The sequence below is a fragment of the Antennarius striatus genome, chromosome 24, assembly GCF_040054535.1.
Source record: "Antennarius striatus isolate MH-2024 chromosome 24, ASM4005453v1, whole genome shotgun sequence".
NCBI classification, from domain to species: domain Eukaryota; kingdom Metazoa; phylum Chordata; class Actinopteri; order Lophiiformes; family Antennariidae; genus Antennarius; species Antennarius striatus.
Window position 1 is genome coordinate 9620873 of NC_090799.1, and position 112723 is coordinate 9733595.

Here is a 112723-nt window from a genome sequence, read left to right on the forward strand (position 1 = left end):
ACCTCCTGACCACCCAGAGCCTGTCTTAACTCCTTCCTAAAAGTCATGCAACACTCTTCCTTTTTCAGCTTGCACCATTTCGTCTTCTGCTCTGTCTTTGTCCTCTTCATCTTCCTCACCACCAGAGTCATCCTACACACCACCATCCTATGCTGTTTGGCTACACTCTCACCTACCACTACTTTGCAGTCACTGATCTCCTTCAGGTTACATCGTCTACACAAGATGTAGTCGGGGATGTAGTTGGGGCGGCAGTGGCTCAGTGGTAAAGCGGGCGGTAGAGCAGGTCGTCCTATGATTTGAGATCGGCGGTTCGATTCCCGCTCCCGCCCCCCCAAAAATACCCGGAGGTGAGCTAACAGTGGGAGGTGTCAGCTCATCTCCGGAGCACTGCCGAGGCACCCCTGAGCAAGGTGCCGTCCCCTTTACAAATTGCTCATTTTGAGGCGCACCAAGAAGGAGCTGCCTGCCACTCTACCTCCCCTGCATGCCTACAGGCCCCCTTGTGTGTGTGTGATACAGGGGCCTGTACTCACATATATGTATGCATGCGTTTGTAATCAGTAGCTAGAGTGTGCTCTCTTAATTTCCCTTCGGGGATCAAACCAGTATATAAAATTTAAAAAAAAAATTAAAAATTAGTCTACCTGTGTGCTCCTACCTCCACTCTTATAGGTCACCCTATGTTCCTGCCTCTTCTGGAAGAAAGTATTCACTACAGCCATTTCCATCCTTTTTGCAAAGTCAACTACCATCTGTCCTTCTGCGTTCCTCTCCTGGGTTCCAAACCTGCCCATCACCTCCTCATCACCTCTGTTACCTGCACCAACATGTCCATTGAAGTCTGCACCAATGACAACTCTCTCACGTCACACCTTCTATTTCTAGCTTCAGACTCATCACTCTATCCGACACTCTTTTTACCTCCAGGACATTCCTAACAAACTCCTCCTTCAAGATAACTCCTCCTCCATTTCTCTTCCTATCTACACCATGATAGAACAACTTGAACCCTGCTCCTAAACTTCTAGCCTTGCTACCTTTCCACCTGGTCTCCTGGACACACAGTATGTCTACCTTCCTCCTCTGCATCATGTCAACCAACTCTCTACCTTTTCCTGTCATAGTTCCAACATTCAGCGCCCCTACTCTCAATCCTATACTCTTGGTGTTCCTTTTCTCTCTTCTAGTTTAGTATATAAAATTAAAATACAAACAGTATTAAATTAAATCTGTTCAACCCCGTGCTGACCTCCCCACCTCCCCCCCACTCCTCCTGAGAGAGTCATTGTACCCCCTGATGGCACGGGGCACGAAGGAGGACCTCAGCCTCTCTGTGGAGGTGCTGTGTGACAGCAGTCTGTCGCTGAAGGTGCTTCTCTGCTGGGAGAAGGTGGTGTGTGTGTGTGTGGGGGGGGGGGGGGGGGGGGGGCTGGTGTTGTTCATGATAGCCTTAACTTTAGACATGGTCCTGCTCTCCAGAAGCGTATCCACAGAGTCCAGGCTCAGCCCAACCACTGAGCCCGCTCTGCGGATGAGTCTGTTCAGACGGTCCATATCTCTTTTCCTGGCCCCCCCACCCCAACACACAATGGCGTATGACAGCACACTGGAGACTACGGACTGATATTACATGAGAACGAGCTTAGGACAGATGTTGAAGGAGGCCAGCCTCCTCAGGAAGTACATCCTGCGCTGCCCCTTCTTGTACACACAGTCCGAGTTGAGTGACCAGTCCAGTCTGCTGTCTAGCAGTCCCAGGTACTTATAGTTTTCTACCACCTCCACCTCAATGCCCTCCAAGATCACTGGCTGTGGAGAGGGAGGTGCCCGCCAGAAATCCAGCACCATCTCCTTGGTCTTGGAGACATTGAGCTGGAGCTGGTTCTGCTGGCACCACTCCAAGAAGTCAGCCACCAGTGCCCTGTACCCCCCCTCATCACCCTCCCGGATTAATACCACAATCGCAGTGTCATCGGAGTACCTCTGTATGTGGCATGTATCCAAATACTTCTGTATGTGGCATGTATCCGAGTTGTGCTTGAAGTCCGATGTGTAGAGGGTGAAGAGAATGGGGGAGAGAATGGTCCCCTGTGGCGCCCCCGTGCTGCTGGTCACCATAGAAGACAAACAGTCCCCCACACGGACATACTGGGGTTTGTCCGTTAGGTAGTCCGTGATCCAGCTCATGTGGAGGGGTCCACAGCCATGGAGGTCAGTTTATCCTGCAGGAGCCAGGGCTGGATGGTGTTGAAGGCGCTCGAAAAGTCAAACAAGAGCACCCTGACGTCACAGCCCCTGGCGTCCAGGTAGCAGAGTATGCGGTGGAGGAGGTACAAGACAGCATCGTCAACCCAACCTTGGCCTGATAGGCAAACTGGAGAGGGTCCATTGCACCCTGCACCTGTGGACGCATGAGCTCCAGGACCAGTCGCTCTAGGGTCTTCATTACGTGGGAGGTAAGAGCGACCGGTCGGTGGTCGTTGAGCTCAGTAGGGCGTCCTTTCTTGGGTACAGGGATGATGCAGGAGGTCTTCCACAGTGACGGGACCCTCCCCAGCCGCAGACTGAGGTTGAACAATCGCTGCAGGGGGTCCCCCAGTTCCGAAGCACAGGCTCTAAGGAGTCTTGGAGATCTTATCCGGTCCAGCCACTTTATAGGGACGGAGCATTGTCCTCAGCATTATCATCACCAGGTCTGCAGTGATGATGGTCTCGGTCGTGGTGGGAGCAGGAGGTCGTAGCGAAGTTGGAAGTCCAGTGGTTGATGTGGGACCGTTGAGCTTCGCAGTTCTTGGAGTGGGTTCGGAAGAAGTGGCAGGGGTGGAAGGAGAGGAAGCACAGCAGGAGGGAGCATCAGTGGAGCGGTTTGCAGGACCAAGAGAGGCCTGGGACGTGGAGCCGGGAGTGGTGGGGGAGCTGAACCGATTGAAAAAGCTGTTTAGTTCATTCGCTAGTTCACTGTTCCCCTCCACAGTGCTGCGCCCTTTCCCGTGTCCGGTGATGGTTCTGATCCCATTCCAGACCTCCTGCACCTGGTTGCGCCCCAGCTGCTTCTCCAGCTTCCTCCTGTACGCCTCCTTGGCTTCCCTCAGGCAGAGTCTCACTTCCTGCTGGGCCTTCCTCATCTCCCCCTCGTTTTTGCCTCTGAACGCCCGCTTCTTCCTGTTCAGGACAGCCTTGACTTCCTTGGTTACCCATGGTTTGTTGTTGGGGTAACACCTGACTGACCACGGTGTCCACACAGAAGTTCATGTAGTCTGTAAAACACTGAGCTGCACCCTCAATGTCCTTCCCATGTGAGCCCACGATGACATCCCAGTCGGTGGTCTGGAAGCAGTCCCTCAGCATCTCCTCTGTTTCCGGGGACCACCTCCTGACCTGTCGTGTTGTTGCTGGCAGCCGTTTCACCAGCGGGAGGAAGGTGGGCTGTACGTGCACTAGGTTATTATCTGATTTACCTAGTGGAGGGAGGGGGGTGGCGGTGTATGCCTCCTTAGCATTAGTGTAGAACAGATCGATGGTTCTGTTCTTCCGTGTGGGACAGTCTACACACTGGACCATTGTGGGGAGAGATGAGTCCAAGGTGACGTGGTTAAAGTCACCGGTGATGATGACGAGCGCCTCCGGGTGCCGGATCCGAAGAGCAGAGGTGGTCCCACAGATGGTCTCTCGTGCAGTCTCAGGGTCCGCCTGTGGAGGGATGTAGACGGTGAGGACAATAACGTGTGAGAATTCACGCGCCAGGTAGTAGGGTCTGATGCTAACAGCTGTTAGCTCCAGATCGTGGTTACACAGTGTTGATTTCACCGTCACATGTCCCGGATGGCACCATCTATCGTTGGTATAGATGATTAATCCACCTCCTTTCTTCTTACCGGCGGTGTTCGTGTCCCGGTCCGCTTGTACAGAGGAGAAGCCGGTTAGTCCGACGTTAGCATCTGGCACGTCGCCAGTTAGCCACGTCTCTGAGAACACCAACGAGCTGGTCTCCCGGTAGCGCTGTTCAGTCCTGCACAGCGCCGTCAGTTCGTCCAACTTGTTCGGTAGCGAGTTCATGTTCCCCATGATGACGGAGTGGACAGAGGGCTTGACTCTCCTCCGGTTAGCGGCTCTAGCCGTTGGTCTAGTCCTTTCAATGCGACCCGCTCGGCACCCGCGATATCTCTGTCGGAGCTCGACGGGGATGAGATCACGTGTTGCTGGGTCTCCTCTGACCCTCATGGACATCAACTCCTCCCTGGAGTACACTAGCATATTACTATACATTATCTAAATTTATGTTAGAATAATATTCACAGAAACATAGAAAAAAAACGCAAAATTAAGCACAACAAACTCGCTCAGAGCAGAGGAAACTGCAGGCTACTCGCGCATGCGCAGTGAGAGATTAGCTGCCTCTAGTTCCACTATCTTCACTACTATTGCTGCTAGCCCCCAATTTCTACTGCTTTTGACTAACAAAAATAAATGTGATGGTCTTGATTGAGTTCCCCAGACTCGTCATTGTTCTGTGTGGTAAAAGAGTGCTAATTGTTAGCAAAGTTCCAACATTCTAGCTGAAAGTCAGCTTGAAAGTGACTCCAGACGAGCTTTGCTCCATCGTTCTCAGCGAGGACGAGCGGGAGACGGCATCAGTCGGCGGCTGAGCCGTGGGCTCGTGTCTCTGGAGGAACAGCCGGCGTTAATCCAACCCAACAACGGTTCAGCAGGCTGCAGTGGGAACCAGTGGAGGAGGGAAGGAGCGTGAAATCCCCGACACCTGGTGGCTCTTTCTGCACAACAGTCTGCAGCTGGTGTGGAGGGCCCACAGCCACCCCGCCAGCTGTACCCCCAACGGCTCCACTGAGTCACAGCAAGGTCACACCGACCAATCCTGATCTGCTGGAGGAGTTCAAACAGTCCCCTAGAGTCCGGTCACTGATCTACCTCCTATGTAAGGGATACAATGCTTTCTGTTTAGTTGCATATTACAAAAGTAATCTTAAATTACTCTGACAAACAGTCCACAGCTCTTAACAGATTATTACTGTAATGTGGAATAGCTGCTTGGATTAGTTACCAGTGTTCATATTTACCTTTTTAGTTCTGTGAATTAACTGCTCTAGGAAAAATTACCCCAATAAGCTTGAATAAGAATTGACCAAACATATTGTTTATCTATCCACTATTTATTAATTGATTATTACTCATTTTTTTGGGATCATTTAAATATTTTAAGAATGAACAGTAATAGACTTCAAAATCTACACCACCCCCATTTCTTTTCAGTCCACATCACATGGATAAACCAAACACACGTGTCTGGAAATGTGTAAATGTTTTAGATTCTGAATCAATTACATGCCTCAGTTTTGACACGTATGACACGAGTTCCTCTTATGTGACTCTAGAAATTCAATATCAATATTAATCGACTTTATTACGACAAAATAATCCTGATGCAGAAGCCTGGAGCTACAAACCAACATTGTTCTCACGATGTTTGTCAGAAAAGTGTCAAATGGGTTTCTTTTTGAAAGTCAAAGCAGGAAGTGGCGGATACGCCATCCAATCCAGGGTGATGGAGCGAGGTCGGTGTGCAATGACACAATTATTTACTGAGCGTGAATTCAGCCGCCACCGCCTTACGTAATCACGTTTACGCTTCCACTAGTCCTGGGATGGTGCTTGAAGCTCAGGGATGCATTCTGTGGAACGTTTGTGCCTCGTGATCACAATGTTTTAAGTGGTTTAAAGGTTGACTTTCAGATAAAATACTACAGCTTGAACTTGGAAAGGTTTAAAGATTGTTGGTTACCAAACAGATGCTGCAGTTTTAAACTTGTGTATTTTCACAGCAAATGAAGCTTTTTTACTATTTAAAATAAAATAAATCATATGTTTCAGATAGAAGTGGTGTCTGATGTTTCTCGTGTTCCTCTCAACAGAGTTGGTGTTAAGTTTCTTTTAATGAAATTATTAAAAGCTTGACTGTAAAGTGATTAAAAGGCGCAGCAGAGCTGCTGTAACCCCCCCCCCCCGTTTATTTATTTTAGGAGATGTGGTTTTCTGACTCGTTTCATCTTCAGCTGTGTGTGTCTGTGTGTGTGTGTGTGTGTGTGTGTGTGTGTGTGTGTGTGTGTGTGTGTGTGTGTGTGTGTGTGTGTGTGTGTGTGTGTGTGTGTTCAGTGGTGTGTAAAGTGCTGCCGCTGCAAGTATTAGCCTGTTTATCAGAGTGTGTGTCATCACGCTGCAGCACAGAGGCCGGGGATCACAGGTGTGTGTGTGTGTGTGTGTGTGTGTGTGTGTGTGTGTGTGTGTGTGTGTGTGTGTGTGTGTGTGTGTGAGCTCCAGAGGTCCTACCCCCCCCCCCCCCCCGTAACCCCAATGTCCCCACCCTGAGCACCCTGGGTAATATCAGCCATCAGAGCACCTGCGTCTCTTTGCCCCCTCCCAACACACACCTCTAAAGGGCACGTGTGTGTGTGTGTGTGTGTGTGTGTGTGTGTGTGTGTGTGTGTGTGTGTGTGTGTGTGTGTGTGTGTGTGTGCAGCACACGGCTCTAATAGCCAGCTGTGTGAGCGGAGATCCGCTGGACCGTAGCATCACTTGGGGGGTTGGGGGGGGGCAGTCAGAGGACGAGATGTGGAGTCAGGGAGGTAAAAGGACCAGGATGAGGACGGCTCCTGCCCCACACTGAGTGGACTCGTTTTATTTCAGGTGTGTTTGAGTCGTTCTTTCCTAAAGGCGCTAAAGGAACATCTCTCCTCCAGCCTGTTCTCTAACGAAGGGTTTAGAACCTCCATCGGCGAGCAGATCCGTCACCAGCGTCACCCTGATGGCTCAGAGCGCTTTAAACCGTGTGTGTGTGTGTGTGTGTGTGTGTGATCCTGGATGGACGGCCCATAGTGTTGTGTGGTTACTGGCCCAGACGAGGGTGGGAACTGGTTTTATAGACTTACGGTCTACCAAAGTATTTCACAGGTCCCACCACCAGCACCCCCCCCCCCTAAAAAAAAAAGTGCTGAAGCAGATGCAGGAACTCGGCTTGAGAACCCAGAACTTCACCAGCAGCAGCGACACGACCACGTTTTTGGTCTTTAACAGGCAGTAAAGAAACATATGCAAGGGTTTTTGTAAAAATGATTTTACAACCTCATTTATTTTGTAAAATTAGTTTAAACACGTTTGGATTACAAAGCCTAACGCGGGCCGCCGTTGGTTGGAACCCCCCCCCCCCATGAATCCAGGGTCCAGCTGCTCTGAACATGAGTCAAACTCCACACACAGAATGGATTGGAAGTATTTTATCAGGCGTTCTTGTCCTGGTCACAACAGAATTGTAGAATAATGATGGAACATGTCTGAACCAATCATAGATACGTCACCCTGGACAGAGATGATTGTCGAATTATTAAATAGATTGTAAATGCACAAACACTGGGTCCATCCTCTTCCAGTCTGATTTAGAAACAGCCCATAAAGAAGCCGGTCTGTCAAACATTAAACCATCTACTGAGTTCAGACGTCTTCAGGCTGGCTCATCTCAGTCACATTTTCAAATACTTGTTCTAACAAAAAAATAACAGAAACAAAAAAATCGAACAATAATACTCAGATTTCAGTAAGTGTAAAGTTGGTAATAAATATGACCGTGTGATCAGTCGATGCAGGGATCTCCTCCGACATATTTACATGGTACCAAAATAAAACGGCTATCTTAATACCGTTCAACGCATCCAACTACAACCTGCTTCTAGGAGATGTCTTCGAATTCCTTTGTTTCTGTTTTCTGAGGCGTATACTGAAAAGTTTAAGTGGAGTGAAAGAAAGTCCATCTGAAATAGTGAGGGAGGGGGCTGGGGGGCACTGATGCCAGAGGCTGACCTGCACATCTGTGAAGACTCTCTTAATGCAAAAGGGTACAAACAGGTCTGAGGACCTTCTGACCCAGAAGGTGTGGATCGTTACTGAAAATACTTGATTCGATTGTTAGTTTTTGTCTTTAAATGAATGGAATTTAATCCAAATATTGTTGAATGCTTTTGATAAAGTTTAGTGTGCCCACTGCTCTGGATTGAGGTTTGTACGTTTAGACTTCCAGTGACTCCTCCAGTGAAGCCGACCTCGTCCTGACTCAACACGTCACCTGTAAACATAATCAACTAAACTGTACTTAAATAAACAGAAACGCTATTTTTATGTCGCAGACAGTTTAGCCCACCTCCCCTGTCCATGCATATAAGTCATATGTATTTGTTTAAATAGGTGTTCTACATTATTCTGGTGACTGAAGATGTCCGTTCAGACGTGACAAACGTTAATCAGCTGAGCTGCGGGAGAAGAAACGATAAAGATGAAGATGTTTTTGGCGCAGTGTTGCCGTCCCAGTTTGTTTGATATGAAAGTCCTCCAACAGAAGCCACCGCCGTCTCTGATGGTGGACACCAGGCGTCCCTTTCCGGTCTAACTCGTGTCCTTCCGACGTGAACACGCCGTGGCCGTCGCCCTGGTAACGGTGACCTTGGCTTCGCAGGCCGATGGAGGCCTCATCTTCCATCTGCCGTTCTCCTCGGTTGTCTCTGACTGGTTTCTGGGCGTCATCTTTGCTGCTCTGCAGAGCGGGGGCTGTCCAGGCTGCTGTAGGGGGACAGGGAGGACGTCGCCACTCCTGACGCTTTCCCATCATCCCCCTCTTTGTCTGTCTCCATTTCCACATCTCTTTGTTCGCCGTGTCTCATCTCTGTACTCAACACCTCCTCGCTGGACTCCTCGGAAACGGAGAAGCCCTCCTCGCCTCGCCGTTCCCCCAGGTCTGCCTCGCTGGGGCTGGAGCTGTCCCTGTCCTCTTCCCCGGGGAGGGGCTCCCTGGATTGGCTGTGGTGCTTGACGTTGTATCGCTGGTTCTGGAAGAACTTGATGATGGTGTGCTTGGGCAGGTCCAGCTGGGCGGACAGGGTGTGGATGGCCTCCTGGTCGGGGTAGAGCCCCACGTCGCCGATGAAGCTCTGCAGGATCCCCAGAGCCTCCAGGGAGATCCGCGTCCGCGAGCGGGCCTTCTTTGGTCCGACCCCTACGAGCCCAGGGCTCCCCCCACGCTGGATCCGGTCCTCGGAGCTGTGCAATGGGATTGGCTGAGGGGTTTCGTGGAGTGGAGATGGGGCGGTCAGAGGTGGGAGAGACTGTCTGTGCACTGGCTGATGGGAAACACAGAGAAGAGTAAAAGTTCAAACATTTTAAACATCATCAGGAGCAGCTGATCCTCAGAAATAACAATGAAATACTGTATTTACCATGTCTGCTGTACTTAAATCTGAGGTGTTCAAACGGTAATTCATGACAACTAAATCCTGAAGGACATTTGTCAAAGAAAATTTAGCTCCAATGTGAAAAGTTGGGGTTTTTTTCTACATCATTTACCCCAAATTACTTGAGAAAGCATCTTTATTCACTTATATATGGGTTTAACTCTGAGAATAACGAGCTAATTGAATTTTACAACAAAATAGTTGATAAATGGAACAAAATCTCTCGTTTTGGAGCAGGTCTTTTATCGCTGTACTTTCACCAAATGGGAAATGTCAGTGAAGGAACATTTGAAGACTTCTGGTGTGTGTGGTCATCAGATCTGATTCGCTTTAGGGAGAGATGGGTGTGTGTGTGTGTGTGTGTGTGTGTGTGTGTGTGTGTGTGTGTGTGTGTGTGTGTGTGTGTGTGTGTGTGTGTGTGTGAGATGTGTGACCGACCGGCTTCCAACATTAAGCCTAAAGAGCTTCATCACACAAACAACCACGACGCTCGAGCTGATTCACAGGGTGGGGTGACCAGCACACCCAAACACAGGAACAACACTATAAATCTGTGGCCCATCAAAATTAAAGGACCCGAATCAGGAGGACGGCAATTCCTTTTTCTCTGCTTGAATAATGACAGGGTACCCTGTGAATAATATTGAGGTTGGGGCCAGACGGGGAGCGTTTTGGTTTGAGGAGAGGGTGGGATGGAGGAGCGTTTGGAGGGAAATGTGTGGGCTGGGCATGCACCGCTTCTGTTTGCAATGGCTTATGGGACGGGAGCATGATAAGGGGGTTTTCACATGTAGAATGTTGGACAGAAGTCTTCTGGGTGTCTTCATCAAACCTGCTGGTCTGGGACGTGCAGGACGGAGTGCAGACGCTCGCTGTGCTGCTGCCTGGACTCCTCCTCGTACACCTGGTCCCTGTCGGCCTGCGGTAGCCCCAGGAACCTCCTGATGGTGCACAGGTTCTCCCACAGGGTCCGGTTCTCCGGGCTCGGGCTTTCTTTCCACCTGAGCAGCTCACACAGCCAACCCTGGAAGAGACGTGGAGGAGAAGACGGTCAGGCCTCGTCTGAGAGGCAGAGGGTCGGCCCAAGGAAGACCGGACTATCTCTGCTAAGCATCTTTTTAGCAGACATCCTGCTGAGGGATCCTGAAGCATTCCCCAGCTGAGGTCGAGGTGAATTATTGGATGTACTGATGTGTTTGTTGGGATCGATGCTGCGCTACTCAGGAACCCAACGGACGCCATCATGATGGCTTCTTCTACTCCACCTGTTCAAGGCGGAGCTTCACTGTTGGAGCAGAAGACGTCGTCTGAGGGGAGCAGCGAGTGTCTGAGTGTGTGATTGGATTATCTGTGCTCGGCTGACCCAGGATCTGCCACCAGCTGGTGTTTATGTGGAGCCGTCAGCCTGGAAGTGATCGGTAACAATGTGGTGATCTTCATCACCGTTTGTCTCCGTCTTTCTTTCTTCTTCTTGGATGCATCTCCTCTCTATTTAAATCCCATTCATCAAGTTACATTCTGGTCGATGACATCACTTCCTGTAGCTGTAGGGTTGTATTACTGTGGTGGGATCACGTTTAGACCCACCTGACTCTTGTTGGCTGCCACCTTGGCGAACAGAGCCTGGGACACCTTGGCCCTCTTCATCTCCTGCTGGATGTCCTCATAGATGCCTGCGGTGATGTTCACCAGTGAGTCCAGCCTCAGCGGCAGCTCCGGACCGGTTACCACACATTTAGTCTGGGAGCAGAGGTTTAAACATTAAAGTCAGTGTGAAGGTGTGTGTGTGTGTGTGTGTGTGTGTGTGTGTGTGTGTGTGTGTGTGTGTGTGTGTGTGTGTGTGTGTGTGTGTGTGTGTGTGTGTGTGTGTGTGTCAATGACAATGCCTTTATTTCCCACATGAGACCCCGATAGAGGTACAAGAACTTACAAAGTGTTTGGGATGTTTGTTACAAAAGCATAAGTGTTTATGGCACACGTGTGACCCCTATGGCACAATGAGAAGATAAAAAGTTTAGACATAAATTACTATTAAAGAATAGAATACGAATACAGGGAAAGAGTTACTTCCTAAAAATATACATAATTTCTTAAATTGAACAAGGCTTGATTGATAAACTCTTTGTTGGAGGATGAGAATAACTGCATGAATTTTAGGCAATTAGGGCTTTTCCAAAACGATCTTTTCAATTTAATTTTTAATTCAATTAAAATGACACTTTTGGAAAAGCCCTAATTGCACTTCTGGTTAAATGCCAAACTGCATTTCGTTACATTGTACTTGTACATGTGTAATGACAATAAAGTTGAATCTAATCTAATCTAATCTAATCTAATATGTACGGTTAAAAAAGTAATGAGTATGGTTATAAGTGGTTTAAACTAAACTAATAAATACGGTGATGAATTTCATTATCTGCTTTTGATTAAACCATAACTGTGAAGACAGAGGACAGAATGAATCAATGTAGTCACTATTTAAGTACCATTGATTAGCGATAGGGAGTAAATGATTACCACAACAGGATGTAACCTGAATACTTTGTTCGACAGGTATCTTAAAGTATGGTTCAATACATAAATCACTTTTAAAAATTCCATAATTAAGTGTATCATACCTGTGTGTGTCTGTGTGTGTTGGGGGCCATGTTGCCGGGGTGGTTGTGGTTGCTGGTGGTGCTCCGTTCTCTCTCCTCCTGGTAGATGCGGTCTCGCTCCCCCTCTGGCAGGTTCAAGAAGCTCTGCATGGCCTTCAGGTTGACCAGCAGCGACTGCGAGGCGGCGCGGGGGTCCTCCTCCTTACGGAGGATCTCCGACAGCAGCCCCTACGGCCAAACACACGGTGAATCCGGGGGGCTGGGGGTCATTCCGTCTCTTAGACGAGGACGTCTTGGCGTGTCGGGTTACCTGTGTGCGGTTGAAGGCCACGCGGGCGAACACGGCCTGGGACACGCTGGCCCTCTTCAGCTCGTTCCTGACCTGCTGGTAGATGTCAAACGACACTTCGGCCCCCAAGCAGCTGAGGCTGACCTCCGTCGCGGCGCCGGAGCCCTTGCAGATTCGTAAGACCGGCGGGTGGTTGAGGAACTGCTGGTTGACTCCCTGCGGGTGCTGGTGGGTGAGCAGGCGGCTAACGGCTAGCTGCTGGTTGATGAGGTGAGCCATGGCGAGCTGCTGTCGCACAATCTGAGGGGACAGTATCGCGCTGCGACCCGCCAGAGATGGAGCCGGGGAGCGGAGTGGGGGGCTGGGGTGGCGCTGGGCGGTGGGGTGGGGCATGCAGAGACTCTGGGTGGAGGTGTGAGAGGCACTCTTCAGGGACAGAGATCCAGGACTGCCCAGGGGGGGTAAGAGAGACAGAGGACGCTGGCTAAGGATGCTAAAGTCCAACTCCCTCTCCACTGTTACAACACACACACACACACACACACACACACACACACACACACACACACACACACACACACACACACACACACACACACACACACACACACACACAAGTGAGAACAGTTCAAATGAAGATATATTTGTTTAGCCTAATCCAATCCAGTCCAATCCAATATAGTTTAATCTGATCTAATGTCTCTTGGAGTTCAAGCCAATAACTCTTTAATCCCAGTGTTTCTACCAATCAAATCTCTTCCATTTGTTTATCCAACCTATCAAACATGGCTTCCCCAACCCGTTGGTCAATGAGACTGTCCTACCTTTGACGTCTGACTGGTCCAGTGTCCACATCTTCTCCATGTGTTCACCTGAAGGACAAATCCATTTCAGAATGTTCTGTTTACATCAGTGAAGTAGATACAAGTTTGGGTTTTTCCTGGATTTTTCAGGCCCTGCTCGCCTCCACAGAAATCTGCTTCTCATTACCCTCCTGCTGGCTTTAGTGGAGACGTTAAAGACTATTACGAAAATGAAAGTCGAAGTGAGGTTGGGGAGGCCTTCAGTTTGTGCGATAAGTACAGAGAGTGCTTCCTTTGGGGCTAGCGCTGGTTTCCATTAGAGGTCACCAACATTTAGCTTTGTCACAAGAATTAACCGTGACATTAATGCAAAGCAGGTCCACCATGAGCTGATGGACGGTCTGTACACACTGGATCGTTTTCAAAGCAACCTGGTCACAGGTGAGTCATGTTTAGATGGCCTGTCAGGGTAGGTACATGAAGCCAAGCTAAACAGCTGAGCACAAACTTTAAAGAGGGGGGAATTTAATAAGCCATCGAATTTAATCAGCGGTGTCCCCCCCACCCCCCACCCCCGCCCCAAATGGAACCACATTACTATTAAGCTTCTATTTATATGCACCACAATAGTTTGACTCTGGAAATACATATCAGGTTGTAATGCCTTGCCCAAGAGCAATTGAACTGTTGGACGTCATTCCGAGGGAAAAGCGTTTGAGTCACCTTTAATGCATTTGTATCTCTTGTACCAGCGTCCAAACTCCTGGCACTTTGAGGTGGAAATGCTGGCGTAATAGGAGCTGCTCAGGATGGCTGACATCATGCTCTGACGGGAGGAGAGACGGGTGAGAAAAGAGGAATGAAGGTGGACGCCATCAAGCCGTTGTCCCAATCTCTTACTCTCACAACCCAATACTGTCACGTTTGCCCCATTTTGTCCAAAAAGTCACTGGATGAATTTCCCCTCTGCCCCCCTGGTGGACGTTACCTGAGAGAGGGGACACTCCTTGGCCAGTGTGTTCTGGTTGGTTTCTCGTAGCAGCTCCCTGAGGGCCTTCCTGACGGTGGAGTAGCTCCATTTCTCCGACGGCAGCTCCTCCAGTCTCACGAAGCTGCTCACACACACAAAGCTGGTCGTTATAAACGTAAAGTAACGCGAAGGCGCCGCCACAGCGGTGAAACCAGCTCCAAAGAGGTAAATACTGCATGTTTGTCCAAAGCATTCACTGCTGGTGACACGGCGCTCGTGTTTCACCTGCATCTGGTTTAGGTTGAGGTTGTCATCAACTGAGTGTTTCAAAGGTAAATTATTTTCCTTCTCCCTTCCCATTGTGTCAGCCAGTAACAGGAAATACAATCATCATGACACAGACTAAACTTTATAAGTATCATTTACCACAGCTGGATTAATCTACTTTCCATCCCCTGGAGTCTGACTCCTTCAGTCCACCCCCAACTGTCTGCACGATCAGTGGACCACACAAAAATCAGCCTCAACAGTGTGTACACTCAATAATAATCTAGAGGTTACATACACAATCCCATTTGAAAGCAGTAAATGCTAAACAAACCAGCACATGGAAACACACAAACACACACTGCTGACCTGTGCAGACGGATCCACAGAGTCACCATGTGGTAAACGTCCAGGAGCATGTCGGCCACCGTGGCCTCAGGAGCGTCCGTCAGGTAGTGGATGGGCATCGGCTTCCAGCGGCCCACTTTAATGATGCCTGGACGAAGAACGACAAAGCAGCACGGAAGCATGATGACAGGAACGTGAAAGAAACATGACAAGAACATGGTAGAAACACAACAGGAACACAGAAGAAACAAGATGACAAGAATGTGGTAGAACAACTTGTTCTGGACCTTTTAAATTGTTCTAATTTTAGCAATGTTCTAGTCGGACTGGGTTGATTCTCATCTCTCACACATGTCAGTCTTTATTATATATACCAGTATCTTTATCAATGGTATATAAACAATGCACATGAGCCAATCACAACGGTACAATGACACGTCCACTGTCTCTGCACCTGTAGTCTCAGCAGAGTCATCAGCCACCACCACCACCACAGTTGGGACTCCATGGGGTTATTTGTGTTGGTGCTGCTCAGGTCAGACGGATCATCATCCTCCTGAAGGATCTTTGGACAGACTATCGATCACAGATCATCTGAAATAAACTTTTACTTCCTTTAGTCTCTCTTGATGATCGTTGCTGCTATGATATGTCAACTGATGGGAATTTACAGACTAAATTGTTTGTTTTTGTGGCCTGGAAGTTCAAGAAATGGTATTTGTCAACGCAAAGCTCTCCAAAAACACGGCATTATTAAAGTTAGCTTCATTTCCTCAGAAATTCCCTTAAACCTCCAGAGCAGTAAAGACTCCACGACGCAGCTTCTGAATCGTGGGCCGTTATGTAGTTCATTAAGGACAAACCCTGCTCCCATTAAGAGTTTAAAAATACCAGAGCAGCCACAGTTGTGCTAAGTGCAATGCTATGGCAGAAGAAAATAGAAGAGTTTCTGTATAATTTTGGTCTTGACCACACTGGAGGAAAAATGCATGACTCCAGCCAGAAATTATTTATTTGAAATGAAAAGGCCTGTGTCTCGAACAAAAACCGAACCCAACGGGCGAGGCGAGGGGGGGTCGCAGGGCGTGAGCCTCTCGGTTACAGCACCCTGTGTTTACGGGACACACCAGGAATGTCAAACCACTGGTGTGTGTGTGTGTGTGTGTGTGTGTGTGTGTGTGTGTGTGTGAGAGAGAGAGAGAGAGAAGACTCTTGTTTCATGGGTGACTAGATGTCGTCTGCATTCTTGTTTTGATCTCCAAACGATGTGGTGTCAGTCTGAAACCTACCGATACAGACCGAGTGTTAAGTCCAACCATCATGCTGGTGGTGGGGGGTGTCAGTGTGGGGGGGCGGGGGGGGCTGGATCACATCAAGAGATATAATGATGGAGAAGGCAGAATCCAAATATTTTTGCTTCCTTTTAATCTACTCTTTGTACCCGTGTGTCCTCTGAAAGCAGCCATACTTTATTCTCCTCCAGCTGGAAATAATTAATTACTCATCAACCAAACAAAATGGCGACAGACTCAAACATTCCCCGTTAGTGTGTCACAAAGGGAAAGGATGGACTTAAACAAGATGGTAATTCCTACCGATCCTCAAGGTTTGAGATATTGTTGACTGAGTGATAAAAATCTGCGCCTGCAGGCCTCCTACCAGCAGAGGGCGCCAGGCTCTTGTTGAGGTAAGCTCTTTTTCCAGATTTGTTTGGACCACAAAGGTGTGCCACAGGGAGAATTAAATGCCCTCCCCAGGAGGAGGTTTGATCTGTTTAATTTTGATGAAAATTGTTCAAATGTTGAGATTTTAGAGTTTGAAACTTCAGTCTGGGAGAAAGTTTGCCTGATATTTGTTTTCTTAGGGTGTTTCTTGAATGCAGACTGAAATTACAGATCTGTCAGTGCTAGACTGTCGTTGTAATGTATATATAACACGAGGTTGTCATGCCGATAGTCTGTACTTAAACCTCTGGAATCAGAGGAAGGGACCTCTCGGAGGAAACAACGAGGGGTGACTCCGATGCAGTGTGTAGAAGGGTGTGGTAATCAGATTACACCCATTCATTTAATGAGACTGGAGTTAAACTGGTCTTAAACACACATTCAGACTCTACTTACCACTTGCCTGTGCAGCTGAGCTATGGGAGTATCCCAGCGCCACCAGTGCCGTCTCCACCAGCCGGGTGAAGAGGACGTCTTTGCGAACGAGGACAAACTCGGCGTGGCGGTCGCCGTGGCCGTCAAAGTCGCCGGCCACTCCCATCTCCTCGTGTTCCACCACACAGTAGACGGGGATCATCAGACCTGGTGGATGGACAGACGGTCACAGGAGGAGATAGTGGGTGTCTGACTGGGACCACCAGTTTTAGGAGGGTCTACCACTCTCTTTTTCTGCATCTCCTGTTTGTTCTGACATGTTCTGTGTTTCTTCCATGTTGTTTGCAGCTGCTGCCAGCTCGGTGGTCTGCGGCTGAACACCAGCTGCTGGAGCAGGAATGTGAGTCGGTGTCCGACTGTACATCTGCCGGTGTTCACAACTCATCTAAAACCACAAAGATAAGGCTTTCCACAACTGTTAACATGACATCACTTAGTGATGCCCAACCTCCACCTGGGCGAGAACCAAACGCCCGCCCAGGACACTGGTGGTCCCACAGGAACTGCTGATTAATCAGCTGATGAGGCAGCAGCAAATCAGCAAGAGCCAACCCACAGCAGCATCAGGCACGCTATTGGCCAATAAGCCACCGCACTGTGTGTGTGTGTGTGTGTGTGTGTGTGTGTGTGTGTGTGTGTGTGTGTGTGTGTGTGTGTGTGTGTGTACTGTTACAACACTACTGTGATGTTTGCATGAGAGAATAATGGGCATCTGTGCTGGAGTGTTTCTGCTTTAGAGAACAAATGCTGCTCCACCGTTCAATGGGGGAGGGGGTACACCATAAACACAAACATCATCTGCGTATACTTGATAAGCTAGCTAAAAACGCCAACGTTTTAGCTTGAATTGCTGCACACACATCGGCACAGTGGAGCGTATGGCATCATCCAGAACACGGACACAGGGCAGCCTACAAGGACAAACACGTGTCCCGTGACTTTTGGCGGCGTCTCTACGGTAACGCTTCCAGGATGTTTTTTTGGCACCGAGTTCAACCGTCTTCAGGACGTAAAGCTAACATCTGCTGCAGGATGGTCATGTGACACTTCATTGGGTCTTAACGCGGTTTAACGCTGGCTCCTCCTGATGTGGAGGAGCAGAAGCTCCGCCCCCCCCCCCCAGCCCCGCCTTATCCAGCAGACCTGCAGACGAAGCCCAGTTTGGTCCCTGTCTGTGTGATCACGTTCATCAGAATAGTACGCCATTAATATCACAGCAGCTACTACTTTTACGCTCATAGTAGAGAAGGAAGCTCCCTCTGCTGTTGTGGAGGGTGAAGTGCAGGTGTCAGACTCCACCTTCAGGTTGTCCCAGTGAGGTGGCGTTCTGTCTGCTTTGCGGTGCCGGGCTGCCGTTAACCTCCACACGGGCTGACGTGCAGGGCGGCGGGCCACCGGGGGTGGGGCTGTCCTCTCTCTCCTCTGGGCTGACGCTGTCCCTCAGGGCGGGGCTCTCGGACCCCCCACCGGCACCTCTGTACTGCTCCATATCCTCAAACCCTGCAGCAGGAGCAGCGAACGGAGCTGAAAACAAGAAGACAAGGCTTTTAGAAATAGCGGGAACAGGTTCTAGAGAGCAAAGCATGATGGGTAAGCGACTCCCACAGAGAATACCATCCGCTGGGGTCCCCTTAATTGAAGCCTTATCCAAAATCAAAGTCGGAACCCTGTGACCCTGTGGTTCCTGGGTCTGGAACCAAATCTGGCAGATCCAATTTATTATTTGGATCTTTGAGTCGTCCCGCTGACACACACACACACACACACACACACACACACACACGTTTCGTGCTAAAGCAGCGCTGACAGCGGGGAGCCGTGATGGTCGCCCCGTCCTGTCGCTGCAGAGGTGCAGACGACCACATCAGATGAGTCGGACGCATCTGGGACCCATCGGGGCCCATCAAGTGGGGCTCCGACTGTCCACAGGCACGTGGAGCATCCTGTTTAGAGACGAGCCTACGACAGCAACATGTCTGGAATGCTGCGACACTGCTGTCTGCACATGTGTCACACACACACACACACACACACACACACACACACACACACACACACACACAGAATGTCACTGAAGTCTGAGTGTGTTTGCCGTGTCAATAACAGGACGCACATGACATCGTGACAGGAAGTGTACACCCTGACCCCATAAATGGAACTCAGCCGTTCTGTCTTTAACGGAGGTGAATGGTCTGCAAACACATGTCAAACATGACTCTACAAAACGCATCATCACTATGACATCATAGCATCTGTACCGTGATGAGAGCTTATACACTATGTAACCCTCATCACAGTGTCACATGACCAAACGGCTGCAGCTGGTCTGATTAAACCGCTGGATGGGACGTTCAGATTGTGATGGATAGCAGGTGTGTGTGTGTGTGTGTGTGTGTGTGTGTGTGTGTGTGTGTGTGTGTGTGTGTGTGTGTGTGTGTGTGTGTGTGTGTGTGTGTGTGTGTGTGTGTGTTCCTGTTCCTGGGCCCTAAGGACCCTGTTTAGAGCCCATGGACTCACAATCATCACACTATTACCTCACTATTACCTCACTATTCTCTCTGATGTCACCTGACCCTGAGCCACCTGAGCCGTGTGGGCGTGTCCTATTGGCTCTGACAGGTAGCTGCATTTTAACATTTAAATATTGTTTCATGTAAACTCTAACTCATAAAACAAAAAAATTAGAAGTCATGAAAGAAACATAAATGTTGATAAAGGTTAGCATTACCTTTAACTCAGGTGATTCATCAACATTAATGTGGTTTTATTTTATACGTCTGAACACACTTTCTATGGATTGTAAATGACTAGAAATGACTAAACATGATGATCTGCAACTATGTATGACCATATATAATCATATAAGATACAGAGATGTATGATTACATATGATCATACATGTCCCTGCGATGCGCTGGGTTTGCCGGGGGGGGGGGGGTAGGCAGATCCACGGCCCACAGGGCGGGGCAGCAGCTGAAGACGAGACAATTATGGTCGTGTCGTCTACAAGAAGATGGATGGATGATCACATATGATTTAATATCACTAAATGTGATTATAAATTACTATACGATTATACACAACTATATTTAATTATATATGATTATACATAATTATATACAATCATACAGCTATAAATATCTTTACATTATTAAGATACAATAATTTATGGCACTTTAAGACTATATGATGAAATAGTACACCACAGAAATATATTATACATAATTATATACAACTGTATATGATACTATATGACTACGTATGATATGATATAACATGCAAGTAGTATAATTTAGAATCTTATATTCTTATAATTACTATCAGACTAAATAGGTTTACCAATGATTATGTATAAGATATGACCATATAAGACTAAATATGTCTACTTTTTGAATATGTACGATTAAATATGAAGATATAGTCTTAAATGTTTACTTATGATTTAGATATGACGTTACAGGACTAAACATGTCTACTCGTGATCACGTATGATTGTAAACGGCTCCATCACGCCGTCTCCTGCTCCTGGTGCCATCTGGGTTGTAACATGAACAGATGAAGTGTCGGTGAAAACGAGCCGCTCGACTCAAGGACTCTGAAATAATTGGCAATTATTTCGTTATGATTTATGATAATGGGTCAGTGAACAATAAGTAATTATTATGTTATTTTCAAGAAGGAATTATTTGTGGCTTCAGAGAACCAAACTTTTGAACGAACGACCACAGAAGATTATTTACTTCAAGTTCTTTGTTCCAACCTCACGCGAGGACCTGATGGTAGGGGCTGTGGTCAAAGTCAAAGGAACATAAAACTCTGATTTTATTGTCTTTACAAAAGGTTGCCATATTTCACAGACATAAAAACTTTTGGAAGCGATAAGTGACGTTTTCTTTTATAGTGTTTAATTTTCCTCTAAGTCTCCGTGTGTTTTTATATCTGTCATACCTTTAAAATAGTTTAGTCATAAAGCTAAACACCAAAATGAAGAGACATTAACACTGATGAATAAATAATTAATAATTATGATAATCAGTTCCCTGTAGGTCTACTTTACACCAGCTCTTTTTTATGTTTATTTATTTTATAGCTTACATCCAAGATGCTTCACTTCCTCGTGAATATGAAAATTAATTATATTTAATATTTTCAGTTTCTACTTGAACATTGCAGACAATAACTTTTCAAACGTCGTGTTGGATTGAGTGAAAAGAAAGGAGGCGTCGGATTTCAGATTAAACTGAGTAGATTATTGTCACGTTTGGTAGTGAAGCTTATTTGTAGAAACTTTTAAAGTGAGCTTTTTGTTCCAAATCAAAAAAAGCTCAATTATAATGTGAGTGAAGAGAAGAGGGTGTCACTTTATAAAAATTTAAATTGTCGTAATAAATAAGTAAGTAAATACCAAATGAAAAATATTCTGGTAAAGACAAAATAAACAATTAAATTGCGTAAAATCCCAGTAGCTTGATTCTGTAAACTTCTTTTGTAAAACATTTTTTGTCTTTTAAATTAAAAATGCTTCTGTCAAAACATGAAAAGTGATGCTCATTTGTACATTTTGACTGAGTTCTAGTAATAAAACCTTGCGATCAACAGTTGTTAAAGCTGACATGTACACGTAACGAGTTTTTTTTTAATACATTTTTAGATTATTTAATCCTAACTTTAACTGAAGCTCACTCACCCTTTAAGACGTCTCTGTGTCTGTCGGGTGATAAACTCCATCCATCGCTGAAGAGGAGAGAATCCAGCCTGAGAGGAGAGGAGGAGGACGGCAGGGAGAGATGAAGGCTGACTGCTGCTGCCTGAGGAGAAGGGAGCAGAAAAATGACACATGGGGAGGGAAGAGGGAGGAGAGGGAGAAGGCTTGGGGGTGGGGGGTGGGGGGGTGGCTGGAGTCAGATGCTGTAAACAGTGAAACCCTAATTACTAGATTGTTCTCCACAAGTTAAAGGGGGAGAACAATCAGTGGTTCATCTCATTCTAAATCAACGCATTGAATTCTTTATTCTAATCATTCATCGGGATGATTCATTTCCTGTCCTTCAGGGTGGAATCGGATCACGTGACACAGAAGTGTATTCTGGAACTTTTTTTTTGCTTAAATCATCAGTTCCGCCCCTTTAAAATTTGTTTTGTTTGGGGGTTTTTTCTTTTAATAGCTGAACTTTCATCAGTTGTTTGACGTCACAAGCAGCGCTGGAAAACCGGAGGCGGCGCGTCTGATGGCTTTACTTAGGAAATGCTGCCACCGTGTGGTCACCGGAAGAATTACATGTTCATAATGGTATGTCTGAAAGCACTCATTCTTTTCTAAATTAATAATTAAAGGATTGTTAAACACACAGACTGACACTTGCTGTGTGCTTTGGATTAGGTGGTCTTGATAGCAGCCTCTAAATTGCACTGATATAAACTGGAGGCTGGAGTGACTAAGATGTATTTTATTTAGTTATTTAGTTAGTTAATTAGTTCTATACAGGTTGGCAAGACAGAGAGATAGAGATGGGAAGGACGTGCAGATAGAGTGATGAGTCTGAAGCTAGAAATAGAAGGTGTGATGTTCAATGTTGTTAGTGGGTATGCTCCACAGGTAGGATGTGAGCTGGAGGAGAAGGAGAAATTCTGGTCGGACTTTGATGAAGTGATGCAGAGCATGCCTAGAAGTGAGAGAGTTGTCATTGGTTCAGACTTCAATGGACATGTTGGTGCAGGAAACAGAGGTGATGAGGAGGTGATGGGCAGGTTTGGTATCCAGGAGAGGAACGCAGAAGGACAGATGGTAGTTGACTTTGCAAAAAGGATGGAAATGGCTGTAGTGAATACTTTCTTCCAGAAGAGGCAGGAACATAGGGTGACCTATAAGAGTGGAGGTAGGAGCACACAGGTAGACTACATCTTGTGTAGACGGTGTAACCTGAAAGAGATCAGTGACTGTAAAGTAGTGGTAGGTGAGAGTGTAGCCAAACAGCATAGGATGGTGGTGTGTAGGATGACTCTGGTGGTGAGGAAGATGAAGAGGACAAAGGCAGAGCAGAAGACGGAATGGTGGAAGCTGAAAAAGGAAGAGTGTTGCATGACTTTTAGGAAGGAGTTAAGAAAGGCTCTGGGTGGTCAGGAGGTGCTTCCAGATGACTGGACAACTACAGCTAATGTGATCAGGGAGACAGGTAGGAGAGTACTTGGTGTGTCATCTGGAAGGAAAGTAGATCAGGAGACTTGGTGGTGGAATGAGGAGGTACAGGAGTGTATACAGAGAAAGAGGTTAGCTAAGAAGAAGTGGGACACTGAGAGGACTGAGGAGAGTAGACAGGAGTACAGGGAGATGCAGCGTAAGGTGAAGGTAGAGGTAGCAAAGGCCAAACAAGAAGCTTATGATGACTTGTATGCTAGGTTGGACAGTAAGGAGGGAGAGACTGATCTATACCGGTTGGCAAGACAGAGAGACAGAGATGGGAAGGACGTGCAGCAGGTTAGGGTGATTAAGGATAGGGATGGAAGTCTATTGACAGGTGCCAGTAGTGTGATGGGAAGATGGAAAGACTACTTTGAAGAGTTGATGAATGTGGAAAATGAGAGAGAAGAAAGACTAGAAGAGGTGACTGTTGTGGACCAGGAAGTAGCAAAGATTAGTCAGGATGAAGTGAGGAGGGCACTGAAGAGGATGAAGAGTGGAAAGGCAGTCGGTCCTGATGATATACCTGTAGAGGTATGGAAGTGTCTAGGAGAGGTGGCGGTAGAGTTTCTGACTGGGTTGTTCAACAGGATCTTAGATAGTGAGAAGATGCCTGAGGAATGGAGGAGAAGTGTGCTGGTGCCCATTTTTAAGAACAAGGGAGATGTGCAGAGTTGTGGCAACTACAGAGGAATAAAGCTGATGAGCCATACAATGAAGTTATGGGAGAGAGTAGTGGAAGCTAGACTAAGGGCAGAAGTGAACATTTTGAGCAGCAGTATGGTTTCATGCCAAAAAAGAGTACTACAGATGCAGTATTTGCTCTGAGGATGTTGATAGTGAAGTACAGAGAAGGCCAGAGGGAGCTGCATTGTATTTTTGTAGATCTGGAGAAAGCTGATGACAGGGTCCCCAGAGAGGAACTGTGGTATTGTATGAGGAAGTCTGGAGTGGCAGAGAAGTATGTTAGAGCGGTGCAGGACATGTATGAGGACTGTAAGACAGTGGTGAGGTGTGTGTAGGTGTGACAGAGGAGTTCAAGGTGGAGGTGGGACTGCATTAGGGATCAGCTCTGAGCCCCTTCTTGTTGCTATGGTGATGGACAGGCTGACAGACGAGGTTAGACAGGAATCTCCATGGACTATGATGTTTGCAGATGACATTGTGATCTGCAGTGAGAGCAGGGAAGAGGTGGAGGAGAAGCTAGAGAGGTGGAGGTTTGTCCTGGAAAGGAGAGGAATGAAGGTTAGCCGCAGTAAGACAGAGTACATGTGTGTGAATGAGAGGGACCCAAGTGGAAGAGTGAGGTTACAGGGAGAAGAGATCAAGAAGGTGGAGGATTTTAAGTACTCAGGGTCAACAGTCCAGAGCAATGGAGAGTGTGGAAAAGAGGTGAAGAAGCGTGTACAGGCAGGATGGAACGGGTGGAGGAAAGTGTCAGGTGTGATGTGTGATAGAAGAGTTTCAGCTAAAATGAAAGGAAAGGTGTACAAAACTGTGGTGAGACCAGCGATGTTGTTTGGTCTAGAGACAGTGTCACTGAGGAAAAGACAGGAGACAGAGCTGGAGGTAGCAGAGATGAAGATGCTGAGGTTCTCTCTGGGAGTGACCAGGAAGGATAGGATCAGGAATGAGTACATCAGAGGGACAGCACATGTTAGAGGTTTTGGAGATAAAGTCAGAGAGGCCAGACTGAGATGGTTTTGACATGTCCAGAGGAGAGATAGTGAATATATTGGTAGAAGGATGCTGAGTTTTGAACTGTCAGGCAGGAGGCCTAGAGCAGGGGTCTGCAACCTGCGGCTCTGGAGCCGCATGCGGCTCTTTGGTGCCTCCCTTGCGGCTCCCTGGATATTTATCACAAAATAAAAAAATAATACTTAACAGAAAAAAATAGATATTCTACTTATAGCTAAAAATCTTTAAAAAAATAAAACTTATTGTTGTAAATTTCCTACGCTTTATTACATTATCATAGTTATCGTGTTGTTTAAAAATTTAGTCAGGCTCCTTTTAGTACAGCTCAGATACACTGTGTGGTCCTAGGCAGTTGTTGCCCTGGCTTTAGAAAGCAGTGGTGATTGGTTGGCAGCACAGTGGGCGGGTGGTGAGTGATGTGACATGAATCCTGACCAATCGGGTGAGACTCCCGGTATCTCTGGCCACCTGAGGGCAGGTCTACCCGGGTCTACTCCTTGCCCTCAGCTCTACCACTCTGTCCTGGAGGGCTGCCAGACCGCGTCAGGTTGAGAGAGAGTTGCGAGGATTCCACATTCTATTTAATAAAGGAAGCAGCGCTGCGGCCATTCAGCATATACAGTAATACCTCTGTACTCGACCGCCTCTATACTCGACCAAATCGGTGCTCGACCAAAAAATAGAAGAAAATAGTAGAATAGTAGAATAGTAGAAAATGCATTGGACCCCGAACAAATTTTCGGTACTCAACTAGCCGAGTCGACCCGAACGCGCTCCTCGGCCGCGCTCCTCGACCAGCGGGTAAGCGTCAGTTCGACTCAGACCGCCAGCGGAGTAAGACGTACGCAAATTACCTACACAAAGACGTACGGAACCTACAGCAAAATATGAAAGTGGTGTACGAGTGTCCGACCTCGCTTCGCAGTACGAAATGGCAAAGTCAACGATTTCCACTATCTTGAAGCAGAAGCAACTGACAATGGACAGGTTCCTTCTTAAAGAATAGAGGAAGGCTACTGCCCAGCCAGATTCACCTCCACGGAAGAGAGAGAGAAGGGAGAAAACCCCTGGAGGCGCGTTACCTAGCGTCATCATGGAAGGGGATTCCCCTTCCATGATGACGCTAGTGCCATCAACCGCTCTCTAAAACGTAAAGTAAATTATACAAAATGGTTTATAATGCTTTATCTTTATCATGTACTCCTTGTGCACATTTACGTATTCATTGTTGTTTAGATACACGTTCTTATAATATTTTAGGTATTTTTCTTAATGGTAAGAACGGATTAAAATACTTTCCATTATTTCTTATGGGAAAATTGGTTTTGGTGTTCGAACAAATCGGTGCTCGACCACCACCTCAGAACGGATTATGGTCGAGTACCGAGGTACGTCTGTATATGAGTTCACACAGATTAGACGGGAATTGAAAGTCGCGCTAATCGTGTTAGCCGTCCTAATTGCGCTAGCCACGCTAATCGTGCTAGCTGTGCTAGTGAGGCTGGTCGTGTTAGCCACGCTAAGCGTGCTAGCTGTGCTAGTGAGGCTGGTCTGGTCTGGTCACGTGAATGGCTCCAGCCATGCCGGCTGCTAATTGACTGTTAATAATAGCGATGTTAATACTGTAGTTATTATCATTAATCCAGAAAAGTGTGTTCCTGTTTGGGTTTGTTCAGCCTTATTATGTGTAATATTATGTATGTATGGCCTGTCTGCGGGGCAGGTTTTTCTGGTAGGGGGTGAAATCGGGACCAGAGAAGCGCCGGTGAACTACAAAACAGAGTTGTTCATGAAATTATGGTCTGTCATGCTGCAAGTTACTAATTAAATGCCAGAAATCAGCTGTTCCCTGTGTGGTGCCTGCTCTCTGACCGGAGTTACCGCTGAGGATAAGGTGGTTCCAACACACACAGTCCCCCCGATTATACCTCTAATAGATGGTGATTACACGGAGGACTCATTAAAATAATGAAAACAAAACAATACAGAAAGTTAGACCTGCTTCTCTCTGCAAAGACAGTGAAGGAAAGAAGACGCAACTCCTGCATTATCAATTAAACGTGAGGAGTCATGTGATGTGATCGCTAGTGAACAGACAGGCTGTTGTGCAGGTATGTAAACATGGAAAATAATGCATGCATGGAAAATAATGAATCTCATCATGCATTAACTATGACTAGTTAATCAATTTGATAGTAGGCTAATGTAGCTAATATAGACACTTAGAGCTTGTGTTGCCTTCGTATAAAGCGTATAATTTTTTGCGGCTCCCGACAGGTTTGATTTTAGTTTTTTTGGTTCAATTTGGCTCTTTGAACCTTTAAGGTTGCCGACCCCTGGCCTAGAGGAAGACCAAAGAGGAGGTTTATGGATGTAGTGAAAGAGGACATGAAGGTAGTTGGTGTGAGAGAAGAGGATGCAGAAGACAGGTTTAGATGGAGGACACTGATTGGCTGTGGAGACCCCTGAAGGGAAAAGCTGAAAGGAGGAGAAGAAGGGGGTAGGGGGTAGGGGTAGTGACCACGTCTGAAGAGACCTCTTGATGCCAGCATGAGGTTGAGTGTTCTAGGTCACGTGATTCTGGTCCAACTCCTCACAATCTTTGGTTCATTCCAGGAGGAGACTCACAGGTTTTGTACAAAATAAATCCTAAATACTGTAGATTGATTATAAAGTGTTTATTTTATTTTTATTTATCTTATTTGTTCAGTTGTCAGACATATCTCCAACAGACTTCACCTCGTTTTAAATCATTCTGCCCCTCCTGGTTCCAGAGGAACGTTCTCCCAGTTCCTCCTGCTTCTCTCCCTCTTCTGCTGGAATCCGTCCTGCATCTCCTCCCCTTTCCTCCATCCCCTCCTCTCTGCTCGCTCCTCGACTTTCTTTGTTGTCACACAGCAGAATGGAGGAGAGGAGCGAGGAGTCTCCGGTGTTCCCCGTCAGGGTCTTCAGGCTGCAGGAGGAGGAGAACGTGGAGACGCGTGAGGAGGTAACGATGGAGGTTCTCCTTCGTGATATTCTGGACCAGACATTTAGAGATCAGCAATCTAACTTACTGCTTGATGTGTATACTAAAGTAATCAGATTACTTCCTGCTTTAGCTGAACCACAGGTTTATTTGACCTTGTCTGGAACATCGTGGAGAACATCTAACATCTAACCCCCCTTGTCTCCTACAGGAGGTCAGAGTCTGCAGACAGGCAGCAGATCAGGAGCTCAGTCTGCTGCTCAGAACAGAACGGGGGGAGCAGCAGCTGGTGGTGTGCAATGGTGAGCACACACACACACACACACACACACACACACACACACACACACACACACACACACACACACACACACACACACACACACACACACACACACACACTCCTGTCCTGATGACACTAGAACCCGTCGATCTGCTTCCAGCCCACAGAGCATCAGTCTTCCAGTTCACCGTTTCCAAGGAGATGGACTTTTGCCAGGTTGGAGGACAGTCCTTCCTGGTCGCCGTGGGCAACACAAGTCTTCTGTTGCAGTTCAGAACCCCAGCTGGTTGGTAGACGTTCACGGGGGTCGTCATCAGGAGTCAGAGGTCAGCTGGAAACATCTCCTCATCTTCTGCTCTCCAGACATGAGGAGGTTCCAGCAGCGTCTGAGGAGAAGGGATGAGGACACGGATGCTGAGAGGGACCCAACGTCGTCATGGCAACGTCCAGGATGTGAGGTGAGCTGTCTGTCCCAGCAGCAGACCTTGCTCCAGGACATCCTGAGGATCACCACCTACCAGAGGGCCTTCTTAGCCAATGAGGTGGACTTCAGAGACAAGGTGAGAGCCCAGGTGGGCGTCAGCTGCCAAATAGTGAGCCAAAGCTACACGATATCCCACAATTCATTACACTGATGGCTTCTTTTTTTGGATGAAGTCACATGACCCCATGTATCTGGCGTCCTCCTCACTGTGTGGAGCCTCTAATATGAGCGTCTGTGTTCTCCTTGTCTCCCCGTCTCTGGAGGTGGTTCTGGATGTCTGTTGTGGTTCTGGGATTCTGTCTTTCTTTGCCGTCCAGGCGGGGGCCAGACGGGTTTACGCTGTGGAGTCCAGCCCCATGTCCCGGTACACACAGGTACCCCCCCACCCCCACCCCCATATTTACATCCACACGTCTAAAAACTGATAAAAACTGTTGTTTGAACGTGTAGCCGTGTGCAAAGTAACGTCATGCGTGTTGGCTTTGGGAGGGAGAGACGAGAAACCACAGCACACACACACACACACACACACACACACAGTGTGTGTGCATACATCACATGCAGAGCGTGGCATTCTGGGGAGTTAATGGGTTGCAGCAGCATCTGGCCCAGAGTTCAGCAGGATGGGGGCTGCTGGGAGATGCTGGACGGGCCTCAGCTGCAGATCCTCGTTTCTGTGACGTTGAGTAAAATAATCGATTTAAATCGAGCGATGTTTTATTCAACCAATGGATTTGAGATGGATTTCAATCAATGTTTCATGAAAATGAATGATAAATGATTGAAGAATGAACCTAAAGTCAACACATTGGATTGATGCACGCTGGAAAGAGTCGTCCTGGATTATTCTGTAAGAAACAACCTGAGAGGTGCTAATAGTGAGCACATCAGGGAACACCTGATTTTTACTAGATCATCTGGTTCCTGTCTAGATCCTGGTCCAGAGTAACAACCTGTCGGAGCAGATCCGGGTCCTGGAGGGGGAGGTGGAGGAGGTCAGCTGTCCAGACCTGGTGGACGTCATCGTCTCTGAGCCAATGGGATACCTGCTGCTCAATGATAGGCTCATGGGGAGCTTCTTACACGCCCGAAAATGGCTCAAACCAAACGGTGGGTGGGGAAGGTTTGCAGAGACGCAAGTGGGTGTTTCCTGGAGGAAGGGATACGTGCATATCTATAAAGTTAATATTAATATAATACTAACAAAATCCAAACAATACTTTAGACGAGAGAGTTCACTAATTCTAGATTTAATAGCCTCACACACATTTCTGGCTGAGGCCAAATGAGAGAAGAAGATGAACCAAGCTGGAAGACTGTTTCACCACCATGATTTCACTGTGTGGACCTGGACTGAAGGGCCTGGTCCTTCTTCCTGGTTATTTCCGTGTGACTGAACATCTTGGGGGGGGTTCTGTCCTGCAGGTCACATGTTCCCGTCCCGTGGTGATATCCATCTGGCGCCCTTCAGCGACGAGCAGCTCTACTTCGAACACTACGCCCGAGCTAGTTTCTGGTCTCACACACTCACACACACACACACACACCGCCATGCATGAGGACTCAAACACACTGCCTCCCTTTCTTTCCTCCGCCTGTTACACACACACACACACACACACACACACGCACACACACACTGGCTCTCAGTCAGCCATGACTCCGACTGGGTGTAAAGCCCCCGGTTCGGTCCGGTCCTGAATCCCGTCTCTGACTGATGGGATGTTCTGATGATCCTCCTACGGCTCAGTGTTTTACAGATTTCCTGTCAGGAAATTTATTGTTTTCACAGAATTGAGGCCTAAAAAAAGAAAAGAGTTCCATCCAAAGCTGGTGGAAAGTTTGGGGGAACTTTTTAATCTGCAAACATGAGAGAGCTTCAACAGAGAACAAAAAGACAGCATTAAACCACTGAAGATGGGTTTAAACTAGTTTACACTGACCGGTTATGTCCTCGCGGGCCCCATTTGGCCCCCGGGGGCCTTGAGTTTGACCTGTTTGTCCTCGGAGATCTCAAGATGTTCCAAAGTGGACGAATGTGTGCGAACACGCTTGTGTACCGGATACCTGCATGAATGTGCGTGTTGCTATGGTCTGTGGCCTTCGCTGCTCCATCGCCGTGTGGGGGTCAGGCTCAGTCGCCCCTGAGGAATGAAGGTAAACCATAAACAGGTGGTGTTCACCAACAAACCCGTGGGAAAGAACCCACGACCTGACTTATTAGCGCCAACGCTATCGCCCTGCAGCGGATGTGATGGAGTAAAGCACAAGAAGAAGAATCAGTCTGTCTTCTTGACCTTCACAGGTCAGCCTCTCCTGATTGGTTGGGTTGCTTCGGGTCAGGTGATTTGTGTTTGTTTCCTGCAGGCAGCAGAGGAGCTTCTACGGTGTTAACCTGAGCTCCCTTCACAGCCCTGCGGTGGACGAGTTCTACAAGCAGCCAATCGTGGTAGGAGTCAGTGTGTGTGGCCAGACAGGAGGTGTGTGTCGGCTGTGTGTGGTTTAACAGGGCTTACGTTGGCCTTCTTCATTTGACCTTTGAGGTGCATACCAGTGATCAGCTGTAAAAACCCTGCTGCCTGACAGACATGACTCAGGAATTAAAAAAAACCCTCCACTGTAAAATCCCAGTTATAACATGAAGGTTTGGTTTAGATGCTGTTATTCTGCTGCTATAAAGGTGTAAAATGACTTTTGTCTTTTTTTAGGACACATTCGATGTGCAGATCCTGATGGCCAGGTCTGTCAAACACTGCATCGACTTCATGGAGGCCACAGAAGCAGATCTACTCAGGTTAGACACTAGTAACGATGGATTTATGATGATCCAGAACCTGTGAGACAAATCGATGGGAATAGACTTTAGAGTGACCACAAATGAAACATGTCTTGTAGGATGGAGATCCCTTTTGTGTTCACTCTGCTGCAGTCGGGCCTGATCCACGGACTCGCCTTCTGGTTCGACGTGGCCTACTCAGGCTCCAAGTAAGGGGCTCACCTTTGACCTCTAGTCTGAGATGATTCCAGGAATCTGTACCTGAGATCGGCATGAGACTGATGTCTTATATCCGACCCTGCTGTGTCTGCAGGTCGACAGTGTGGCTCTCCACGGCCCCCACTGAGCCCCTGACCCGCTGGTACCAGGTCAGATGTTTGCTTCAGACGCCACTCTTTGCCAAACTGGGACAGACTCTCTCTGGGACGGTCCTGCTGGTGGCGAACAACAGGTGAATTCTTCTAAAGGCGTCCTCTGAAGTCTGAGCGGGAGGAGAACACGATCAAAATGCAGCCTCTCATTTCTCATTCCAGGAAAAGCTACGACATCCACATCACAGCCACCGTCGACCAATCAGGGTTCAGATCTGGAAACGTCCTGGACCTCAAGAACCCTTTCTTTAGGTTAAATTTTATTCCTCTGTGATACAAGCCTTGAATTGAATGTGAATTAATGTGAACTGTAATGATAACAGTAACTATTACTTCAAACTAATATGTATTGAAAATAACTGTCCTAATAATGCTTGGCAAAGTCCAAAAATGTCAAGCTCTTTACTGTTGAATGTGACATTTGAATACAAGAAGAAGAAAAAAGACTTCTATATTTGTAAAGACTTAAATTTTATTTTAAAGGACTTGTATTTTATTTTAAAGAATCAACAGTCTGTATAAATACAAAAGGCTCTTGGTAATGGATGACTGAACTCCCATGGCAGTTCCACTTTGTACTTGTATTAGTATTACGCTTCTGTAAAAAAAAACGTTGAATAAAAATGACATACTGTACATTTGTTTGATGGTTATTTTTATTATTATTGGAGACTTGTTACTATAAGAGTGAAATGATCCAGATTAGTTATAAATAATATATTATTACAATTATATATACTGTATATATATTATGTAGTTATATATATGTAATATTATATAATATATATATTATATAATAATAAAATGCTTTGTGTTTTTAAATTTTAGTCAGGTTAAAAATCACAAAACTCAAGTGTACCAGCTCTGGAAAATGAAGTTGTTCCTTTGCTCGCTCTTTTAACTTGAAAATAATAACCCGGAAGTTTTTGTTCTAGTTATTGATAGACCGGAAGTGACGCAAATGCTGCTAAAATGTCATGAAAGGTAATACAGCCCTGATAGTATCTGTGTTTTACAGAATAACACAGCTTTAAACACATGAGTTTTAATAATTAGGCCTTAATTAAGATTAAGAGGTGGGATGTTGACGACGGGAGCGGTGAGTAAATTTATTTAATTTAATTAAAACTAGCTAATAAAAACTAGCCGGTGTGAGCTAGCCTGTCAGTGTTAGCTCGGCTAAATGAAAACACGCTAGCTTTAGATTGTGCGCGTCCTGCTGGTCACATGACTGAGTTAAACTACAAAGTCACTATCGAAATGATTTTATCTCTCATGGTGAGTTTACGTCTTTTTAATCTTTATAGTCGATATTTTAAAAAAATATATATACGCAAATTGAAGGTTTTGTCAACCCGGAGCGTCTCACCTGTCCGCACCTGCGGCTGCTTTTCGCGCCATATATCAGTTTACTAGCATGCTTCAGCACCATCGAACCTGAACAGAGTCTTTTTTAGTCTATTTTTTTACTTATTTTCATGCAAACTGCAACAATTGCCGGAATAATGCGGAATAATGTGTTCCAGAGAGAGCAGGCGGCGCAGGTCCTCCACGCCCAGGCGGTGACCACAGCTATGGCCCAGGTGGACCGGGAGAAGATCTACCAGTGGATCAACGAGCTGTCCAGCCCGGAGACCAGGGAGAACGCCCTGCTGGAGCTCAGCAAGAAGAGGGAGTCGGTCCCTGACCTGGCCCCCATGCTGTGGCACTCCTGTGGCACCATCGCGGCTCTGCTGCAGGTCCGGCTCCACGCTCCTCACACCGTTTTCTCCCCAAACAATTCAACTTATCTGGACATTCATGATTGTCTCTACTAGGAAATCGTCAACATCTATCCATCGATCAACCCCCCCACCCTGACAGCGCACCAGTCCAACAGAGTGTGTAACGCCCTGGCGCTCCTCCAGTGTGTAGCCTCACATTCAGAGACGAGGTAATGTTTGAAAGCGTTCACAAACCTCTACTGCGCTGAAGTCAGATGTTCATCCACCGCGACTAAAAGCTTCTGTCCACCACAGGTCGGCCTTCCTGGCTGCACACATCCCACTGTTCCTCTACCCGTTCCTCCACACAGTCAGCAAAACACGGCCGTTTGAGTACCTCCGCCTCACCAGCTTAGGAGTCATAGGTCAGACGTGGACTCGATGTGAGCAGCCAGACACATGTTGAGGAATTCATTCAAGATCTCACTGGTCTCTTGGTCCCTCCCCAGGTGCGCTGGTGAAAACCGACGAGCAGGAAGTGATCAACTTCCTGTTGACGACGGAGATAATTCCCTTATGCCTTCGGATCATGGAATCTGGCAGCGAGCTGTCTAAAACGGTGCTGTTACCTGATGTAAAAATGAGTCATGGAATCCCTTGAATGAATCAAAGCCCCAGTTTGGACTGAATGTAGCCTCACTTCTTTTTTTTTTAGGTTGCAACTTTCATACTCCAAAAGATTCTCCTGGACGACACGGGGTTGGCGTACATCTGTCAGACCTATGAGCGCTTCTCCCACGTCGCTATGATCCTTGTGAGTCTCTGGTGTGGTAACGAAACGGAGTTCATCGTGAATGTTTGGCGTCTGATCAGCGTCTTTGTTCTCCAGGGTAAGATGGTGCTTCAGCTGTCCAAAGAGCCGTCGGCCCGGCTGCTGAAGCACGTGGTGCGCTGCTACCTACGGCTGTCCGACAACTCCAGGTACGTTTAAAACGAGGAAAAGTGGCTCCACGACCTCCATCGCTGACGTGTTTGTGTTTCCCGCGCAGAGCCAGAGAAGCTCTGCGCCAGTGCCTCCCCGACCAGCTCAAAGACACGACCTTCGCACAGGTGCTGAAGGACGACGCCACCACCAAGCGCTGGCTGGCCCAGCTGGTGAAGAACCTGCAGGAGGGGCAGGTCACCGATCCACGGGGGATCCCTCTGCCGCCGCAGTGACTCCGCCCACTCTTGGTCAACCCTGAGGAACACCAGCAAAGAACTGCCCAACATTCGAGCCCTCGCTCGTGGACACAGCTTCTGTGAAGACGTTCAGGCAGACGAGCCTCTTTGGATCAAATAGACTTTCACATCCACTGCCTCACCTGCTGATTGTCAGAACTACAATAAACTGTTGCACAACCACAAACGGCTTCAGCCCCTTCGTTCACACACGTTCACGAGGTCTGTCTGGTTGTCTTTCAACAAACCGCATCAGAAACAAGGCCGACATGTCACACTGCAGATTTTACTCCCTTTTATGGGTCAAGCTAGAGACTACATTTCCCAGAGTTCTTACTGATGGCATGTAAATTCTTAATGCATTGTAAAACAGACAGTATAGAGTGTCTTTAAAATATTTCCCCCACCCTGGGACAACTGATGATGTCACAGGGTTTTATTGGAGATCAGATGAAGCCGAATCAGATCAGACGTTACTGATTCGGTTCAATCAATGTGTTAAAAATATCACCGTTCGTGTCATCGCTCCGAAACCAAAGCGTTCATCGTGTTCCCGCACTAATTTATTCATGTTTTTCCTTCACTTTGCGTCGCCCCAGTCCATCAACTATTCAGCAGCGTTGTCTGGTGTGAATGGCCTCAGCTGGTGTATTGTGGAGGGAGCTGTTGGGTATTGTAGTTTTCTTCTTTGCGTGGCACGGGTTCATTGTGAGGGAGCCCCCGTGCCTCGGCGTTGGCTCAGCCTGTGAAACTGGAGATGGAAGCTGAGCTGAAGCTGTGGATTATTGATGCCTCTGAACCTGAGCGCCAACGCCGATCAAACCACCCAGAATGTTCATTATCAGACATCCAGACGGACTTGTGAGAGCTCTGATGATGATGTCACTGATGAGATCAGCAGGGAGCTGATTGCTGCTTTGAGGGGGAGTTGGCCCCGGGGGGCCGTCCTCTGGTCCCTCTGCTCTGGACTGGTCTGATTAACCATTGATGAGGGACTTAGTAACTAGATGAGACAGAGGTCTGTGCTGGTCCACCCAGCAGGATGAGGTAGAGATGGTCCGGCGCCACTGGTAGTCCTAGTGAGTGTAGGGCGCCAGCGGATCGATGATGTCATCATCGTTCTGATAGTTTTTAATCTCATGAATTACTGAAAGAAAATGACTTTTATAGAAACAAATGAAACAAAACCAAAAGAAAAAAGAGCTTTTTAAACAAATTACATGAAATCAAGTTACCTGAATGTCGTGTTGGTGTGTCCTGTAGCTGCCACAGATCAGTCACATGGGTCATGTGATGAGGTGGTGTGTGTGTGTGTGTGTGTGTGTGTGTGTGTGTGTGTGTGTGTGTGTGTGTGTGTGTGTGTGTGTGTGTGTGTGTGTGTGTGTGTGTGTGTGTGTGTGTGTGTGTGGTGGGTGTGAACACCCCAGTGAGGCGGCTGCAGCTTCAGTCTTCAGCCCTCATTGCTGCAGACGGGCAGCAGGAACGGAACTCTGGGATGATTCTGCAACAGGTCAGACTTTAAATCCTTTAAATCCTCATTGTGTCGCCATTAATATTATTATTATTATTATTATTATTATTATTATTATTATTATTATTAATAATAATAATAATAATACATTTTATTTAAATCCGTCTTTCTTGACACTCAAGCACAGAATTATACAAAGTCTATTTAAGAATCAACAATTAAAAATAGATAAAATCAGTAAAAAGAGCAACAGGTTTCAGCTGGAATAAGCAGTCTTAGACTGATGTGTTTGATCAGATGTGTTTGTAACGATCAGTTGGATCCTCTGGTGAATTATTTAATGTGTTATTTTATAAGGAATGAACGGTGGCACACAGATCAGTTTAAACCTGTGAATAGTTTGATGTTTCCTCCTGTGATGGTTAAATGTGTTCCAATAGAAAGCTTTAGAAAGACTTTCTCTAAAAGAAATGAAGCAGAGTTTAGAGCATCGGTGTGTGACTCAGTCGGTGTCATGAGTGGAATGAATAAAAGGCTTTGGGCGGATTAGTCGACTCAATGAGCTCCGTGTAGACGCGGAACAAAAGTGCATCTCAGTGCAGAATCAAACAATGAGGCAGCATCACATCAGCACAGCGAGGACCAGTCTGAGGCTTAGTCTCAGGATTAGTCCAAGGCCAAGGCTTAGTCCTGAGTCCTGAGGGAGAGGAAATCAGTCTACCAGTAGAGTCAGTTAGAGATAACGCACAGCTAACGGACTGGAGGGGAAAATGATTGTTTATCTGCAAATGAAATGTTCTCAAGTTGGCAAAAAATGTAAAGTGAAGTATAAAAATAATCTTTCATTTTTCTGCACACTCATATATAGTGTTATTTTATTTAGATGGCTAAACTGTGAGAAAACCAGGAATGGCTTCCACCGGAAGCGGCCTCCGTAAGTCTGTCAGGCATTCATCACCTTTGTTTGTTTGTTTGTTTGTTTGTTTGTTTGTTTGTTTGTGGATAGATGAAAAAGTGATTGATGGAAATTGATGAATGAAAAAAATTTATGACGTTTTTTCGTTAGTTTTTTTCTAAAAATTAAACATACATAATTAGACATATGTATTGACATGTGTCAATATATAAAAATTAATTATTGTCAGTAAATGAAAGCAGAATGTTAACGAGTTTGAAATGTCTGTAATGTAAAATGTATGAATGATCTGTCAAAGGTTGTACTTTTATATAGTTGAATATGAGTAAATAACTATTACTATTACTGCTGAACATTTATTAAGAGTTATATTTTGGCTGTTTCCTGATTGGTTTCCTGATTGAGACAAGACCAACCACCAATAGAACTGAAGAAGCCTCTTGAATGAGAGGTGAAACGTCTTCAAGAAACGTTCTTAAAGCCCAGTGGATTGATTTAAACAGCTTTGGAGAACCGTGACCTGGATAAGCGACGACCTTCACAGACATGTTGTGCAACATGTTGAGTTGGAAATGTCCTCCCTGCTCATGAGCCGCTGTCTTCTACTGCAGTTACCCGTGGAGACGACAACCTCCAGTCCATGCTGGTGGGGACGGTGATGAGGAAGGTCAAATCTCGTACCTGGAAGAAACAGCGTTACTTCAAACTGCAGGACGACTGCATGACCATCTGGTACAAGTCCAAGAAGGCTGGAAACACGCACTCCACATGTAAGAGCGCCTCCGATCCGTGGTTGAACCCTGAGCCCAACCAGACCACTTAAACTAGCGTCCTAATTTACCTCTGATCACTACTTGTGGGTGGATCTCTTCACAGTTTCGGTGGGTGATGTGGAGGCCATTCGAGAGGGCCACCAGTCCGAGGTGCTCCTCAGCATTGCCGATGAGTTCCCAGCCGACCGATGCTTCACTCTGGTCTTCCGTGGCCGCAGGAGCAACCTGGACCTGGTGGCCGAGTCGGCAGAGGAGGCGCAGTCGTGGATCCGAGGCACCAGGAAGCTGATCGAGAACCTAGAGAACATGGGGGAGCGAGAGAAACTCGACCAGTACCTTTTACTCGGTGTTCTCAGTCATGTGACTACTCTGCATAGCTGACAACCCCAGAGCCATAAACCACCTACTATCACCCCCAGGGTAGCAACAAGCTGTCCCCCACACAATGACCAGTGCATGTCCTTATTGAGACTAGGAGTTGACTGATCCTGGATCTTGACTAAACTGTCCAGGACAAAGTTTTCATTGTATGAGAATCAGAATGTTAACATCAAATTACGGCTGGATTATGGATGAATGCCAATCCATTGTGAGTAATTCACAGCCTGTAAAACATGGCTACAGCTTCTTCCTTGCATTAGCCAGAGTAGATTCTACAGTGGACTGTTGCTGTCCTCTACTGGTTGCTATTGATGATCCTTCTTACAGTTCTGTTTTTATTTCGTCCGTTGATGACATGAGGTTAAGAGTTCAGAGTAAAAGCTTTCTTCATCTAATCCCTGATCTGTCAACTCATTTTCCTCTGCTGCATATTTGATGACTTATCGGCAGAAGCGAAATAGTACTCTTGTTTCTCCAGTAAGTAAAGTACCAAACACATACTATTGTGTTCCAGTGCCAAGGTCCGGATGCAGGACTGGGATTCAAGGTGAACAGCCCCCAATCCAGTTCCTCTCCTAGGGCTTTTAGAGACACAGATGTGTTTTCCCTACACTGTGAATGTGACTCTTTCCTTGAGTCTTCTACCCAGATGGATCAGCGACTGGTTCAAGAAGGCCGACAAGAACAAAGACGGCAGAATGAACTTCAAGGAAATCCAAGATTTACTCAAGATGATGAATGTGGCCATGAACGAGCACCACGCTTACTGCCTCTTCACAGTAGGACTAAACACAGGAAGTCACTGACGTGACTTTAAGACCTCCTCGGGTCTGATGGAGGTCTGTTCTCCTATCCTCTTTCAGAAGGCTGATAAGTCCCAGTCGGGTACGCTGGAGGATGATGAGTTTGTGCTCTTCTACAAGATGTTAACCCAGCGGGATGACGTACTGAAAGTTTTCCAGGAGTACTCACTGGATGGACAGAAGTTATCCCAAAGCGACTTGGAGGACTTTCTGAGAGAGGAGCAGCTGGAAGGAGGCGACATCCAGCAACACGCCAAGACTCTCATCGAGCGCTACGAACCTTCTGAAACAGGTACCGAGGCACCAAAGACAAGCAGATTCTCTGAAACCACAGGAATACCTTTACACAGCTGAAACACCTGCTCTGCTGTATTTCCAGCCAAGCTGCTGAATGCCATGACATTCGATGGCTTCTTGATGTACCTCGGCTCAGCTGAGGGATCCGTCTTCAACCCACAGCAGCGGGGCATCTTCCAGGACATGAGCCAGCCTCTGTGCCATTACTTCATCTCCTCCTCCCACAACACGTATCTAATGGGGGACCAGCTCAGAGGACACAGCAGTGTGGAGGGGTACATCAGGTAATCCTGTTGGGTGACCCTTCAAAGACTCGTCTTTAAGTACTCAACTCTGAAACTTGTCTGAAAGCTAAATGCAACCAAGTAATGATGGATGTTGGATGGATGGATGGATGGATGGATGGATGGACCAGTCACTGAGTAACATTACTTAGCTCTGTTTGCTAGCATCTCACCCACGAGTGTCTGCACAGGAAGAGTTGGTGGATATGCACAGAGGAAAATATGATTCCTTTAAGCACCACGATGAGTTGGCGTCCTATCCAGGGTGTACCCCACCTCTGGAATAGTTGCAGCTGGAATAGATTCCAGCAGACTCGTGACTCGCAAGGCGGATAAGCGGTTGTACGATTGCAATTTTCGTCATCCACAAGATGGATGGATGGACGATAACCTTTAGTAATCAGATTTCTGGAGAACTTGCTATATGTTTATGTTCATGATTTGACTCATGATGTTATTGATAATGTCTTCTTCTGATATTTTTCTGAGATGTTTCCACATCACTGCTTAAGACAAATCAATGTAGATGATTGCATTGCAAAAAATATGTATATTTGATTTGGGGATGAACCAAACTAAATCCACTCCCAAACCATTTGATAGCTTTAAACATTTCCTTCCGAGGAAATCCCTTCCCTAATGTGGCCGTTTCTCTGCTGAGCCTGAAGGGAGTAATGAATGGAGGACATTTCCTCCACTAATCCTCCACCACTCATCAGTTCATTCATTAATAAAATGAGGAGAGATTCCTTTTAACTAATTGAACTGATGGACTGTTCATATCTGTCCTCCTGTGACCCTGACGTGAATATCTCCTGCTCAGGGCTCTGAGTCGTGGCTGTCGCTGCGTGGAGGTGGACTGCTGGGATGGCGCCAATGGGGAGCCCATCGTCTACCACGGTCACACGTTCACCTCCAAGATACTCTTCAAAGATGTGGTCAGCGCCGTGAGCCACTACGCCTTCAAGGTAGCGTCGCCGATTTGGTTGTTTCACCTTTATACCAAAAAATAAGTGAGTCAGAGTTTTTATATTTGAACCAGAGCTGTCAGACAAGACATCAAACCAAACACGAGGTAAGACGGAGAAATAAAAGTAGCCTGACAAGACTTTCATTCAAAGTTCCTACCAGGAGGATGAGACTTCAAATCCAAGTCCAACCATACCACAGGTGTATGGCAGCAAGTGTATTAGCTTTCACCACTGAGAACCCTCCTGGGGTTGAATTACAAACTCATTCAGGCCCTCCTTCCCCCCGCCTGCCTCCCCCTCTACCCCAACCAGGTATCGCAGTATCCAGTCATCCTGTCCATTGAGAACCATTGCAGTGTGGAGCAGCAGAGAGTCATGGCCCAACACCTCGACCACATCCTCGGCGACAAGCTGCTGAAAAACACGCTGGATGGGAAAGCCCCCATCAGGCTGCCATCTCCTGAGGTGAGCAGCTCGGTGTTCCCCCCCAACCCTAACCCTAACTCTAACCCTAACCCCAACCCCACCTCCATCGTAGCAACACAGCTCCATAACTGATGCTCTTTGAATTTGCATGACCGAGACAATGACCATGACTCGCTGTGTCACACAACCCCCCATTGAAGATCCTCTAACGGTAGACGATGAACCTGAGGTTTCTCTTCTCAGGATCTGAAGGGGAGGATTCTGTTGAAGGCAAAGAAGATCGGTGGTCTGGAGGAGAGTTTCAACGGGATCGTGGAAGACTCCCAGTCTGGAGATGTCAGCGATGAAGACGAGGTGGCCGAAATCGAAGAAGATAATGTCCACCGGGAGAGTGTCCGTCGCAGGATTAAAGTAGGACAGGTACACTTTATGCTAATGATTAATAATGACTTATTATATGTGGAGCACTTTGGATAGCCAGTTCTGGAAAAGAGTCTGAGCCACCGATCCGGCCTCATGATGCCACACCCCATCAGGAAGTGGACCCCGGGGTTTGAAGGAGATTAAACCGAAAAGTCCAAAAATAACGACACTCCTTTTGATTAAATGTAGGCTTTTAATCACAGTTGAGTCTTGATTTGTGCTGCAGTCTAGGGTATTTAATATTTATTCATCAGATCTCCTAGAGCTGTGTAATGGACTGGAAGGTTTGGTGGTTTGAATCCCGTTTGTGGACTTAGAATCTTCACCTTGCTTTTTGAGAGCGACCAACAGGTTCTAACTGTTCCTTTTACACAAATAAAGATTCATCTGGCGGGTTATTTCGTGCAGCTTCAGGCCGGTACGTTTCTCAGAAGGTGTGTGTTTGCTGTCTGTCCAGCGGATAAAGGATTGCATAAACGTCTGTCATCCCTCATAAAAAATACAGAGGACTAGAGGGCATGGAGCAGACGCTGGCTGTTAGATAAGGTGATCCGTTTACAGCGTGAAACAATGAGACTGGAGGGACCACGTCTAAACACACCTCATTCAGTTCATTTAACACAATATTTAGAGGGTGACACTTGATTCTTGGAGATATTTCAACTCATGAAATTAAAGGAAATGGACCGCTTTGTCCAGAGAACCAAATATAAAGAGTCTGTCCTGACTCCTCGTTGTCCTCCAGGAAATTGGTCTGGTAGTTTTGTCTCTTTGGGTTTGGACACCTGGAGTCACATGTTCTGGTCAGGACAGCGATCTAGCGTGAACTTTGACTTCATGTGCTCTCAGATGATATATATTCTGCCATGGGTCTGTATGGATTCGTATTGACGCTGCAGCCTTTAGAGGATGGGTTTCCATCTGGATGTGCATCCATCACCTGTGCAGCAAACTGTGTAAGGGAGCCACTGGACACTTTGACTCATGTTTATTGATAAGTATTCAAGAAGCATGAAACGCCACACCGGGACTCCTGTAGACACGGTCATCAGAGGTGAGGCAAGCGTCAAGCTTGGCAGTGATGTGAGGTTGGTGGCGTCTCTGATGGTGTGGGTGTCTGGAGGGACGGCTGCCATGCTGTCTGGTGGACGGGGAAAGGCCTGGTGCTCGGGTGGACCGGCTGGATCAGCTTTCAGGTTCAGGCAAGCTGGTGTGTGTGCTGGTGTGTGTGTGCTGGTCATGGATGCTGCCCTGGCAGCGCACCTGTTCTGTCTTGGCTTTATCATTCACACCATCGTCCAGTGTTTCCACTTATGACAGGATTCCTTTGTGAGTTTACGCTATCATATGATAGCATCCGTTCATTTAGGCTTTTTATAGGTCTTAATGGTCATTAAAATACTTCACTGATGTAGCTGTATGCTTCAGGAGGTGGGAGATCTTCTGCTTTCTGGTTCAATCCCCTACATGTTCATTCAACCCCTTGTTACCCCAGTTGCCCCACAGCTGATGTACCACTTTGGCTACTCGGGTCAGCTACCACACAATGATATTTTGCCTTCGTTATTTTACGTTTTCTTTTCTTGTCTTCCCATTTCCATAGAGGTCCAAACAGCGTCTGTCCAAGGAGTTGTCAGACTGTGTGGTTTACTGTAAAAGCGTCCACTTCACTAACTTCAAACACTCACGCATTCACTCCAAGTTCTACGAGGTGGCATCTTTCACAGAGTCCAAAGCCCGGAAGCACCTGAGGGAGGCTGGTGAGTCGTCTGCAATGCAGGGTTTACATAGCTCATGTAAATACAGTGGTACCTCTACTTACGAACGTCTCTACAGACCAAATTTTCTACTTACAAAATGCCTCAACAGCGAAATATTGCCTCTCGTTACGAAAGAAATTTCAAGTTACGAAAGGTAAAAATACTGTATAGTATGGGCTGATACTTGAAGCTCCCACAGGTTCCTGAACGCAACATTCTTATAGCTGCTCTGCCATTGGCTATTACCTAGCATCCTGGCATCCCATTGGCTAAGAGGGACCTCTGTGGAGCTAGATAGGTGTCTATGCAGCGTCCTCGTCATTCAGCCCTCGACCCATGAGGTGTTCTGATAGTTTTACGTAAATATATTAACTTTTAGAGTATTCACTATGGACCCCAAGAAAGTGACGGAGAAAAGAGGAAAAGAAAAGACGAAGAAAAGAGTTTTTTTGTCGGTACAAACAAAGCCAGAGATGATAGAAAAGCATGAAAAAGGGATGCGTTTGGTTGATCTCTCCAAAGAATATGGCCGTAATGCATCTACAATCACCACGTTATTAAAACAAAAGGAAGTTTAAGGAGTTTAAGGCATCGCGTGGGTGGTTGGAGAAGTTCAGAAGGAGGACTGGAATTCACTCTGTTGTTCATGGTGGGGCAAGAGGGCATGAACCAAAGAGGGCAAAAAACAATGAGGACAGCAGTTTTAAAAGGTTAATGACCGTCATTATTATTCTTTACTCTATTCTTTGTTTTTTACGTTATGCACAGCTCTCATTTATTGTGTAATAATCTAATCGTAACATGTATTTGTTACATGTTTTGATGCATTTTTATGCTTTATAAAACATTTATGTCTGAATTTGGGGGGTCTTGAAACGGATTAGGGCATTTACATGGAAAACGCGTCTCTACTTACGAAATGTTCGACTTAGGAAATTTCTTCCAGAACCAATTAATTTCATAAGCAGAGGTACCGCTGTACTCAGGTTCCCCCATTACCTCGACTATGTGAATGATATTTTCTCCCCTTCAGGGGCTGAATTTGTTCACCACAACTCACGGCAGCTGACCAGGGTTTATCCCAGTGGCTTCCGAACAGACTCCTCAAACTTCAATCCTCAGGAGATGTGGAACGCTGGCTGTCAAATCGGTAACTGCAACCAGAAAGAACAAGCAGACCTTTAGATTTCTTGTTCTACTGTCAATCCTGCACTGGGATGCAGCATTAATGTCGGAGCTTATTTGGTTTCCCTCCAAGTCAGTGCAAATTCATTATATAGCACCAAATCACACCAGAACTCACACTCAGACAGAAACCCAACATTCCCCCTGGAGCGTCGTGCTGTGATTTTAACTCTTTTCTTTCTCTTTTCGTTTAGTTGCATTGAACTTTCAGACTGCTGGGGAGGGAATGGACCTGAATGACGGCTTGTTTCGACAGAATGGCAGCTGTGGCTATGTGCTAAAGCCCAGCTTCATGAGACAGGCGGAGAAGAGGTTTGACCCCGAGACGCCGCACAAACGGGACGGCTACCAACCTGTGGTCCTTTCTATTCAGGTTCATATGAAGGTGTTTGGCTCTCATTGCTTTTACATATTTCCTGTAGGTTTCTAGGTTATTGCATCTGTTGATCCCACTGTCTTGATGTGTTTAAGGTGATCAGTGGTCAGCAGCTGCCCAAAGTCAACATTAAAGAGGACTCCATTGTGGATCCTCTGGTCAGAGTGGAGATCCATGGGGTTCCTCTGGACCAGGACAAGCAGGAGACCAGATACATCGATAACAACGGTACAGAAGATGCTGTGGCTGGATAATAGAAATAACTTACAAAAGGAATGAATTAACTTTTTAATATGGAAGGTTTAGCTTCGGCATTAAACGTTCTATTTTCTGCAGGCTTCAACCCGGTGTGGTACGACACCCTGCGCTTCCCGATCCGCTGTCCAGAACTGGCCATGGTCCGCTTCGTGGTGGAAGACTATGACAAGACGTCCAAAAATGACTTTGTGGGGCAGTACATCCTGCCTCTCAGCTGCATGCAGCAAGGTAGGACTGAAGTACCAAAATGAGAACTCTATCCTGTCATCATACTGGTGAAGTCACGGTGTGTCTCATTTGTTCCTGCTATTATTGGGTTTTCTCAGGCTATCGTCACATTCACTTACTGTCTAAAGACGGAACCAGCATTCCTCCAGCCTCCCTATTTGTCCACATCAGGATCACAGACCAGGAATAATCCATCTTCACCTCCATGTGTCTCCCCAGGCAGAGTAACCTAGTATTCAAGGATGAGAATAGATTCCTTCCTTCCTTCTAATCCCTAAAATACCTAAATATCATTCTTATTTGATGTGAAAACATACTACGCCAAATGCTTTGTGGTTCTCAGCAGTGATTGTATGTATATTGTTCAGTATAGTGTGTGCAACTTGTTCCTGTGATGGACTTGAACTTTGCTGCTAATGCTTGTTGTTGTGTCTGCAGCACAAAGACCTGGAGAACACTGTGCCACCATGTGTTTAGATCAACATTTATATTTTGTCAGTATTTTCCTTCAGCAAAGAGCACTTCATGGTCACTGTCACTTTTACTTTGGTTTGTGTACAAAGCTTTAGATGCAGTTCAGTTCTAGCTACACAACTAGATTGGCTACTTATGGGCGTGGATGGTTGGACGAGCAGGTATTTAAGTGTTTAATTTGAGAATGATAATCAAATTAAATTAATGATCATGTCATTTGTGGTGAAAAGCAAATCAAAGATAGTTTTGCAAATTAAAGTTCCGCATGTAGCAAATAGGCATTCGACCAATTCCATCGTTTTTAAACGCTTATATATTCCTAAATTCTGAAATTGTGAATCCCAGTTTGACCCACCATCATGTAGTAGTCTTGTGTCATCTCTTGTGGTATGTAGATATTACTCATTTATATAAATGTGTTTTGATATGTTTATTTTTGTATCCACACAGACATTCATATGTACTGTATAATAAGACACACTGCTTGTTTTTTTATTGTACAAAATGTCATATTTATTTGTTGTATCTCCCTGCAAATAAAATGATTTTCATGTAACGGTGCAGCTGCATTACATGGTTCCTACATCATTAGTCTCCTACACTGGGACAAGCAGACAACATAAAACTAACTCTTAATAAAATAAAATACAGCTACATTTCAGTTCTCAATTATGCATTACTTTAAAAAAATACACAGAAAAGTAATTAAATTTACCGCACAAAAATTAGACTGTCAAAATCACTAGGAAATATTAGACAGATATAATATCATGTTATTGTAAAATAAGTAAGAATAAAACATGCATTAATCTTAAAATACGTACGTATGAAATTCTGGAAAAATTGAGGTGTTCTATAACTTTAGACTGGTAGTGTATATAAGTCTACATTCATTCATTCATTTTCCAAACCGCTTAATCCGCTAACGCAGGTCGCGGGGTAGCCAGTGCCTATCCTGGCAGTCTCAGGGCGTGAGGCGGGGGACATTCCGGGCACGACGCCAGTGTACCGCGGAGCCACATAGAAACAAACAACCACTCACACACACACACTCACTCCTATGGTCAATTTGGGACCGGCCAATCAACCTGAAGCGCATGCTTTTGGAGGTGGGAGGAAGCCGGAGAACCCGGAGAGAACCCACGCAGACACGGGGAGAGCATGGGAACTCCGTACAGAGTGGGACTCGAACCCGGGTCTGCCGTGTTAAGAGGCAGCAGCGCTAACCACTGCGCCACCGTGCCACCCTAAGTCTACATTATTATTATTATTATTATTATTATTATTATTATTATTATTATTATTATTATTATTATTATTATTATTATTATTATTATTATTATTATTATTATTATTATTATTATTATTATCTACAAGAGGACACAAGCCAGTGTCTTATTGTGCCGGTCCCAAACCCGGATAAATACAGAGGGTTGCGTCAGGAAGGGTATCCGGCATAAAACTTTTGCCAAATCAAAGATGTGAATCAAACCTATGACTTCCATACCGGATCGGTCGAGGCCCGGGTTAACAACGACCGCCATCGGCGCTGTTGACCTACAGGGCGCCGGTGAAAATTAGATCACTGTTGGTCGAAGAAGAGGAGGAGGAAAGTGTGTTCGCTCGAAGAAAAAGAAGAGGAACACCAAGAGTATAGGACTGAGAGTAGGGACGTTGAATGTTGGAACTATGACAGGAAAAGGTAGAGAGTTGGTTGACATGATGCAGAGGAGGAAGGTAGACATACTGTGTGTCCAGGAGACCAGGTGGAAAGGTAGCAAGGCTAGAAGTTTAGGAGCAGGGTTCAAGTTGTTCTATCATGGTGTAGATGGGAAGAGAAATGGAGTAGGAGTTATCTTGAAGGAGGAGTTTGTTAGGAATGTCCTGGAGGTAAAAAGAGTGTCGGACAGAGTGATGAGTCTGAAGCTAGAAATAGAAGGTGTGATGTTCAGTGTTGTTAGTGGGTATGCTCCACAGGTAGGATGTGAGCTGGAGGAGAAGGAGAAATTCTGGTCGGACTTTGATGAAGTGATGCAGAGCATGCCTAGAAGAGAGAGAGTTGTCATTGGAGCAGACTTCAATGGACATGTTGGTGCAGGAAACAGAGGTGATGAGGAGGTGATGGGCAGGTTTGGTATCCAGGAGAGGAAAACAGAAGGACAGATGGTAGTTGACTTTGCAAAAAGGATGGAAATGGCTGTAGTGAATACTTTCTTCCAGAAGAGGCAGGAACATAGGGTGACCTATAAGAGTGGCGGTAGGAGCACACAGGTAGACTACATCTTGTGTAGACGGTGTAATCTGAAGGAGATCAGTGACTGCAAAGTAGTGGTAGGTGAGAGTGTAGCCAAACAGCATAGGATGGTGGTGTGTAGGATGAGTCTGGTGGTGAGGAAGATGAAGAGGACAAAGGCAGACCAGAAGACGAAATGGTGGAAGCTGAAAAAGGAAGAGTGTTGCATGACTTTTAGGAAGGAGTTAAGACAGGCTCTGGGTGGTCAGGAGGTGCTTCCAGATGACTGGACAACTACAGCTAATGTGATCAGGGAGACAGGTAGGAGAGTACTTGGTGTGTCATCTGGAAGGAAAGTAGATAAGGAGACTTGGTGGTGGAATGAGGAGGTACAGGAGTGTATACAGAGAAAGAGGTTAGCTAAAAAGAAGTGGGACACTGAGAGGACTGAGGAGAGTAGACAGGAGTAAAGGGAGATGCAACGTAAGGTGAAGGTAGAGGTAGCAAAGGCCAAACAAGAAGCTTATGATGACTTGTATGCTAGGTTGGACAGTAAGGAGGGAGAGACTGATCTATACCGGTTGGCAAGACAGAGAGATAGAGATGGGAAGGACGTGCAGCAGGTTAGGGTGATTAAGGATAGGGATGGAAGTCTATTGACAGGTGCCAGTAGTGTGATGGGACTGCATCAGGGATCGGCTCTGAGCCCCTTCTTGTTGCTATGGTGATGGACAGGCTGACAGACGAGGTCAGTAAGTAAGTAAGAGTTTCAGCTAAAATGAAAGGAAAGGTGTACAAAACTGTGGTGAGACCAGCGATGTTGTTTGGTCTAGAGACAGTGTCACTGAGGAAAAGACAGGAGACAGAGCTGGAGGTAGCAGAGATGAAGATGCTGAGGTTCTCTCTGGGAGTGACCAGGAAGGATAGGATCAGGAATGAGTACATCAGAGGGACAGCACATGTTAGAGGTTCTGGAGATAAAGTCAGAGAGGCCAGACTGAGATGGTTTGGACATGTCCAGAGGAGAGATAGTGAATATATTGGTAGAAGGATGCTGAGTTTTGAACTGCCAGGCAGGAACTCTTATTCCGTACCGTTTCTTACCGAGCCTGACACAGAACACAGTCAGCACTTCCTGTCAGTGGGTGTCACGTTACCGGATGTAGGAACTTACATTTCTGGGATTGCTTTCATGCTAAAACTTCTTAAAAGTTCAAACGGTCCACGACTGTGTGAAGAGGTAAACATTTAAAAAGCAAACATAGTTTTCGATTAAATATGTATTTATTTACTATATTAATGACATTGTGCAGCGCCAAGAGGTGATTTGTTGTCCGAAAATACTTTAAACCCCAACGATAGTAATAACATCAAAGAAACAACTCTTATTTTGAAGGCCTAGAAAACTCACTTCCTTTTAGAAACGCGGGAACTTGACGAACATCGTGTAAACACCGACAACATGGCTCCCCGTGTGTGACCACCGGTGTCTGCATCGCTTCAAAGTTTAATTAAGAGCTTCTATCCGACATTAACATGGTTGGAAAGATAAAACACGTCCGTCAGAAGGTCCACCAGGAGGCGGTGAAGCTGAGGCCGAGCAGCCTGACGGCCCCCCCGGACACGGCGCTGGATTCAGGGAAGACCTCCACGAGAAGCCCCGTGGAGGATGAGGGGGGTGACGCCTCGAAGCACGTGGGAAAGGTGCGTTTAGACACCTGTGTGAATACATTAACGCACAGTCACGCCATAGTAACGATAGGTGAGACATAAATACAGCTAATTCATTTTAATGAACCATTTTTAGCCTTATTTGTAAAGACTTGACGTAGAAGTAATGAATTAATGAAACTAAAACTGAGACTGAAATACACACATTCAGGAGTTGAAGCATCAATTTGATGGATAATATCTGTGATAATGTTTGATAATGTAACCCCCCCCCCCCCCATCGCCGCCACAGGCTCTGGCACAGACCTCCTTCCCCACTGGGATCTTTGTGGGGACTAGAATAACCCCTGAGGCTCTGGTTCAGACGCTGAAGATTGAGGAGCCCCCAGATGTACCCCCACCTGCTCAGAAAGGTGAGACCTGTTTAGTTGCCTCATGGTAGAGGATGAACCTACTTTTCCAGTTGTGACTGTTGGATAGAGTCCAAAGATTACCAGCCAATGAGATTATAATAATAATTATATAAGTTAAATTATATAAGAAATTCAAAAACCGAAACCTACAATGTCAAAAAGAATAGTTACCTGGAAATGTATCACATGTCATCCAAGAGGCTTCTTCTGTTCTAGTTCTGAGGGCCAACACATCATCAGGCTCAGACACCTCACCCCCATCACTGAGGGTTCACAGTTGGGGGTGACTCTTTCAACTCCTGACTCAGTTTGAATTTTAGACAGATAAGGACTGAACTCTAAAAACAATTTCTACTCTGAATAAAACCACCAAAACACAAGTGGTCTTTCTGTCTTTTCCCATTCTTTGAGGGAAAATTACATCCACTGCTTAAATATGAGGTGGTTGGAGCTAAGAAAACATCAGCTAAAAGAATGTTCAACAAAACACACCAAATGGAAGCATCTTTCAATTTATTGTTAACAGCAGCATTACAAGACAAACTGTAGAACATGAGCACCAGATCATCTGTTGAGCGTAAAGCAAGTCTATTAAATACACAACTAGTGTTTAGGTTGTGATGAAGGACAGCATTGAAAGGAGATCGTGATTAAGAACATTATTATCACCAGTAGAATCAGAGCTCTAGTTAATCACAGCAGCATCATGTAGTTCACTAGAATCATCCTGACACCCCAAAAGGAAAACCAAGACTGGTTTCTGGATGCTTTAAACTCAGTATTCTTCGCCCTCTTCCTCTCCTTCCTCTCCGATGCTGTCGGTTCCCACCTCTTCATAATCCTTCTCCAGGGCAGCCATGTCTTCTCTGGCCTCTGAGAACTCCCCCTCCTCCATGCCCTCCCCCACGTACCAGTGGACGAAGGCCCTCTTGGCGTACATCAAGTCGAACTTGTGGTCGAGTCGAGCCCAGGCCTCAGCGATGGCGGTGGTGTTGCTGAGCATGCACACAGCTCTCTGCACCTTGGCGAGGTCTCCCCCAGGAACCACGGTGGGCGGCTGGTAGTTGATGCCAACCTTGAAGCCGGTGGGGCACCAGTCCACAAACTGGATGGTGCGTTTGGTTTTGATGGTGGCGATGGCGGAGTTGACGTCTTTGGGCACCACATCGCCACGGAACAGCAGGCAGCAGGCCATGTACTTCCCGTGACGGGGGTCACACTTCACCATCTGATTGGCTGGCTCGAAGCAAGCATTAGTGATCTCTGCCACTGATAGCTGCTCATGGTAGGCCTTCTCCGCTGAGATTACCGGGGCGTAGGTGGCCAGGGGAAAGTGGATGCGAGGGTAGGGCACCAGGTTGGTCTGGAACTCCGTCAGGTCCACGTTCAGGGCGCCGTCAAATCGCAGCGAGGCGGTGATGGAGGAGACGATCTGTCCAATCAGACGATTGAGGTTGGTGTAGGTTGGACGCTCGATGTCCAGGTTTCTCCGGCAGATGTCGTAGATGGCCTCGTTGTCCACCATGAAGGCACAGTCAGAGTGCTCCAGGGTGGTGTGGGTGGTCAGGATGGAGTTGTAGGGCTCCACCACCGCGGTGGACACCTGGGGGGCGGGATAGATGGCAAACTCCAGCTTGGACTTCTTCCCATAGTCTACAGAAAGACGTTCCATCAGTAGGGATGTGAAACCAGAGCCGGTTCCACCTCCAAAGGAGTGGAAGATGAGGAACCCTTGGAGGCCAGTGCACTGGTCAGCCTGCAGAGAGAAGTCTCTTAAATTTGTGACTAAACTGGACTTTCAAAAAATTCCCAGAACACTGACCAGTTTGCGAATCCTGTCCAGAACGAGGTCGATGATCTCCTTCCCGATGGTGTAGTGGCCGCGGGCGTAGTTGTTGGCGGCATCTTCCTTCCCAGTGATGAGCTGTTCAGGATGGAAGAGCTGGCGGTAGGTTCCGGTCCGGACCTCATCTGGAACGAACAAGAGAATCCCATTGGTAGAGAACGGACTTCCTGTCTCTGGAGAAGCTGTTCAGGATCTTACCAATGACGGTCGGCTCCAAATCAACAAACACCGCCCTGGGAACGTGTTTGCCCGCGCCAGTCTCACTGAAGAAGGTGTTGAAGGAGTCGTCCCCCCCTCCGATAGTCTTGTCACTGGGCATTTGACCATCCGGCTGGATGCCGTGCTCCAGGCAGTACAACTCCCAGCATGCATTGCCTATCTGGGCACCGGCTTGACCGACGTGGACAGAGATACATTCACGCTGCAAGAAGGAGTTGTTCAAACTTCAGAAATACCTTGAACACCGTCGGTAAATAAAAGTCTATCATATAAAAAACATTTTAAGAGACTTGGGTGTTTGTTCCTCGGCTGTTTAGCTCTCTGCCTCAGTTTAACGTAGACTGAACCTGGTGCTCACCGATCAGAGTGACCCCTTCAGTCACCATACAGTAAAATGGTTAAACACCTTAAAAATACTGTCACACCAAAGCTAAACAGAAAGCGTTCGCTGAGATCTAGCAATGGAATCACTCTACGATGGTATTTTCTTTGAGTCACAGAAACCTCTTCAGTCATGATGCCAAGACAAGAGTATTGAGTAGCAGACACTATATAACATACACATTTAATATATATACTATAGTGTTTTGCATTAGTCCAGATCCTCACCATGTTTCCGGTGCTTCAGTCCCTGGTTCACCTGCGACGAGTGTCTGGGGATGTTTCACTGTGTGTGTTTGAAGCTGTGCAGCTTTATAGAGCAGCAGCACTAGGCAACAGTTTCGTGTGTTGTGGTAACTGGAGGAGCCGGAGAAGCAAACGGCATCCACCCTCCACCCCCACCCCCCAATCCAGGAACAATGTCAGTAAACCAGTTACCACCAGTAATCCCCCAAGCAGCAGTGAAATACGACCTGGAACTGTTTGGAACCGTTTCTTCTCTCCAGTTACACATGTTTAGACTTCAGATACGTTCATAGTTTAGATGAAACTACAACAGGCTGCTGTTTGACTTTAAATGCTGAAACTGGGTATCTTTCAGGTACTAAGTATACTAAAATATTTTTGTACGTATGAAAACCAGACTCTGCACGAGCTGCCCTGTTAACCTGAAACTCTCTCTCCATGGATGACCTCCATAGGGTTTTGTTACAGGTAACTGTGTCATTGCTATCCTTTAGCTGATTGCTAATGGATAGCATTAGAGGCAGCTGACAGTTACACACCAATCATTGATGCACAGAAGGAGGAAAGTAGCCTGGTGGTCATTGGAGTTATATTGATTAGCTAGAATGACCCAGTGGGCAAACCTTCACCATGAACCGCCCTTCATCTCTTTCTCTAAAGATATAGGAGCCCCCCCCCCCCACCTTCAGCCCAGCTGGTAGTCGTGTTTGTCCCCAACTTGTTCTCTATTGTTTGACTTCGGTTGGCTGCTTTATGTTGCACCTGTGCGTCTCAAGGTTACCTTGGCGATGTAATGACAGACTGCCTTCGAGTCCCTGGTTACTCTTTTGTCGGCCTTAGTTACGCTCAGGTGTCACCCGATGAGGCAGTTGGTGTGTGCACACCAAAAGGCAAAGATGATTGGATGGCTCAGAGCTGGGGTTAGAGATAGATATAGCATACAATGAAGAGCTGTTGGTTTCTACTGGAAACACAAACACGTCCTTCTGTAGAGTCTTCCAGCTCTTTTCTATAATATACAGGTGGAATGTTTGTCCGGTCTGGGTAGTTCCAAACTTACTTTGTATGAATAAAGATTTGACCTTGTTCAACAGTCGACGTAAGCTGGTATTATCATGTGTCCTTCCCTGAATTGACCACTAGAGGGCAGCTCTAGTAAAGTAAAACTCACTGTTTCACCTGATCTCACCATTTATACCGAAACACAGAAACATTCAGTAATATTTGCCTCGTATTAATTCGTTTTTTAGTATTTAATTCTTCTTTTATAGTCCGCAAATTTTATATTTTTCCTATCTCCAACCAAAAGTCCATGCATCAACATTTTTGGAATAAATCCATACAAATGTAGAACTGTGGAAGACCTTCTGGACCATTTTTCTCTATAAGAATGTGTCTGTTTCCTCTATAAAAGTTGCGTTACTCAGAAAATGATGCATTTTGTTGTAAATGTGCAGGAATGTGGTGTTGAGTTTTAACGTAGTTTTTCGTAGCGTAGCGTCCTCCAGCCACTAGAGGGAGCAGGAGACTTGGGTTCCTTTCATGCTGCAGCAGCAGACTTCTAGAAAGGGGTTTTTAATAAACTTAGTTGGCCTGACTGGTGTTTTCCTGTCCTGTCAGAGGGATGCAGGATCCCAATCTGTTCCTCCTCATTCTGAGGTCACCCCCCCTCTTCATCCTCGACCCTTCACATCTCCCTCTTTTCCCTTCACCAGCCCCTTTCCCTCCTGCTGCGTGTTGAACTACATCACACGACCCGGCCTCTTCACACCCCCGTGTTTCCAAGCGCGTCTCTGGAGTTTGTATCTGCCGAGGCTGATGGGGCGTTTTGCTGCAGAGCTGTCATGTTCGCTTTCATCAGCGGAACGCGGCTGCGTGCGTCAGAGCAGCAGAGCCTTCAGAGGAAGGAACGCTGATGTGTGTGTGTGAAGCTCAGTGATGGATTGTGGGTAAGAACCCAGACATTCAGGAGCTCCAGATGCGTCAGAATCAAACAACCAACCCGGAGTTGTTGAAGCGTTTTTATTGTTGGGTTGGCCGCATTTTGGTGTTTTTATCTTTTTAATTTGCCAAATTTAAGAATAACACCAGCGTAATAATATCAGTGTGACTGAACTCATTTTATCAGCGTCCAGCGACACATTAGTTCGATCAATGCGAGCTCTAAAGGCTCTGAAGGCCCCCCAGGCTGTCACATGATGCACTCAGGCACATTGGATTTTATTCTGTTTTGTGGTCATGTGACCACGGGAACACACAATGAAGGGTCGTCAGCATATTTAAATATGTCATCAATATATTTTTAATTTAATTTATTTTTAATAAAAAAAAATTTTTTTAATGCAATATTTAAATATTTTAATATTTATTAAAAATATTTAAATAATCCTGTTGGTTTAAATGAGACAAGAGGAATTCTGGGAGGAGGAGAGTTTATGTCCATCATCACCCCCACCCAACCCACCTAAATAAGCAAATAACATTCAATGGAGCCCCCACCAACATGAATCTGCTTGATGCTCCTCACTCGTCTCAGAACATCACGTCTCCTCCATCAATCCAGCCCTGGGGGGGTTGGGGTGAGGGGGGTAAACGCAGTTATCCGTTTCCCCTACCAGCAGGAAGACGATGCCCCCGGTGGGATCAGGGTGGTGGTAAACCACCCCTCCCAACCCCCATCTCTCTAATGAGAGATTAGGTTTCTCACCTCCACACACCCCCCCCCCCCCACTCCACACCCCCCCCCCCGTCGGTCCTATCGCTCCATCTACACCCTGTTCCTCCTGTTGTTTCACGCTGTGGTGGCAGATAAAGGATCCATGTGGAATGTGTGGGGGATCGGGGGCCTGTCTGAACAGCAGCACACACACACACACACACACACACACACACACACACACACACACACACACAGGTGATGCTGCAGCTGCTTCTAGATATCATCACAGTATATTTAAGGAACGTCCAGGTGGCTTTTCTGATAACGCCTTCCTGCCTGGGGGGGAGTGGGGGGGGGCTGGATCATGTGATCGTCCAGACGAGTTCGGTCACATGACTGTTTGTGTTTCCACAGGAAGAGACGAGCAGAAAGTGAAGTCAAAGAAGGAGAAGATGAAGGAGAGGAGGGAGCGATGGCTGAACAGTGAGTCCCCCCCCCCCCCCCCACCCCCCCCTGCTGAACCAATCAATTCGTGGGTAACACAAAACATTTCCCATCAGGCGTATAATTAGGCGACTAATGGGCGACTGGGTCCTGATGAAACCCAAGAGCGTCTCCACGTCCGGCGGCTTTCAGGGAGAACAGGAAATGTGATCTGAGTGTGAACGCTAACGCTAACGCTAGCTCGGGGGGGGTAGCGCTGGGGGTTTAGAGCAGGTAGACCAGGATACAGGAGGCCTCTGTTCCCATGGCAACAGAAACGCTGGTCTCTAACAGATCCTTCTTGCTGTCGTTTGTAACCTTTTATTGTGTCTGGAAACCACTTCCTGTGGTTTTAACTCCGCCCCTCACCCCCCTCAGAGATCAGCTCCATCAAACGGGCCAAGGAGCAGCAGGCGGCCGAGGCCCGGAGGCAGGCCACGCCCGTGGTGGGGGACATGAGGCCGCTGGCCGACGCCCTGCCGGAGCTCTCCCAGCTCATCGCCCCCGCCGCCGCCGCCACCGCCGCCCCCCCCACGGCTCGCCGGAAAAGCAGGAAGAACAAAGCGTAAGTGTGGAGGTGTGATCGGGCGCCGTCGTCATCTCCTCACCAGACGGGCCTCCAGCTGGGGGGGGGTGGGGGGGCGGGGTCTGCTGGCGTCACGCCGTGAGTCGTTTCCTCACGTCGGTCGTCTGGGAGCCGTGACTCACCGCCGATCCGTCACACGAACGCGTGTTCAGGGTTATTTCTGCAGCGTGTTGAGACACAAATATAAATCCTGGAATAAACTCCATGTCCCAGCATTCCCTGGGGCGGGACTGAAACAGGACCGTATCCATCATGGAGCGCCTGAATCCTTACAACACTTAAAACCTGATGGAGGGATTCATGAGCGCATGATGGATGATGGATGGATGATGTATTGATGGATGATGTATTGATGGATGATGTATTGATGGATGATGTATTGATGGATGGGGGGGGCTCATTGGTTTGCCCGTTTGTCTCCCTTCAGGCCGGTGAGGAGACCCGAACCCACGGACTTCAGTCAGATGAAACAGTCGCAGAAACGCAAACTCCTGTAAGAACCTTCCTCCTCCTCCTCCTCCCTGCAGCCGTATCCGTGGAAACGCACCTTTAAAAACCTCAACTGTCGTGTTTCTATTTTGTTTTGTTTCTTTTGTCCGCAGGGAAACGGAGACCCTCCGCTTCAGCGACGCCGTCAAGACCCTCTCGGCCAAAATGAACCCTCTGGCCGACGTCGGCGAGCAGCTGAGGAAGAGGATGAGGCAGGAGGAAGAGCAGGGCCCCGGCTAGCATTAGCCGCTAACGCCGTGAGACTTGACTCCTGCTGTTGTTGTCAGCGAAACCATGACGACGGAGGAACCCCCCCGACACCCCGATTGGTTAAACGTAAACGGACAAACGTTACATTAAACCTGCGTTGCATCCACCCGTCAGCCGGCGTGTGCCCCCCCCCCCACCCAGAACACTATCGGTTCCGTACAAACAGGTCAGCCGTGTCCCTCACAGCCCCCCCATCCCCCCCCCCTGTCGCGCGTTCTATTTCCAGGATGTTCATTCAGAGTAAGATCCGCTCCCAGCGCCTTGACTCATCAGCGGTAACCATGGCAACGCCGCTGATCCATGTAAATGAACATCTTGTCAGCCGTGAACCGCCTAAAAATACTGTCAACACACGGGATGTTAAAAACCACCGCGGAGGGGGGGGGGGCCTCCACAGGTGGGCGGGGCTTGATTTATGGCCTTTTCAGCCCGACGCCTCACAGTTTGTGAACTTCCTGTTTTTGTTTTACGTTTTTGTAATTATTCGAACGTGGGCGAAGAAGAGATTCCTGTGGGGCAGTTAAGTTAATGTCTGTTCTGGTGTTGCCCCCGCTGCGACGGAGCACTAATGACTTTTTTCCAGGAGACGTTAAATCTCTTCTGTTTCTGCTCCACGTTCACATCTCAAACCTCCTCTTTGTGATCAAGATAGTAGAATTTAAATAGAACCTAATTAAAATTTTAACCCACCGGGTTCTTAAAGCTGGAATCCTCCTGGAATGTTTTTTATTTTTATCTTGGGGGGGGGGTTTTGGGTGGATGATGTTGATGGAGGTGTGATGTTCTGACGTCCTTGCGACATGTTTTCCTGCTCCAGCCGATCTTCATCGCCTCACGTCTGTAAGGAGACGCCACAAGAAGGGAGTCAAGAGGCTCCGCCCTGCAGCTATGATTAGATTAGAGGTAAGAAAAACCCAATCAATACGCGGGTCAATGTGGCCGCGAGCCATTAGTGTTCATTAATAATGGAACAGCGTGGTGTCAAATTAAAAGTCATCAGAGCTGCTTGTTAGCAGCTTTCATGCTGAATGTCGGGGCGGATGTTTGGTTCCTCTGGATCAGAGGCAGGTAGACGGACTCCCCACAGGTGAGTCTGCTCTGACAGGATGTGAATGGTCAGGTGTTCGTTCGGCGTCGCTCTGTGGCGTCAGCAGCCGATCCTCATGCAAACACAGGATACAGTGGAGAAGAACTCCACAGGAGGCGCAGCATTCGCCTGGCAGTCCAAACTCAGGGGCTTTCACCGAGAACCTGGAAACGCGTTGGAATGACGTGGAGCTGGAAACACGGTTGATAACGCCAGCGGTGAGGTGTGGAGGCGTGCCACCGGGGTGACATCACCACACTGGATCAGACCTTGAACCTCTACATGTGTGTGGAGCGATCAATAACACAAACGCATAAATCATGATGTTGATTCACAATAAAAACGTTTGAACGCAGAGAAAACAAACATCTCTTCTCACGTCTCATGAATATTTGTTCCAACAGCCCCCGTCAGTGGAAACCTGTCGTTATCTGCTTGTTATTCTCTCCTGGCTTCATGTAGTTTTATATTTCATCCATTAATGAATCCTGTGTGCGTTAGAACCCCCCCCCATACAGCCCCCCCCCCCCCCCCCCACCAGCTCCCCACCTCTCATCATGGGGGGGCCACAGTCATCACACGTGTTCCTCTCCACACCTGACAGATGTCACCTGTGGAAACAGTCGATAAATGGTTAGAACGCAGTCACAGTGTTGACGTCGCCGTGGCAACGACTGCACCTGATAGAGGACCGTCATTGGGTTGAAGGTGAGGACGTCTCTGTTTGCAGCAGATAAATAAAAACAAGTTTTTATTGAAGCTGGGGGGGGATTCTTGTTCCCAGGTGTTTTGTTTTCATTACATTTCTGAATTAATGAGTTTCTTTATTGCAGAAGAAGATGATCAAATGGAGCTCAGAGCAGCTGGGTGGGCACAGTACTGATGTATTGATCATGTGACTGACCTCTGCTTCCTCTGCCCTGGTTGACCTTTGACCTTTGGGTCACTGTGTTGGAGCGCTGAATTCATGTTGTGGATGAGAGCAGATCGTCTGGTGTTCAGGGTCAGAGAGACACCAGGAAGTTCTAGAAGAACGTTCACTCAAGATTCAAGTTCAACAAAAGTGTTCTTGAGGCATCAATGCTGGCAGAATGAAAGCACTGCAAACAGTCATTATTATTACTATTATTATTACTATTATTATTGCTATTATCATATTACTATTGTTGTTACTTCTAACATTATTATTACTATTATTATTGCTATTATCATATTACTATTATCGTTATTACTAACATTATTACTATTATTTTTGTTGCTATTTTATTATTATTACTATTATTACTGCTATTATATTACTATTATCGTTATTACTAACATTATTATTACTATTATTTTTGTTGTTATTTTATTATTCTTACTATTATTATTACTACTATTATATTAATATTATTGTTGCCTTTATTATAACTATTATTGCTATTATTATTATTATTATTACTATTGCTATAATTATTACTAACATTATTATTATTACTATTATTTTTGTTGCTATTTTATTATTATATTACTATTATTATTACTAATATTAATATTATTGTTGCCATTATTACTATTATTGCTATTATTATTATTATTACTATTATATTACTAGAATTATTACTAACATTATTATTACTATTATTTTTGTTGCTATTTTATTGTATTACTATTATTATTACTACTACTATTATATTACTATTATTTTTATTACATTTTATAATTATAGTTTTATTAGTAATAATAGTAGCTGTAGTAGTTATTGTATTTTACCATCATCATTTTATTCTATTATCATTTTACCATTATTTTAGTAGTAGCAGTATTTTAATTCCTTTATTATTAACTTATTGTTTTATTGATTAATTTCTAATAATCTTATAAAACGTATTTAATTTATTCACATCTTGTGATAGAAAATCATGAAGCTTCATGTAAAACACAATGTGTGGATTACATTATGGTGTAAATGTGTGTGTGTGTGTGTGTGTGTGTGTGTGTGTGTGTGTGTGTGTGTGTGTGTGTGTGTGTGTGTTACTGTTGGTTAGAGTTCATAAATGTTTACGAGGCGGTAAAACTGCTTTCACGTGTTCAGGTTCTTCTGGCTGAAAGTCAAACCGGAGGTCTGGAGGTCAGAGGTCGCGATGATGATGACGATGATCATGCATGTTCTGCTTTGTGTGTAACACACCCACGGCGTTCCTTCACGACGGTGTGTGTAACATCTGAACGATTAGCTGTAATGAGTCCAGGTCTGTGGTTCCAGAACGGGAGGAATGTGGACGCGTTCTAGTGGATCCAGATGTGGGTCCGCTCCAGCCCCAGACTCAACCACCATAATCACAGCTAATAATTACAGCCTGACTGCATGTTTGGTTTTAATTCAAGACGCAATCTCAGTAAATTCTCTTGTTCTGCTGCGTTCAGGGGCGTCAGAGCACGCAGGACAGTTCAGCTTCACACATCCAGGAGTTAAATGAGACAGAAACTGGGCCTGAAACTGAGCCCACATGGAAAACGGCGCTCAGCTGATCAGCTGTTGTTGTTGTTGTTGTTGTTGTTTGTACATTATTACTTCCTGGTTTATTTCATGTCTTGTTTCTTGTGGCTCTTTTCTGTCGTGTGTTTGTTTATTGCGTTTATTACATGTGATTGTTTATGTGTTTATTTGTTTGTTGTTGTTTATTGTTTTTGGGTTGGTTTTTGACTGTTTCTCAACCCGCCTCTCCTCAGCTTGTGTTTTGATTGTGTGTTGTGGGTTTGATTCCCTTCTGTGTGGACTTCGTGTTTCTTCTTCTTTATTCCATTATCGTCCCTAATTTTCCACAGACGTGAACGGTTGTTTGTCTCTGTGGCGCTGCCGTGCGCTGGCGAAGCGTTCAGGGTGTACCCCACCTCTCGCCCACGGCCTGCTGGGATAGGCTGACCAGAAAAATAGAAAAAAAGAAATGAGCTGATTGGCTGATCAGAAATAAAAGTCCTGCTGTCAGGTTTTCATTGACAGTAAATGTGTGTGTGTGTGTGTGTGTGTGTGTGTGTGTGTGTGTGTGTGTGTGTGTGTGTGTGTGTGTGTGTGTGTGTGTGTGTGTGTGTGTGTGTGTGTGTGTGTACAACTTACTCTCCGTGTATTCTCACATGAGCTCACGCCGGACCACCGGGGGCTCTCCGGTAAACACCCGCCGCAGACTCTCCGTCCAATCAGCGGCTCTGCCGGGGTGTAATGCGCAAACGTGGCCTCGTTTTCCCGCCCCCACCTCTCCCCTCCCGTCCAATCAGACGAGGCCGCCTCTCCGTGGAGCAGCCAGGAAAGAGCTCTCCTGGAGATCCTGTGGTTCTGGATCCGACTCCCGGAGACCCGCAGAGCCGCTCCATCACCTCCAGGTCCGGCGGCGCGCCGCGGAGTCCGGGGCGCAGCGGCATCACCGGCACCGGGGCAACACCGTGAGTCACACCCGCTTCTTTTCTGGTTCTTCTGCTGGTTGGATGTCAGGTCTGTCCGGGCTGGAGGCGTTCCGTCGCCTCGGAGCAGATTTTACCTCAAATTTAATCCGATTGAGATTAAAACGCAGTGGAGAGGCTGAAACTGACCGGAGATCAACAAGCGCAGCTTCAGCAGCTGAAACTGGACCCGAACCGAGTCAGACAGATCAGACCCGCCTGAAGTTGATCCACAACCATCAAGTTGGGTCATGATCAGGTGTCACGTGACTGATGGTCCATCATTTAGCATCAGGTTTAGAAACATTTTAATCCAAATCCTAATTCCTGTTCTGTATTTGTTTCCTTCTGAAATTAAAAATGATAATAATAATAATAGTAATAATAATAATGATAATAATAATAATAATAATAAGGATAATAATAATGATAATAATAATAGTAATAATAATAATGATATTAATAATAATAATGGTAATAATAACAATTATAATAATAATAATGATGATAATAATAATAATAATGATAATGATAATGATAATGTTAATAATAATAATAATAATAATAATAATTTCAAGCAAACAAAATTTTTCCTGACTGAACTTCCACATAAAACCATTTAAATATCTGATCGGACCGGATCCCAGCCGGATCAATATGTGGGCATTAAACTGTTGTGGTTTGTTTAAAGTCAAATGTTGGACTTCAGTGGGACGCAGCCGGTCAATACTGGACCACGTGACCCGGTTTAATGGGTCCAGCATAGAAGCTGCTGGTTCTGTGGATTAGAACCATCTCTGATGAAACATTAGTCCAGGGATTAAAACACATGTTTCAATCTGGATGGAATATTTCACCTCCATGTGTTCAGTGTGTGTGTGTGTGTGTGTGTGTGTGTTTGTGTGTGTGTGTGTGTGTGTGTGTGTGTGTGTGTGTGTCCTGTGCTGAATGGAAACTGAAAGCTCGATCAATATGATGCCACCAGGCCTAATCAGGATTGGCTGTGATCAAATCCTGACTTTCTGAATCTAAACTGGGTTTATTTCCTGGTTTAAATCCGTTTAACCCTTTCTCGTCTGTCTGTTTATGTTTCGCTCTTACAGAACATATAATTTAATCTTAAAAACTGTTGAAATGTTCTGGTATTGTCAGGAAGACGGTTGTGAAGGGCGTCGGTCTGTAAGGGTCGCCCCGTGTGACCCCGTCTTCATCTGATTGGTTGAGCTGCTGACACGTTTCAGCCTCAGGCTTCATCCGCTCGTCTTCACTTAGCCTACATGCACCGAAATAGAAGCAAAAAAAAAAAGAAAACCAGTCGGATGTCAGGAAGCCTCTTCACTCCGTGGGCGGCTGTGAGTCAACCAGTGGGCATCTTCATCCAACCGGACCCGTCTAAATTCTGAGATGAGTTAAAAATAAACCGGGTTTACCAAACATCCTCAGATCAGGAGGATTCGGTTGCCGGAGTAACGCCTGTCGCCGGGGGCAGCGGCTCCATCCTCTGTGTCCCACCGGGTTCATTTAGAATCTCCTCTGGTTTCCAGCTGGATTTTTTTATTATGAAGAAGACTGGGTTTAAGGGTCACACACACACACACACACACACACACACACACACACACACACACACACACACACACACACACACACACACACACACACACACACATAAACGGCAGTACACAGTTCATGTTGGATGTGTTGATGATCTCATTAGCTCGGAGCTCCTCCCCTGACTCCGCCCCATCAGCACCGCCTCCAGCTGCTCGGAGCTCCTCCCCCTGACTCCGCCCCTCCAGCTGCTGCTAATGAATCACCGCTAGAGTAAACATCTAACGGCTAACAGCTAACAGCTATCTGCTGACGAATGGGCTACCAGGACCAGTCAGTCTGGAAGGAGGTGATGGGGGGCCGGGGGGGGGGGGGGGGTCAGCGCTCAGACCTCCATAGAAGGAAGTCCCCTTTAAGAAGGTGGTCATGTGACCCCCACCCGGTTCCCTTTGTCTCCTGGGGCCTGGAGACTTATTTTCAGGGAGGACGGCGTGTGAAGGACGGCGTGTGCAGTTCTGTGTCAGTGCGTCAGGGCGGGGCTGCAGGGGGCGGGGCCAGACCGCCGGGAGCTGCAGGGTGGGAAGGTGACTTTGTGTTTTTACTGTCCCAGCGGGACGAGGAGGATGTGACCGGGTCCGGAACCATCATGAGTCAGCGCTCCTGTCACACCTAAACAGATGCTATTAATAAATGCTAACGTTAGCATCCGCTCACATCTCCGGTGTGTGTGTGTGTGTGTGTGTGTGTGTGTGTGTGTGTGTGTGTGTGTGTGTGTCGCGGCCGAAGCCTCATGATGTTAAAAAAGACAAGAATTAGAAGTTTTCTCTTCTGATCGAACCAAACGACAGAAATCAATCAAAAGACGTGGGACGTTTGTGACGGTAGGAATTCACAGCGCTCAGTCCGAAGATGACCAAAGTCGATAGTTTAGCACTTCATTAATCATCACTTTAGCTTCAAATATCATTAATGTTCATGTAAGCTTCCATCCTAACAAATAAAATTAAAGTAGTGGTATTAATGTTTATAATAAAGGTTTAAATGCTTTCCTTTTTCTCTATCATTTCAGAATCTGTAACGTTTCCTTCTGACTCACTTTGCTTCCTACCTTTTTAACTTCATTGACGTCAATCAGAACTCAGCATTTCTATGGGGTGTGCATTGTCATGACAACCAATAGAAATGATATGATAAGGAGGAAGCACTCAGAACCAATAAAAGTGGATCAATGGGGAATCAGATTCCAGAGCGGGCCTCAAACGCCTCATCAGAGACGTCTCCATGTTAAACATTCATTCATCAAATCCACCTGTTTACAGGTAAACAAGTGTCCAAACATTTAGATTTAATGTTGTTTAACAAAAACAAAAGAAATAATAGCAATAAATAATAAAGAATTGTAATAAAGAATTGAACAGGAATAAAGTTAAAGATAAACCTGCAACTAACCGATATTTATTAAATCTAAATGGAATGCGGCACACGGTTATCACGCTATGATCACGCCTCGGGCCGCAGGAACACGGACATCCTGATAACAGATTGAATTAAAGGAGAAAAGTGTGTGCGACCTGTGTGTGTGTGTGTGTGTGTGTGTGTGTTGTAGTGATGAAGGTCGTGACCCCTGTCCTCCAGCACGGCCCCTTCACGCCCCCCATAACTCAACCTGATTGTCAATAAGGCGTGTGTGTGTGTGTGTGTGTGTGTGTGTGTGTGTGTGTGTGTGTGTGTGTGTGCGTGTGTGTGTCGGGTCTCGTCAGCAAACTGTCCCCACGGCCCGGCTGTTTCCATCAAGACAGACGTTTTCCAGTCGGGTCAGAGACAGCCAATCGAACGCCGGTGTAATCCAACAGCCCCCCCGGGGGCTCGTTCAGCGCCGCCGCAGCACAGGAAGAAGATGATTGGACCTTTCTAGTGAAGGACTGCCCTCTTTATGGAGGAAATAAGCGTTTTATTCCAGCCACTGATGACCTGTGACCAGAACCTCCTGGTTCTTTTATTTTATTTTATTTTATTTTATTGTATTTTATTTTATTTTATTTTATTTTATTTTATTTTATTTTATTTTATTTTATTTTATTTTAGTTTAATTTAGTTTAAGTTAGTTTACTTTAGTTTACTTTAGTTTATTATTTATTTGTTTCTTTTTTTATTTATTTAATTTAATTTTAGTTTAGTTTATTATTTATTTGGGGGTTTTTTTTAAATTTTTTTAATCTATTTTATTTATTTTTCTTATTCGGCCCCTGATTGAGGCCGAATAAAAAGATATGTATCTATAAAGGAAAGTATTTTGATTAAATTATCCTCCTTATCCATTAGCTGCGGCTCAGATTTACTCACTAACATTTTTTTATCCAGCTGTTTGAGCTACTTTTGAACTTTAACCCCCAGATCTACATTTAAAAAGCAAAATAATAATAAACGTGAATAAAAACGGCCGAATGTGAACATCGGCGCTGGAACGAGAACAAACGAGCTGCTTCTCCAAAAATAGCTGCTTTGTCTCAGACGAGCGTTCGGAGCTAAATGGGGACAGAGGAAAGGGGCGGGGCCAAGGTGAGGAAAGGGGCGGGGCTTATGATCCTGCTTTTCCTCTTGGTTTTGTAAATAACGTTATGTAGACGCGGCTTTGTTTTTACCGTCGGGTCGGGGGGGAGTGGTGAGGTGATGCTAACGTGGAGCTAACATGCTAGCCAGCCAGCTAACTCTGCGTTAAGTGTGTAAATGAACGGACGGATTCAGGGGTCAGAGGTCACGCAGCCTCGCCGGCCGCTTCTGTAGACGACAGCTCAAGAACCACAGCCCCCATCATGCTTTACAGCGTTCACTCAGTTGCAGTGAAGGTCATCGGTGTGTGTGTGTGTGTGTGTGTGTGTGTGTGTGTGTGTGTGTGTGTGTGTGTGTGTGTGTGTGTGTGTGTGTGTGTGTGTTTCCTGTCCCACAATATTTATCCACAAGTGAAAAAAATAATGAAGCTCAAAAAATGATCTTGAGGGGTTAAAAGTGTGTTTCCAGCCAACGTCTCGTCCTTGTGAGGCCCCTGTGCCCCCCCCCCCACCTCCTGTACCAGCCCCCCTTCTCCCATCAGCCCCCCCTGCCTGTTCCCCTCTGAAATATATGTAAATGTATGAAAGTAGGGCTGCTCACGTCCTTCTGGGAACCTCCATCCTGCTTCTCCTGCTCTTCTGCTCCCATCGGAATCACATCCAGACATCTGATTGGCTGACAGATCCAGACATCTGATTGGCTGACAGAGATCTTCTTGTTTTCTGGTTTTTGTCTTTACACATAAATTCCAAATGTAATTAATTTATTGCTCGTCAATACTCTCTGTTGGCCGTACAGAAATCAGGAACAACCCGACTGACTTTTGTTCAGTTTAAACATTTATTTTATAAACATCTCAAAACGTGGAGGAGCGGCTCCACCTACAGGCCTGGAGGTGTAACTGCTGCTCCCCCCTCATTTCTGTCTCTTCTTCTTCTTTTCTTCTTCTTCCAATCTGAAAAATAAGCCAAATGTTTCCTGTTCTGAAGGTCACCACACCGGTGAAGCTCCACCCCCTGAAGGAGAAGGTCACGGCGACAGTGAAGCTCCACCCCCCCTGACGGCGACAGACCAGGTTGGTCCTCGGATGTACGATAGAATGTCATGTGATGGATAATAACTCGCCCTGATTGGACGCAGAGTGTTTCCTGTCTGGGACACATTCATGTTGTGTATTTAATATCGTGGAACACAAAACCAGGACATCACAGCGTCCTTCGTTTCTTTTGTCCTGCGACTTTAATTCAGATAAACATATTCAAGCATTAAACCTTGTAATGTTTGGATGAAAGTTAAGGATTTATTTTATTATTTTTTTAGGAATTTTGTGTTTTCAATTTCCTTTTATTTTTTAAGAAAAGTGTCTCCGCTGACACTTTTATTTCATTTTGTTCGACGTGTCGCAGTGGGACGTAAATGAAGACCACCACTGGTACTTTTTGTTGGGTATATTATTCTGTTACTATTTTAAACGATGGTGTTCTAGGGTTAAGTTGAGTTTTCTCTAATTCTCATGGTTATCATTATCATTATTCTAAATGATGATGATCTCAAGGGTTTGAAAATATGGTGATGATGTAATGTGGCCGCAGCCCGCCAGGGGGCAGTGTTGTCCTTCAAACCCGCCACACATGGACTCGGTTCTGTTCAAGCGACTCGTCCTGCGTTATAGACCTGGTGATAACATAAATAACACTATAAAACAAGAGAATCCAGATTGATGTTGCAGCTGTAACCATGGGAACGACCCAGAATCGGTTTCATCAGCTCGTTTCATTCACTTTATAAAGTAACATGAACCAAAGTGTTGAACGGAGGAGCAGTAGAAACAGTTTTTAATGCCCCCCCCCACCTCTGGCTCTTGATTAATTTTTAATTGGGGTAGGATCCAGCAACCCCCGTGACCCACGAAAGCAGAGGAAGCAGAATAGAAAATGAATGAATGAATGAATGAATGAATGAATGAATGAATGAATGAATGAATGAATGAATGAAAAAACAGAATGTTAAAAACAGTTTTTTAAATAATATATTTCTATCCTGTGATGTCAGCTGGAAAGTTTAAGTTTGTGGGGTTTTTGGGGTGGGGGGGGGTGGGGAGCAGTGTCATGTGACTTTCCCCAGTGTGGGGGGCTGAGGGGGTGCATGAGGAGACGGAGGGGGCGGGGCCCATTTATCTGACAGCCGTTTACAGCGGCGTGTCAGCAGCTCTCTGACTGCTTCATGCTAGACTGGCCGTCCCTCCCCCTGCCCCCCCACCACCACCCCGCCTCCCCCCCAGCCTCCCCTCCTCTACCCAAACTTGCCCAGGCTCAGTGTGTCTCTCCTCAGCACTGAGAGCACATCAGAGCCGGGGGGGTAGCCTTGAACATGGCTCTGCTGCTGGACGCCCCCCCCTACCACTGCCTGATCCGCCGCCGGTTCAAGAGGAGGAGGAAGAAACGCGCCGAGAGGAAAGGTACCCGTCCATCCGACCCCCCCGGGACCGGCTGACGCTGCTCCGGGAGGGGGGGGGTCTGTCAGGCGACAGGGATGCAGGATAGGGTGATAGATTTTATTCTCACGGGGGGGGAGACTTGTTGATGATGAAGATGTTACCACTCATCACCATCATCATCATCATCATCATCATCACCATCATCACCATCATCATCACCATCATCATCATCATCATCACCATCATCATCATCATCATCACCATCATCACCATCATCATCACCATCATCATCATCAAGTGTTCAGATTGATGTAAACGTGTTGATCTGTTGTTAAAATCTGTCTGATTCTTTCATTTGTAATAAATTCCATTGATTGAAGGATTAGAGATTAGAACAGAAAACTCTGGATTATCTGTGGTTTCTTTAAACTCAGACGTCCAGATTTAGACCTGATAATCTGAAGGATAATCTGAACTCGGCTGACGTAATTTTATTCTTTTAAAGCAGTGAAATAAGAAGGAAGTGAAACGTGATAAAAAGAGTAAAAATTAGACGTGCGACTTGATAAAGTCGGGCTTTTTTTAGCTAATCTCAGGTCAGATTGGATTTAATCTGAGTTTAAATATGGATCCTGAACTTCAGGGTCAATATTGATAAATTTGGTATTTGTTGTTGATGTTTAGACGCGTCAGGAACGGCCCTGGTCGTGACGCTGAAGAGCAGCTTCTTGGTTTCCTTTTTAACGTGTTGCTTCCTGTCTGTGATTGGACGAAACGTTTCTACTTCCTGTTTTGAGACGCGGCTCCTGAACGATGAAGCAGTAAAAACCGTCGATGCCGACTTCAGACGGGACTCCTCAGGTGGAGTCTGGACCGTGGGAACGTCGGTCGGATGCTGCCGTCGGCATGGAAACAAGCAGCAGGAAGTGCTTCCTCCCGTGCCGTCGGGACTTCCTGTTTGTCACGTTTCTCACCAGTAATGAAACACTTTGATGCTGATGAACGGCGTTAACGTGGGGGCGGGGCCTTTGTGCACACTTTGCATGCGGGGCGAGTCGGCCCCCCCGTCGGCGCTGCTAAGCGGGGGTGTTGAGATGAACTCAGGTGTGAGTTTAATCTACTGGGAGTGAATCCAGGCGTGAGCCGATGTGCTCCATGAGGCATCACTCCGCCGCCGCAGCTCGGGGGGGGGGGGTGTCAGCCACAGATCTGTGCTCTGTGATCCCCCCCATCACCCCCCCCCCCCTCTGCTTTGCTGATAAGCCCGACTGTCCATCAAAGATTCCCAATCAGCTCCTCTAATATTGACTTTTAATTTATGCCAGATTAAAGAGATTATGTTTAAAGTCCACCCCACCCCCCCTGACAGGAGATCATCCAGGGAAGAGGGGGCGTGTTTGCTCCCGTTAAATCCTGCTGTCAGCGGCGTCAACAGGAAGTCAGCTGGGGGGCCCCAGAGATGGGGTGGGGGGGTGGGGTTCTTCGCGTTTCTACCCCGCCTGTCCATCAACCACCCCAATCCCGGGGCTGTGGGGTGTGAAATCAACATCAGCCCTCAGCTTCCTGCCCCCCCCCCACCTCCACCTCCACCTCCACCTCCACTTCCACCCCCCCACCTCACCTCACTAGAGCAGATAGTGGACCCGCTCCGGCCTTGACCGGGGCGAGGCGATGGCGATAGCCATCTGTTTTGCGCGGCGGGGGCAGTGATGCAGGGAGAATGGGGTGGGGGGGGTCAGTGAATATACAGGTGTGGGGGGGGGGTGACCTTCTGTGACCTCCAGGATAAAACAACCTGGAAACAACCAACTGTCAGTGACTCCTGCCGGGGGGGGGGGGAGATAATCCATTTAATTTCTTTACCTGCCCCCCCACCTCCCAGCACCTTGAGTGGGGGGGGGGGGGGCACATGTCATAAAGATTTCACAGAGTGGAAATGTTGGACGTCCTTGAGAGACAGAGATGTATTTATTTAGACCCCCCCATCTGAGCCGGTGCTTTTCCAGACACGTCAGAACCCGACTAGAACATTTTATCTGTTTTTTTATTATTCTAATTTAATTTATTTTAATTTAATCAGGTGTCATTTTCTATTTATCCTGCGACATAAATCAATAAATACGATTGACTCAGAGACACAGGCGCGCGTCATCTCCGAGTGACGCGCCGTTGCGTCCGACAGAAGAACCCTTGTAGAACGTTTAGCGCCGAGATGTTTTCACGCTGTTTTTCACGCAGCGACGAACAAACCGCGTTTCAGACGGCGGCGCCGTTCCAGCAGACGAGTAGAGTCGACCTCCTGATCGTGTTTCTGACGCCGCACCAGGTGCAGGGGGTGGCTCCAGGTCTGCGCCTGTGTCTCCTTCAGCTTCAGTTCCATTGGTGAGGCGAGCAGACCGTAAAGTATTAAAACTCCTTTTCCACATTGTTAACAAGACTAAAGTTGATTTTTTTTTTCCACCTCTACTTCCCCCGTGAGGCTGAGATCGATCCCGAGCGTCAAGCGTCTTCGTCGCCTCGCTAATTTATTCCCCGTACGCGTCTGACAGTGACGGCTTGGCGGTCGCGTTAGACTGATTCTGTTATGATTTCTCTTTTTAATCTGCAGCAAAATGTCACATTTCCATGCAGCTCCAGAAGACTGTGAAAAGTTAAAGTGAATTTAAAAACAGAAACTTCCAGCGAGGTGGGGGTTAATAATCTGCTTTCTGTTTGTACCTTCCAGCCTGAAAAGGTCAAGCAATTAGTAGATGAGTTTAGTAAAAGTTTACTGAAATGTCACCATTTTAGTTAGATTAAATTAAATTACATTTACATGCTGGCACAATAAAGAAATGCAGCTCCTATTGTTTGCGTTAAAGCGGTGAAATCATGGAGCGTTAATTAGCTTCAGGCTAACGCTAATCTTCCCTCCTAATTTGGAGGGAAAGCTAGAAAGCTCCTTTCTCCTGTGGATATGTCACGCCCCCACCCGTCAGGCTCCAATCTGTTCGTCCCAGAATGTCATTTCATGGCCAGAAAATGGAAGTTTGTTTTGAGGGGAACGTCCCGGCGCCGCCGGCCGATGTTTTTTATTTGGCGGGGGCTTCCTGTCTGCGCCTCCTCGGGGTCGATCCGTCTTGCGTTACGCCTCCGAAACGGTTCTCCGACAGCTGTTTGCAGTTGTTCTCCCTCCCCAGCAACGATGGCAACTCCAGAAAGAGCCTCCAGAATCCATCCATCACTGTCAGCTCAGCCGCTAGTTAGCGCTAACGCTAAAGTGGGCGCCGTCCATGAGGTTTCCTGGGAGTCGACCCGACCGCCGGAGCAGCAACTAAATCCCATCTTGTCAAACTTCTCATCAGTTTGAGTTGAGTTCTTCCAAACATCCATTATTTTCTATTAACGGTGAAAACCCGCTAACGGAGAGCTAACTGAATATTTATTACCACTCAGGCGTCGGCGCTGAAACACGTCGGACTTGTTTTCACCGATGATTCTGACCCTAAATCCATGTTTTGTACCTAACGTAGCAGTAAATGCTAATGCTCCTGGTCGGTTCTGCCTCAGAGGAGATGTTCTCCTAACCCCTCCTCAGATGGATCGTCTCCTCTCGGGGGGGCGTCGAGCCGTGGCGGCTGTGGCTGTGAGGCGGGAGGCGGCGTAAATAGGATTTTATTTACTCGGTGCTGCTTGTCTGATCAGCGTTTCCTCCACGCGACACGGATGGGGGGACACGGATCCCTTTAACGTACGAGACGTTTCCCCGACGCCGCCGGCTGTTCATCCTCCAGCAGCTGAAACCAGCTGCTGGAGGACCATCATGGGGTCTAATGGGGGTCCTCACACGTGTAGCTCAGCAGAGCAAAACATTTATAAACCAACAAGGTCTAAAAATGGAGACCAAGGAAAGCCAGCGGCTGAGAACTGGGTAGAAATACAGGGAACCCTCATTTATCAGGGGGGTGTTCCAAGAAGTACCCGTGATAGGCAAAATCCGTGAAGTGGTCCGCTTTGTTTTTTAGTTATTGTACAATACTGAACTAAATATACAATGAAATCAAAGATCAAAACCTGTTTTCAGGCCCAAGCATTTAAAAAAAAATAAAACCAAAAAAACGTTTTGAACAAATAACCATAATAGTTCTTAGAAATACTGTAAAATAAAATTTGTAATCATCAGTAGGAGGTTGTGACTCGCGCGTGTTTCCCCGTCCTGCGTGATAAAGGTGCGACATTCTCTTCTAAAACAAACCTGCGTCGTCCATCTTCAACACGTGTTCAGGCTTCAGTCCCCCTCCCTCGGTGATCTCTGATTGTTTTGTTCACGTGTGCCTCTGCTCCGGCGGTGTTCGCAGAGAACATTTTTAAGTCTGAAATTTCTGAAACCAGCCCATGCTTGTTACTGCGTGATCAGCACTCATCAATGGCCGGAAATCCTCTTCTTCTCCTTCGCTGTCATGAACGTCATCGCTGTTAGCAAAGGTTTCATAAAGTTTTTTAGTTTTTTGTGCTGATAACGTTGGTTTCTGGGGGAATTTGGCAAGCTGTACAGAGACTGTTCACGTTGGTCAGTCCCTTCATTTTAATATAGTTTTTTTTTTTTTATTTTATATACTGATATGATCCCCGAAGGGAAATTAAGATTGCACACTCTAGTTAGTGGTTCAAACACTTGGCCAATCAGGATGCAGAACACAACGCACTTTTTTAAAAAAGCATTAAAAAAACTACACTAAAAAAATCAGTGGAACTGCGAAAGGTGAACTGTGTTATAGTGTTATATAACTGTGTTGTAGCGTTATATAACTGTGTTATAGCGAGGGTTCACTGAATTATAGTATTTTCCGCACTATAAGGCGCACTGGATTATAAGGTGCACCTTCAATGAATGGTGTATTTTTAAAAAAAAAATTATACGGAAGGCGCACTGGTTTATAAAACGCATCTGAGAAGTCATCTTTAATGAATGGTCTATTTTAACACTTTTTTTTCGTATATAAGGCACATCGGATTATAAGAAATTGAGACAATTAAAGGCTTTTAGGTGTAATGTAATGTTCTTTTGGTTTGTTTAACCAGCTGAGGATCTTTAAAGAAGCCCAACTAGTTCAGTCCAATCTACACAAACCCATCCTACCACTTCAAAAGTCATTTATTTAGAGGTTTTTATTTTTGATGATATTTTTATGTGGCTTCATCATTTATTAAACCTGTTTTCACGTCATAAGTGGATGATCCCGTGGGATAACATCTCTTTGAAGAGTCGTTGACGCCAGTCGGAGTCTCTTCTGTTGGGTCAGAACCGTGAAGCTGAGCCTGACACCCACCCGAGGTGGAAAAGATGATGTTGTCCAGCAGTTGAACCCCCCCCCCCCCCACGATCGAACAACACCCCCCCAGCCTCCATCTCTGGAGTCATGTGTAATTATCCAGTGATTTGTGTCGTCCCGGTTTGTTTATTTGCGTACTGAGTGACACCCTCCTGATTGGACCGGAGGGAATGATGGCGACTCTTATCAGCCTCTGGAACGATGACCCCCCCATCTGACGAGGGTACCTCAGGGCAATTGGGGGGGTGAGACGGCTGATGAGTGGTTACATTTGAGCAAATGAGGTGTTGTACCCAGAAGGAAGCATCTAAAGAGTGAACATTCAAAGGTCCTGAAGGGTTCAGAGGTCACTGGTAGAGGCGGCCGTTCTTTGGGTTGCAGTGTTGACGCAGCGTTCCCGTGACGACCCGGTTCTGGTTCCTTTGGACCGTTTGCTCAGCAGCTTTATGTCGTTCCTGCAGGTCGGGTCGGAGCTCGGCTCCTTCGGAACCACCAGAGGCTCCTGGAGGCCGACGGGGGACCAGTGGAAAGCATGAGTGAGTCACCATCAGGACGTTAACGTGTGTGTGTGTGTGTGTGTGTGTGTGTGTGTGTGTGTGTGTGTGTGTGTGTGTGTGTGTGTGTGTGTGTGTGATGCATGTACGTTAGCATGTTCCGGATCCTCAGCTTTGGTTCTGCTTTTTGTTCTCCTCTCTGCTGCCCTTGAACAAACACTCCAACTCTTTTCCAGCAGCTCAGACAGAAGGGTCTGGTCTAATCCCTGGGTCAGGGTGTATCTACTGGGAGATTTCACTCCTTTTTGATTGTTCCCAACAAAACAATATCCCATAAGAACCTTTAGAGCCAGGAGGGTTTGGAGCAGAGGTCCTGAAACCGTCTGCCCCTCGATAAGCCTGAATAGATTTAAGGAAAAGGTGTGACTGAAAGGAGCCGACGTGCTTTCAGACTCAAACCAGATAGTGAATGCTGGATTGTGATTGGCCGCCTGATGCTCGGCCCCGGCGCTAACTGATGCAGCCGCTTTAGCGCCCTAGCTATTGGTGTCCAGACGTTAATCCGGCGTCAGGAGGACGTGTGATTATGTGATGACGGAAGCGTTCGAGGCTCCTCAAGGGCTTTTTGATGACATGACAAACTGTAGTTTGCGGACCAGTTTGCGGGGCGATGCGTTCACTGCCCACCTGAAACCGACGGTTTCGCCCGCCAGACGCTTGACCTTGCAGCTTGATGTGTTTCAAATGAACGCTTCTGCTTGCTGAGCCGCAGCAACAATAACACGATGTTCTCTCCTCCCCAGCAGACCTATAATCACTGTCCCCGACTAGTTGCTGAGGGGATTGTCGGCTGCTGTGTTTTCCATGTTTTTCATTTCCATCCCCCCACTTCTGCCTGCTTGTTAGTGCGTTTGTCCACAGTCGACATCACGGCCGTGAAGGAGCGCCGGACTCTGTCCAGGCACTGAAGCATCAGCACAAGTTTCCCTGTTGACATGTTGACATATATGAAGTGGAATGTGAGACATGAAGAAGGATTTTTAGACCACTTCAGTTTGCAAACACCTGTAAGATGTATCATTTGACAGTTATTGGCTGAATCAGTGCCTGAACAGGAGTTCAACGCCAGGTAAACATGAGCTCCTGTTGGTGTTCACACCCATGTTTGTTGGAATCTTGAGTTTTCTTTAAATCATCCAAATGTTCAAATTGAATATAATTTCTCTGGTGTTTTCCTCCAGGATGGGAAAAAGCTGAAACCTTTGTTTGCCCCCCCCCCCCCTCCCATTCTTCTTTAAACCTGCACTTTATAGGATTGATTTCTGTCCTGAGCACCGAAAGGAGTAACCTATCGAGCTTTTGCTGGAGGATGTTATAAATGGAAATTTACATTAAGTTCCGTCGGCTTTGTGAACAGAACCTGGTGATACGTGTTCCCCAAAAAAAAACGAAAGAGGAGAACCAGTTCTATCTGTTATCTTCTACTACAAATAGCTTAAACCTTTCGTTAGAAGATGGTGAGATCTCTAAAACATCTCTAAAACACGTTGGTTCAGATTGTCTAGTTGTCTAAACTAAACTTTTCCAGCCATATCCATCCAGTTCTAACTCCCTTCAGGAACACTCATCACTGGTTCAGTTGCAAACAGAGATAAAGGAATCTCTAAATTTTACATTTACAAGATCCTGCAACGAAGGCGTTGTAAGTTACTCTTTCTGGGCACCGCAGGTTCATGCAGCACAGATGTTAAGGAAAATCGCAACTCGGACAACCTCTACTCCAAACAGGGGGTGGCAGCCGAGGCTGCTCAACTCCCCAATGGGAGCGCTGGGGGTGGGAGGAAGCGCCCCTTAGAGGAGGGCAATAATGGGCATTCGCATTCCAAGTACAGGCCCAAGAAGCGTAAGAAAGTCCCGGGGCCCATTCTGCCCAAGAATGCCCTGATGCAGCTGAATGAGATCAAACCCGGGCTGCAGTACCGGCTGCAGTCTCAGACCGGGCCGGTCCACGCCCCGGTCTTCGTCATGACTGTGGAGGTCAATGGGCAGCTCTTTGAGGGGTCGGGTCCGACCAAGAAGAAGGCCAAACTGAACGCGGCAGAGAAGGCCTTGCGCTCCTTTGTCCAGTTTCCCAACGCGTCTGAAGCCCACATGGCGATGGGCCGGACTCTGTCGGTGCACACGGACTTCACCTCGGACCAGGCCGACTTTCCCGACATGCTCTTTAACGCTTTTGAGACATCTGCACCGGTAGACGACCCGTTTTACCTCGCATCCAACAGTAACGGCTCATTCAGCTCCCTGGGGATAGAGTACCCTCTCCTACCCTCCCCCATCCCCAACCTGGTCCAAGCCCCCTCACCTGCAGCCCCCTCCACCTTCGTCTCCCCAACAAGTGGCAAGAATCCTGTTATGATACTCAATGAGTTGCGGCCGGGCCTGAAGTACGACTTTGTGTCCGAGAGCGGGGAAAGCCACGCCAAGAGCTTCGTGATGTCGGTAGTGGTAGACGCTCAGAACTTCCAGGGTTCTGGGAGGAACAAGAAGCTGGCCAAGGCCCGGGCCGCCCAGGCTGCTCTGTCCGCCCTGTTTAACATGCAGCTGGATCAGGCGCCATCAAGACAGCCGATACCCCGCGAAGGACTGCAGCTACACCTGCCTCAGGTAAGCATGGGGAAAGATACCCAAGAAAAGAATCTTTTACCTTACTGATTCCTTGTCTTTGCCTGGTCTGGTGAGGAGTAGGGTTATTTTGAATGACATTCTGCTTAGCTTTAGCCAAGTCCCACTCCTGCACAGCTTTAAGATCCTTTACAGAGAAAATGTCTTCATGAGAAACTGAAATCCATCCAAAAACCAAAGCAACCAGCAAAAAAACAAGGCGGAACAACCCAGACTGTTGAACTGTTTGTTGTTTTTGCCTTGTCTGGTCAGGATTAGGGTAATCAATTACTTATTAATTAATATTAATCACATCATCAGAATTTTAAATCGCTTTAACCCAGCAGAACCCTCCAGAGAAAGCATAAGAGGCAATGTCGGGAAAAACTCCCTCACTGAGGAAGAAACTCTGGGCAGGACCCAGACTCTGGAGGGCAGTCATCTGCCTTGACCGGTTGGGTGGGAAAGGAAATATGTAAAAGGTTATCTAGAATCTAGAAGTCCCACTCCTATGCAACTTTACATTCCTTTACATTGTTGAGAAAATGAGAGAAAACTTAAATCAATCCAACAACCAAAGCGAAAAACCAAGGCAGAACAATCCCAGACTGTTTGTCATGTCTGACCCAGCCTGTTTGTAACGGGCGGTGTTGCTTCCTGCCACTTCTTTAACAAAGTTTAATGCAGTCGTTCTTCATTCATCCTCATGGAAAGTTTCATGAAGAGAAAACGAGGATGTTGTGTTGTAAAAACATCACAGGAGACCTACCTAGGAACTTATCTTACACCGTAGCATACTGCTAACTCTGCTAAGTTGGTCTTTACTGGAGACCTAGTATATCTGGTGAATGACATCACCATTTCTCTGTTAAGGGGAGGGGCTGGTCGTGGGTACGCCCAATGACAAGACTCACTTCTGTGACATCAGCGCTGAAACCTCTGGTAGTCAGCCCTCTTATAACATTATAGATCACAGATTTTCACATGCATGCAGAGTGTTTACTCCCTCGTCGTCCAATGAAAGACCATCCTGAGCCAATCTGATCAGAGATGGAGGCGGCTGCAGGAGGAACAAGTTCAATATACTGGGAACCTATTTACACATAAACTAATCCCTGCCTGTAATCCGTGCACACGGATAACAGAGCTGCTATCTTAATTAGCATCACTCTCTGAGTGCTATTCATTAGCGCTGCGGCGGCTCTCCTTACTGCCAGAGGATTGGACGGTTAAGCTGCTGGGATCTCTGCCTGTCATTCACACCAGTGCAGCATTCCTAATTGAAACATCCAATAATAGTTGGAGTTCAGATAAGAGCTTTTCGTGGCAGCCTGTCAGCGCTGTCCTGTTTGATGATTGGCTTCAGCAGCAGGTGATTCATTCGTATTCAGAGGGAATCATGTCGGTTATTGTCATTACGCTCCTTCCAGTCAATCTGGTTTCTGTTGCTTTGGTCTTTGTGCTTCATCAGCGTTCATCCTCCTCTTCCTCTCGTGTGTTTCTGTCGCCTCCTCAGGTCCTGGCGGACGCCGTCTCTCGTCTGGTCGTTGACAAGTTCAGCGAGCTGACGGACAACTTCACGTCTCCGCACGCTCGGCGGAAAGTTCTGGCAGGTGTCGTCATGACAACAGGTGATTTGTTGTTGTTTTTTAAAGTCAGAACCTTCATACTAGAAGCTTTTATAAGGGCGCGGTCTGAGGCTGCGACGTGATTGGACAGCAGGACGCTGGAGTCAGGTGATCTCATCCTGGACTCATTTGTGTCCGGATGTGGTTGGTGAGAGGTCGCTATGACGACACCAGATGATCACATGATCTCTGTTCTCCGGGATGCAGGTGCTGATGTGAAGGAGGCGGAGGTCATCTGCGTTTCCACGGGGACGAAGTGCATCAACGGTGAATACATGAGCGACCGCGGTCTGGCCCTCAACGACTGCCACGCCGAGATCGTGGCGCGCCGCTGCCTCATCAGGTACCTGTACTCCCAGCTGGAGCACTTCCTCAGGTGAGCCCCGCCCCGTCGCGTCAGGTTACACATCCTGAAACAGGATGGACGCCTCTGACCCCCTCCCCCCCCCGAATATCTGCAGTAATCAGGAAGAGGAGCACCAGAAGTCCATCTTCTCCAGGTGTGACGGGCAGGGCTTCAGGCTGAAGCAGGACGTCCAGTTTCATCTCTACATCAGCACCTCGCCCTGCGGCGACGCCCGCATCTTCTCCCCCCACGAGGCCGGAGTGGAGGGTGAGAGGGCGGAGCCATTGTGGGTCTGGTGGGGGTTTACCCTGATGTGGCCTGGGGGCCAAATATGGCCCTCCACATCATTTTATGTGGCCGGCAAGAGCATAAAAGGTCAAAAGTGGGCTTTGACCAAAACTACATTTCCCACAATGCAGTAATTCAGCCCATTTTAACTCGTTTCTTTTGATATTTTCTTTATTGATTGATAGTTTGATCCTTGATTGATGGAGTTCTGTGGGTTTAATAACCTGACAAATTCAAAGGATTTATGTTAGAACAGAGAAACAAACATGTTTTTCAACTTACAAACTAATGTTTGTAAGTTGAATAGGTAATACATTCAGTTATGTAACATTAAGGAGTAGTTACATTTAGTTACATTACATTGAGTTACATTTAGTTACATTTATTAGTTACATCTGGCCTTTTGAGTTTGACCCCCCCTGATCTTATCTGCCCTCAGATCAGGGCGACCGACACCCCAACAGGAAGGCCCGGGGGCAGCTCCGCACCAAGATCGAATCCGGCGAAGGAACCATCCCAGTCCGGTCCAGTAACACCATCCAGACGTGGGACGGCGTCCTGCAGGGGGAGCGGCTGCTCACCATGTCCTGCAGCGACAAGATCGCCAGGTTAGCACGAGCCCACGCCAGCTAGCACGTTAGCCGCTAACAGCTACCACCTGGTGTGTGTTCCACTTCCTGTTTGGGTGTAACACATCTCACTGAGCCGTCTGAATAAATCCATCAGCGTTGGCCCCCCCAGAGCCTCTCGAGGCGCTGAAGGGCGCGTCGGAGCCGAGCGGCGGGGATCCTGGTGATTATTTGCGCGTCTAAAGAGGGTGAATTATCTCCGTGTCGCTCCGCAATCACTCCATCTCAGCCGCCCGGCGGCGGCGGCGGCGCTCAGGTGTCATCAGGCCTCTGATGAGGCTCCTCCACAGACCTCCAGGAGGCCACTCAGCCCGCCCCCCCCGGAGCCTCGAACGCATTTGTATTCTCAGGGGTTTAGCTCCGAGCACTCGGCTGATTTCCCCTGGTCTCCGTGCCCCCCCAGGTGGAACGTGGTGGGCTTCCAGGGCTCCCTGATGAGCTACTTCAGCGCGCCGCTCTACTTCTCCAGCATCATCCTGGGCAGCCTGTACCACGCCGACCACCTGTCCAGAGCCACGTACCAGCGCATCGCCGACATCCACCCGCTGGCCCCGCCCTTCAGCCTCAACCGCCCGCTGCTCAGCGGTGAGAGGACGGACGAGCCCACCTCCACCCCCGCGTCCACTCTGAACTAACCCCCTCCCTGCCCCTTCCAGGAATCAGCAACACGGAGGCTCGTCAGCCGGGGAAAGCGCCCAACTTCAGCGTGAACTGGACGGTGGGCGACCAGAGCCTGGAGGTGGTGAACGCCACCACCGGGAAGGACGACCTGGGACGACCCTCCAGGCTCTGCAAACACGCCCTCTACAGCCGCTGGCTCCGCCTCCACTGCAAGGTAACGGGTGGGGGAGGGGGGGGGGCGTCAAAAATAAAGGATCATCATGATGTCGTTTAAAGTTTAAGCGCATAACCTGTTTATGCATTTTTGTTCTTTCAAAATAAAAGACCTGATGCTTTTAGTTTGGTCACACACATGCAAACCTCATGATCCGACCAATCACTGCCTTCAAATACTAAAATAAAAATCAACTCAAATCAGCTTCATCAGAGAGAACAACTGTTCACACAGGTGTGTGGAACAGGTGTCCCCTCATGAATCTGCATTTTGCACGCAAAAAAAAAATTCCTGCATTAGCAATTATACTAATTAAAGGTCTTAAATAAAAATTGATATAAAAAAGATTTTTTTGACAATTTTTTTTTTTTCCAAAAATTAGATTTTTCTGACAACTTTTTAATTGTTCAGGGTTTAAAGGGTTAAAGATGTGAAAATACATTAAACCTGGAATGAAGCCCTAAAATTATTAAAAGTTTATTCTCATCAAACTAAAATGAAGCTTTTCAGCTCAGACCTGTGTCATATTCCCCCCCCCCACCCCCCGTAGCTCTCCCCCACCCTGCGCATCAGGACGCGGCGGCCCAGCAGCTACCACGAGGCCAAGCAGGCGGCGGTGGAGTACCACGGCTCCAAGCAGACGCTGTTCAGGGCCTTCCAGGGGGCCGGGCTGGGGGCCTGGGTGAAGAAGCCCATCGAGCAGGACCAGTTCACCCTGACCAGCTGAGTCAGCGCCGAGTCGCCGCGGTGACGTCAGCGTGACCCCGTCACCACTGGACTGTTACTGGGGAGGGACTGATGGACTCCTGGTAACCTCGGATGGAAGATCATTAACCCCTTAGTTATGCAACGTTACGCGAAGGACTGATGTACAGGCTGGTTTCGGAGTGATGTCATCGTTCTGCATGTGGTCAGACCTTCCCTGGGGGGTCTGCAGTGACGGTGGGTTCGTGTTCCGTGTCGTGTCCCGTGTCGTGACCTCTCCTCTCTGCTCTGCGGCGCGCCTCCTTCTGGTCATACAGGATATTTAAGACGCTGGGTTGTCCTCCTCACCCCTCCACCAAAGACCGTGTCCCGTCCGTCAAACCTCTAAAAAGTCTTGTTTTCTGTTGTTTTATCTCGTTTTACCGCTAAAACCTCGTTCAGAGGACGTTTCCTTTAGAGCAAATGTAGAAGTAAACTCCAAAAGGGTTTGGATGGTTTTCTAACATCTTTACTTCCTCCAGGTTTAACTCTCTCGGTGTTAAGACGCGTTTATTTTTACCCTTTTTGCTGGTTTTTACACGTTTGAACTCCGCCCACCTTCACACCTGGCTCCAGGCTCCCCCCCCCCCCCCACATTTGGAGAAATGACTTTGAGGTACAACTGAATGTAGGACTGGGATCCATGTGATGACGGCGGTGACTTGTGACTGGTTCATCTGCAGCATCATTGATTTAATGCATTAAATATGGGAAGCCTGGGGGGGTAGGTGGGGGGGGGGGTCTAATGCATGAGCTCTACCTGTAAAGCATGGAAATAGAATAAAGTTGCGTCACAGGTTGAATAAAATGCTGTTAAAGTTTTATTATTGTCTCTATTCTTTGTTGCTTGTTGTTAAAGAGTTAATCCCGGTCCGACAGGAGGGATTACCGATCGGATCCATCGCCAGCGGTGAAGATGTGATGTCATCCGATGTGAACCAATCACGTGTGTTTTTTGTTGTTGCTGTTTATCTGCTGCGATCTAAAGCCGTCCTATCAGCCGCCGGCACCTGTGCCACATGTGAGGCAGATAATCTCCCTGTGGATTACCTGTCCGGAGACAGACCCCCCCCCATCCCCCCATCCTGCCTCACAACCATGAACCCCAGTGGAGTTAAGAAGTTGATTTCTGGGCTGTGGGATTGAGAAGATAGAGTCCAAAAAAAAAAAGCCAGACGGCTTCAAGGTGAAGTGGGATTAGAGAGAACTCTTCACAGTCCTCCACATCCCCCAATTTATCTACAAATGATGTCCCCTCACTTCTGAGAGAGGGGCCATGTAGGGACCCTGTCCACCACCCCCCCCCCAGACGCCAGGAGGAGATGATAAAACGACACCAGCCAGTGGGAAAAGAGGAAGAACAGTCATTTAAGAATTTAAATGTAAAGCCCTTAACAGATTTATTCATTAATTATTTTATTTATCATTATTTATTTACTTATTGATTATATTATTTATTATTGTATTCAATATTATTAATATTATATATTATTTATCTATGTATTATTTATTTATTTATTATTATTATTATTATTATATGTATTATATGTATTTGTGGATGTATTTTTTTTATTATTATTGTTATTATATATTATTTATTTATTATTCATTATTATTACAATCCCCTGGTGTCAGTCTAATCTATAGTTTTATTATAATTCATGAACTGACTGATTTTAAATCACTGATCTTTCTCCTCAGACCATCATCATCCACCACTCTTGTCATGTTCTCCCCCATCAGACTCTTTCTCAGTGTAAACAGGACATTAAATCTGAAGAGGCAGATCTGGAGCCGAGTCTGAGTGCCCCCCCCACACCCTTACCACCGATACCCCCCCCACCCCACCCCTCCACCATCAGACTGAAGACGTCCTTCCATTAGGACATCTCTTGATTTGTCATAGCTGGTTTCCCCAGCAATCAGAGCCCATTAGCCACTTAATGGGCCCCCGCATGACCTTAATGCAGGAGCAGCAGCGCCGCATCAGGCGGTCAGAGACACCCCCCCTCACCCCCAGAATGATGTATGTGTATGTAATGAAGCGCTGACAGCAGCAGTATGTCACCGACTGGTAAATTCACCTCCATGGATTCCAAACGGTTCATTAAAGTCCTTTTTTAGGGGGTGGGGGGGCAGTATTTATATTTTATATTTATTTTATTTATAAAATAGATATAAATACATATTTATATTTAATATAAATAGATATAAATATTTATACTTTATATTTATAAATATTTTCAAAATGGTTTATTGAAGTCCTTTTTTAGGGGGTGGGGGGGCAGTATTTATATTTTATATTTATTTTATTTATAAAATAAATATTAAATAGATATAAATACATATTTATACATATAACTTTTTATACTTTATATTTATAAATATTTTCAAAATGGTTTATTGAAGTCCTTTTTTTTTTTTTAGGAAAATATTTATATTTTCTTTCCAGACCTGCAGCAACTGAACACTTCATTCCAGACCATAATTTATAGATTTACAGCTAAACAAAAAAGTCCTGGTTTGTTGGTTGCATCTTTGCCATCTGGAGCAGAGCGCTGACTTTTTGTTTAGCTCGTTTAACAGTAATTAAAATATTCTGACACATCCGATCCCTGATGTGTTTACTTCATTTCCTCATTGGGATTATAATCCTTGGAATCCTACCAGACTCCAACACCAAACTTGACTTTTAGAGTCCTGATTGTGACTAATAATCAATCCGCTGAGCATCAGGGTGATTTTCTAAACTGGAAAAAGAATGGCTCTAAGTTGCAGCAGTGAATGAGCTCAGTGGTCCGAGCGCCATTAAGAGTGATATAATCGCCTATAAATCATACAGCTCCGGTCGATGGGACCCTCGACTGCCTTCAAGGCCCGCATTTCCATTTTAATTTTCTGCTCAGTGGAGCTGATGTAGCAGCGAGACAGCGAGCACCCGGGATGGTTAATGCAGGACGACCTTTCCTTTCCTTCCTGGATCCATGAAGATGGTTGGACCAGACGTCTTCATTCCAGGCAGGAGAAACGTCAGACGTTCTAGATGTTTCCAGTCTAGATGTTTCCAGTGGGTCAGGTCGTCTTCATTACTTGATGTTAACCCCTGCTAAACAAAAAGTATGCAGAGCGTTGGTTCAGGTTTTAATGGAACAGGATTTCTATACAATAAAGTCTTTTTTTTACCTGCGTTTATTTTATTGTGTCAAAATGAAACATTGATGGTTGGTATAAAATACTTGTGGTGTACGGAGGTGTTGCAGGTGGGCCGATTACCAGGACTTCTACCAACACTTTGGTAGGGATCTGCTGCATGGCAAATGGAAAAGGACCAACACCTGGTCTCTGTCCAATTTATCAATTATCCTTCCTCAAACTCCTCCCACTTCCTGATCGTCCCATCAGCTCCTCCCCCAAGCCTGCTCTTCACAACAGCAGCCCATCAAATAATAATCTCATATTTGACTCCTGTGAGGAGCATCAGGGAGAGATTGTAGGGTCAGTGTCTGGGGTGGCCTGTAAGGCAATCAATTTACACACCAGACGTTTGTAGATCTGCCCTTTAATGTTGACCTCTGCTACGCGAACCTTCCATCAGGACTGGGTAGGAGACGTTGGATCCGTCTATTGGGCCAATGGGCACGTGGCAACTGAGGGTCAACTACCATGACGATACTGGATGATGCAAGGTCTGGTGTGTCCGTGAACCACTTCTGCCTTTGCTGAAGAGTAGGGAGGTAGAATTTAATAAACTGAGTCCAAAAATGAGTCCGAAAGTCTACATCTCTGAATATGGCTTGTGGAAGTGATGAATCCAGCCGCCCCATGAGAAGAAGACTGGGGGTCACTGGACCAGGATCTGAGACAGGCTGGGGTGCAGGCCCAGAGACAAGGGCAGACTGAGGTGCCCAGCCTGCAGCGGAGGATCTGAACAGGGTAAGTCTGCTCAGCTAAGCCAAGATCAACTGAGGTAAAGGTTTCCTTGATTAAGAATTTCTTAACGGGTTTGGAAACAGAGGAGATGATGAATGTCACTTTTTTGCCCCCAAGCATTTCAGTGCCTTGACAAACAGTTCTTAGAGCGAGGGATTCTGCCGCCCCATCTAGCTCAAGGTAAGAAGCAGCAGTGGGCAGTAGCATTGTCCCTTTGGAACCGTCATTAAGGATGGCGTAGGTTTCGAGCTCTACCTCTGTAACTTAAGAGCTCTTCCACAACCTTCAGGAGGACTTTGGAACTACAGCTGGAGCAGATCAGGTAAGATACTTCAGTGGGGGCCTTTCCCCTATTAGCTTCATGCAGGATGCCAAGTGCTTTACATTTTGGGCATGACTTCTTGAGGTCACAGTCCAGTGCTCTATGCTCACGTGCACATCACCAGCAGCGGTTATTGGTGAGAATCCAGTTCCATCTATTCCTGAGATGGCAGAATTCAGGGCATACACTTATAGGTGATGGTCTTTGGCGCCACAATATGGACATGTTGGTTTTGGTTTGCTGCCTGTTGACTGACAGGTGGTAGGTCTGAAGGTCTGTGGAGCCGGAGGTGGCCGTGCACTGCTTGTGCCATGTAGTATTGTGGTAATGCGATAATTGGCTTGGATTGGTCGTTTCCTCTCCTTCCCATACTGGTTAGTTTGCATCCGATGGTTGTAACTGACCTGTGATGTTAACAAATGGCACTCTGCCTCAGTTTCCAGCCAGGTAGCAAAGTCGACGAGGTTGTATGAGGTTCCTGGATGGGTGGTACGGACACAACGAGCATTGGTAACCAACTCTGGAGGCAACTTAGCCAGAAGGTTCTGCACATGTGAAGCACCAGCTAACTCTGCTTGTCCTTCAACACTACCAAGAGACTGTAGCACACCGACAAGTGCTCCAACTCTGCTGGCAAAATCACTGAAGCCTCTTGAGTGTCCAGTTCAAAGGGAGGGGAGAGCTTGAATTGCACTTATTTCACTAAGTACCAGCTGATGGGGCTGGCCATAACGTTGTTGCAGGGCAGCTAGTGCACAAGTGTAAGGATATGGGCTGTTGGCATAGGAAAGTGCAGGGCGGCGAGCAGAATCCAGCTTTAGATGATCAAGTAGTATATGATATTTAAACTGTTCAGGTTCCTCTGGGGATAGAAGGTTATGGAGGGCCATCTTGAGCATAGAGAATTCCTGTGGGTCATCATGAACAAAATGAGGGAATGAAGGGCCTTCATGGCGGGACCGGTAAGCAGTAGTCTGGTAAGCTGGCCATGTGACCACTGACCCTTCAGGTTGTTGTACTATATCAGGATGGAGGGGAGCAGCTGTCTGTGGGCGTGGGGGCTGTAGAAGGGCACCAACTACTGCTGGTAGGCGGTTACTTGAAGGAACAGCACTATAATTACAGTGGCTCCTCTACTTACGAATGTCTCTACATACAAAATTTTCTACTTACGAAACGCCTCAACAGCAAAATATTGCCTCTATTTACGAAAGAAATTTCGAGTTACGAAAGGTAAAAATACAGTATGGGCTGATACTCACAGCTCCCACAGGTTCCTGAACGCAACATTCTCATAGCTGCTCTGCCATTGGCTATTACCTAGCATCCTGGCATCCCATTGGCTAAGAGGGACCTCTGTGTGGAGCTAGACAGGTGTCTATGCAGCATCCTCGTCATTCAGCCCTCGACCCGTGAGGTGTTCTGATAGTTTTACGTAAATATATTAACTTTTAGAGTATTCACTATGGACCCCAAGAAAGTGACGGAGAAAAGAGGAAAAGAAAAGACGAAGAAAAGAGTTTTTTTGTTCGTACAAACAAAGCAAGAGATGATAGAAAAGCCTGAAAAAGGGATGCGTTTGGTTGATCTCACCAAAGAATATGGCCGTAATGCATCTACAATCACCACGTTATTAAAACAAAAGGAAGTTTAAGGAGTTTAAGGCATCGCGTGGGTGGTTGGAGAAGTTCAGAAGGAGGACTGGAATTCACTCTGTTGTTCATGGTGGGGCAAGAGGGCATGAACCAAAGAGGGCAAAAAACAATGAGGACAGCAGTTAAAAGGTAAATGACCGACATTGTTATTCTTTACTCTATTCTTTTTTTTTAACGTTATACACAACTCTCATTTATTGTGTGATAATCTAATCGTAACATGTATTTGTTACATGTTTTGATGCATTTTTATGCTTTATAAAACATTTATGTCTGAATTTGGGGGGGCTTGGAACGGATTAGGGCATTTGCATGGAAAAAGCGTCTCTACTTACGAAACGTTCGACTTAGGAAATTTCTTCCAGAACCAATTAATTTGGTAAGTAGAGGTACCACTGTACATATCAAACTCCTCCCACTTACTGATCCTCCCATCAGCTCCTCCTCCAAGCCTGCTCTTCACAACAGTTTGTATTTTTTGGAAACTATGAATGAGTAGCTGCTACAGGCTGCTGGAGAAACATGGTGCCCATTGGGGAATGAAGTCACAACCCAGAGTAGTGTTGTAGGACACCTTATCTACTGTTAGTGGGACAAAATCTGTCTGTGGATGCGTTCCCGCGAAATAATCACGTTTCATCAGTGAGTTAATAAGCATACAATAAACATCTCATGTTCTATAAATGTACACAATGTAAGAGATGACTTAGAGCAGCGGTTCCCAGACTTTTCAGTCCGCGCACCCACTTCTACCTCCCGACTTAGCTGACGCACCCCAATGCCCAAAACATGAAAAAAAAAGAAAATGCGTAGTCTTTATAGCCATATAGGTATCAAGTTTAATAATATAGGCTCCTGTTAACACAGAATAGATTGTGTAATAATGGGCCTAATGATCTCTGACTTTAGAAACGGTGGGGAGAATAATAGTAACAATATAAAAATGACAATAATACTATTTTAAGTCAAAATGGTCGCCCAGCGAGCCGACTACAGATGAGTGATGAACAGCAGTTATTACTATGCAGGGCTCGAAATTAACTTTTTTTTCTTGGTAGCACTGGTGCTCCCAAATATAGAAGTTAGTAGCACCAGCAAAGACTTCAGGAGCACCCCCCCAAAAGCAAGGCAGTGACGGAGCGATAGAGACGCTCCGTCCATCTCCGTTCCTCCTCTCTCCCTCCCCCAGGGAGAGCAGCTGCAGCTGCGCTCTCATTGTTTCCTGGCAGGAACGCAGGAGCGTGGTCTCACAAAAAAAGGCGCACCAGATTTTTTCCCCTAGTCGCACCGGTGCTCCCAAATATATTTAATAGTCACAATAATAAAAATTTGGGCGCATATGCGACCAAAATGGGCGCAATTTCGAGCCCTGCTATATAACAAATAGGCCTATTTAACAACCTAACATTTATTAAATGGTAACAAATATGCTACTCCGCCACAAACAATCAAAATAACATAGGCCCAAGTTCAACATCATGTTTTCTCTTTCGAGTACGAGTCTCATTGTGTTCTTTACCCCCTTCTCCCGATGAAGTTTCCCCTGTCTCGTCATCATCACTCTTTTTCCTGCTGGATTTCTTCAGCCTGGTAGACTGCACGGCTCTCAGTTGGGCCAAAGTATCCTGTCCTCTTTCATTCCTCCCAGATTTAATCCCGGACAGACTGCCCGTTTTCAACCAGTTATGCATTTCGGCATATTTTTGTTGTTGCTATCACAACAAGCTAGCACGTAGCTAGGAGAAAGCCAAGTGGATTTTGGGTTTGATTTTTTTCATTTCAAATTTTCCCAAAACGTTTTTTAATTGAAAATTACAAATGATTTCCGTGAATGAATTTAAATATTTAAACTGTTAATCCTCCATTAAAAAGTGTTTAAATTATTTATTTAATTATTTATGTATTTCAAGGTGCTCAGCTGCCATTACACTCGCGCACCCCCTAGCGGCAGCTCGCGCACCACGTGGGTGCGCGCACCACACTTTGGGAATCCTTAGAGTGACGTGTCTGCCATCTGGTGGTTGTTAGCTGTACTACAGAGATTCATTCTTATTGTTGATGACGCTTTATTTTAGTTACTCTGCCACGAAAGGTGACACAGTTTGTTCAGAGAGTGAAATACATGTCAATACTAACCTCTCATCTCTATATTACTATTATTACACGAAAGAAAAATGTTAGTTTGCCGGTTGAACCTGACTCTAGATCTTAAAGGTCTTTTATTTTGTAGGAGGTCAAACAGGAAGTGTCCTAAACACATTTAAAAAAAATTTCATGCTTCGCATTAAACCTAAAAATGATTTAAAAAAAAGATTTTATTGCTGTAAACTGGAGATATATGGCGAATAATAAAGAAACAGCACAAATATAGCCTCATCCCATTGGTCCAACGCCATGACGTCACGACGAACTGTTTGAATGCGGAAGTGACGTTTTGGTGCGGGAAATGTAAATAAAGTCTGCGGCGGCAACGCTTCCGTTTGTCCGGGATTTATTTCTCGTTGAGCCGATAAAAAAACCCCGGAAAAACAGAAATCAGAAAGTTTAAAAACCGGAAACTGAACTTTAATAAAACAACGAGTTTAAGTTTTAAAGTTCGCTGACAGGAAGTAATGAGGTTACGGCGGAGCTAACAGCGTTAGCCTGAGATGCTAACTGTCTGACAGGAGTTGTTTCATTTGCTGTGACGTCACAATGGAAACAGTAAGTAGATATTAACACATGTGAGTGTGTGTGTGTGAGACACACACACACACACACACACACACACACACACAGGTGTGTGTCGGATCACCTTTCATTAGCAGTAACCCTACCACCGGTGGGTTTAACAGCCGGCATCATTCGGGACAGCCCTGCTGGGGGAGAGGTGTTCACCTGGAGCCCCCACCTGTCCTGAGGGGCCCCTCCGCTATGGACAGCCGGGCGGCGGAGCCCCAACCGGGACAGAATCGAACCTTTATTTATCTGTGGACCACCGGCCAGTTCCAGGTGGATTGTGGGATGTGCCCCCCCCTTGACCTCTGACCCCCCCCCCCCCCCCCCCAGCCCAGTCCGTGGGTTCACGTCTGTTTGTGTTCCAGCAGGAGCAGCTGGAGTGGGACGAGGTGAACAAACTGCTGCAGCATCACGGCTTCAAACCGGTCCGCTTCTCCGACCCGGTGGAGAACCGGAACCTGTCAGGTACGGGGGGGGGGGGGGGTTAATGTGCAACTAAAATAAATTAATTTAGTATCACTTTGTGTGGAATTTAAGTTTTCAGAACTGTTTCCCATGGGTTAGAGTTACTGAAGGTTTTCTCCGTTTCCTGTCCTCAGATCTGGTTCTGCTGGACAGGAGGTCCGCTGCTGACATGAGGACGACTTTGAAGATGATGCTCACCGACTCGGAGAGGAGACAGGTCCTCATCCAGGAGCTCATCAGGTCCAACAACCAGCTCAAGTCAGTGGTTTGTCGGAGTCAATCGGGGTGTTTATTGCTTTAAAAAAAAAAAAAAAGTTATCTTCATGCAGGATCTGAGAGTTTTTCCTCCTTTAAACTACAGTTAGCTGGTTAGCCACGCAGAAACACGCTGTGTGTGTGTGTGTGTGTGTGTGTGTGTGTTTAATCATGTATGACCAGGTGTATCGACCACCTGTCCACCTGCAATCTAATCTCATCATCACCCTGCTATCGACCTTCCCTCCCCAGGGAGGACGCTCAGGATCACATGACTCGAGCGGCCCATCACTCCCAGCGCGTCACGGAGGTGGAGGGGCTTCTGGACGCGGTGAAGACCCGGGTCCAGGACCTGGAGGACCGCTGCCTCGGCGAGGCGGTCCAGAAGCACAGCCTCACCCGACAGCTGCAGCAGGAGAAGCTGGAGGCCCAGGTGGGTCTGCAGACCTCCGGGACGCGCTGAGGCGGTCATTATGTGCTTATGGATTACATGGCTTCATCATCAACGCTTTATTTTGAAGGAACTGTGCAAGACTCTGGAGCTGAAGCTGGTGAAGCAGAAGGAGGAAGCTGCAGAGCTTCAGAAGAAACTTTACTTCACCGTCAAAGAAGAAGAGCGACGGCTGGCTCGACAGAACGAGACGTTCCAGAACATCTGCAACAGAGTCGTCCAGCACCCCTCCCCCACTGACCAGCAGTGAGCCTCCTGTGATCAGGGTGGGGTGGGGGGTGGGGGGGAGAACATTTTACATCGACTTCCTGTTGTCGTCTCCTCAGGGTGCTGGATGTGATCGACTTCTACGAGACCAAAATGACCCAGGTGCAGGATGAGCTCAGGTAACGGCCTTCCTGTGTTACTGCGGTGCGTTCAAGTGCTGTGGGATTATTCAGAGACGTGAGCAGGAAGAGTCTGGGATGTGTCATTGGCTCTCAGCTCTTCTTCTTCTCTCCAGATCCATCAAAGGAGAACCAAAACCATCTCCGTCCAGACTGAAGAAGCCGTCCAGCAGCGTGACTCCGCCCTTCAGAACCGTCGTCAGGGTAACCAGCAGACGTTTCTTCCTCCTCTGATCCGTCTGTCCGTCACGCCGCAGCTGGGCGCTCCTGTTCCGTGTCTCCTCAGGCGTGCCAGGAGGACCAGAACCGGGTGGAGGCGCTGACGGCGGAGGTGGGGCGCCTGAGGAGAGAGCTGGAGACGAGGTGTGTGACACAAACACACCCGCCGTCGCGTCGGGGGGGGGGCGTGTGTGTTTGATGGATTCTCCTCCACAGGCCGACGGTCAAAGACATGAAGTTCTACAAGCACAAAGTCCGACTCCTGGAGAGGTCCAGCAAACACAGCACCAGGTAGGACCTCGGGTGGGGGGGGGTGCGTGTGGGATGCAGGTGGTGCATTCAGGTGTCGTTGTATTTATGAAGACTGGAAAATTATGAAACGTTTTTTAAGGAAACATCTGAGAAGGCTGCAGCTTCCAACAAGCTAGCCTTTAGCATGACGGCAAATACTAGCAGGGAATATTTTAGCATTAGCAAGCTAATCGTGCCGGTGCTTCTTTCTTATTGGCTCTCATGTTTTTGATCTGTTAAACTGCATCACGTCTGGAATCAGCAGACCTGAGGGCAGCAAGACGCCCGACGAGCCAATCAGGGACTCCGACGTGTGTGTCCAGTACCAGCAGGTGAGAACACGACGTCCGGTCCGGTCTGAACAGCTCCACCAATCACATCTGACTGGATCTGACTCCTCCCCCAGCTGCTGAGTGACATCAGCAGCGTGCTGTCCAATCCCAAAGCTCCGTTCCAGCTGCACAGACAGAAACTGTCGTCCGGTTTGGAGTTTCAGACCCTCCTCCCGACGCTGGAGGTGTGGGCCCAGCAGCTCCACCTGCTCCAGGTAAACCCCCCCCCCACCTGCTGATGACCTCAGCGTTCATGTCTGACCTCTGGTGTGTTTGCATCGCAGCACCTGCAGAGGGCGCTACACAAGCTGGGCGCCCGCCTGATGCCCTGGCAGCCGCCCGATGGAGGGGGCGGGGCCGAGGCGGGGAGGGTGGAGGACATGATGCTGCTGGTGGACACCATGCTGGAGAACACCTCCAGCGAGGACGAGCAGGTCGGATGTGGATGCAGTCGTCCTTATGACCAGCAGGGGGCGACACAACCAGCTTCTGAATTTGTTTGTTACTAATTTTAATTTAATTTAAATAAATTAATTATTATAAATTATTAAATATAATTTATTATTTTTAATTTTAATTTTATTTTAATTTCATCAGAGAAAATGTTTTATTTTCTAATTTTAATGTAATATTTAATGTAATTTTTATTTATAATAAATTATATATTATTAAATTACATGTTATTCTTTATAATAAATTAATCTAATTTTTAATTTAGTATCTCTGTCATCAGAGAATGTTTTCATTTCTGTGTGAATCGTGTCTTATTTTGCTTTCTAATCGTGTTCAGATTACATTTTAGAAAAACATCCACCTGACGTTCACCCATCTGTGTCCTGTGGCGCCCCAGGTGCTCCGGAGCCCCACCCGTTACACTCTGGGCTCCATGGTGTCCCACTTCCAGAAGCTGTTCGACGTCGGCGCCCTCAGCGGAGTGTACCCCCGTATGAACGAGGTCTACACCAGACTGGGCGAGATGACCAACGCCATGAGGAACCTCCGAGACCTTCTGGAACTAGGTAACCTCCGGCTCCAGGTGTCCACCCCCCCCACACACACACACGGCGTCTGATTGGTTGAACACGCTCCTGTCCCGTCCCAGACAGCAGGGCTCCTCCCACTCAGGTGGTCAACCAGGTGGCCAGACTGGTTTCCTGCTCGCAACTCAACGCCGGGTTCCAGGACCTGCTGAGAGACGCTGACATTGACAGGTTCACACACACACACACACACACACACACACACACACACACACCAGACGGTTCCTTCATGTTTATCTTCTCTCTGCAGCATCATCGTCAAGGTGAAGCAGCACGACGACTTCTTCCCCCCCTTCCACGCCCTCATGCTGGACATCTTACAGACTCTGGGTACCCACAATCCCCCCTGAGTGTGTCTCATTACCATTTGAATGTCTATCAGACGTTGTGTGTGTGTGTTTTCAGGAGTGACTCACCTGGACGACGTCCTGCCGGCGCTGAGGTGTCTGAAGCGAACTGACTGACGGCGTGTGGACGCTTTGGTTCGGCCTCAGGATCGTAGAGGGACGTTTTCGTTTTAAATTAAAGCTGAACATTAAATCAGTTTAATTGTGGGAATAAAAACAGAGACTGGAGTGCGATTGAGAATCAGTTTGTGATTATGATGGGATGATCTGGTAACGGCTGGGTGACTGTTAGTGAAGGTTCCTGTTGTGTGGGTGGCGTGTTTGTTTACCGCTAACCAGTCCAACCTGCTAACCTTGTTAGCATCCTGTTTGGAAGCTGTTCTGTAGAGCCTCGTGTGACACACTAACCCCAACAACATTGTTCTGTGAGCTTTACAGGGTTAAATATTTTCCTACTTCTCTAGTATTTCCTGTCCACACACACACATTTGTGCCGTCCAGTTGTGTAACAGTAGAACTGGGGGGTCCGGGGTCACCAGACCCAGGACTGCATGAGTTTGTTCTGCAGGTAGAACATTAACCCACCGCTGCAGGATCCTGATCCTGACTCACCTGCTGAGCCCTGCAACCAGTTCATGGTCTCCAACAGCAGACTGGACACACACACACACACACACACACACACACACACACACACTAGTAACCCATAACAAACACACACACGGGGTTTAAGATTTGTAAAAAAAAAAAAAAACACTTTAAAAGTGTGAATTAAATGTTTCTGCTCTATTCAGCTCATTTTGGACTGGTACTATGGCGAAGGCGTGACCCCGCCCCCGCAGCTTCTGATTGGCTAGTCTCCAGACATTTATCAATGGATCCACCTTCTGGACTGACGGTTGGCTGTAGTAAAGTAATCCAAGCCAATCAGCGCCGGCTAGGGCGGGGCTAGGCGTCGCCATAGTAGGACGTGTACTTGCGGCTCCGCGTTGCTAGGAGACGGGCACGCTAGAACCAGACCCGGGATAAGAGCTGTGTCACGTGACGCGGGCCGTTCATCCCGGTCCGGTGACCGTCACCGGAGGTGTTCCCCTGCTCTGACGTCATCCCGGTGCTAATGCTAATGATTAGCTGCTAATCATTAACAATGGCTGCTTCCTGCTCCCAGGAGGCCGTGCTGGACTTCCTGCGGGAGAACGGGGGCGGAGTGAAGACCACGGACCTGCCGGATCGGTTCCAGCCCCTGTTCCCGGAGGAACCGGAGGGGAGGGCCGCCGTTCGGTCCCGGTTTAAGGACTCCGTGGACAACGTGGCCCCCGTCAGAGCGGAAGGAGGACTCAAGTTTGTCTGCCTGAAGAAAAAGTTTCGCGCCTCGATGAGAGACCCGAGTGTCAGCGGGGGGGTCCCCGGGGCAGAAGCGTTACCAGCCCGGGGTTTAACCGAGGAGGGGCTCCGTTATCCGGACCCACCGGACCGCATTCCGGCGGAGGCCGCGCCCGCCGCGCGCCCCGCTGCGCGCGCCGGGGCGCGGCGCGCACCTGGCTCAGGTACCGGAAGTGACAGCCAGGTGAGCGCCGCGCGGGTTCTCTCCGAACCAGACGCCGCCGGTGTGTGTGATGAGTGTGTGGGGGCCCCCGGGGACTCCGGCCTGATGGGGAACCGAGGGAGTCTGAAACGGGACCGGCCCGACCCCACCCGGGGGCGGGTGAGGAAGACTCCGGACATTCCTCAGATCACCGTGATCGCTGCCTCGCCTCTCCCCGCGGAGGCGTCTGTCTTCACCCTGCCCGGGCCTGTTGAGGCTCAGCCAGACGGAGCGGGGCCCCCTCCCTCGGTGGAGGCCCAGCTGCTCTCCGTGGAAGCGGAGAAGACTCCTGAGACCAGGAAGGGTCCAGAGGAAGATGTGGGTGAAGATGAGGGGGACGCTAACAGTCTGTCCGGCAGCGACGGCAGCGCCTCCCCCAGCAGGAGACACTTCATCGAGGTGATGATGAGCAGCTCCCCCCAGCTGAGGCGCAACCTGGCGTTACGCCACTCCTCCAGGAGCGACAGCGACTCCGTCTCCTTGGCGTCCTCCATCATGGTGGACGAGGACCGGGTGGCTCTGGACCCCCTGGAGCACGAGTGGATGATGTGCGCGTCGGATGGGGAGTGGCCCAGCCTGAACCGCCTCCTGGGGGCGGAGCCTGGCCTCCTGCTGAGGAAGGACTTCGTCACCGGGTTCACCTGCCTCCACTGGGCCGCCAAGCTGGGCAAACCCGAGCTGCTGGCGCTGATCGTCAACTTCGCCAAACAGAACGACGTCCCCATCGACGTGGACGTCCGATCCAACACTGGCTACACCCCGCTGCACGTCGCCGCCATGCACAACCACATGGAGGTGGTGAAGCTCCTGGTGGGGGCCTACAATGCAGACGTGGACGCCCGGGACTACAGCGGGAGGAAGGCCTGCCAGTACCTGACGGACGACGTGGGAGTGGACCTGAGGGACATCATCGGCGCCTACGAGCACTCCGAGTCGGACGACAAGAACCCCAGGGTCAACGGGAGGTGGAGGTTCCCCAAGGTTCTCCAGCCCAACCTGAGACCGCCCAGGCTTCTCCACCCCAAAGACAGCGACTGTGTGGAGAGGGAGGTTCGGATGAGAGAGAAACCCACCAGGAGGAAGACCTCCTTCAGCAGGATGAAGCCCAGACTGGACCGGTTCCGCATCCGGACCTCACAGATCATCCACAGCGCCTCCTTCTGGGACACGGAGCAGCAGGAGCAGACGGCCAGGGACTCCTTCAGGTCCAGACCCAAGACTCACTTCTTAGGCTGAGCTCAAGTCTTCCATCGTCACCCTTTACTGTCCCTTAGCGACCAATCAGAGGCCTGTTTACCAGGTAGCTCCCAGGACTGGACACTATCCTGTCTTATGTTGTCCCGAAATGTTTAAGATAATCAATACTGAAAACATCGTAATTTCACAAATCAAGTCTCTCTGGTCTGGATGCTCATAGATGTGAGTTTAATGTAGTTTACATAAGAGTGGGCAAACCTTTGGACTGGGGGGGGCCGATGGAGGTAAAAATCATTATATAAAAAGGTTTTGGCCTTTAACGGGCAGCAGAGCATACATACACAAGGCTCATTATAAAAAGTATGTTATAATCGCATTTAATTGATAAAATTGATTGCACAGTTTAAACTAGATTGATGGGCCGTACATGGCCCAGGGGCCACAGCTGGCGCTCTGCTGGCAGTAATACGGGATCATGGGTATATGTCCTCGTATGAAACGATAAAAGTGTAAACCTTAACTCATTTTACCACCGTTTTAGTTCCCCGGGGGTCATGGAGGTCATTGTAACAATTTCTGTACAATGAATAAACACAACTGTGTGTCTGATAGAGAACTGAAGTGTCTGCTGTGATTTTTAAGGAGCTGTAAATGTCATGAATTTGGGATTTTTATTTGCCTAAAATCAAAGAAAACTCAGGTGAGAAGAACCTGGACGGGTTCTCTCAGGCATGTAAAGAATGCGGTTTGGAAAAGTTTCCCCGGTGACGACTCTGAAGTGTTTGGACGACGTGATAAAACATCACAAGGACCTTTTTGATGACATTTAGTGGAATTGGACCTAAGGCTGATTTTCAAGGTGAATCAGGAAATTCCAGGTCTCATGATCAAAAAGAGGACAGTTTGGAAACCCCATGTTATATTTTCAACTATTTATACGAAATGCTAAATTTTTGTTAGTGATAATATTTGAAAGTCAGGAGGGAAAATTCTGTTTTATACGCCGAGAACATTTATGAAGGAAGCCTGTTGTGAGTCAATCACAATGTCCTCTGTGTTTTGCTGTGGTTTTAATTGGACCGAAGCCTTCCCTACAAAGCTTACAGTCTACAGCATCATCCAGTGTTGCCATGGTGATTATCCAGGTTTCGCCGTGAAACAGACAGAATAACAACACCGTTCAATCGGATCACTACTGGGGGAATTCCCCACGTAAACTTTGCAGCTGTCATGTTTTAGTAGATGTAAGGTTTTATTCTTGATCAGGGAGATTCCTGCGGATTAAATAACCTCCAGTTAAAACTGTAATCAGGAGATTAGTTCACAGTCACTGGGGCATACCTACACCCTAAAGGTCTAGAGCACTGAACACTAACTGTTTGTTGTTTGTCCTGTCACATGACTTTAACACAAGATCATGTGACTTAGAGGCGGGGTCAAAAGAAGAGGTGGATGGAGACTGGATACAGTTACTTCTGCTGTGACATCATGATCAAACTCAATTCAAACTAAGTGTTTAAATGAGACAAAAATACCGATACCTACCTTTTAAAGAAATATGACTTACTTTGTGACTGATGGGTGAAGATCAGACAGTCATATTAAAAGATTTACTTTACTATATTTGATGCCACAGCAGTGAGTATTTTAAACCCCAAACTGTATGATATTGGGTTATTGGGTGAGTGCAGTTGTGAATGTGATTGTGAATCTAATATAAAGTCTTGTGACCCCTTATTCTCCACACGCAAGAATGAACTTCGTTGTAGATTTTTTCAACCTTTAGAAGAAGGACGGTGCTCTGCATTACACATTAGTATTTCAATTATTAAAGATAATACGGATGGATATTTTAATAAATGTGCTTAAATAGTAGTAATTTTAATGGAAAGTGTTGTGTTTTTTGTGTTTTGGACCTGAGGGCGCTTCCCTCCCTCGGATTTAACTCTCGAGTTTCCAGGAAACGCTTTTTTTTTTTTTTAAACGGTGCAGTTCAAAATGAAGTGGAATAACAATATTAAAGTATGATTCCGATGTTTACACGTTAATAATTAATTTCCCGGTTCCGGTGACGCGCTGGTAAACGTAGGCGGAACCAAAGACGCTACTAATAGCGCCGTCTTGGCCGAGCCGGAATGTTTTGGGCGACGCACACGGACTCGGAAGCAGCGATGTGGCTCCAGGAGGTTCTGGTTCCGCTCGTCAGGCTCTACCTGTGCGGGATTAAAGTTCTGCTCTATCAGATGTTCCACAGATCCTTCGAGCTGCCAGGTTCGGTTAATTATTCATTAATTACTCCCTCCGTTCTTTAAATCTAATATTTGTGTTTCTAAATGTCTTGTTTGAATGACGAAAATAATTATAAATCATAATATTTAGCGATCTTTAAGTAAGTAGAGTATTAGCACACATCTAATGTCACTAAAACAGTCATGTGATCACTGAGATTAGTTTTTCTAGTTGATTTTAATCAATTAAATTACATTTCTGATTGTGTGAATGGATGTGTCACCGTCACCCACTGGGAACCCTTGTCGTTTTTAAAACCCAAACGTTATCTTTGTGTTTTAATGACACCGAACCTCTTTACAAACGTGTTGAGACGATGTCAATCCAATAATGATCATTTCTAAAAAAAGACAAAGCTAACACACATTAGTTTATGCTCCGTTAATGTTAGCACGTGTTTGTCCCTCAGAAGCCACTTTTACGGCGTTAATCTAAAAAACTCTTGAGCATTATAAGACGATTGTGATGCGGTGATACCGCTGCCACGGATGGTTCCACCTCATCCATCCCACCAGCCCTGAATGAAGAAACACTTAACCAGTGGATTCCTTGACTTTCCTGACTTGCCAGCGCAGTGACACAATCAGTGACTTAAACTCGGCATAAGCCAAAAGAAAATATTAGTTCAAACCTGTCTATTATTCTAACTGAAGTGTCAATATTCTAATTTCTCACTTCCGTTTGTTTCTCTGAAGTTTTAGAGGGGAATAAATCAAAGCCTACCCTGAATAGAATTGGGTTTGGATCATGAAAGAATCCATAAGACTTGTGTGAACAACTCAACTCAAACATGTCTAACAATGGTCAACTTTGTTTTAGGAATTTTAAGCCAGAAATGTTACGCTTTATCTTCAAGATATGTGACGACAGAGGGAGAAATCTGTAAAGCAACAGGCAAAAGACAAAGTGGAGATTGTGTCACCAAAGGATTATAGTGGAGTAATCTCAGTAAGAATGCAGAACACAACACTTTGCTTCATAGACCGTGAAAAAAAATGAATGTTTGAGTTTTGTTTTTACTAGTTACTCGGGGCATTTACAGAATGAAGGAGTTTAATCCAAGTATTAAACCTACAAATCCTTCATGTTTTATAAAGACCAGACCTGGATCTGCAGAAAAAAATCAGAAAATTAATGACACTCATCTGAATATATTGCAATAACTCGTAAACACATTCTAGTTATCTTGATTTTCACCTCATTTACCTGCTGACAGATGATAGATGAGACGTGTTTGCATCAGCAGCATTAGTCACACTCACATCTCGGTTTAGCATCACTAGCTCGCTAAAATGTTTTAAACAGCATCCTCAAATGTGTATTTCACTATTCCTGTTAGGTCGTCAATAAGTGAACGTATCCAAGAGGATTGCTTTCTGAAGGACCCGATGGAAGGTAAAAGTTCAGGACCGTCGTGCTCTGGACTCAATCTGGTTGCACACCCACGTGCAAAAAGCAAAGTGTGGAAATACTTTGGCTTTGACACGGATGCAGACGGCTGCATCCTGCACTGGAAACGAATATACTGCCGTGTTTGCATGAGTCAGATCGCTTACTCTGGAAACACCTCCAACCTGTCTTACCACCTAGAAAAGAACCACCCCTTAGAGTTCAGCGAGTTTGTGAAGAGCAACACGGATCAGATGCGCGAGGCTTTCGCCACGGCTTACTCCAGGATCAAGACTGAAACCTCCGGGCAGCACTTTCAGCAACAATCACAAGACTCAACTTTTCGTCAGAGCTTAGACTACGGAAACCGACGATACAACGATCTCACTGCGGCTATAATAAACTTTGTCTGTGAGGGCTTGTATCCTCTATCTGTCGTCGAGGAGCCCAGTTTCAAAACCCTAATGAGCACTGTCGATCCCGGGTACGCCCCACCAAGTAAAAGTGACCTGGCAGTCAAAATGCTTCCTCAGATGTATTGCCGTACCCGGGACATCGTGGTCAGTGAGCTTTCTGGGGTTGTTAATTGTGGCGTTAGTACAGACCTTTGGCAAAGCCAAACGCATAATAGAACCTATATTTCACTCTATATTCATTCGGTTAATTACAGCAATACAACTGGCTTCTCAGTGACCAACAAGTGCCTTAAAACGTTTGAAGTACAAGAGGACAACACGGCAGAGAACATTACCAGGGCGATGTATGAAGCCTTTGTAGAATGGGGGATAACTCACAAGGTCAGCGGCGCCACCACAAACGGTTCAGTTGATATCGTCAAAGCGTGCTCGCTCCTCGAGCTGTCCGTAGAAATGCCTTGCCTGGGACACACCATCAATCGCGCGATCGACGAAGCCCTCCAGACGCCCAAAGTCGACGTCTTTTTGGGAAGCTGCCGAAAACTGGTTGATAATTTCCGAGAACCTGCGATGTATCTGCTGAGGGAAAAGCAGAAGCAACACGGCCTCGCTCAGAGTGCGCTGGTCACCGACAGGGGCAGGTCCTGGTCGGTAACGCTGGCAATGTTACAAAAACTGAAAGAGCAACAGGTTGCAGTGACTGCGACGCTTGGAGAGAGTTCCAGCAGCCATCATGTCAGCTTTGATGGCCCAGACTGGGTCTTGATGGAAGGCTTGATCGAAGTCCTTCAGCCTTTTAAAGTTGTAGCAAACATGATTACTGCCTGTAAGTACCCGACCATTAGCATGGTCCGGCCTGTGCTCCACATGGTGCTGAACACCACCCTCAAGATCAAGGAAGGGGACCGTAAAGAGATCAGCATGACCAAGGAGGTCATCTCCAAGGTCCTGTCCAACACATATTCCCAGAATTCAGATCTCTCACAAGACATTTCTACCTTCTTAAACGTTGCAACGTTTTTGGATCCACGGTACAAGAAGTTGCCATTCCTGTCGACGCAAGAGCGATCCAAAGTTGAAAACATTGTCATTGAGGAGGCGAAAGCAATACTCGAGAAACAGAACGCAGATCGACCTTCCCTAGAAGATTTTACCTTGGTATCGGATGAACCGCCTGCTAAGAAACAGACAACTCAAAGAGAGCCATCAGCCGGTGTCGGCTTGCATGAAAACCCATTGGCGGCAATATTCTGCCAGTCGGACGCAGACCAGAGCCATGAAGAGCTGCACGCACAGGTGATCGAGGAACTGAGCAATTACAAATCCCAAAGAGTTCTGGGTCTGAATGAAGACCCTTTATTGTGGTGGTCCAGCCATTCTCTCCTGTTCCCCACACTACCCAAGGTTCTCCAGAAGTACTGGTGTGTTCCTGCTATGAGTGTACCCTGCCACCGGCTGTTCGGCTCCTCTGGGGCCGTCCTGTGTGGGAAGAGGAACCGGATCGCTCCGGCGTTGGTCGACCAGCAGGTCTTCTTGTACGAGAACTCAAGGAGTTACTACGATGCTGAACCCTGTGAGGATGACTTGGACCACGTCTAGGAATGAAACTGTTATGTGGGTCAGCTGATTGAATTAAACGTTTTTATAAATGAACAACAATGATGACTTTGTCCCCTTCACAGTGTGTGGTGTGCTTAGTACATCTGCTACCGCGTAAAAATAGAAAGAAGGTGTCAGTCGCTGCTGTGAAAATGTCACAGACACAGTCACCCTAATAATAATCCTGGTTTGAGGACTGAAAAGAGTTTGATCAAGGCTCCACATATCAGTAACAAAGAGAAATCAGTCATCTACAAAAAAACAATTCTAATTTTGCTATCGCACAAATAATTTGTAGTTGTTTATCATTTCCTGTAAAATGTACATAAAATGTCGTTGCTTAAAATTAGCAGCAGAAAGTAGTATCTCCATGCTGGACCTCATATATAAAGTAAATCAATGAAAGAAGACTAGTGATCATAAACGTATTCTGTGTTGTCTCCTCTACTCATCTGTGTCTATTTTTAACCCTTCCTGTTGCACTATAAGTTTTTTTAAATTGATTTAACTTGTGTTTTAATTATGTTCGGGTTGTATTTTGCGTAAACCTGATTTATTTTGATATGAACATGTGTAAATTATGATGTTAAAGAATTTTATGAAAGTAAAAAAAATTCTGAACACATCAATGTCCAGTTATTTATGGCAAATAATATCCTGTTTTTTTTATGGTCACTCTGGATTTACCTGGAGCAGAAGGACTCTGGTCTTGACATCAATTCTGTTTTTTTCAAAAGACTTCTTCTTCTTCTTTTCCTTTGGGCTTTTCCCGTCACGGGTCTCCACAGCGAATCAGTGTCCTCCATCTAACCCTGTCTTCTGCATCCTCTTCTCTCACAACAACTACCTTCATGTCCTCTTCCACTACATCCATAAACCTCCTCTTTGGTCTTCCTCTAGGCCTCCTGCCTGGCAGTTCAGAACTCAGCATCCTTCTACCAATATATTCACTATCTCTCCTCTGGACATGTCCAAACCATCTCAGTCTGGCCTCTCTGACTTTATCTCCAGAACCTCTAACATGTGCTGTCCCTCTGATGTACTCATTCCTGATCCTATCCATCCTGGTCACTCCCAGAGAGAACCTCAGCATCTTCATCTCTGCTACCTCCAGCTCTGTCTCCTGTCTTTTCTTCAGTGACACTGTCTCTAGACCAAACAACATCGCTGGTCTCACCACAGTTTTGTACACCTTTCCTTTCATTTTAGCTGGAACTCTTCAGGGCTCAAAATTAACTTTTTTTCTTGGTAGCACTAGTGCTCCCAAATTGAGAAGTTAGTAGCACCAGCAAAGACTTTAGGAGCACCTACCCAAAAGCAAGGCAGTTCCTTTCCTCTCTCCCTCGCCCAGGAGAGCAGCTGCAGCTGCGCTCTCATTGTTTCCTGGCAGGACCCCAGGACCGCGGTGCTGCTCAGACTGTTTCACACATTCTCCAGCAGGTCCACACTCACGTGTCCGCATCAAACAAACTGTCACGGTAGTGCGTTCGAGGGTGCACACTCGGCACCTACGCATTTTCCCACATCCACACAAAACTGTATGAGAGACGCTCACCTGAGGATGCTGCGTTGGTCCACCTCCGGGTCAGGGGCCAAACTGAGGCACTACCTGGGTGTGACTTATATAGCGCATTGTGGCGCGCTGTCAGGCCAGCCCGGTACCTGGACTGAACCATTTTGGTTTTTATTGAATGGTTTTGTATTTTAAAACATCACTAAAAGATGTTCTATGTTGCCCCAAACTCCACCACGCCTTTAGTGAACATTCGTTTGCATTTTTCTGGGTCATTTTGCCCTCAGCTCGGACTTCAGGGGATAATTCTGCACAAAGCATTTATGGTTTGTTTCATAGTGGAGCTTCATGTTACCACTTTTAATTCACGCTATGTGTTCAGACCATGTGAGGTCAAATGGTTTGAACTGCCTGACTGAGGAATAAACATAAATTTGGTCCACTCCTTGTTAACCAGCGGTTTTCCTCGTTCACCTCCTTCGTTTGGAGCTCTGGTGTCTCCCTTCTTCTGTGCTCCTGTAGCGGTAAACTCACAGCGGTAGTGAGCTGTCTCACTTCCTGGTACGCTGACAGAGCAGGGTAGACAAACAATCTGATTGGCTGAACTGAGTGGAGCTATTACCGTATTAACTGGAGGAGCAGTGCCCGCCGTCTGTAGCCACGAACTGCAAGTAAAAATGTGCCAAGAAAATCTACTCTGGTGAATTTATCATGGAGTGGTCACTGGTCCGGACAGAACCATCACGTGGTCCGGATCCGGACCGCGGTCCACTATATGGTGACCCCTGCTCTATAGACAGAGAAAGCGGGAGGGAAGAGGAAAAAAAGGTGCACCACATTTTTTTCCCTTGTCGCACCGATGCTTCCAGATATATTTAATACTCGCACTGATAAAAATTTGGGCACATACGCGACCAAAATGGTCGCAATTTCGAGCCCTGCTCTTCTATCACACATCACACCTGACACTTTCCTCCACCCGTTCCATCCTGCCTGGACACGCTTCTTCACGTCTTTTCCACACTCTCCATTGCTCTGGACTGTTGAGCCTAAGTACTTCAAATCCTCCACCTTCTTGATCTCTTCTCCCTGTAACCTCACTCTTCCACTTGGGTCCCTCTCATTCACACACATGTACTCTGTCTTACTGCGGCTAACCTTCATTCCTCTCCTTTCCAGGACAAACCTCCACCTCTCTAGCTTCTCCTCCACCTCTTCCCTGCTCTCACTACAGATCACAATGTCGAACCGAGTCATCTCTTCTCCATATTTATCCTACTTATTAGACAGATTAAAATCCTGCTAATTGTGATTCTGAAGCCGTGGATGTGAAGGATTCCTCTCTGATCTCCTCCTGAACAGTCTTACCCAAGCAAAATGGAAGGGTTGCCATTGTGACTGGGAGCACCAGAGGGATGGGTTTTGAGACAGCGAAGCACCTGGCAAGCCTGGGCATGCATGTAATCATAGGTAGGCTCCTGTCCATGTCCCGCCCTACTCACTTCTGCTTTTTGATCATGATTCTGGAAGAGAAGGAAACAAATGTTCTCGTAAAGACAAACCTGAAGCGATCAAAGTATGGGTGCGTTTATTACAGTTAGAGCTACAGCATCACATGGGCTGTGCTAATGATGTTAGCCGTTTATCATCACATTGGACTCGTACAGCTTTTACACAGAGGACAGAGACGGCATTATTTAGACTTGTGTGGATTTATTGATTGTAAATCGCAAATAAACTTTACCCCAGTCATCAGATTTCTTAGAAATAAGGATCAGAATGATTAAAATATGCCGTTTGTATGCCGTGTGATACGTATGATGGACATCTTCCCACCATTCCTCTCTAATCTTCATCATCTCCAGCTGGGAACGAGAGAGAGGAGGGCTCAGCTGCTGTCAGGAAGATTGAAGATGAAGGCGTCACGGGGAAAGGTAATCACACTCCTGTCGTCCTTAAATCATCGCCCATCGTGGGACCTGCTTAGTCCGAAATAAAATACTTTAAGTTATCTTTGTAAAAGTGTCTCATGTCCTGATATATAGATGAGGTACTTTTTTGATCTTTGTTACTTAGTTCCAATAATTTCTGGAAGATGATCCATAAAACATCAATACAGTAATCTAAATGATGCTGAAAGAAATAAACTTTATTTGAGAGGAGGGGTCGTGTCCAGGTTTACTCACCTCTTCCTGAGAGAATCTAAGTTTCCTCAAGGTTTGAAGTACAAATCCGTCAAAGTGAAGTTAAAATGTATTAAACAGTTTCTACTCCATCAAATAAAGTTTAATTCACTGCTTCCTGGATATCCTGGATGTTGATCACTTCAAAACGTCACGCCAGAGGTTATTCCTGTCTAAGTTATGTGGAATTATGAACTAGTCTGATAGATAATAATTCACACAGGTTCATTCTGGTGTTTTCCCTTCACCTCTCAGAGGTTACCAGACAAACGTTTCTTTATTTCCTGTCGTCTCATCCTATTGACAGCCGAGTTTGTCTTCCTGGACCTGACCTCACTGAAGTCAGTCAGACAGTTTGTCCAGATGTTCAAAGACAGGCGTCTCCCCCTCCACATCCTGGTTAATAACGGTAGGCAGCTTTAATTGAGAAGCCGTACGTCGGTTGAGGCGTTCCTCCATCCATGTGTCTGATGTCCTCTCAGCTGGAACCATGATGGTTCCTGAGCGGCAGACAGAGGATGGGTTTGAGCATCACTTTGCCCTCAACTACCTTGGCCACTTCCTGCTGACCAACCTGCTGCTGGAGACTCTGAAGAGGTCAGGAAGACACGGCTGCTGCTCCAGGATCGTCAACATGTCTTCAGCTACGCACTACGCAGGAGTCATAGACATGGATGACCTGAACAGGAGGTAAGAGCTTCAAACGCTTAAAGGATTGCTGCTAACATCAGGAGGCCAACACGACTGATGCGTCTGTGCCCCATCCATCCAGGATAAGCTACAGCTCCCATGGTGCCTACTCCCAGAGCAAGCTGGCTCTGGTCCTGTTCACCTACTACCTGCAGGAGCAGCTGATGGCCGGTGGTTGCCCGGTGACGGTCAACGCCGTGGACCCCGGTATGGTGGACACGGCCCTTTACGACAACCTGTGGAGCCTCGCTCAGGCAATGAAGAAACCAGTGGCCAAGATACTGTTCAGGGTAAAGAGGCTAATGCTAATGCTAACCAAAGTGACTGACAGATCTAATGATCTTTAAGGTTCTGCCTAGTGTCACAAACAGTCCAGGTTCATCTTGAGGAACTAAAATTGTTTGGTCCAAACCCCTCATGTTGATGGTTCTTGATGTTCTCCTCAGACTCCAGCAGAGGGCGCCTCCATTAGCATCTATGCTGCGGTGGCCTCTGAGATGGAGGGGGTGGGGGCCTGTTACCTGTACAACGGGGAGAAGAAGGAGTCGTCCAAGAGCTCCTACGATTCAGAACTACAAGCCAAACTGTGGAAGAAGAGCTGTGAGCTGGTGGGCATCCAGAACGCCTAGGGCAGGGGACACCTCCAGAGTCATCGACAAAACACCACACTCTGTGTTCATACCATACCCCCCCCCCCACAGAAGTGCCTTAAAGTAATTCAGTATTGACATTATCGTCTACCTGAACCCCGCCCACCCCTTGTATTTCTGTAATCCCTTGTTGACTGTTTGTTTACCTCCGTTTTTATGACGTTTTACTGTCTCTAATTCTGAAAAAGGTTGTTTTTATTAATTATAGCCTTATATTACAGATTATTTCTGAAACATCTGTAATCTCAGTGTTATTTTTTGTTGCCTGAAGTATCGATTAGGATGAGGACTTTTAATGATGTTTTGTACCAACCTGATAGGACACTATGGAAGGTGTTTCTGATCAGGATCTGGTGTTTCGGTGTTGCCTGGAGAATATTGAAGACGTGAATGAATCAAATTTAATCTGCAGAGATCAGCAGAAATGGGTGTCTTCTCTGTGAGACTGTCCCGACCCGAACTCCCAGAGGAGGAAAATTAAAAAATAAAAATAGGTGTGTTATGAAGCAATCTGATGTCGTAACAGCGTTCTGTGTGAGGACAGATTACAGGACGGTGGCCACAGACACACACTTCTGTTGCTGCTTGTTGGACAAATAAGACAGAAAACCTAACAGTCATTATCTGCTAACAAGAAACCAATTTAATTCTGTAAATTAATTATATTACTGTCATGAACACACGTTTATTCAAATCAACAACATAATAACCTGATTTTATAAACACTTCAACAGACAGGCTTCTAAATATCGTGAATTCTCGTGTTTTCTGTGTCAGGCTGCCGTAAATGATTATTTTCACATTCCACTAAGTCACCGATTATTCTTTAGATTCGTCGATTAATCGCATCAGACATAAATGGAATGCAAAAGATTCAAATATGTGTGCTAAGGGCAGCTAATGAATCAAATCGTCATGCTACTGTTAGCGTTTACAACTATATGAGTAAGTAGTGAGTTAACTCTGTTTACGCTAATATTAGCAGCTAACTCTCCAGTTATCTTAAGAGACGATGGCATTGCACACTTTTCTGTTTCGAGAGAAAAAGATTTTTTAAAAATAAACGACATGTCGACTAGTAAATTAGTTATTGATTATTTTAATAGTCAAAATAATGGAGACCAGTCGACTAATCGTGACAGCCCAATTCTGAGATGTTCACGTCCTTACATCACATTAAACACCTGAAGGCCTACTCCCCCGTGTTTTCTCAGATATTTACCGCAAATAAATCCTTTATTACTCTGAACAACTGAAGGGTTTCTCTCCTGTGTGGATTCTTGTCTTGGTCTGGTTGTAAACGTCCATCTCTCTTAAAGTAACTGGTTCTCCACACAAAAAGCTCCTGAAACCAACACATGGTGGTCTGACTCTAGAATCTGGATCACATTGGATTAATTCAAAAATCAGGTGTGTCCCACAAGAGTAAAGGGTTTTTAAAGTCATTGTGGATCCAGATGCTGATCCAGACCCTCACCAGGAGCTGAAGGAGCTTCGTTGGGCCTGACCCCACCTCTACAGAAGGTTATGATCGGACTTGTTGGGTAATCCAGAGGATGAACAAATCCCCTTTGGTGAAGGAAATAATTCATGTTGTTTTGAGCTGCAAACAAGGCGTTCCTCACGTCCTCCTGACGTGACTCATGATCTGTGGTTTCTCCTGCAATCAGACTGTTGTTGCTCCATCAGGTCCATCCCCTCAGCCCGCAGACTGCCACACCTGGTGGGGTCTATAAAACCTGGGAGTTGGGTCGGCGCTGGACGGATCCCCCTCTAGACGCCGGCTCAGGAACCAGGAACTTTACCAGGAAGCTCTGATCAGCGAGATGTTTGGTCTGAAGGCGACTCTGCTGCTGCTGCTGGTGGCTGGAGCAGCGACAGGAAACGGTGAGGCCGTCAGGGGAACGAAGGGGTTAATTATTACTTTATTCAGTCATTTATTTATGATGAGATTGTTTCTCCACTCACAGATCAGGACTCGGTTCAGCGAGGGAAGCGAGGTGAGTTCATCTGGATGTCAGTCGTGTTAAACGTCGGTTCATCTCATGATCAGATGGTTTCAAGCTGCTGCTTGTCTTCCCCCAACAGGAGTCGGGGTGTTCGACCTACTTCGTGGTAAAGGTGAGCCTCAGGAGACGAGAACAACTGCAGGATGTCTTTAATAAATGTGGTTCTAACCCGTCTGTGTGTGTGTGTGTGTCTGTGTGTTCCAGGAGCCTCTCCTCCAAAGCCCAGTGAGCCGACACACAACACATCAACGCAACGTGTCTACGCATCGATTTATTAATATCTTTAAATCTGTTTCACATTTCTAGAGGACGAAGGGTTCCGTCTGTCAGACGCTCTGGCTCCAGGTGAACCTCGTTTCTAATAAATAGATGTTTTGGTGATTTGAGCCCACGTCCAGCTGGTGGTTTTTACTGTAAATCTAGTTTGATCCAGTTTGTCGGGTTTACACTGGAGTCTGAATGAATCTGATGTCAGTCTGACTTATTCTGGTCCACAGATGCTCCCACCCCGACTGACAGCAGTGAGTGTCCAAAAATATTCTTATTTATCTTGTTTAATGTCGCATAATTTCTACACATAAAAGTAAATCATATATATATATATATATATATATATATATATATATATATATATATATATATATATATGTATATACGTCTGATCATGTATATAATAGTATATATAGTAAAAATGACCCTCTCTTCTTTTCCTCCAGCTCCTCCACCGTCTGCAGGTGAGTCTTCAGACCTCACCTGTACTTTTATCGTGTTGCCGTTCTTCCTCATGACGCCGCCTCTGTTTCCATGACGACCAGCCTGCCAGGCCATCGTGAGTCGGAAGCTGGACATCATCATTAAGAACCAGATGGAGGAGCTGCAGCTGCTGAGGAAAAGTTCATCCCGCCGGTATTGAGATGCGAACCTTCAGGAAACGTGAGCAGAACATCAGCCGTGAGAAATAAACCTGCATTCGTCTTTCATGAAACCTTCATTTTGTCTTCTCTTTTTGCTCTTTTTTTAATAGTTTGATGTCAGCTTCCTGTTTGGACTCCTTTATCTCTTTTCCTCATCACTAAACATTTAAAGAATGTATTTGTATGGCTGTGATAAATCAATGTTTACTACACATGAACGCTCACATGGTGATGGAATGTTTGCTCCAGATCGACCAATCAGAAAGTCGGTGACGGTGAAAAAACTTTGTATTTATTTCTGAGTCAATAAAAATCACTTGTCCTTCAGTGCTGTGTACCTAATTTAAGTTTTACCATTAAATGGTTAATGAACATTCTACTGAAACGAGTGCGCCACCTAGTGTAGGTGTAAAAAGTCTCCTGCTAAAAAAAAAACCCCTAACACTTATGACGTCATCTTCATCTTTTTTTTGGCATGTGATGGTCTGAGTCATCAAGTTTCATTAATGATCAAAAACTGAAGCGAATAGATTAGATAATATATAATAAACTATTTGAATAATTTGTGACTCATGTCAGTCAGTCTGACCTGTGAGATTTCAAAAAGCACAAATATGTAGAGAATCAACAAATAAACAACCAGGAAACATTCCGAAAAGTATTTGCTGATAGAGAGAGTTAAGTGTGTGTGTGTGTGTGTGTGTGTGCGTGCCTGTGTGTGTGTGTTAAAATTACTATTAATTACGTTGATACCTCTAGTTACGAATGTCCCTACTTACGAAATTTCTCAGCAGGAAAATATTACCTCTACTTACGAAAGAAAGTTCGACTTACGTAATGTAAAAACACAGTTATCGGCTGATACTTGAATCTCCCAGTTTCCTGAACGCAACATTCTCATATCTGCTCTGCCATTGGCTATTACCTATTACGTATCTTCCTGGCATCCCATTGGCTAAGAGGGATGCCACTCCACCTCTGTGTGGAGCTAGAAGTCAGCTGGCCAGAGGGCCTTCTCCTATCGTGCCCCTTTTTTGTGGAATAACCTCCCTATAGGGATTAGACAGTCTGAATCCGTAGATCTTTATATCTATACTCAAAACATATCTGTTCTACCTAACCAATAAGTAATATCGGGGGGGGGGGCAGGTTTAGCCTAGTCCTGCCGAGGAGCCGTAGGATTTCTTAGTCAGGCCCCTGCCTCCCATTCATCCTCTGCTATTCTGGTCCCTCTAGCACCACTCTCGCCCCTGCTCTCTCAGGCCTTTGTGTGGTGGATCATCAGCAATCGGCTACCTCTGTCTGCTTCCATGGCTGGCGATAGCACAAGCTGTACAGTGGTCCTGTTTCACCATCCACTAGGGGAGTGCTGGTTCTGCCTCATTTGGTTCTGCTGTGGTTTTAGGGTTTTGCCAGAGTAACCTTACACTATAACCGTTTTGAGATCAACGACTTAGGCACTGTCTGGTCTGTCCTCAGAGTGGTGGATCCTCGGCAATCGGTGACCTCTGTGTGCTTCATCGGCTGGTGGTGACTCGCTCTACTGGATGAATCAGCGTGCCTTTGTCCTATATTTATTATTGTTACTGTCATTGTTATTATTGTGTTGTTAATCTGTACATGCGGTATCTATTGCTTCGTCTGTCCACTCCTGGAAGAGGGGTCCCTCCTCTGCAGTCTTCCTGAGGTTTCTCCCATCCATTTTTTCCCCTGTTAACAGGGTTTTGGGGGAAGTTGTTCCTTATCCGATGCGAGGGTCGTACTGCTCGCAGTGCACAAAGGTCAGAGGGATATCGTCCATGTGCAGATTGTAAAGCCCTTTGAGACATTGTTTGTGAATCTGGGCTACATAAGAATGAATAACCTTTAAACTTGAAACTTAAGGAGTGTCTCGGCATTCGGCCCTCGACCCGTGAGGTGTTCTGATAGTTTTACGTAAATATATTAACTTTTAGAGTATTCACTATGCACCCCAAGAAAGTGACGGAGAAAAGAGGAAAAGAAAAGAGTTTTTTTGTCCGTACAAACAAATCAAGAGATGATAGAAAAGCCTGAAAAAGGGATGCGTTTGGTTGATCTCACCAAAGAATATGGCCGTAATGCATCTACAATCACCACGTTATTAAAACAAAAGGAATTATTATTCTTTATTCTTTGTTTTTTACATTATACACAACTCTTCTTTTATTGTATAATAATCTAATCGTAACATGTATTTGTGTCAGGTTCATGCAACCTAAAACATTTAAAACACAGACACAAAGGAGAAGACAACAGTTTATATTTTTTACTCGCGAGGAGAACGGACAGAGGTGTGCTCGATACAAACGTCTATCCGCCCCCAAGATTTCTCTGCCGAACCCTCTTTTTATTTAGGGCAGTCCCTGTTTACATTTATTTTTTCTAAGGGATGGGGGGCAGAAAGACGACAGTAAAACAACATCTGGCATGATGCAATAAAAAAGTGACACAGTCATTCTAATCTGTTTTAGGGCATCCTCTCCTTTAAAGATAACAACCAGTGTATGTCATTCAGAGGTCGCATCCTGCTCAAATGGCTCCCACCAACACTCTGGTGGTCCCCCTGCTGACTTCGTCTGCCTGTAAAAGAACTTAAAACATAGCAATACACTTCATACAGATATAAACATTAACATGGCCATGCTACAAAGAGTATAAGGAATATAAGAAAGAGTAAATATGAGATAATTTATATACATTATTCTAACAATTTGTTACATGTTTTGATGCATTTTTATGCTTTATAAAACATGTCTGAATTTGGGGGGGCTTGGTACGGATTAGGGCATTTGCATGGAAAACGCATCTCTACTTATGTCATGTTCTAATTATTTCTTCCGGAACCAATTAATTTCGTAAGTAGAGGTACCGCTGTATTTCACGTTTGAGATCATTCCATGAACCGTCAGTAGGGGGCGTAGCTGGAAGTACAAAAATCCCACAGTCCCGTT

The 112723-nt window shown here is 46.5% G+C and overlaps 10 protein-coding genes across 20 annotated transcripts; 8 read left to right on the top strand and 2 right to left on the bottom strand.

Moving 5' to 3' along the window:
• Positions 1–7274: 7274 nt before the first annotated feature.
• LOC137591387 (DNA-binding protein SATB2-like) lies at positions 7275–21531 on the bottom strand. 2 transcript variants are annotated; one of them, XM_068309340.1, is made up of 12 exons: positions 21411–21531; positions 18023–18247; positions 16685–16870; positions 14586–14712; positions 13968–14091; positions 13703–13805; positions 13001–13048; positions 12198–12691; positions 11909–12115; positions 10878–11030; positions 10123–10314; positions 7275–9179 (listed from the first exon to the last, which is right to left on the bottom strand). In XM_068309340.1, exons 2-12 carry the CDS (start codon positions 18210–18212, stop codon positions 8583–8585), a joined length of 2421 nt encoding a protein of 806 aa, XP_068165441.1. In that variant the 5' UTR covers positions 18213–18247; positions 21411–21531; the 3' UTR covers positions 7275–8582. The 2 variants fall into 2 exon arrangements, with proteins under 2 accessions (XP_068165441.1, XP_068165442.1); XM_068309341.1 differs by lacking the exon at positions 10123–10314.
• A 5843-nt stretch (positions 21532–27374) lies between these two features.
• carm1l (coactivator-associated arginine methyltransferase 1, like) lies at positions 27375–32109 on the top strand. 2 transcript variants are annotated; one of them, XM_068309457.1, is made up of 12 exons: positions 27375–27588; positions 27779–27869; positions 28011–28136; positions 28214–28410; positions 28652–28708; positions 29267–29444; positions 29760–29850; positions 30702–30783; positions 31043–31128; positions 31230–31319; positions 31424–31561; positions 31644–32109. In XM_068309457.1, the coding sequence occupies exons 1-12, from the start codon at positions 27502–27504 to the stop codon at positions 31753–31755; spliced, it is 1335 nt and encodes a 444-aa protein (XP_068165558.1). In that variant the 5' UTR covers positions 27375–27501; the 3' UTR covers positions 31756–32109. The 2 variants fall into 2 exon arrangements, with proteins under 2 accessions (XP_068165558.1, XP_068165557.1); XM_068309456.1 differs by having other exon boundaries at positions 27379–27588; positions 28598–28708.
• A 324-nt stretch (positions 32110–32433) lies between these two features.
• Positions 32434–34584, top strand: cnot9 (CCR4-NOT transcription complex subunit 9). 2 transcript variants are annotated; one of them, XM_068309522.1, is made up of 8 exons: positions 32434–32580; positions 33008–33220; positions 33299–33414; positions 33500–33609; positions 33694–33818; positions 33900–33998; positions 34074–34165; positions 34234–34584. In XM_068309522.1, the coding sequence occupies exons 1-8, from the start codon at positions 32563–32565 to the stop codon at positions 34400–34402; spliced, it is 942 nt and encodes a 313-aa protein (XP_068165623.1). In that variant the 5' UTR covers positions 32434–32562; the 3' UTR covers positions 34403–34584. The 2 variants fall into 2 exon arrangements, with proteins under 2 accessions (XP_068165623.1, XP_068165624.1); XM_068309523.1 differs by having other exon boundaries at positions 33694–33803.
• A 1276-nt stretch (positions 34585–35860) lies between these two features.
• Positions 35861–45926, top strand: plcd4a (phospholipase C, delta 4a). 2 transcript variants are annotated; one of them, XM_068309136.1, is made up of 16 exons: positions 35861–35915; positions 36760–36810; positions 37404–37562; positions 37669–37897; positions 38596–38725; positions 38810–39041; positions 39129–39330; positions 40154–40298; positions 40614–40766; positions 40971–41147; positions 42754–42910; positions 43944–44060; positions 44290–44480; positions 44567–44699; positions 44808–44957; positions 45056–45926. In XM_068309136.1, the coding sequence occupies exons 2-16, from the start codon at positions 36786–36788 to the stop codon at positions 45145–45147; spliced, it is 2292 nt and encodes a 763-aa protein (XP_068165237.1). In that variant the 5' UTR covers positions 35861–35915; positions 36760–36785; the 3' UTR covers positions 45148–45926. The 2 variants fall into 2 exon arrangements, with proteins under 2 accessions (XP_068165237.1, XP_068165238.1); XM_068309137.1 differs by having other exon boundaries at positions 44290–44468.
• Positions 45927–49115: 3189 nt separating this feature from the next.
• On the top strand, positions 49116–58366 carry slx9 (SLX9 ribosome biogenesis factor). 2 transcript variants are annotated; one of them, XM_068309140.1, is made up of 7 exons: positions 49116–49368; positions 49628–49748; positions 55514–55582; positions 55961–56147; positions 56596–56661; positions 56771–56914; positions 57745–58366. In XM_068309140.1, the coding sequence occupies exons 1-6, from the start codon at positions 49201–49203 to the stop codon at positions 56895–56897; spliced, it is 738 nt and encodes a 245-aa protein (XP_068165241.1). In that variant the 5' UTR covers positions 49116–49200; the 3' UTR covers positions 56898–56914; positions 57745–58366. The 2 variants fall into 2 exon arrangements, with proteins under 2 accessions (XP_068165241.1, XP_068165240.1); XM_068309139.1 differs by having other exon boundaries at positions 56771–58366.
• LOC137591254 (tubulin alpha-1A chain-like) lies at positions 50286–52537 on the bottom strand. Its single transcript, XM_068309138.1, has 4 exons — positions 52423–52537; positions 51793–52015; positions 51571–51719; positions 50286–51504 (listed from the first exon to the last, which is right to left on the bottom strand). The coding sequence occupies exons 1-4, from the start codon at positions 52423–52425 to the stop codon at positions 50524–50526; spliced, it is 1356 nt and encodes a 451-aa protein (XP_068165239.1). The 5' UTR covers positions 52426–52537; the 3' UTR covers positions 50286–50523.
• A 2920-nt stretch (positions 58367–61286) lies between the features above and the next one.
• LOC137591654 (double-stranded RNA-specific editase 1-like) lies at positions 61287–81672 on the top strand. Of its 2 annotated transcripts, XM_068309792.1 has the most exons (11): positions 61287–61434; positions 66522–66607; positions 73743–73817; positions 75505–76439; positions 77953–78067; positions 78272–78440; positions 78526–78677; positions 79138–79306; positions 79731–79912; positions 79984–80162; positions 80713–81672. In XM_068309792.1, the coding sequence occupies exons 3-11, from the start codon at positions 73814–73816 to the stop codon at positions 80887–80889; spliced, it is 2082 nt and encodes a 693-aa protein (XP_068165893.1). In that variant the 5' UTR covers positions 61287–61434; positions 66522–66607; positions 73743–73813; the 3' UTR covers positions 80890–81672. The 2 variants fall into 2 exon arrangements, with proteins under 2 accessions (XP_068165893.1, XP_068165892.1); XM_068309791.1 differs by lacking the exons at positions 61287–61434; positions 66522–66607 and adding an exon at positions 67859–67990.
• A 7575-nt stretch (positions 81673–89247) lies between these two features.
• On the top strand, positions 89248–93965 carry cep70 (centrosomal protein 70). Of its 3 annotated transcripts, none has more exons than XM_068309479.1 (16): positions 89248–89516; positions 89897–89996; positions 90131–90254; positions 90504–90684; positions 90773–90948; positions 91029–91088; positions 91205–91292; positions 91375–91451; positions 91524–91598; positions 91864–91930; positions 92005–92145; positions 92215–92364; positions 92781–92949; positions 93033–93141; positions 93221–93300; positions 93376–93965. In XM_068309479.1, the coding sequence occupies exons 1-16, from the start codon at positions 89508–89510 to the stop codon at positions 93432–93434; spliced, it is 1665 nt and encodes a 554-aa protein (XP_068165580.1). In that variant the 5' UTR covers positions 89248–89507; the 3' UTR covers positions 93435–93965. The 3 variants fall into 3 exon arrangements, with proteins under 3 accessions (XP_068165580.1, XP_068165581.1, XP_068165579.1); XM_068309480.1 differs by having other exon boundaries at positions 89900–89996; positions 91861–91930; XM_068309478.1 differs by having other exon boundaries at positions 91861–91930; positions 93376–93964.
• Positions 93966–94414: 449 nt separating this feature from the next.
• LOC137591455 (ankyrin repeat domain-containing protein SOWAHC-like) lies at positions 94415–96708 on the top strand. Its single transcript, XM_068309462.1, has one exon. The coding sequence runs from the start codon at positions 94465–94467 to the stop codon at positions 96136–96138; it is 1674 nt and encodes a 557-aa protein (XP_068165563.1). The 5' UTR covers positions 94415–94464; the 3' UTR covers positions 96139–96708.
• A 1537-nt stretch (positions 96709–98245) lies between these two features.
• dhrsx (dehydrogenase/reductase (SDR family) X-linked) lies at positions 98246–107066 on the top strand. 3 transcript variants are annotated; one of them, XM_068309330.1, is made up of 8 exons: positions 98246–98370; positions 99728–99783; positions 104668–104775; positions 105171–105239; positions 105796–105897; positions 105971–106178; positions 106261–106468; positions 106625–107066. In XM_068309330.1, the coding sequence occupies exons 2-8, from the start codon at positions 99777–99779 to the stop codon at positions 106805–106807; spliced, it is 885 nt and encodes a 294-aa protein (XP_068165431.1). In that variant the 5' UTR covers positions 98246–98370; positions 99728–99776; the 3' UTR covers positions 106808–107066. The 3 variants fall into 3 exon arrangements, with proteins under 3 accessions (XP_068165431.1, XP_068165429.1, XP_068165430.1); XM_068309329.1 differs by lacking the exon at positions 99728–99783 and having other exon boundaries at positions 98252–98370; XM_068309328.1 differs by lacking the exons at positions 104668–104775; positions 105171–105239; positions 105796–105897; ... (1 more) ...; positions 106261–106468; positions 106625–107066 and having other exon boundaries at positions 99728–102368.
• Positions 107067–112723: the final 5657 nt, after the last annotated feature.

Bases quoted from the DNA above. Each gene is read 5' to 3' on its own strand.
- cnot9 (XM_068309522.1), top strand. The intron at 33,999-34,073 runs GTGAGTCTCTGG...TTTGTTCTCCAG, and splicing joins CCCACGTCGCTATGATCCTT to GGTAAGATGGTGCTTCAGCT. The intron at 34,166-34,233 runs GTACGTTTAAAA...TTTCCCGCGCAG, and splicing joins CGGCTGTCCGACAACTCCAG to AGCCAGAGAAGCTCTGCGCC.
- dhrsx (XM_068309328.1), top strand. From the start codon at position 99,777: ATGGAAGGTAAAAGTTCAGGACCGTCGTGCTCTGGACTCAATCTGGTT.
- LOC137591387 (XM_068309340.1), bottom strand. From the start codon at position 18,212: ATGGAGCAGTACAGAGGTGCCGGTGGGGGGTCCGAGAGCCCCGCCCTG. The intron at 13,049-13,702 runs GTGACTCAAACG...TTTGTCCTTCAG, and splicing joins GAGATACAAATGCATTAAAG to GTGAACACATGGAGAAGATG. The intron at 10,315-10,877 runs GTGGGTCTAAAC...CGTCTCTTCCAG, and splicing joins TGGCAGCCAACAAGAGTCAG to GGTTGGCTGTGTGAGCTGCT.
- cep70 (XM_068309478.1), top strand. The intron at 90,685-90,772 runs GTGGGTCTGCAG...TTTATTTTGAAG, and splicing joins AGGAGAAGCTGGAGGCCCAG to GAACTGTGCAAGACTCTGGA. The intron at 93,301-93,375 runs GTACCCACAATC...GTGTGTTTTCAG, and splicing joins GGACATCTTACAGACTCTGG to GAGTGACTCACCTGGACGAC.
- LOC137591455 (XM_068309462.1), top strand. From the start codon at position 94,465: ATGGCTGCTTCCTGCTCCCAGGAGGCCGTGCTGGACTTCCTGCGGGAG.
- carm1l (XM_068309456.1), top strand. From the start codon at position 27,502: ATGGAGGAGAGGAGCGAGGAGTCTCCGGTGTTCCCCGTCAGGGTCTTC. The intron at 29,851-30,701 runs GTCTCACACACT...TGTTTCCTGCAG, and splicing joins TACGCCCGAGCTAGTTTCTG to GCAGCAGAGGAGCTTCTACG. The intron at 31,562-31,643 runs GTGAATTCTTCT...TTCTCATTCCAG, and splicing joins CTGCTGGTGGCGAACAACAG to GAAAAGCTACGACATCCACA.
- LOC137591254 (XM_068309138.1), bottom strand. The intron at 51,720-51,792 runs GTAAGATCCTGA...TGTTCGTTCCAG, and splicing joins TTTGGAGCCGACCGTCATTG to ATGAGGTCCGGACCGGAACC. The intron at 51,505-51,570 runs GTCAGTGTTCTG...TTCTCTCTGCAG, and splicing joins TGGACAGGATTCGCAAACTG to GCTGACCAGTGCACTGGCCT.
- LOC137591654 (XM_068309791.1), top strand. From the start codon at position 67,903: ATGGCTCTGCTGCTGGACGCCCCCCCCTACCACTGCCTGATCCGCCGC. The intron at 78,441-78,525 runs GTGAGCCCCGCC...GAATATCTGCAG, and splicing joins CAGCTGGAGCACTTCCTCAG to TAATCAGGAAGAGGAGCACC. The intron at 78,678-79,137 runs GTGAGAGGGCGG...ATCTGCCCTCAG, and splicing joins CCACGAGGCCGGAGTGGAGG to ATCAGGGCGACCGACACCCC.
- plcd4a (XM_068309136.1), top strand. From the start codon at position 36,786: ATGGCTTCCACCGGAAGCGGCCTCC. The intron at 37,563-37,668 runs GTAAGAGCGCCT...ATCTCTTCACAG, and splicing joins TGGAAACACGCACTCCACAT to TTTCGGTGGGTGATGTGGAG. The intron at 40,299-40,613 runs GTAGCGTCGCCG...TACCCCAACCAG, and splicing joins TGAGCCACTACGCCTTCAAG to GTATCGCAGTATCCAGTCAT.
- slx9 (XM_068309139.1), top strand. From the start codon at position 49,201: ATGGTTGGAAAGATAAAACACGTCCGTCAGAAGGTCCACCAGGAGGCG. The intron at 49,369-49,627 runs GTGCGTTTAGAC...TCGCCGCCACAG, and splicing joins CCTCGAAGCACGTGGGAAAG to GCTCTGGCACAGACCTCCTT. The intron at 56,662-56,770 runs GTAAGAACCTTC...TTTTGTCCGCAG, and splicing joins TCGCAGAAACGCAAACTCCT to GGAAACGGAGACCCTCCGCT.